This window comes from Hemiscyllium ocellatum, chromosome 39 (genome assembly GCF_020745735.1).
Source record: "Hemiscyllium ocellatum isolate sHemOce1 chromosome 39, sHemOce1.pat.X.cur, whole genome shotgun sequence".
Classification (NCBI taxonomy): domain Eukaryota; kingdom Metazoa; phylum Chordata; class Chondrichthyes; order Orectolobiformes; family Hemiscylliidae; genus Hemiscyllium; species Hemiscyllium ocellatum.
Genome location: NC_083439.1, coordinates 8,873,115 through 9,017,293, shown reverse-complemented (window position 1 = coordinate 9,017,293; position 144,179 = coordinate 8,873,115). Strand labels below are relative to the sequence as shown.

The window sequence follows — 144,179 nt, the reverse complement described above, 5'->3', positions numbered from 1 at the left end:
TGTTTCTTTTCTACTGTCACTCCCCACCCCTCTTTCTTCCCAATGTATCATTCCCACCGAGGGGAGCAGCGTTTGACATAGTGGCCAAGTTGCTTCTAACCATCAAACATTGGGCACACTCTTGGTCATTGTAACCAATCGGTGTTACCTTCAGCAGAATCCGAGCCTGGCGATCAAAATGCTGCTCGCATAGTCCACAACAAAACAACATAACCTCAGAATCTGCGTTCCTCCTTTCAGAGTGACGTCAGGAAGAACTTCTTCACACAAATGGTAATGGAAACCCCTCACTTGGTCAAGTGAGGGGCTAGGAGTCAACTGAAAGACCCAGAGCTTGTTAAACCCAGGATAGTTCTGGCACTCCTATCACTTCCAAATATCATGCTGACATCAATCAGAAGAGCCAGCAAGCACTTCAGGAACTTAAAAATCCAGAGCTAAGGTGGATAGATTTCTGTCGGATAAAAGGTATTAAGAACTCATTGAACGAGAGACATCAGGTGGAGTTAAGATGCAAGTCACCCATGATCTAATGGAATGGCAGAGAAGCTGAATGGCCTCCTTCTGTTCCTAGGCTCCAAATTACTTCCACTTTCAGCATTGTGTCTGCCATTGGAGACAGCATTGTTGTTAAATGTTGGTGTGGGGAAGAGGGGAGACATGGCCAGTGGGCCAAGAGGCAATTACTGTGTCTGTGGAACTTGCACAGACTGCCTCTCTGAGAGTCTCTCTCAGAGGATAAGATCCTGTGATGGCCTCTTTGTGTCTTCCCCCAGAATTATATTTGAGGTTTGTCACAAAGCCAACTGGATGCACTGAACTCCCAGTTCTAACAGTGTGTCAGAAGACCCAGGAAGAAGGTGGGCTCTGACTGCGAATGGAGCTGGTGGGTAAGAAAGTGCTTACATTGTTATGTGCTCCTCACTATCCCAGAAGGTTGCAGAGTATAACTGCATACTTTTAAAGTGTAATTGTTCTAACATGACTTCAACCCAGGAAAGCGGCTAACGATATGAAACATGCATGTCATCAAAGACACTGTTACTACTGAACCTCATAAAGGTCATGGGGAAACTTAGGCTGTTCTTATATTGACCTCATTAGTCTGTCTAGCTTCCCAACATGGGATCAACCCTTGACTAAAGATTCATTGAGGCAAGATGGAAGTGAGACCATTTCATTTCAAATTAAAGTTGGATTTTGCTGCAATTAATTGCAGCTTGTTTCTTGTTTACCCCTCACATCGTCTTCGCTCCTTTCCTGAGGTTCTCCCAAATTCTAATGGATGACCACTGACCATAGGCAAAAGTGAGGACTGCAGATGCTGGAAACCAGAGTTTATATTAGAGTGATGCTGGAAAAGCACAGCAGGTCAGGCAGCATCCTAGGAGCAGGAAAATCCTGCTCCTTGGATGCTGCCTGACCCGCTGTGCTTTTCCAGCACCACTCTAATCTAAACCCTGACCACTGACCATGTCAGGAACAAAGCTGTGTTGGTATCAAAGCTGGGCATGGGTAAACCATGCTCACTGCGCCCTACCAAAACAGCTGTGGAAACATCAGGAGGGGACCCAAGGGAACGGGGCCTATTTTGACATCCTCAGATTGAACAACAACAATTGGTACAGTGATTGGCACTATGTCAGCTGCTTACCATTTCTGTGCCAGTTTTTAATGATGTAGTAGATCAATCACATTTTTAAAATTGCATAGCAGAATGCCACTTTCTCATTCATTGACCTTTGATGGAGCAAAGGGCAAGTTTGAGCTAGTGATATGGGCCTGCAGCATTAAATGTGGTCAAAGGTGCTTTGTAAACTGGTATTTGCTGATTAATATAGTATAACTTAAAATTACCATGACAACATCAATCAGAGAAGCCAGCAAGCACATCAGGAATTTAAAGCAAATCATTTTCTCCCCATGGCATGCATCTCAAATCTTCTTACTCAGCACCAACTTTCATCATCAGGATTTACAGCAAGATACCTTGGACATTATTGGGGCAAAGCAAAGATGTACACTTTGAAAGGTCATAGCAACTCTGTTCCTTAATTGTCTTTATTCTTTTCTCTTCTTCTTCTAAAGTAGAAGAATGCCTGACCGCTGTCTCATCTCAGGGACATCTCATCCTCCATTGGTTTGACAGAGATTCCCTCTCTTGCAGTGCCAATTAGGAGCAGAGTGTGGAGGCAAACCAGGTGGTGCGTATCGCAGGGAGTGGGTCACCATGAGCAGGTTGTACAGTGGGCAGCAAGGCAAGTGCCAAGGCCAGAGCCCACTAAGAGTTGGGGTGAGCAAGGGAGAGTTTTCACCCAGCATCCTAAAACTGATTATCAGGGTCATTATCATATTGCTGTTTGTGGGAGCTGCTGTGTGCAAATTAACTGCGATATTCCTCACTGTCTCTAAATGTACCCCATTGGTTGTAATGCACTTTGAGTTGTCCTAAGTTTCTGAATTGTACTATATGAATGCAGATTTCTCAGTATCAGCTTTCAGAATTGTAGCATTTTTAATTCGATTTATCACTGTTACGCATTCCAAGGTACAGTGAAAAGTGTTGTTTTATGTGTTTTACACTCAAGAGTGTGGTGCTGGAAAAGCACAGCAAGTCAGGCAGCATCCGAGGAGCAGGAGATTCGACGTTTCGGGCAAAAGCTCTTCATCAGAAAGGAAAGATTCTTTTGACTCTAATTTCCAGCATCTGCAGTCCTCACTTTCACCTTATGTGCTTTACGGGCAGATCATACTACACAAGTGCATCAGGGTAACAGAAGAGAGTGCAGGATGCAGTGTTACAGCTTATTATGTAGTAGTTAAGTATTAATTAAGCCTTCAGTGGCAGAACTATAATGGACATTGATCCTGCCTCACATCCTGTTGACTTTGTGATTAAAGTACAAATGGGCTGGCAGGTATGAAATCTTGTCGGGCTGAGATCCCAAGGCAGCCCAGCTGTAAGGGACAATGTGTGAGTAGATCTCATTGAACTGCTTTAGCAGGATTATAAGGAGCATTAATCAAGTGTGACTCTTATTGATCACACCTGTATGTCACTTAGGCCGGGCTGTGGAAACACTACAGGCAAATGCAAGTTCCAACGATATATGCAACGATATATTGATCGTTGAGGTAAAAGTAACAGAAAGATTAGCATTTATATAGTCCTTTACATGACCTCAAGGCATCAGGAAGTGCTTTATAAACACAGATGTCCTTTCGAAGTGTAATCATTGTCGTTACATAGGGAACATGATTGGCAATTTGTACATCGCTAGATCCCACATGCAGCAATGTGACAAAGATCAGATCATTTGTTTACAAGTATGTTTCCAGCAATGAGAAACTAAAATTGAATAAGTTGGGACTGTCCACATGGGAGAGAAGAAAGCTAGGAGGATATCTAATCGACGTTTTCAAAACCATGAATACACTGGATAGAGGTGATCGGGAAAAGTTGTCCCCACTCATAAAAGGAACAATAACAAGAGGGCATAAATTGACAATGATCTGCAAAAGAAGATAAGATGAAGTGAGGTAAAACTTTCCTCTAGCTTATCTCTCCATGCTTCCAGCTCACTGCCTTTATTCCTGATGAAGGGCTTTTGCCCGAAATGTCGATTTCACTGCTCGTTGGATGCTGCCTGAACTGCTGTGCTCTTCCAGCACCACTGATCCAGAATCTGGTTTCCAGCATCTGCAGTCATTGTTTTTCCCTCGTATATTTGATGACATCCACCTGGCTGACCATGTTACAATCACCACAAGTAGTCAGATTTTTAAAATTCACTCATGGGAAATAGGCATCACAAGGGGCTCTTATGGTGCAGTGGGTAGTGTCCCTACCTAGAGTCATAGAGTCATAGAGATGTGCAGCACAGAAACAGACCCTTTGGTCCAACCCGTCAATGCCAACCAGATGTCCCAATCCAGTGCAGTGCCTGGAAGTTTGGTGGTTACACATTCAATTGAAGCATTCAAGAGGGATAATTGTTCAGAGAAAAATAACGTGCAAGAGTGTGTGGATGTCAGGAGACTGGCATGAGATAATGACCAGGAGGAAGCATGAAGGACCGAATGGTCTCCTTCTCCACCATAACACTTCAGCAGTTCTGAGGTGTGCTTTACTGTGGTTGGGTAGATCTAACCATTTGACCACTCACTCATTCCAGTGAATGAGTAAACATTAATCTAGTAAACATTCTCTGCACTTCTACCATTTAAATCTTTCTTTAAATGAGGTGACCAATGCTGTAAACAATATTCCACAATAGGCCTCACTAATGCCCTGTATAATTGAAGCAGAACATTCCAACATTTATATTCAATTCCCCTCATGATAAATGATAACATTCTACTAGATTTCTCCAGCTTCCTAATTTCCCCTCCCCCCAACCCCCGGATTCAGCACCGCCCTCTTGACCTGCTATCTTCTACCCGACCTCTCCGACCCCACTCCCTCTCCGGCCTATCACCCTCACTCTCACCTCCTTCCACCTATCATATTCCCAGCGCTCCTCCCCCAAATTCCCTCCCCCAAATTCCCTCCCCCCTACCTTTTATCTCAGCCCGCTTGGCACACCAGCCTCATTCCTGCAGAAGGGCTTATACGTCAATTCTCCTGCTCTCGGATGCTGCCTGGCCTGCTGTGTTTTTCCAGCACCACATTTTTCAACTCTGGTCTCCAGCATCTGCAGTCCTCATTTTCTCCTACTAGCTTTCCTAACCAGGCATGAGTCTTGGGGGAACTCTTGTAGCAGATGGTTAGTACCTGAAAGAGTTAACTTACATCACAAGATAAGCTCTGTCACCATGATATGGGAGGAGCTAGCCAGCAGTTGAAAGATCTCCACAGAGGCTGATATTCAGTCACCAAGTCACCCTTTATTTACATGTGCAGAGTTCTTGACACTGGTCCAGCTTCCTCAGAGCCAGCTGTCAGAGTGAACAGAACCTCTGATAGTCCTGTTTATAACTGTCAGCCAGGGGTCCCTGGTTGGACCAGGTTAACAGCCGCAATCAGGGAACTCATATTCTATGATATCCACCTGGGCTGACCATGTTACAATCACCACAGTAGTCAGATTTTTAAAATTCCCTCATGGGAAATAGGCATCGTAAGGCATCTGAGCCAAGAGGCCAAGGCTGAAATCTCAACTGCCCCAGAGGGGATTGAACAGTTTGATTTGAAAATATCTAAGCATTGCTGGCTGGACCAGCATTAATTATCCATTCCTAGCTGCCCCTTGAGAAGGTGTTACCCACAATGCTGTAAGGGAGGGATTTCCACCATTTTGATTCCAAGTTAGGACAGTAAGTGATTTGGAGGGGAACTTGTAAGTGGTGGTGTTCCCTAAGCCAGAGTGCAAAGTGATGACAAGTGCACGAACCAACTTCCTGTAGTCCTGAGCATGGTTAATATTCTGATTTATAGGAACAGGGATGTTATTCCATTGTACATATTGCATTATTCTATTAAAGTATTTCTGTGTCCCTTGAAGATCATCAAATGTAATTACCATTGAGTAAACATCAGCAAATTTGTCAATCCCCTTTTATTGGCCAGGGTTTGTATTCTTGTTTATCAAAGAGTAAGGCCAAGTTTTAGTTTCAGGTCGATGGTGTGTTTCATTTTTAAAAATTGTCTTACATCCAAACAAAAGTGTGACTGTTTGTAAAGTGCTCTGTGTGACATCCATACGCAGAGCCAGACAGCATTCTAGGTCTTCGGCATGCTGATTTCCCAGCCTACCTTCTCATGTAGATACAAGGGAACCTTAGATACTACTTGAGAAACATTTGAGGAAATATGCTTGGTGCCCTGGTCAAAATTCATCCCTCAATCAACATGAGTAAAATATAGATTACCTAGTCAATGTGTCTCATTGCTATTCGTGGAATCTTGCTGTGTGCATGCTGCCTGACTTGTTTCCGAAATTTTGAGAGTGCTGCACTGATGGTAGGGTGTTTTTGGAAGTTCTGGGGTCATTGAAAGCCACTAACATAAATGCAAGCCATTCTTCCTTTTTTAATTATAGAGAAATGGATTGAGCCATTCATAAACCCAGGATGAAGAACCTGTTTGATTAGCAAACACCCTTTGGGATTCTGCTGGAATGGGCATCATCGTAGCTTAAAAGATGGCAAAGTCTTCCTCCTGGTTATAATGCAACGTTCCTGCAGGTATCGATGACAGGATTGAACTCATCTCTGAGAGCCCAAAGGGGTAAATAGGGCTGACTGTTGAGGAATGGCCTTGAAGACTTTGAGTGACATATAGACTGGTATTGTCATGTGAAGGGAAGGTGGTGGCAAAGAGATAAGGTCTCTGGCCTAGTTATGCAGAACACCAAGTCCCCTTTTTTTTAGCACTTGTGGAGACACGGGTTTAAATCCCATTGTGGTAGATGGTGACCTGTTGACCAAAAGGACCTAGATTCAAGTCCCACCTATCCCAGAGCAGGTTAACTTTTAAAAAAATATTCTAGAATGCTGCTACCATGAAGTGGATTGGAATGAGGAAGGAAGGTAAGGAGGGAGTGGAGAAGAAAATGTGAAGTTCTAAAGAACTGACCACTTTTACTGTCACAGCTAAAAGGCAGGGTTTGCTGAATCTCAAGATTTTCTGCAATGGTTAAGTGTAGAAATACTTACTGCTTTACCTCATTGCTTCTCAAGATATTCCTGGATCAGTCTTTCACACCATTTAATCCTGATTGCATCTCCCTCTTTAGGGCAAGCTGACCTATTGGGTATGATTTCAAGGCACCTACTTGGCAGTAAGCTATTGGATCAGATCAGCCATGATCTCATTGAATGGCAGAGTGGACTTGATGGGCTGAATGGTTGACTTCTGCTGGTGTATCTTTATGGCCTTACAGTGTCAGAGATGAGCTGAATCTTGGGCTTTTTGTACCTTGTATATACATACTGTTTTTAGCAAGGCTATGAGAGAGAGAGAGAGGGAGAGAGAGACTGGGGGAGATCCCTGGGCTGGTTGTCTGATGGGGAACAGATTGCTGGAAAGCACAGGCTAATGGAACCTGGAAGCTTCTTGATTTGTCTGAACTAGAACAGCATGATTTGCACAAACGGCCTTGCCCATTGAAGAAGGGCAGCGACCTGGACCGTCATGTTTTAATCGATACATCGTGGTCTAATTAATTATGTGATCGGAAAAAATCAATTTGGCTTCATTAAAGAGTTGAGAGGCTGCACCCACTGTAACTGGATTCTATAATCACCAGGATGTTAATGCAGTCCAGCCTCTTCTTTTACTTTAATATTGTTTGAGCTTAGGTTACCCAGGCTACAGTTCGAACCACAAACAAACCCATTGTGTGTAGGAGGAATCAAAGCAATGTGAATTGCTGCAGTGTTCGTGGGAAGAAAGGTGACCTCTGTTTCCTCTTCAGTATCAGAAGTTCCACAAAATGTCTTGGGTCAAAGATGAGACAATAGAGTACTGGTCCCACCCTACTTATGATTCTCATATTTAAGCTCTGCACGCCCTCTTCATAACTGAAGGCCTTGTTTCCAACGCCCTGCTGCTGCCTGCCCATCGTGCTGAGGTGCTCAGGCTGACCTCTGCATGACCTAAGCCTGCCCTTATCCGTCACTGACTGCTCTACAGCTGTGACATAAGTAAGGGAAGTGAGGGTTTACTGAGATACACTGGGACACCAACTCCCAAAATAAATACTGTACATGGGCATCTGGGGTGTGCTTTTCCCCCATCTCAGCGTATCCCAAATCATTTATGTACAGCTGAAGTGTAATCACTGTAAGAAACACTGCAGTCAATTTTACACAACATGATCCCACAAATACAATAATGACCTGCGTGGACAAGTTGGGCTGAAGGGCCTGTTTCTGGGCTGTATGGTTCTATGATTCTATGACTGTTCCCAAGGGGCTGAATGACATTTCCTGTTGACACGTTCCTCTGGATTCCTGTCACCAACTCCCTAGCCAGTGCAAATAGCTTCACTTTACCAAAACTCAACTGTCTTCTTTGAAAATTTCATGAAATCTTATTTTGTCTTCTTCTGCAGCAAGCGGAAATTGTCTTCAATGTTGAAGACCAGTCTGTCTTCCGGTTTCAAGGAGCAGTGAGAGTTAACAAGGGCTGATATCGAAGGACCCACCAAAGCACATGTGGTCCCTGATAGGAATGCAAAAGGGTGATGCTCGTTGTTTGTGTTGGTACAAACTGCTGGAAGCTAAATAGGAGAGGTCTCTGGGGGATAGGGTAGGTAGAGGCACATGACTCAAACACAGAAACATGAAACAAACAACCTGGTTCAGAAAAACAATTCACAGCTTCCACTCCAGCAAAGGTTCAGCAGCTCAGGTTACCAGTGTCACATTTTAATCCCCAAGGAGATAGTTACATATTTCACAAAATGGGCAGAGCAGTAGATGTGATCAATATGGACTTCAGTAAGGCATTCGACAAGGTTCCCCATGGGAGACTGATAAGCAAGGTTAGATCTCATGGAATGCAGGGAGAACTAGCCATTTGAATACAGAACTGGCTCAAAGGTAGAAGACAGAGGGTGGTGGTGGAGGGTTGTATTTCAGACTGGAGGCCTGTGACCAATGGAGTGCCGCAAAGATTGGTGCTGGGTCCTCTACTTTTTGTCATTTACATAAATGATTTGGATGCGAGCATAAGAGATGCAGTTAGTAAGTTTGCAGATGACACCAAAATTGGAGGTGTAGTGGACAGCAAAGAGGGTGATCTCAGATTACAACAGGATCTTGACCAGATGGGCCAATGGGCTGAGGAGTGGCAATGGAGTTTAATTCAGATAAATGTGAGGTGCTGCATTTTGGGAAAGCAAATCTTAGCAGGACTTATACACTTAATGGTAAGGTCCTAGGGAGTGTTGCTGAACAAAGAGACCTTGGAGAGCAGGTTCATAGCTCTTTGAAAGTGGAGTTGCAGGTAGATAGGATAGTGAAGAAGGCATTTGGTATGCTTTCCTTTATTGGTCAGAGTATTGAGTACAGGAGTTGGGAGGTCATGTTGCAACTGTACAGGACATTGGTTAGGCCACTGTTGGAATATTGCGAGCAATTCTGGTCTCCGTCCTATCGGAAAGATGTTGTGAAATTTGAAAGGGTTCAGAAAAGATTTACAAGGATGTTGCCAGGGTTGGAGGATCTGAGCTACAAGGAGAGGCTGAACAGGCTGGGGCTGTTTTCCCTGGAGCGTTGGAGACTGAGGGGTGACCTTATAGAGGTTTACAAAATTGTGAGGGGCATGGATAGGATAAATAGGCAAAGTCTTTTCCCTGGGGTTGGGGAGTCCAGAACTAGAGGGCATAGGATTTAGGTTGAGAGGGGAAAGATATAAAAGAGACCTAAGGGGTAACCTTTTCACGCAGAGGGTGGTACCTGTATGGAATGAACTGCCAGAGAATGTGGTGGAGGCTGGTACAATTGTAACATTTACGAGGCATTTGGATGGGTATATGAATAGGAAGGGTTTGGAGGGATATGGGCTGGGTGCTGGCAGGTGGGGCTAGATTGGATTGGGATATCTGGTCAGCATGGATGGGTTGGACCGAAGGGTCTGTTTCCATTTTGTACATCTCTATGATTCTATGACTCTATCTTGTGATCAGTTTTTGTACTCCACCTTTCTGCTCTATCTGCTCCCCAGATAATAAGTACTTTGTTATGTTTTCAAGACTCTGAAAGTGAATGGGCTAATCCTCAGATTTCAGAACACCGTCCACGCTGACATTATCAGCAGAAGGTTTGGCATGCACTAAACTGAGGTAAAAACAATGACTGCAGATGCTGGAAATCAGATTCTGGATGAGTGGTGCTGGAAAAGCATCCGAGGATGCTGCCTGAACTGCTGTGCTTTTCCAGCACCACTAATCCAGAGTGCACTAAACTGAAAAGCTCATACAATAATAATTGGGAATTGTAGCAATCAGTCCTACTGGAAGTATAAGTTCTTTAAGGAACTTTCAACTAAACAGAGCACTCATGAAAATACCTTGTTTCAAATCTCCAACTTCCTTTCTAAACAATGCAGTTTATGCTTTCAGTCAGGACGTTATAGAATAATGCGGTGTGGGACTTATTAGTGTAATTATTTCGGCACTGTTTAAAATCCACTCCAGACTGATAGGAAAACATTGCCTTTTCCAAAGTGCTCCTTAAAACTGAGATTTTTGAGCACGGATTTGGTCACATTTGGTCACGAATTCCCGGATTTCTCATATTTCTGTCCGACGTATGAGGTGCCTTGCTGTGTAAATGTGTTGTTTTGTTGTTTCACCTCTTTATGGCTGTTGCTGGGACACAGATATTAGATGCTGCAGCTACCTTTGCTTAACAATTAAGAATAAATGTAATGGAATCCACATCACCTTAATCCAGATTTGGATTCCAATTTTTTTTGCAGAGTGAACATTACCGTTGATGCATGAATTCTCTGAGGAGAGCCTAAGTTGCACAAGCAAAGCATTGATTTACAACCCACTTAAAAGAAGTTGGTGCTTGAACTGTATCATGTGGGGCTTAGTGGGAGGGAACAAGTGATCACATAACACCCCCTAAATCTCAAGGAGATTAGATTTGAATCCCTGGGAGAGGAATGGGTCTTTGTATATTGGCTTCAGACCATAATGTAAACTAGTGTAAATGTGGAACGATAGAGAACATTGCAACCCAGGAAGGCTTTGGTTTTTGTTTGAGAGCCAGATTAATGAAAGTGAGGGTGGGGGAGGGAGACAGATTAATGAAAGTGAGGTTTGGGAGGGAGACAGATTAATGAAAGTGAGGGTGGGGGGAGACAGATTAATGAAAGTGAGGGTGGGGGAGAGGGACAGATTAATGAAAGTGAGGGTGGGGGAGAGTAATGAAGATAAATCGAAGTGAAGAAGATTTTGGAATTCAATTTTGATAATGTTCCTCTGTAAATTTCCATTGCCTTTTCTGATTATTGTGGTTACTCTGCCCCAGAGTTGTATCAACCAATCTTATTTATTTTAAGAGTGAAAGGAAAATATGTGTAGAGTCAATGAAATCTTCTGGCCTGCTTTTTATAACTGTACTGACACGGGAGAGGAAATGTCTGCACTTTAGTTTCACTCTTATTGACCTTGAGCTTATGTTCCTCCTCTCCTAGACGATGACATGATTGTTGGAGGCCTGGTCATCACGATACTCTGGCCAATGTGAGTGTGAGGCAGGCTGTCACGTTCTGATGATTTTATGATTTAAAGGCCCCCTCACCTCTCACTGAGAAACCGAATCTGCACATTCCACAGCAGAAAGCCAGAACCCTGGAGTCGGGACTATAACTCAAAGCAGGACACTGATGATAAAGGAGCTGTGCAGCGGGCGGAATAGTTGTCTCTCAAGGACACTGGCTGATTCTTGTCTCTCTCAAGCAAGAGGAACATCAGAAATTATAGATGGAGGAGTCCATTCAGCCCCTCAAGCATGCCCCACCATCCTGATGGACCAAGGCTCATCTGTTCCAGCCCTGAACTCCTCTACCATGCTAGCTCCTCATAGCCAGCTTCTCCCTGATATTTCACAAATCTATCCACCTCCCCTTTAAATATTTACGTGATCTCACCCCCACAATTCTCTGGGTTCAGGAATTCTAGGCACTCACTACCGTCGAAAGAAGAAATTCCATCGCATCTCAGTTTCAAATGAGTGTCCCCTTATAGAATCAGAATCAAAGAATCCTTACAGTGTGAAAGCAGGCCTTTCGGCACATTGAGTCCATGCCAACCTTCTGAAGAGTATCCCATCCAGACATTTTCCCCCTACCCTGTAACCCTGCATTTCCCATGGCTAATCCACCTAGCCTGTACATCTCTGGGCAATTTAGCATGGCCAATCCACCTAACCTGCATATCTTATAACCTCATCAGATTCCTGATGAACGGCATTTGCCTGAAACATCAATTTTCCTGCTCCTCGGATGCTGCCTGACCTGCGTGCGTTTCCAGCACCACTCTGATCTTGACTCTAATCTCCAGCATCTGCAGTACCCCATCTCTGCCTATCTTATTCTGTAACCATGCTCCCTAGTTTGAGATTCCCTGTCTAGTGGAAGCATCTTTTTAACATTTATCCTGTCGAGCATCCTCGGAATCTCATACATTTCAAAAGGATTGCTCCTCATTTTCTCACCTCTCATAAATAAAAGCCGTGTTTAACCTTTCTTGACAAATGAATCCCTTCATCCCAGGAATTAGCCAAGTGAATCTCTCTTGAACTGCCTCCAATTGCAGGATATCCTTTCGTAACTTTGGGACTAAAACTGTACAAAGCACTCCAGTGTGGACTTGCTAGAACCCCGTACAGTGAACAGGAACACAGACATACCTAGCACGTGGACACAACCCCTTGCTCCATCTCCTCTTTGTGCTGTGTCCCGGTTCAATAAGATTCTGAAAATACCTGTTGGCCTAGGATGTGTCTAATATAGAGAGATAATTAAATTTTTCCTAAAGGGCATGTGCCATTTCCCCCATTGCATCATATCTTTCTATTGTTTAGACCATTAGACCATAAGACATAGGAGTGGAAGTAAGGCCATTCAGCCCATCGAGTCCACTCCGCCATTCAATCATGGCTGATGGGCATTTCAACTCCACTTACCCGCATTCTCCCCGTAGCCCTTAATTCCTCGAGACATCAAGAATCTATTAATCTCTGCCTTGAAGACATTTAGCTTCCCGGCCTCCACTGCACTCTGCGGCAATGAATTCCACAGGCCGACCACTCTCTGGCTGAAGAAATGTCTCCGCATTTCTGTTCTGAATTGACCCCCTCTAGTTTAAGTGAGGAATTGACATTTCACTCCAAGTGGGAGGATTCTCATTGGCTTTCAGGTTGGATCTCCTTCAGTGTAAATTAACATTTTTTTTCATAGAATCCCTACAGTGTGGATGTGGGCCATTTGGCCCATTGAGTCCACACTGACCCTCTGAACAGCATCCCACCCAGACCCACCCCATCCCTGCATTTCTCATGGCCAATTCAACTAACCTGCACATCATGGGACAACGTAGTATGGCCAGTCCCCCTAACCTCCACATTTTTGGACTGTGGGAAGAAACCTGTGCAGACACTGGGAGACTGTCACCCGAAGTTGGGATTGAACCTGTGCCCCGGCTGCTGCTTCTCAGATGCTGCCTGAACTGCTGTGCTCTTCCAGCACCACTAATCCAAAATCTGGTTTCCAGCATTTGCAGTCATTGTTTTTACCCTCTGTGAGACAACAGTGTTAACCACTGAGCCACAGTGCCCCATGCTCTCAACGTGTGTCTCTGTCATATTACCAGCACCAGTTGTTAAACACACCTTCTGATCTCTCAAGTTTCCAGTGGTGGAGATGGATCAGTGCTCCATGACAGTGTCTGTGGTCAGAACTGGGGAAAAGAGAGAGAACAAAAACTTACATCTGTGATCACAAGAGTTCTCATTCTTGTCTGCTTTCCCAATGGATACATCCATTTTTTTTCCTCACTTGTGGGACTTGGGCTTCATTGGCTGAGACAGCATTTGTTATCCATTCCCAGTTGCCCTTGAGAAGGTGGTCTGAGCTGCTTTCTTGACCCACTGCATAACCTGTGTCATGTTGGTTCAGTGAAGTGGGGGACGGACTGACAGTATTATCACAATTCTGGGAGATCACCAGGATAGGTACAGAATAGGGAGTCCATTCAAAATCATCAACATTGAACAAACCTGCAAATACTAATCCAACCCTTCCTTCAGTGATTCTGCCAGGTTGGCCTCCGTGACCCTGGTAATGCTACAGGTTTATGACTCTTTGATGCCCTCTTTTGTCCAGTAGGAACACAGGATTGTCACTAGTGCTGAAAATGTGTTGCTGGTTAAAGCACAGCAGGTCAGGCAGCATCCAAGGAACAGGAAATTCGATGTTTCGGGCATAAGCCCTTCATCAGGAATGAGGGCCTCATTCCTGATGAAGGGCTTATGCCCGAAACGTCGAGTTTCCTGTTCCTTGGATGCTGCCTGACCTGCTGTGCTTTAACCAGCAACACATTTTCAGCTCTCATCTCCAGCATCTGCAGACCTCACTTTTTCCTCTTGTCACTAATGCTGTTTAGTTACCAAATACTGAACTCTTAATGTTCCCTCAAAGACAATGTTTGCACCCAAAAGACCCCATGAAAAGGCAAAACAAATTCTCATGCCACCATTTAACATCCACAATGTGATACAAATATTTCTCCCTCTGTCAGAGATAATCGCACGTCAATTAATTCTGGGCAGATAGCCTCCTTTCAGGAGGAGCAGAAAATTTGGCAGGCAGCATCATTGAGTAAGACAAAGCAGTCAGTGTTAGTTTCTCCTTCCCTCAGTGAGATAGAGGGAGCAGTATCAGATAGTCAGTCTGGCCAAACTGAGATAAAACTCATCCAACTGTAGCATGTGGGGTCCAGAACCGGATGTTCCTGTGAATCTAAAACCAGCAAAGGAAGACTTTCATTTATTTAGTGCCTTTCAAGACCTTGGATATCTCAAAGCATTTTACAGCAAATTAAATACCTTTGAAGTGTTGTTACTAGTTAACCAGTAAAATATGTTCCTATTGGAATGTAGAAATGTGTTAGTCAATTTGCACACTGCAAGTAGATAAAGGATAATGTTGTATTAATGACTGCGTACAGTTTTTATGATATTGTTCGAGGGATAAATATTTGCCAGAACAGCAAGAAAATGTCCTAATTCTGTTTTAGAATAGCATATATGTGTGAGACATTGACTGGGCGGGAGAAAACGTTTCAGTAAAAAATAACTGGCTGGAAAGAGTAACTCTTCACAGAGAATGGGAGTGAATATTGTGCTGTGGAGCAGGTTTCTGAGTGGATTGTATTTACATTGTACTGACCACCCTCCAGGTGGAGCTAGGGGACCAGAGGAGGAAGGCTGTTTCCCCAAACACTTGGTTAAACCTGTTGCCTGTGAAATCTCCTGCTAATTTATCTGAGTATTTGTCTTCAGCTTAATTTTGATATACAATACAGGACAATACAATTCAATACAGTACAGGAATAGGCCCTTCGGCCCACTAAGCCTGTGCTGATGCCTAATCCTTATTTAGACTTGCTACTAGCATGGCACGGTGGTTCAGTGGTTCGCACTGCTGCCTCCCAGTGGCAGGGACCCAGGTTTGATTCCTGCCTTGGGTGATTGTCTGTGTGGAGTTAGCACATTCTCCCTGTGTCTTTGTGAGTTTGCTCTGGTTTCCTCCCAAAGGTGAATTGGCCAGGCTAACTTGCCCATAGTGTTAGATGCATTAGTCAGGGGTAAATATAGGGTTGGGGAGTGGATTACTGTTTGGAGGGTCAGTGTGGACTTGTTGGGCCAAAGGGCCTGTTTCGTTACTGTAGGGAATCTAATCTACTCGCTGGACTTAAAATGTTAACTGTTTTTGTGCTCCACAGATGTTCCAGTCCACTGAATTTGTCCAGAAATATCTGGTTTTGACCAAAACTGTAAGTGCCTTTCTCCACTGACACTAGCTCACTGGCTGGCTGTTTCCAGGAACGTCTGTTTCTATTGTTAAAAACAAGTTGCTCTTTAGACCCAGTTTCTCTCAGACAACTTGCCAGGATGACTCAGCAAACAGATATAAAAGACTCCAGGGCACCCACTAGAGGTAGGTGTCAGAATTCCGTGAAATGTAAAAAAGTGGGGAATTAAACAGTTAAAGGTTGGGGTGGGAAGTGACACAATATGAGGACAAGCATTCCCAAAGACGAGGAAGTCTGAAAAAGCCATCTTAATGTATTAGCAGCTTAGGACAGGTCACCAATCTAGAAGCACGAGACAGCCAGCACCTAATCTCAGTGTTAAAGTGGAGGTGAGGCTAGACATAGTGGTTGACTGGAGGTTGGTGCACTGTGACAATGTCCTGCTCAATATGCGTTGCTCGGTGTTGCAGCTTGCCTGCAAGGAGGTAGATATTTCAGGCCAGAGCACAGGGCGGTAGGGCAATACAACACAGTCTGTCCAGACTGCATTTGAGACCACTACCCCCACCTTCAGACTGCTCCAAGCAGAGGAACCACATCATCAGGAGCCCCAGCACCTGCTCCACCACAGCCCTGGTTACAGCACGGGCACCAACTTGGTGAAGGTGGCACTCTGGCTGGGAGACCAACATATGACAGCACATAGGGAGTGTCTGCTGCACTCTGACCCCTTTCCCATCCCAGAGCCACACCCACCATTTCACTTTCCCCTGCATTCATCAAAGACCAGTGTCATCCTTACAGGGTCGATGATGGAGCAATGTTCCCCTCGAGCCACAGCACCCTTGGAAGTTTCAAACATTATGCGTCTATGCTAACCTTTACTCCCTGGATGCAACTCCCTGTAGTTGATGGTGCTGTTTTGGACTCTTTCTGAGACTAAGAAACATTTCCATGTGACCATTGTCAGGTGAAGGCACTATGTCCTACCGAATTGGTTGGCAGCAGCTTGGTGGATATAGCCAGTTCTTCTGCTCTGCTGGTCTCTTCCACCACTTAATCAGATAAACCTTCTCTCTCAACTCCACTTCCTGAAGTTTGCCACATCCCTTGATGAGTGTTTGATACAGATCACTGTCTTGAATATCCTCAATGACTGTGTCATCTGCAATATTGAAATTGTGCCTTTACTGTACCCCCAACCTTTGGTCATTGGTATGCGGCAGGTGGTAATGTCAGTGTCTAGTAATCCAGAATTCCAGGCTAATATCCTGGGGAAATAAAAACCAGAAGAACCATGGATACTGTAAATCAGAGACAAAAACAGAACTTGCTGGAAAAGCTCAGCAAGTCAGGCAGCATCTGTGGAGAGAAATCAGAGTTAACGTTTCAGATTGAGTGACCCTTCCTCAGAAATCTGGGCAACTGTTCTGGGGACTTAGGGTTTGAATCCCAGTGTAGCAGATGGCAAAATTCAATAAAAATCTCACATGTTGCGAGGACTCATTTGAATCACTAATGCACTTTGGGACAGGAAATCTGCCTTCCTTACTTGGTCTGGTCTATGTGTAACTCCAGACTCACAGCAATGCAGTTGACTCTTGATTGTCGTCTTGGGAATAAATTTTGTTCCAGCAAATGAAACAATCTGAGGACAAACATTCTCAAAGACCGGGGTGCCTTAAAGAAAAAAAAACACCTTAATCTATTAGCAGCTTAAGGGCACATTAACGAATAAAAAACAACTTGTGGTAAACTTAAAGGGGCAGGGTCAGTTCGATGGGAGAAAGCATGGGATTTGTGTCCATTGGATGTTAGGACATTGAAGAGGCAAATACATGAAGCATGGGTTTGCAAATTGCACCTCCATTTCATTCACAATCATGTCTTTGTCCATTTACAATGCATGCAAGTTGAATCTACTTAGGCTTCAAATGCTGATCAAAGATAGAACTTTCCAACAGTGACTTAAAGTATGGTGAATGGGGGAACATTACTCCATCGTCGACCCTGTAAGGATGACACTGGTCTTTGATGAATGCAGGGGAAAGTGAAATGGTGGGTGTGGCTCTGAGATGGGAAGGGGTTTAAGAGTACAGCAGACACTCCCTTTGTGCTGTCATATGTTGGTCTCTCAGCCAGAGTGCCACCTTCACCAAGTTGGTGCCCGCGCTGTAACCAGAGCTGTGGTGGAGCAGGTGCTGGGGCCCCTGATGATGTGGTTCCTCCGATTGGAGCAGTCTGAGGCTGGTGGGGGGTCTCCATTACAGTCCAGACAGAGTGTACTGCATTGCCCTGGCGCCCTGTGCCCCCCACACACTGGAGCAGGCAGTGAGGTGCAGTGCTGGTTGCTGAGGAACTGGGGCAGGAGAAGCAGCCTCTGCCTCGGAGGAGGAGGGTGAGGACACTGAGTTGGAGGGACCTCTCCTTGTGTAGGTCAGAGCTCCGCGATGCTAGCTGCTCCGAGCCCAGACAAGAACTGGCTGTGTCCCAGTGTCAGTGGGTGAGAGCTGGGTGTGTCCCGGTGCCAGTGGGTGCGAGCTGGGTGGGTCCTGGTGCCAGTGGGTGAGAGCTGGGTGGGTCCTGGTGCCAGTTGGTGAGACATGGGTGGCTCCCGGTGCCAGTGGGTGAGAGCTGGCTGTGTCCCGGTGCCAGTGGGTGAGAGCTGGCTGTGTTCCGGTGCCAGTGGGTGAGAGCTGGCTGTGTCCCTGTGCCAGTGGGTGAGAGCTGGCTGTGTTCCGGTGCCAGTTGGTGAGAGCTGGCTGTGTTTCGGTGCCAGTGGGTGAGAGCTGGCTGTGTTCCGGTGCCAGTTGGTGAGAGCTGGCTGTGTTCCGGTGCCAGTGGGTGAGAGCTGGCTGTGTCCCGGTGCCCATGGGTGAGAGCTAGCTGCGTTGTGGACCTTCAGATTGAGATGCATTTGGTTCACATTATGGAGGAGAGGGAGGTGGTACTGCAGCCTATATCGGCTTCCTCTCTGTTCCCTTTAGCTGGTCTTAAATAAACACTCATTTGAAATTGTCTGATTGCCTTCTGGATGTGATGCTCCCTTATTGGACAGCGACAAGTTGCGGCTCTCCAGTGGGTACTGGGGGCAAGGTATCAGTGACAATTTAGAAGGGATGTAGCTAAGTGCAGGTAAACTGTGTGACCTGGCAGTTTAATAGCCACTTTGGTCAGAGATTGGGGCTGTATGTGAATGGGTGTAAGAACAGTACTGACTCAGTGCAGTGAACAGCGTGGCTAAATGCCGTGAGGGGTAACATTGAATTGCTAACACTTGTTCAGGTGCATGAAGGTCTTTTGACAATTATCGACTGAATAGCACGCTGCTCCAGACAAAACACAATCAGATGTGAGGGACAACATAGAGACGGGCTGGGTAGTGAGTGATAGAGTTTGGATACATTTGATGAGACGTCATGCTGGGTCTCAGAATGAAAACCTCCCTCTGCCCTCAAAATAAAACCTGAGGTAACTGGCACTAACCAAGAAAATGTTAAGATTCATCCCAAGGACTTTGTTATCTTCCATCTCCAGTAAAAGCCGCTGAGATCCCCAGGCAATGGGAATAGGCTGGACTCCTTGGTATCCTATCCAAGAAAGTCAGCCTCATTAGTTCATCGCCATTTTTATTACAAAGTCATTCAACTGGATGTTGTTGCTTTGCTCTTGAAAGTGGGCACATTGGAATAGAGAAATTGAGTTTAACAGTGTTCACAAAGAAATAGACTTCACCCAGAGGCAATTGAGCCAAACAGACATCAGGAGCGGCGAAAGTGGGGACTGCAGATGCTGGAGATCAGAGTCAAAAAATGTGGCACTGGAAAAACACAGCAGGTCAGGCAGCATCTGAGGAGCAGGAGATTCGATGCTTCAGGCATAAGCTCTTCATCAGGAATGTTTGGGGGATGGAGGAGGGAGCTGAAAGATAAATAGGAGGGGGGGGTGAGGGTGTGGGGAAGGTAGCTGGGAAGGTGATAGGTAGATGCAGGTGGGCGGTGATGGTGGCAGCTCAGATGGGAGGGTGGAGCGGATAGGTGGGGAGGAAAATGGACAGATAGGACAGGTCAAGAGGACAGTGCCGAACTGGAGGGTTGGATCTGGGATGAAGTGGGGGGGAGGGGAGATAAGAAAACTAGTGAAGTCGACATTAATGTTGTGTAGTTGAAGGGTTCTATTTATCTCTTAGCCCCCTTCCCACCCCCACATGCCTGACGAAGGGCTTATGCCTGAAACATCGAACCTCCTGCTCCTCGGATGCTGCTTGACCTGCCGTGCTTTTCCAGCCCCACTCTTTGTCACTCTGACATCATGGGCTGGCCATGTGTGGAATCAAGAGATTTCCCCAGGGTCCGCCAGGAACACTGACATCATCAATCCCTGTAACATATCCCACACCTTTCAGAAGAACTGATGGGAAATCAACCAACGCATGAAGCATGCAGGGCTGGGAAAGGGGAGTGGGCAAGTCAGAGCTGAGAGAAAGAGCAAAGACATAGTCAAACTGATGGATTGCAAGGAGGTGTCTGAAAGCAGGAAAGGAGGTGGGAAGGAGAACGGATCTTGAGTGTTTCCAATTTTGGAGGCAAATTGACAATGTCAGAGTGGATGGGTTAGAGAAGACACCTGATATCCAAGGAGCTGAGTGTGTGTATGGAGAACCTATCACTGGAGAACAAATCAGGCTGGGACAATATCCAGGGAAGGATTTCAATCTGTCAGTATAAAAGAAAAATCCACAAATGATGGGGAGGAGAAGCTTATCCACCCAGCTCTACCTCATGATAGCTGCAGCATCATGACTAGACACTCACTATTCTCCTGTCTGTCCTCCTAAATGTGTGTAATTCTGCTTGACACTGGGCAGTGCACCTTTCAGTTAAATCACTGCAATATCACGTTAACCAATCCTGGTGTTTTATTCATTTGTAGGACGTGGATGTCGCTGTCTGGCCAGCATTTATTGCCCATCTCTAGTTGCCCCTTGAGAAGGTGGTGGTGAGCTGCCTTCTTGAATCTCTGCAGACTACTTGCTATGGGTTGACCCACAATGCCAGGAATAGCCTAATCTGGAATCTTAGTTGATGAATTTAGATCTTCAGCGAATATTAGAGGATACAACCTAGTGATGGTCAGACATTTAAATACAAAAATATATGTCCTTCCCCCTAAAACAAAATGGAATGGTTAATCTATAGAGTTAGTTTGATTTCATTGTTAGAAAGCACTGTTTGATCTTGTTACCGTTCTGACCAAAGGCAAGCATGAAATTTGGTTTTGTCTTTCCTGAATTAATCTCTTTTAGATGATTCTGATTGAGTTTGTCAGCCATGGGCATGAGGAATTCAATTATCGTTGTGCGGGGTTGTGGGGAGTAGGGGAAAGACATTTAATTTGAATTCCACAGACTGAACTGCTGCCTGCCTGTAAAAATTAAGACAGTTTTCACCGTCCTTGCTAATCAGCAACTCCCTGGGGATTTAGAACATTGAACTGCAGAAAATTGGAGGCAGTTTATTTTTTTAACCAAAACGTTACCACGGCGATGGGTTGGCTTTGGTTTATTACTGCAGGTCGAATCAAATGCAGGGACAACAGAATGGGCAGTGTCCCTTTAACGGCAGATATGGTTGCTGCGTTTCCTACATGGGTTTTTAAGTTGCATAGTTGGAGTCAGTGGGAAGATTTGCAACGCTTAAGAACTCTTCCTCTTGAACTGAATGGGAAACCAGACACAAACTGTTTCCACTGAAGAGGGTCGGTTACTGGAGGACACTAACTCAAAGTAATTGGCAGAAGAGACAGTAGGAAGAGATGAGATAACTTTTTGTTGCCAGCTGGAGTTCAGTGCAAATTCTACAGGAAGGTCCAACCGGGAACTGGATTAATATTCAAGGAGGGACCAGTTTCATGGCTTTGGGGAAAGGGTAGGGCAGTAGGACTAACTGAGCAGCTCTTTCAAAGACCTGGAAGAGACTTGAGGGACCAAATTGCCTCCCTTCATCCCTTAACCATCGAAGCCCATTCTTTGTGTAACGTCTTGAGATATTTTAACGTGCTGAAAAGTGCTATCTGAATGGAATAAAGGAAGGCAATGTTGAAGTGGGAATGTATAAATTCACAAAATGTGTGAATAAGCAGATGGCACCAGGTGCAAAAAAAAATTCCTGGCAACCATTTTCGGTACTCAAAAAGTTAATCCATTTAATTTTTATGTCTAATTTATGGACAAAAAATACAACAGTGACATAAATCTGTTGAGACTTGATTAAATGCCAAGCATGCAAACTAGAATACTGTTTGGTTTTGAAAGATTCCCTGCTGTATCTCAGTGGCTCTTACACTTATTTCTCACGCTGCCGTTTCAATAAATGTTATGGAAATGCTGCCATGCAGGTAATGGCTTCATATTAATGTTTAAACAGAAAGGATTTTTTTTTTGTTAGACGTAACTTCTGAGAGGATCCAGGAAGATTTGCAGTAAACTGGATGAGATTAACTCTGTCAGACCTTGCAGTTTCAGACTGAAGGATTACTCATCGGCAATAAAGGTTCATGCCTTGTCTGTCACTGATATTTTCCTTCCTGCCATACTGATATTCTGCAGATTAGACATTGGACAAATTGGGTACATTTAAAATGATTGACGAAAGAACGACAGGCGAGATGAGATTTTGTTTTGTTCTGATCTGGAATTGACTGCCTGGAAGGTTCAGTGAAACAGCTTCTTCCATAACCTTTTAGAAGGTACTGGATAAACATTAGAAGGGGAAAATGTGCAGGCTATTGGGTTTGGGCTGGAAATGTGAAGCATTTGCTAAGTGCCTCCAAAGGGTCAGCAGAGGCTTAATGGGATGAATGGCCTCACCCAGTGCTATATCAGTCTAGAATTGATGATTGTTAATTCCATGTATGAAAATATGGCAACCCCAATACTTATCATCTATTCCTCATTATGTTTCCCTTGACTTCCCTGTTTGTTTAGTTTTGCTTAGGTCAGAGATGAGCTATATTCTTCTATTAACACCTACTGTGGACCTATCTCTCAAACCCACAACCATTCCATCTCCCTTTGCCTTTTGTTCTGTGACACCTGTGATCCCCAATCTCGTTTCACCTTTAACCTTCCCCTGACCTTGCCTTCTGCTCCCATAGCTGTTCTTCATTTTTTCAATTTACTTATGAGCATTGCTGGCTGGGCCAGTATTTATTGCCCATCCCTAGTTGCCCCTTAAGAAGGCGATGGTGAGTTGCCTTCTTGGTGAGCTGCAATCCATAGGCTGACCCACAATGCCCTTACAGAGGGAGTGAGAGATTTGACCCAGGCAAGTGGGGAGTATTCTGTTTCTCTCCTGACTTGTGGTTGGGCTTGAGGAATCCCCTCTGTTGTTCCCAGCATCTGACCTGCTCTTGCAGCCATGATGTTTATATGGCTAGTCCATTAGTGTCCCTGCTCTTTACTTTCGTTGAATCCCCTCAATCTTTATATTTTATTGGAATTTTATTTTTATACACCAACATGAATGTTATACCTAACAAGCTGTTTTTAAGAAAAATAATTCTGGAAATGTAAACACAAACTAAAGATCTTCCTTTGATTTAACCACAAGAAATATTCACCAATCAGATCTTTTGTTGCACTTCCATCACATTGTGCTTCATGATGACACCCGCTGTCGATGTCAATATTGGGAGAAAATGAGGACTGCATTCCTGGTGAAGAGCTTATGCTCAAAGCATCGACTCTCCTGCTCCTCGGATGTTGCCTGACTGGCTGTATGTTTCCAGTGCCGCATCTTTTGACACTGATCTCAATATTGGTCAGCCTGTGGAACTCTGCCTTTCATCCTCTCCCACTCACCTCTCACTCTAGAGAGAGAGTCCTCACTGCAGTCAACCTTACTTGAAGCTACTCTTTCCTCCTCTACGCTGAATTCCCAGCTTGATCCACATTCCCAGACACTCACTTAGCCTTTGTCTCACTCAGATACAAGGTGGTGCCTATTGGAACCAGGAGGGTCCGATAACTGAATGTTTCTCCATTGTACTTCAGCAGAAAGACCTCAGATGGCGGTCTTTCCCCACTGCGCCTTGGCAGCAGCTGACCCAAGCTTTAGCACATCCCTCAGCACATAGTCCTGGACTTTGGAATGTGCCAGTCTGCAACACTCAGTCGAGGTCAAATGCTTGAACTGGAAGACCAACAAGTTTTGGACAGACTTTCACCGAGTTGATGGTCCTCCAGGTGCAATCGATGCTTGTCCCAGGGAACAGACCAGACAGCACAGAGTCCCACATCATGGAGCTGCTCAGGACAAACCTCAACAACCACCGCATCTCCCACCAGACTTCCTTTGCACTGGCACATTCCAGCAGGAGATATGTGACAGTCTCAACTCTCTGCTGTCGCTTTGAGGGTAGTGTGTGATGGTGCTGAGAGTTCAGACGTGCATAAAGGACCTCACTTCTCACACCAGCCAAGTGATGTCTTAGTGCTTGTTGGAAAGTTCTGGTGACATTCTGCCAAATGACTCTGACAGTCTGCTCAGGGAAGAACCTCTCCTTTTCCTGTAGGGTCTCGAGGATGCTATGTGCTGACCACCTCCTGATGGATTTGTGATCAAAAGTGTGTTTCTTTACAAATTTCTCCATGAGGGGACAGGTGATATGGAATGGCCCAACTACTTGGAGCATTCTGCAGTGTCAGGGCCAGTACCATCCTTCGTAACACCAGGGACAGGCAGTACCTTATTATGTAGTGACACCAGGTAAGTTTGGATCAGCTGTGCCAAAGTACAGTAAGGAAAGACCACCATCTAAGGTCTTTCTGCTGAAGCTACCTGGGGATCTGATCAGTTATTGGACCCTGCTGGTGCCTCAAATGTATGTAAATATAGTCTTGTACAAGTGAGAGATGCCTTGGGTTTGTTTGTTCTCCAGCTGTAAGGGCTGAGTAGAATCGAACTGCACTAGTGATGTTTATGTAGGTAACGAACTTTATGAATAAAAGTCTTTTTTAGACATTAAAAATAAAGTGGTGCCTACAGCTGTCAGTTGTGTTTGGTGTTGGTCAACTGATCTCTCACCCAACAAACAGCAAGGCAGACACTTACAAACATCTAGACTTCCCCAGCAGCTGCTCTGACTGACCACAACGCTGTTCATTTACAATCATCAGAATTTACATCTTCAGAGTGGACAGGTTAACAACTCGTCGTATCTATAAATAGCACTTGTGGAAGTAACACCAATAAAGGAAGGGTGCAAACATTTACCACATTATAGAATAACTTCTGGGCCAGGAGGTCCAGGCTTGAGTCTCATCTGCATTGGAAATCTACCCAAACAAGTCAATTAAAAAACTTTTAATACATTGATTTGCATAGGTCTCCAGTACCATAACACTCTGATTTTAAAAATGTTATCGTTGTTTACAAATGGCATTGCTTCATATTATCTCTGTAATCTCCACTTCTACAACCTCCAGATGTCTGCCCTCTGCTGATTCCAGCCTCTTGATTTCCATCGCTTCACCATTGGTAACTTACCTTTCACAGCCTCGGTGATATGTCCCAAAACCATACTTACCTTCATCTCCTCCCTTTTAAGACACTCCTTAAAACCGCTCTCTTTGACTAAGCCTTTGGCACCTGTACTCACATTTCCCTGTAAAACCCACATCAATTTTTTGTTTGATAGTTAAATACCAAGATGTTTCGACATGTTAAAGCGTCAATATAAATACCTCTTGTTATTGTTATAAAGTGCTCTTATAATTATGGAAAAGTATACTTACCTGATAAAACCAGGCACAGGGAGCTATTTTCCTTTAACAATTCCCATGAAAACACTTCTCAGGGGAATCTAGTTCCAACAACTACTTGTCTTTGATAGTTCACATTCCATTTGTGGAACTGGTTTGTAAATGGGCTTATTTTGAATGGAGCAGGAACTGTTAGAAAGTTCACAGAATATGCAACACTGCTTTTGCTAAATGTTTACAAATCCTGATTGAAGAATATGTTGCTGCATCTGGAAAAGCAGCATCGATACCAATTAAATGAAGATGCTTCAGTTGTAATTGTCTGTGCTAATTGAAGTCTAAAACAGGTTCTGTGACATCTCTAGTTATTTTTATAAATCAACCTGTTCAGGCACAATATGACACACATCAGGGGCAGGTGGGATTTGAACTTTCTGGTCCAGAGGTAGGGAAAGTACCCCTACACCACAATAGGATTCAGTAACTCCTCTAAGTTGGTTTCAATGATGATGCCAGCACAATCAGAACCTTTCAAATGTGATCAGCATAAAGCAGGGACAAATTGGTCACATTTAACTGAGAATTCTTCGCCATTGGTTAACATGGGTATCTCTGGGGCATTTCAGTGACAGGACCAATACCTCTCAGTAAATGCCAGCCACAGACACTGGTATTGAATGTGGCTGAGTATCATTGGTGTACCTCGGTGCCATTAGCTCTCACCTGTAGCTTTAAGTAGCTGATAGATAATACACTGATACCTTGTCTCAGTTGATGAGTTACACTAAGTGAGGGCTTCATTCAACTTCACCTAGTGTAGGTGTGAGATGTCACAGCTCTCAAAAAACATGACATCTGGATTGATGGAACAGTCACTTGATTCAAGTGAGAGGGCATTGGATCTGAAGGCAGACACTGGCAAGATGTGAGACACATACACAACACCCTCCTAAGGCCAGTCACCTTAGAGAGTATTATGATTTGATTTGATTTGGTTTGGTTTGATTTTGATCTGTTGGGTTATTCCCTGAGCAGACCATTAAAGTCAATTGGCAGAATACGTTATCACCAGAACTTTTCAACAAACATTAAGACGTTGCTTGGCCAGTGGTGAGAAGGACTCTACCTGTGAGATCTGTCTTGAACACCTGAACTCTGTGTGACACCGTGTGCTGCCCTCGAAGCAGCTGCACGGGGTTGAGACTGTCACACATCTCCTTTTGTAAAGTCCATTTGCAAAGGAATTCTGGAGAAAGATGCAATGGTTTTTATCAAGGTTCGTCCCGAGCAGTGTGGTGATGCGGAACTCTGTGCTCTATGGTCTGTTCCCTGATGCATATCGAGACAAACATCGACTGCACCTGAAGGACCATCAACTCAGTGAAAGATGCTCTTTGGTCTGCCTGAAACTTGTTGGTCTTCCAGAGTAAGGAATTGGCCTCGAACCAAGTGTTGCAGACTGGCACATTCCACGGTCCAGGACTATGTGCTGAGGGATGTGCTAAAGCAAGTGGCAGCTGCTGCCAAGGCGCAGTGGGGAAAGACCACCGTCAAAGATCTTTCTGCTGAAATTAAATGGGGCTTCATTCAGTTATCAGACCCTACTGCTGCCTCAAACATATGTAAATACAATCTCGTACAAATAAGAAATGCCTTTGGTTTGTTTTGCTGGATCCAGTCAACTTTCAATATTTGTTTGTTTCTTCATATGCTTATATACAGAACCGCTTCAGTGACTGTGTATGTATATAAAGTCAAAAGTCAGATAACAGGTTATAGTCCAACAGGTTTATTTGGAAGTACTAGTTTTCGGAATGCTGCTCCTTTTTTAGGTAGCTACCTTGTGAAAGAGCTAGTGCTTCCAAATAAGCCTGTTGGAATATAACCTGGTGTGAGATTTTTAACCTTGTCCACCTCAGTCCAATACTGGCACCTCCAGTATGTAGAGATATTTTTAATGAAAAAATTGTACTTTTGAAATGAGATTAGATTCCCTACAGTGTGGAAACAGGCCCTTTGGTCCAACACATCCACTCTGACCCTCCGACGAGTAACCCACCGAGACTCTGTGACTCATTTCCCTTCATGTACTCCTGACTAATGCACCTAACACTATAGCCAATCCACCTAACCCTCAAAACTTTGGACTGTGGGAAGAAACCAGAGCACTGGAGGAAACCCATGCAGACCCAGGGGAGAATGTGCAAACTCCACACAGACAATTAACCGAGGCTGGAATTGAACCTGGGTCCCTGACGCTATGAGGCAGCAATGCTAACCAATGAGCCACTGTGCTGCCCTGAATGAAAAAAAAAGATTTGATTTTGATTTTATATATTACTGTTATATGTACAGAGATACAGTGATAAGTATTGTTTGATATGCTAACCAGACAAATCATACCTTACATGAATACATTAGGGTAATCAAACGGAATGCAGAATCTAGCGTTACAAGTAGAGAGAAGGTGCAGAGAAACATCAACTTTAATATGAATGGTCTGTTCATAAGTCTGAAGAAGGGAAGAAGCTGTTCTTAAATCTGTTGGTACATTTTAAAATTGTTGTATCTTCTACCTGATGGAAAAGAATGGAAGAGAGTATAAACAGGATGGGAAGGGTCTTTGATTATGTTGGCTGTTTTCCTGAGGCTGTGGAAGGTATAGATGGAGTCAATGGATGGAAGGTTGTTTTTTGTAATGGACTAGGCTGTGTTCACGACTCTCTGCAATTTCTTGCTGTCTTGGGAAGAGTAGCTGTCATGCCAAGCTGTGATGCCTCTGGATAGGATGCTTTCTATGGTGCATCTATAAAAATTGCTAAGAGTCATTGTGAGCATGCCAAATTTCCTTAGCTTTCTGAGGAAGTAGAGGTGTTGGTGTACTTGCTTGACTGTAGTGTCAATGTTGATGGACCAGGACAGATTGTTGGTGATATTTACTCCTAGAAACTTGACGCTCTCGACCATCTGCACCTCAGCACCATTGATAGAGGCAGGGGCACCTCCTCCACTCAGCTTCCTGAAGTCGATGATTAGCTCCTCTGTTTTGCTGACATTGAGGGACAGATTATTGTCTGTACACCATGCCACCAAGCTCACTAAAATCCTGTACTCTGAAGTGGTGTCTTCAGAAAATCTGTAAATGGAGTTAGAGCTGAATTTGACCACATTTGTGAGTGCATAAGGAGCATAGTAAGGGGCTGAGTATGCAGCCTTGTGGGGCATTGGTATTGAGGATTATCGCAGAGATGTTGTTACCTACCCTTACTGATTGAGATCTGCAGGTCAGGCAGTCAAGTATCCAGTTGCAGAGTTGGGCTGGGGTGGAGCAGAGTCTCGGTTTTCGAGATGAGATTGGTTGCAAATGATGTTGAAGGCAAAGCTGAAGTCAATAAATAGGAACTTGACATAGATGTTCTTTTTATCCAGATGTTCCGGTGCTGAGTGTAGGATCAGGGAGATGGTGTCTGCCATGGACCTACTGCAAAAATAGGCAAATTGGAGCGGATCAAGGCAAGCTGGGAGGCTTGTGATCAAACCTAATTTTAAGGCTTTTGCTTCCTGTAGTAATGTCTGGCATAAGATCGCATCTGACCCTTGTTAAGAGGACGGTTGGCAAATGTGGATAATGGTGGTGCACTCTCATTCCCCCAGCCCCCCAAGTCCAATTTAATCCCCTCCTTCCAAAATGATGGTCTTGAAACCAAAAGAGAATATGCTGGAAAATCTCAGCAGGTCTGGCAGCATCTGTAAAGAGAGAAAAGAGCTGATATTCAGAGTCTAACTGACCTTTGGTCAAAGCTGTTTTCTTTTGCTGGAAATGGAGACAGAAAGGTCAAGGAAAGGAAGGCAAGTGTTGGTGATGGACCAGGTGAAGGTGATGGAGGGATGGAAACTGAAAGCGAAGTTAATGAATTTTCTTGATGGTCTTGAAATATTATCTGATAGGCACCAGTTAGCCTCCTATTCACTACTTGAGTAGCAATGAACTTGAGTTAGGTATTCAGCCATGACAGAGAAGTTGATACCAAAATTCACCCAATTGCACAAGACAGGTTTAAGGTGATAGGGAAAGATTGAAAAGGAAACTAAGTAGCAACTTTTCATGCAGAGGGTGGTGCATGTATGGAATGAGCTGCCAGACGATGTAGTGAAGGCTGGTACAATTATAACATTTAAAAGGTACCTGGATGGGTCTATTAAAAGGACAGGTTTAGTGGAATATAGGCCAGATGCTGGCAAAAGGGACTAGATTAATTTGGGATATCATGGATAAGTTGGAGTCAAGAGTCTGTTCCCATGCTGTATATTTCTATGACTCTAATTAGATAGTGAACACAACCTACAATGCTAACCTATTCACCCCTTTAGGAGCCTGCGGGCATTAAAGCAATGGTGAACTTGGGACCTGCCTCCTTGCCTTTCCCCTGAGAATGAAAAGCAATAGCAAGTCACCACTGATGAAAAACGCTGTAGAAAATGGCTCAGGATGAACTATTAGCAGACAATAAACCTCAGGTCTGTCTTTGGGAAGAGCACAGATGAATGAATTGCTATGTGTCTAGTATGTGGAGAAAATACAAAAAGGTTTTTTTTAGAATTTCCAATCTCAGGTAAACTCTCTCCCTGTCAAGATTCCAAATCAAGGAAGCTGTTTGCATATATTTCCTTATAAGATGGAGCTATGAATCAAAATACAATGGTTTATGTAAGGCAAGTGTTAACAGAACTCCATCACAGACCCTTTTTACATAATCAGACAGTATTCACACTTGCAACAGCCAAAATATATGGAGGCTAATTCAACTGAGATGGATACCAATCAAACAGGCACTTAACCAAAGAGTGGCAAGTATATTTGTACTGGAGCAGACAGCAGCAATTAGTAATCTCCAAGCTGTTAATTATACATCAAGGCAAATTTTCTTTAGTGTCTTAGATTCTAAAATGGACACCAATTTAGGCTTTTATTCACTCCTGGGACATAGGCATTACTGACTGAGTCAGCACTGATTCCCCATTGCCAATTCACCCACAAAAAGGTGATGGTAAGCAGAATGCAGATGAGTGTCTTGCCCGGCCATTTCGGACTAATGATTCAAATAAATTGAACTCAAATTGCACTACAGAAGGTTATGAAATTATATTCACTTAATTACATGGTGTTGAGACTATAGTGGCTTAAGAAGGCAGCTCAACACTACTTTCTTAAGGGCAACCAAGGATGGACAATAGATACTGACCAGCTAGCAACATCCATAATGAATTACTTTTTAAAAATCTGATTGCAGTTAAAAATCTTGTTTGCTACATTTCTGCAGTCACATTTTTAAAACTATAATCTGATAAATTAGAGATCATTATTCAATTAAATAAACATTAATTTACAATTTTGCATGATGAGATTTGAGTTCATTTCTAATCAATCATTTATCCGAACCCTTGGATGCTATTGAGTTGACGGAAGGTAAAACGATTGGATTTAGTAGTTGGCATCAATTGCTAGGGGCTTTGTTTGTATGAGAGGGTGAGGAGGGCGGCAAATATAAAAGATGGGCCTCGACTAACTACATTGATGGTATATCAGAAGCTATGTTTAGGTTGAATGGCTGGCAGGAGTGATCGAGACTCCAAAATGTGGGTGGGCTGGATAAAATACAATTTTTCCCCCCACAGGTTATAAGATATTCTAGGCTGCACAGCTGTAGGTCATAATGTTACCCCTTACACTAATTCCTGTTTAAAATGCATAAACAAATCCTGGCATAGGACAGGCATCAGGCAGTAGAGGTTGAGAGAGAAACCTTTATATTGAAATAACTGCAGAAGCCAGTATTCTGTCACCAAGTCACCCTTTATTTTCATGTGCACAATACATTGGCTCTGACCTGTGCCTGTGGAATTCATTGCCACAGAAAGTAGTTGATGCCAAAACATTGAATGTATTCAAGAGGCACATAGATATAGCACTTGGGGTGAATGGGATCAAAGGTTATAGAGAGAAAGTTGGATGATCAACTATGATCATGATGAACAGCAGAGCAGGCTTGAAGGGCCGATGGTCTCCTCCTGCTCTAATCTTCTATGTTTCTATGACCAGCTAGCTCAGAGCCGGTCCCTACAGCGAGGTGACTCACTGAGACTCTTGTTTACATTTGTCAGTCAGAACTCCCAAATTGACCCAGGTTTCTGATGAAGGGCTTATTCCCAAAACACGACTCTCCTGCTCCTTGGATGCTGCCTGACCTGCTATGCTTTTCTACACTTTTCGATTTTGACCCTCCAGCATTTGCAGTCCTCACCTTCTCCCAGGTTAACAGCCCTAATTAGGGATCTCTTAGTCAATAAGATCCACCTGGTCCTCATGCTGATCACTACAATATGAAGGTAAGTGCATGGAAATTTGAATAAATATTCATGCACCTTGTTTCTTTCACTGTGTCTCACACCTGCACAAACACAACATGGGTGCTGGGAAAAAAAATAAACACTACCGCAGTTAGGCAGTAGTGTGGGGGTTAAAAAAAAGAAAAAAATATAAACAGGAGGGAAAAAAAAATGAAGGTAAGTGCAACCAATGGCAGAAAGGTTTTCTCTGGCTTATTAAAGAGGTTAGTATAATGAACATTTTGTAATTGACATTACAAAAACTTTGGGGATATCTAAGGAGCATGGACTGATTTCATATATACTGAAAGTAATTAAACAGAAAAACAAACGTCAAAATTATTTAGAATGAAAATAGCAGATTTTTTATAAAAATAAAAGGTTAGTACATCAGCATGGCACAATGAATCACAAGTGGAATAAGTGTGTGCTTCAGTGCATGATTCATTGCATTGTTGGTTGGTTCTTCATCTGTTATCCCATGGACAGATATGGGCCCTTAACCACAGGTGGAACAAAGATGTTCAATTGTCATGGTATTTGTAAGTAAACTTGGCAGAAGTCTGGAAGTGTATAGATCTTTAGGCCAGAAAAGAGCAAGCTTTCAATTGGATTAAATTATACTCCAGACACTCCCAAGACACAGGCCCAGCATTGAGGTGTTAGACTAATGTGAGAATGGAATGTTAATTACTGAAAATAAACGCCAGAATGTCTGGGAGTCAAAAAAGACGTGTGAAAGGAGAGCATGTCTGTGTAATAATATATCTGAAGGAGATAAGGAATTGAAGGACATTTGAACATTCTTCACATAAATGTCTACAGTGAACAATAAACAGTGACACTAATGAGGCTGCATCAAAATAGTCGCCTAACACAGATTTTCATTAACGTAGATCTATTTAATAAAATGTAACTTCCCAAAGTTTGACTCTAAACCACATAAGGAGATTAAATCAGAAGGCCAAAATATTTTAATTTGTTAAATACAAGTTGCTGTTGAAGATTAATTAAGCAACACTCTATCCTGCTAGCCTGATGAACCATGGACCCAATAACATTTTCCCATCTGTCAGACTCTACTCCCTACTGCAGACGCCATCCCAACATCCAAACTGTCAGACGCTCCCCCTAAGCATACATTCAGCTACTTGACACCCACTCGTTCAAGACACTATTAGCATTTATCATCTGGCATTCTACATATTACATCCATGACCACCCTGTACCCCTTGGACATTGGCACCGTAGCCTCATTAGCTTTACGTCTTACTCTTTCACAGAACACAGCACTCAAACTTCAGTAAAGGGGGTAGTTGTTGCTGTGCCGATTCTCCTCACTGCGAGACTTGTAGTTTCCAGGACAGGTTCGTAAAAGGTGGCCCCAATTAGGGATTTCCACTGAGAAAATATCTGAGAAGGTATTCAGGTATTTTTTAATACGATTAAGGCTGGAAACCAAGTTTCTAACCCTGACTAAAAAATCTGGGTCACTAATTTAGTGACAGCTTGGTCAAGCCAGTGCACCATTTCTAGGTTATGCTGGAAGCTATTTCTTTCAAAGTAAATTAGATATTTTTCTTGTAATTCTAGTCTCCTTCCTATTGGAAACATGTTGTGAAACCTGAAAGGATTCAGAAATGATTTACAAGGATGTTGAAAGGGATGGAGGATTTGAGCTATAGGGAGAGGTTAAATAGGCTAGGGCTGTTTTCCCTGGAGTGTTGGAGGCTGAGGGGTGATCTTATAGAGGTTTATAAAATCACGAGGGGCATGGATAGGATAAACAAAGTCTTTTCCCTGGGGTGGGGAAGTCTAGAACTTGAGGGCCTAGGTTTAGGGTTAGAGGGGAAAGATATAACAGAGACCTAAGCGACAACTTTTTCACTCAGAGGGTGTACGTGTATGGAATGAGCTGCCAGAGGAAGTGGTGGAGGCTGGTACAATTGCAACATTTAAGAGGCATCTGGGATGGGTATATGAATAAGACCATGTTTTTCTCATGTTATGTCTAGATCTGATATAGTCTAATTGATACATTAATTTCTATGATTTGTTAACAACTCCATAACTACTATATCAAACAGCCATCAGGATTGTTCAAAATCAACCATTTAGATTTTGGTCTTCTGTTGTCTAGCAATTCTTATAGCCCCATGGCAAGAGGTGATATACACATATTAAATGAGTAGGGAGAGATAGTTGATGCACTGAATCAATAACTCAGTTCTTTCACCTCTGGGTGATTGTTTTTGATGCCATTGATCTAAACTGAAAGTTTCTAACCATTCTCAAATATGCATAAGAGATGGGCTACCTCTTTGGCTAATGGTAAGAGAAATAACCAATTATCTATGCTTTCACACAGACTGACAACCTCACTCAGGTTGTACGATGCCTCTATGACAATGAAAGAACCATTAATATTTTAAAGAATAGCCTTCAGTGTAAAAGATTAATGCACACCAAAACAACATCAGATCAGCAGGTGTTGCGCTATATCTTAAGTAGGAATCTTCTGAATGAAAACTGGGTAGCCAAATATTCCTCAACACTGAGACCCAGATATCCAGAATTCTGTTAATCTTCCATTGGGACAATGCTCAGCAGTATTTACTGAAAGAAGAAAATTCAGTCTATACTGTTTGTTCATGTGGATGGAAGTTTGTTGGTGTGGAGTTCAAACCTTGTAAATTGTATGGAAAAAAAGAGCAAAGCATAAAGTGTCTTTGTATCTACCCTGCACTCACAGTCACTGGCACATGAAAATTGCAATTCCAGACAAACTGAAATTTAGTATTGGATTACAACTGATATAAGACAGATCACTTTGTGCGCAATTTGTGTCTGCACCCAACCAAATGAAGAACAAAGCACAGAAAAAGGCCCTTTGGCTTAACATGTCTGACTGACACATGATGCCTTTCTAAACTTAAAAACCTTTTGCTTCTACACAGTCTGTATGCCTCAATTCCCTATTTATGTTTTGTCAAGATGTCTCTTAAATGTTGCGATTGTAAGTAAATAATTTCTTCTCTTCCGTATGAGACAGCTTTGAGGAATTTATGCATCTAGTATCAGTACTGAGGCCATTACCTGAAACTTTGCAGACTGTTTGTGAAACACTACAGTTCCAAACACAATGCAAGTGTAGCTGGAAATTCAGCTACTATGTATAGAATTTAAAACATTGAACCATGTTTTTAAAAAATTATGAAGCTTTATGTAAACATTCAGAAAAATACAACAAAAAGGAGATATTCAGAACTGAAAGATTTTTTGTTTAAATCCAAGAAATTCTCGGTAGTTGTTTTGGTTCTGTTCGCCGAGCTGGGAATTTGTGTTGCAAACGTTTTGTCCCCTGTCTAGGTGACATCATTAGTGCTTGGGAGCCTCCTGTGAAGCGTTTCTGTAATGTTTCCTCCAGCATTTTTAGTGATTTCTGTTAATCTTCCATTGGGACAATGCTCAGCATTGAAATCACTAAAAATGCTGGAGGAAACATCACAGAAGTGCTTCACAGGAGGCTCCCAAGCACTAATAATGTCACCTAGACAGGGGACGAAACGTCTGCAACACAAATTCCCAGCTCGGCGAACAGAACCACAACAACAAGCACCCGAGCTACAAATCTTCTCACAAACTTTGAGTTCTTGGTAGTGTAGATGAGCAGAGATCTCTGTGTGTCCACGCACATAGATCCTTGAAAGTTGTCACCAAGTTGATAGGATTGTTAAGGCGGCATATGGTGTGTTAGCTTTTATTAGTAGAGGGACTGAGTTTCAGAACCATGAGGTTATGCTGCAGCTGGACACAACTTGGTTCAGCCACACTTGGAGCATTGCATAGTTTTGATCACTGGACTGTAGGAAGGATGTGGAAGGTTTGGAAAGGGTTCAAAGGAGATTTACTAGGATGTTACCTGGTATGGGGGTGGGGAGGAAGTCTGACAAGAGAAGGCTGAGGGACTTGAGGCTGTTTTTGTTAGAGAGGAGGTGGTTGAGAGGTGACTTAATTGAGACATAAGATAATCATAGGGTTAGATTGAATGGACAGTGAGAGTCTTTCTCCTCAGGTGGTGATGGCTAGCATGAGGGGACATAGCTTTAAATTGAGGAGTGATAGATATAGGACAGGTGTCAGCAGTAGTTTCTTTACTCAGAGACTAGTAGTGGTGTGGAATGCCCTGCCTGCAATAGCAGTAGACTCACCAATTTTACAGGCATTTAAATGGTCATTGGATAGGCATATGGATGAGAATGGAATAGTGTAGGTTAGATGGGCTTCAGATTGTTGTGCCGACCTGTGAAACCATCGAGGGCTGAAGTGCCTGTACTGTGCTGTAATGTTCTATTCTATTATTGGTTTTAAAAGATACTTCACATTGATTTGTCGTCACAAGTTTTGCAGCTGATAATCAAGAATTATCACCAAGACAGCTTATTTCCAATTTTCTTTCCTGTCTGAACTGAAACAGTAAAGGGAAGGAAATGTAAGCAAATCAACATTTCTCCTTGGTTGCTAAAAGACATCTGTCAGTGGAGAACAAAGTACAGCACTCATTTTCCTGCTGGCATCACATTACTAGAAATGCAGTCATTTGCTTGTAGTAAGTCCTCACTCTTAAATGTATCCCCTAATTCTAGTCTCATATTTCTGTTTTCCTCTACTCACCAAGTAGTAAAAAAATGGGACCTTTTGTTTAATGTGTCATCTGAGAAAAACTGCTTCATCATCAATGCAGTTGATGTATTAGTGTTTTAAGCCTACAGTGAGGTGAGTACACAATCCTTAAATTTCAAATGAAATCTAACAGTTGCAGGTTTGACATATACTTTTAAAATATTTCATTCCACTAGTCTAAACAGAAGTCACTCAAAAGTTTTATCCTCTGCAGGAGGTGGAAACACTGGCCTAACTAAGCATATAAAAAATATACGCCGCATTCTATTGAAGAAAGTTACCTCAGCAAAGCATCTGAACTGAAGGAGGGTAGGCTGTGATACAAGATATTAAACAGAGACCTATAAAGTAGAATAAAATTTTCTCAAGTCTGGAAAGTGTCTTGCCATTGCTGGCACTATAAAGGGCAAAGAATTGATTTACTTACTACAAGGCACGGTGGCACAGCGGCAGAGACCCAGGTTTAATTCCTGCCTCAGGTGACTGACTGTGTGGAGTTTGCACATTCTCCCTGTGTCTGCATGGGTTTCCTCTAGGTGCTCTGGTTTCCTCCCACAGTCCAAAAATGTGCAGGTTAGGTGAATTGGCCATGCTAAATTGCCTGTAGTGTTGGTGAAGGGGTAAAGGTAGGGGAGTGGGTTGCAGGTCGGTGTGGACTTGTTGAGCTGAAGGGCCTGTTTCCACACTAAGTAATCTAATCTAATCTCCCTTCTAAGACAAAGACAGATAGTGAGGAGAATTGTTTGTCTGTGGAATGCTCTTCCTCCAAAAGTAGTAGAGGTTGTGCCTTAAATTTATTCAAGGCACAGTTGGATAGATTTTTTGATGAAGGGCTTTTGTCCGAAACATCGATTTTCCTGCTCCTCGGATGCTGCCCTGACATGCTGTGCTTTCCCAGCACCACTCGGATCTGGACTCTAATCTCCAGCATCTGCAGTACCCACTTCTGCCTAGATTTTCTGATAGTCAAGGATGTCAAGGAGCGGAGGAGCTGGAAGGAAGGTACAATAGGAGGGTGGAGTTGACACCATAACCATGTCAGACATGATCTTATTCGGTGGTAGATCAGACTGGAAGGAATGAGTGACTTAATCCCCACTCCAAAGTCTTATGTTTTTTTTTAAAATGGTTAATTTGCTGTGTAATGATTTCAGCATAAAGAATTGGTTATATACAATGAACAATTATGCCTCAAATGAAATCCATTACCTGAAGCACTTTGAGATGTACATTTATAGGCGACATTATAAATATTTAATTTCTTATAATGCTTCCATCCATCTGACAATAATCAATAATTATAAACAGTTGGTATTTTACATTGCTGGCTAAACAATTGGGAACAGATCATAACGCATTTGCAAGATCACGAAAAATATTTGGTAGCTTTTCCCCTTCCACCCAACAAAAATCTTCTCTTTTGCTCTTCCTACCCTATTAATATTCACCTCGTTTCTCTCACCAAAGGTGCTGATAATACCTGATTACTTCCAGTGCTTTTTTGTTCCAGATCATCTGACCTGGTACATGCTAGGAAAAGAAATCTGCCATAGTTCCACATGAGGCAGTGCAGTTGACACCTGAACCACATGATGCTTTTTGATTAAATTAGAAAGCATTTGACGAAATTAACTTTCTATAGAAAAGGGCATAGGTCAGAAAAACAACATGCCATTTTAATCACTATGATACCAGAGTCAGAGCACTGGAGCAATGATGCATCCAATGTTATTCATGATACTGCCTTATATTTAAAATGAAACTTTTTCTGTTACATTTACAAAACAAGTATTTTTATATGATTAGTTATGCACAAAGATCTACTGGAATAAGAATCAAATGTCAACTTTGGAATGGCTGGGAAAATCAGCATCAGGAAGCCACACTACACACGAGAGAAGTAAATATGTGTGTGTCACTATAATAGAAAGAAAATCCATGCTTTCCAAAAACACCAAGACCACTTTGCATTTGTTTTAATGCACCTTCCCACTGACAACTACAGGAGTACTTTGTCATTTTGAATATAAGTGGGCTCCAGTTGGCAAATACTACTTGTCTAGATAAACCAGGCAAACAAAGTATGGTCTATTCAAACGCAGTATGTTAAAATACATACATATTGCTTTCTCTGAAGTTATTTGTCCACATATAGGGATGACAGATACATTATTTTTGTCTATTTATAGCAAAATGCTACTGCTTGATTTCACTGCCAGAGAATAAATTTGAAATATTTCACAATTCTTGTCCATGAAAAGGATCTTAGACCAGTAATCAATCCATCACGTTTTCTATATTGTGAAGTAAAATCACTAAGATGCTGTTTTGCTTGAAAAGTACATTTTCTAGTAATATATTAGGAAACTGACTGTTATTGCCTGGTGACAATGAATACAAAATTTAAGGCAAATACAATCCGAGCTCGCAGTCATCTTCCTCAGAAAAGAAAGAAATAGATCTGTATCTTCAGAATTAAACAGCAAAAATTGCCCATTCTTGCAACAATGGAACAAAATAACCAGAACCAAAAAGTCCCTTTTTAAGAAAATGCTTTATTGTACAACTTCAGTAAGCAAAGATACTTAGCACAGCAAAGATTGATCCAATCAATATTTTTATATAAACATAATTGTATATAGTCACTTTATTTGAAAAAATTATGAATTCTTGCCGTGTACAAAATGGCAAAGCTGTACAACTGCGTGCACATTGTGCTTAACAAATGCAAATTGGTACAGCTCTATAACACTGCCTTGCCCTGTCAACAGGCAACAGTGTTCAGTAAACAGTTTATTGCATATCCAACATATAGTTCAATTGGCATGTAAAAATACAAGTTAAAATGATAAAAAGTACAGTGTGAATGAAAATAGCAGCTTTCAGTGAAAGTCTTGCACACTGTCCAGTGAGGGTACATCAGCACAAAGTCTACTATTGTGCTTGTGTCTTCTGTTTGCATATACCCAGCTGCATCTTGCATTCTAATACATCTAATGAGAGAATGATTCGTAATATTAAGAGTTATGAACAAGATCTTCTCAGGTGCAGAACAGTTTGGATGTTTTTTTATATATAATGCTTTGGTATTGACACACTTAAGCTCAGAAGAAAAGATGATTTAGAGCCATGAACAAAAGAAACAGAAGAACACATTTTTAAAAAAATACACCACCATCACCAGTTTCGTTATGAAGAAGGAAATGAACCTTGAGGTGGGAAAAGAAAAGAAATGTGATGCTGCATACAGAGAACAGTACAGCATTGGAAAAACTTGGATAACAAAATGTCAAGCGCTAAATATTTCTATACTCATCTAACTGCCAAAATGAACATCTCTCAAATATATACCATTTAGTTAAATAGATATCAGTTTTGTGGAGAAAATAAAAATTACACTGTTAGATAATATATCATCCAACATAACCAGCAACTTGATTTGCAAATTGTTTGCTCTCTGTATGCTTTACCTTTTAAATAATATTGTACTTCAGCAAAATACCTATAAATATTGCAGACTGATCTTATTTTTTTAATCAGCTACTACATTTTGGCTACTGACTTCCATACTTCTGTATGGAGGCTGGTAATTCTTAGCAGGGATAGCTCAATAAAAAGGCGAAGGGAGATTGTCTAGTTTATTTTTAAACTCAATCATTGAGAATTTTGTTCTGTGTTGGTGAACTGATTTGCATCAATTACAATTACTGAGGAACCGCAAAAATGAAACCTGTCAAGTATGTTCTTTTTCTGGCTCTATAAAGAAATTGGAGGAATATTAGGAGAGCTGAAAGGTGCAGCTTCCAAAGAAGCCAATTGTAACTGGATCAAATGGGCACATTAACACTGAAGTAACCTCCTTATTCAATGCATCAATGCTAGTAACATTGGTTTGGTCCCATGTACAAAAAAAGAGAAAATTTGATTTTTAAAAAGAAACAAGGGCAAAATTTCCTTCACCTTCATTTAGTCCTTTGTTTCCTATGCCATCAAATGGCAAAATTAGAAGGAAACTCAAGTTAAACTGTTTACCTGATTCTAAATATGCACAATGCAATGACTCTCTCCCACTCGCTGGTCACTATTTTGGGTTTACAGTATTTAGAAATCCATAACAGTTCAGAAATACTAGAAAAAAAGATATATATTTTGAACTCAGGAGAAGGTCTGGCAATGAAAACAGTTACGAAAATATTCTTACTTTCACAGTATGTAAATGATTTTGACATTCAAATTCATTTCTGGGCTGGTGATTTCTTTTTTCCAAACACATACTATCTTAAAATACAGTAACACAGATTCAAGTGCTTCCCTCCCCCTGCCCCCACCATGTCACTTACTGATTCATAACTAATTAGTTCAAGCTTTGAAATAAAAAGATAGAAAAATCAGAAATATAGACATAATACACTAAAAATACGAACAGGTAATCAGTACCTGTAAAGTTCGGTTGATTGCTATTTTATGTATCATTCATCAATACATTGGCCAAATCAGAAATGTTGCATCAGTAACCTGCTTTTTTTCTTTTTGGTTTCAGATCCACATGTGCATTTCCTATTTTTAATCCAGAGCACAAATATTTAAAATGGATTAGATTCCACACAGTTGGCCCCTTACATCAACATTCCCATACGTGATTCTTTTATCTCATTGCTTCCCTCCAGATTAGGATAGCCAATGATCAATTCACATAAGCAATGTTTTTGCATTCAAACAGGACTTTATAAACAAAGCCTAGCGCTTTGAAGGCGATCACAAATATTACAATGTGCTCTCTAAAGAGAAAAAAAATAATTCTAGGATGATATTACACAAATCAAGACAAAGTTCTGCATGAATGGAGAGACTGGATTCAAAATGTTGAGGCAAAAAATAAAGGGTGGAAATGGCACCAACCACCATACGGAACTTACTGATTCAACTGGAAATAAAATTCTCTCCCCTGCATGGTATAACAAGTTCCATGAAACATATATTACTTTATTTGTGCAGTTACTTTTGAAATCTTTTGTGTTGTGCTTTGCCATGTGCATCAAAAGCTAAATGAGCAATACGCCTTGAAGGACTTTTTTAAAACAATGGAAAAATATTCTGTGCTAATTAAAGACACTTAAAAGATACATTTTTACAAAGTTCATGCTACTTAATAGTTTATAACAGCAGCTCACCCGAAACAGAAAATAAAACAAAAACATGCTACAAACCACCTTAGGGGTCATTCACAATTGTCAATGTTTTGTTAATTGTAGAAATTGATAAATTAGTTCGATTCCAGGGATTGGGAACATAGACAAGGATAGTGAGTCTCTAAACAAAAACAAGTGTTGAGACTGGTGCCATAACAGAAATTCTAAATGGATGTTAATTTTGAAAAAAAAGGAATACAACTTCATCTACTTCTAATAAAAATACATGATTTGATGATATAATCAAATGCAAAATGTCAAAAACAAAACCAGTGAAGAAAAACAAACATAAAAATAAAAACATACAAGTACAGCTGAAAAGGGTGAAGCGCCAGAAAGGGATTGTAAGTCTTAGGGTGAGTTAATATGCACAATTGACTGCTTAAATCACCTCCTATCAGTGAGCATCTCCACTTACAGAAAGGTAAATACAAACAAAAGGATGTTTCGACAGGGATAATTTTTCACCACAATTTGATTCACTCTTCCCCGTAATGTTACTGATTGCTACACTCTTAAAATGTGCCATTAAGAAGATGGCAGGGATACAAAAGGTACTATTTGTACTCTCAAAAATGTTTAAATTAAGGAAACTTCCCTTATATATTAAATGTATGCTTCATAAGATTATGTTTTGGCTTTCAGCTCTAGTTGTGCTTTGCTCTCCCTCCTTTTAAATAGGACTTCCACCTCTTTAAAAATTCCTTAAAGATAGGTGCATCATCAACTGTGCTCAGCAGTTGTAGCTGGTTGATGTGGGTGGTGTGGTAGTCCCAACGTGCCAAGTTTGGAGCTGTACCAAGCATGAAATGGCGGAGATCATAGATTGTACCTGAGCCAGTGTCATACAATGGAAGCATGGCTTTCAAAGAGTCCATGCCTCGTTCATACAGTTTTTTAGCTTCTTGTCCTAGTTTCTCACCTGCAGTTTCTTTGAGGTCATATAGACCCAGTAGAGAGTATATGAAACCATTCAGAACAAAAGAGCTGGGAACAGTTGGGTATTCTTCATACCAATCATACTTATTCATAAACACAGCTTTTACCCCGTGATCCTCTGATTTGAGAGTATAGGGCACCACTGCCCGCAAGGCTGAATTGAGGTACACCTGTTCCTTTGTAAGCAAATAGGCCCTTACAAGTGTAGACATGGCCTGACCTTGTGCCATAGCTGAATACCAGCCAGGCTCCAAAGACTTAAAACCCTCACCTAGTTTACGGGTCACCATAATGGGCCAGCCACCCTTTTCATCCTGATTTCTTACCAACCAATCGCTGGCAGCAAAGAAGGCAGGCATGTGTGCTGTGGTTGCTATTGTGATGTTGTCAATAAAGCCTTTTCCCTTGGCAACCAGCTTTATAACTTTCTTGGGCATTATTTTAGTCTGCTTTACAGCCTTAGTGTTGGACAAGCCAACCCCTTTCTTCAGGTCAGTTACCAGATCTCGAGTAAGAGTACTCCAGCTTGTCCGTGGGCCTATGCCATAGTAAATATCTTTGTCTTTGAAGGCTATAAGTTGTGTGTTTGTGACATAGTGAATTGTAAACAGCTGGTTCTTTTCAGTTGTCTCCAGTACGACAGAAATACTCCCATTTGTTAAGAATTTAATATCGAATGAAATGATGAAATCTCTTGCATTTCCTAACATCAGGTAAACGCCATCTGAAGATTCTGAAAAGAAAGAGAGATCAATTTAATATTAAACTGAAAATTTTATAAAATACTCAACGTTTGTTAGAGTGTAGCAACTGGCTTTCTATTGCAATGTGAAAATATATACAGGACATTGGTTAGGCCACTGTTGGAATATTGTGCGCAATTCTGGTCTCCTTCCTATCGGAAAGATGTTGTGAAACTTGAAAGGGTTCAGAAAAGATTTACAAGGATGCTGCCAGGGTTGGAGGATCTGAGCTACAGGGAGAGGCTGAACAAGCTGGGGCTGTTTTCCCTGGAGCAACGGAGGCTAAGGGGTGGCCTTATAGAGATTTACAAAATTATGAGGGGCATGGACAGGATAAATAGACAATGTCTTTTCCGCGGGGTCAGGGAGTCCAGAACTAGAGGGCATAGGTTTAGGGTGAGAGGGGAAAGATATAAAAAAAGAGACCTAAGGGGCAACTTTTTCACACAGAGGGTGGTACGTGTATGGAATGAGCTGCCAGAGGATGTGGTGGAGGCTGGTACAATTGCAACATTTAAGAGGCATTTGGATGGATATATGAATAGGAAGGGTTTGAAGGGATATGGGCCGGGTGCTGGCAGGTGGGGCTAGATTGGGTTGGGATATCTGGTCGGCATGGACAGGTTGGACCGAAGGGTCTGTTTCCATGCTGTACATCTCTATGACTCTAAAAGTATGTCCATTCATACCACCTGTTCTATCCTTAACAATTATTCTAATTTTCAAAAATCATTGCAGATGCCTAACCCAAGCCACATTCTGTACTTTCATTTTACAAATGCTTAGTTATTGCACATTATAGCAGACAAGTTGGAATGTGTAGGAAGGTTCAACTTTCACCTTTTGTCAGCGGGGCTTTTTCTACAGTTAGATCAGTGAGGTAAAGGACTTTGCAGGTGACAGGTGTTCAAAATAATTTTATTTTTAAACATGGAAGATTCTAATTTCAAGTAGTGGCTCATCCAAGTCCACTATATATTTCCCGAGACCGTATAATTTTCAAACTTCAGCTTTCATGAATTAAACCAATGGAGATCATCTGCCAGCTTTTTAAACATGTTAATACCTGTACTCAGCCTTTGCTGCACAATTTCATTGTAAATTTAATGCACACTGCTGAAAATCATTTACTAATTTTTTTAAATCTTAGGTTTTTCCAGGTCAGATATAGCTTTAAGATGCCAGCTAACAAGGGAATAGAGCTTAAAATTTTCTTTCAATTTTTATTTCAAAAATCAATGCATAAATCACTTGTAAATCCATTAGTTAAGACATTCTAAGTTTAAGTGGATTTGTCAGTGGCCTGTGGGATCTTGAAATTACTTTGCCATCAATAAAAAGGAGAGTCTTGAAAATTATACAGAATTCATTATATAGTTTGTCCTCTTTTCTTACAATGTCAAAAGCTGGAAACCTCTTCACAGTTTTCCTACAAAGATCTGAGGCTTTGGTGCTGACAATAATTATTTCATGGTCTTTCGTCAGTAACATGTTAACTTTAACAAGTATTGATCAGTAAGATAAAATACCTGGGGTGGTGAACTGCTTGACATTGCTAGATCTAGTTTTGTCAAAGACTGTAGAGACTGTACATCCTTTTGGCATAATCCAGTCATTTTGTCTTGTGCCTTTGTCTCTTTTCTCTGCGATTTCGTATACTTCACTATGTGGTGGCCTCTCAGTTAGGTTTTTACTGTAGTGACTTAGCCCATATTGTGCTATCTGAATAGGGTAGAAATAACCCTGAGGTCCCCACTGAGTGGACAAAGGAACACCTGAAGAAGAGAGGAATGATAGTTATTAGGGCTAAAAATGAAAATAATCCATGAACAATAAAATATACTTCTAAAAAAATTACTTTTCGAAACAGGATGCCAATAAAGACCAGGACATCATAGCTATATCAAAACTGCATAAAGCCTGCAAGACATTTTAATATGGTGAAGAAAAAGCAGGTAAACATTATGTTTAAAGGAAGTAAATAAAATTGCGTAATTCTCCTTCAATTGTTCAAGAGTCAAGCAAGACTTGTCCTTGCTTTCTTTTTCCTCATAGGAGCCTTTCAGCTGCAATGCCACTAAATCTTCCACTATATCTGCAACATATTTGATTACCTCGCCAAGCCTTTTACAATCTATCAATGGATGCTAACTAAAGTCCCAGTTTGCCACTCTCAAGCCTTCTACTAAGACTGCCACAATTAAGAGTTTGCAACAGAAAACCACCTGCATCAACCTACATGTTGATTGGCATGGCAATTTTTATCCTGTTTCAATAGTATAGTTACTTTTTCCCTGCTAAATAAATATATATAAATTTTCACTGTCTATTTTTGATGAATGGTCATGCAGAGAACAATATTCGAGTTAGATGCCAGTGACGCAGCAATACTTTACCACTATTTGGATATTTTTTCAGAGTAATCAAATGGAATTTAAGGTTGGCTAGTTAATCGAATTTGAGTATTATGATCACAAAGTACATTAGTTCCAGTACTTGGGGAAATTGCATTTGAATCAATAAACGCTAATGTGTAACAAAAGCTGAATGTTGTAGATGCAAGAAATCTGCAATTCAAACAGAAATGCTAGAAATATTTCACACATCAGACAGGATCTGTGTAGAGGGAAACAGGGTTTCCATGTCAGGTCATTTGCCTGATCTGCTGAATATTTCCAGCATTATCAAACTTTAACATGCAATTTACTTTGAGATTTAAGAACAAAAATTAGAGTCTAACGCAGTAAAACTTCTCAGTTGCAGTATGCTGCGGGTTATACTTCCTGATCTTTTAAGTTACAGATTCAAGATTTTACAAGGTTCAGTAGAATTTTACAAGGTACAGTAGAATAAATAACAATCACTTATACTGTGATTTTCAAAACCTAGAGATGGCCTGAAAATGTTTCAAATACTGGGAATTGACAGAACTTGAACCTAGGATTACAACTGTCCTTGCTCTCCATTTACCACCTTGAAGTTGCTCCCAACAGCAGACATTTTTCTTTTTTTATTCACTCATCAGACATGAGCCAAACTGGCTGGCCATAATTTCTTGCCTGTCCCTAACTGCCTTTGAGAAGGTGGGGGTGAGCTACCTTCTTGCAGTCCATGTGCTGTAAGTTGACCCATAATACTGACAGGGAGAGAATTCCAGGATTTTGACCCAACAACAGTGAAGGAATGGTGATATATTTCCAAGTCATAATGCTGAGTGACTTGGAGGGGAACCTGCAGGGGATGTGTTTCCGTTTATCTACTGCCCTTGTCCTTCTACATTTAAGTGGTTGTGGGTTTGGAAGGTGCTGTTTCAGGATCTTTGATAGATTTCTGCAAAGCATCTTGTAAATAGCACACACTGCTAATTGGTTGAGAAAGTGGATGTGGTAACAATCAAGAAACTGCTTTGTCCTGGATGGATGGTGTCAAGCTTCTTGAGTGTTGATGGAGCTGCACCCATCCAGGCAAGTGGGGAGTATTCCTGACACGTACTTTGTAGATGATGGACAGTCCGTGGGGAGTCAGGAGGTAAGCTACCGACCACAGTATCCCTAGCTCTGACCTGCTCTTGTTGCCACTGTGTTTATGAGAGAGAGAGAGAGAGAGAGAGAGAGAGAGAGAGAGAGAGAGAGAGAGATCATTGCGAAAGTAGTGGAAGATGGTTAGATCAAGGACACGATCCTGAGGAACTCCTGCAGAGACATCCTGGAGCTGAGATGACCCACCTTCCTGGGTGCCAGGTATGACTCCAACCAATGAACATTTTAGCACATAGAACATAGAAAAATACAGCGCAGTACAGGCCCTTTGGCCCTCGATGTTGCGCCGACCCAAGCCCACCTAACCTAAACTAGCCCACTATCCTCCATATGCCTATCCAATGCCCATTTAAATGCCCATAAAGAGGGAGAGTCCACCACTGCTACTGGCCGGGCATTCCATGAACTCACAGCTCGCTGAGTAAAGAATCTACCCCTAACATCTGTCCTATACCTACCTCCCCTTAATTTAAAGCTATGCCCCCTCATAATAGCTGACTCCATATGTGGAAAAAGGTTCTCATTGTCAACCCAATCCAAACCCCTAATCATCTTGTACACCTCTATCAAGTCACCCCTAAACCTTCTTTTCTCTAATGAAAACAGCCCTAAGTGCCTCAGCCTTTCCTCATACGATCTTCCTACTATACCAGGCAACATCCTGGTAAACCTCCTCTGCACCCGTTTCAGTGCCTCCACATCCTTCCTATAGTATGGCGACCATAACTACACACAATACTCCAGATGCGGCCGCACCAGAGTCTTAAACAACTGAACATGACCTCAGGACTCCGGAACTCAATTCCGCTACCAATAAAAGCCAGTATGCCATATGCCTTCTTCACAGCATTATTTACCTGGGTGGCAACTTTCAGCGATCTGTGTACATGAACACCAAGATCCCTCTGCTCATCCACACTACCAAGTATCCGACCATTAGCCCAGTACCCCATCTTCTTGTTACTCTTACCAAAGTGAATCACTTCACACTTAACATTAAACTCCATTTGGCACCTTTCTGCCCAGCTCTGCAGTTTATCTATATCCTGCTGTAACCTGCCATATCCTTCCTCACGGTCAACAACTCCACCGACTTTCGTATCATCCGCAAGCTTACTCACCCAATCTTCTAGCCCCTCCTCCAGGTCATTTATAAAAATGACAAACAGTAATGGTCCCAAAACAGATCCTTGCGGAACACCACTAGTAACTGCACTCCAAGATGAACCTTTATCAACTACTACCCTCTGTCTTCTTCCAGCCAGCCAATTCCTAATTCAAACCTCTAACGCACCCTCAATGCCATATCTCCATATTTTTTGCAGTAGCCTACCATGGGGAATCTTATCAAACGCCTTACTAAAATCCATATACACCACATCTACCGCTTTACCCTCGTCCACCTCCTTAGTCATCTTCTCAAAGAATTCAATAAGGTTTCAAAAAGCTTACACGACCTGCCCTTCACAAAACCATGCTGACTATCCTTGATCACATTATCCTATCCAGATGTTCATAAATCCTATCCCTTACAATTCTCTCTTAGACTTTGCCCACAACAGAAGTGAGACTCACCGGCCTATAGTTACTAGGGTTATCCCTACTCCCCATCTTGAACAGGGGAACCACATTTGCTATCCTCCAGTCATCTGGCACTATTCCTGTAGCCAACGAGGACATAAAAATCAAGGCCAATGGCTCTGCAAGCTCCTCCCTTGCATCCCAGAGAATCCTAGGGTAAATGCCATCAGGCCCAGGGGACTTATCTATTTTCACCCTTTCCAGAATTTCCAACACCTCTTCCCTACATACCTCAAAGCCATCCATTCTAATTAATTGTGACTCAATATTCACATCGGCAACAATGTCCCGTTCCTGAGTGAATACTGACAAAAAATATTCATTCAGTGTCTCCCCAATCTCTTCAGCCTCCACGCACAACTTCCCACTACTATCCTTGACTGGACCTATTCCTACCCCTAATCCTACGAACCAAGGACATTTCATGTCCCCTCCTTGCTGCTCTTAGCTCTCTCTTTAGATCCTTCCTGGTTACCTTATAACTCTCAATCGCTCCAATTGAACCTTCACGCCTCATCTTTACATAGGCCGCCCTCTTCCCTTTAACAAGGGATTCCAATTCCTTATTAAACCACGGCACCCTCACACAACCCTTTCCTCCCTGCCTGACTGGTACATACTTATCAAGGACACTCAATAGTTGCTCCTTGAACAAGCTCCACATATCGATTGCGCCCTTCCCTTGAAACCTACTTTTCCAAGCCACACATCCTAAGTCATGCCTCACCGCATCAATTTCCCTGCCCCCAACCATAACTCTTGACCTGTAGTGCACACTTATCCCTCTCCATCACTAGAGTAAAAGTCACCGAATTGTGGTCACTGTCCCCAAAGTGCTCACCTACCTCCAATTCTAACAACTGGCCTGGTTCGTTACCTAGAACCAAATCCAGTATGGCCTCACCTCTTGTTGGCATGTCTACATATTGTGTCAGGAAACCCTCCTGCACACATTGGACAAACACCGACCCAACGTACTCAAGCTATAGCTTTCCCAGTCAATATCTGGAAAGTTGAAGTCCCCCATAACAACCACCCTATTACTTTCACTCTTCTCCTGAATCATCCTTGCAATCATTTTCCCCTGTGATACCACCGATTCCAGGTTTGCTAGGGTTCCTTGATGCCACACTCAGTTGAGAGTGTGTGCACACGTGTGTGATGTGCATGGTGGTGGCACTAAGTAGCTGGGTTGGACTTGTCTTTTTTCTTGTGTATAGGACATACCTGGGCAATTTTCACATTATCAACAGTAGGTCATATTAGCTTTAGATTAGATCACCTCAAAATGCTTTTCAGATATTATTCCAGGATTTAGAAAGGTCAAAATCCATAACTGTCCTAATTGTTCTTGAAGTGGGTAAGTTACTTTGATGGCTTAGTAACTAAGGCAGTGAGTAACTAAGCGATGGTTTCAAGTCTACACACAAATATTTGGATCCTAGGAGGTGGAACAGGAGGAGATTTACAATGACTGCTTCCTTGCATATTCTGAACAAAGTTATCCCAGGCTCTAGCTAAGAGTGTCTAAACAAAATTATGTGCTGAACTGCACATATGGACATTGGAAGAGGACAGAGGTTGACTACATCGTTACTCCCTGTTGGTAATTCTGTATCACACATCAAGAATAACTACTTGAGTTGAAGAACTGAAGGCCTCCTAGCTTGCTGAAGCTAATACCAACAAGGGAAGAAAAAGCAGTTGATCATGATACCTCAATGCACGCTTCCAGAGGTTTCTCATGTGACAGCAGCTGGACCTGGGCTCCAGGTACCATACTGTACCCAGAGCGAGGGATCTTTTCCAGAAACCTCTCTTTCAGCATGCTTTCCTTCAAATACAGCAAGCAAACAGTCTCCAAAGCAGAAACTAGAGACCAACAGTCATAAATCCAGGCAGGTGATCTCCAGTAAAAAAAAGTAGTCATATGAAACTGGTGACTACCAAGAAATGCCTTGTTTAAAAAAAAGTTCCAATGTCTTTTCGTGGATTTCTTAAATATCAGTTCAAGCATTCTCAATCTTTCAAACTCAAGTCCATAAAAATGATAAAATATAAAGCTTCCAGAACATCAGACTGCTGCCAACCACAGATTTGGCAAACTGAAGTTAAAGATTAGTATAGATAATACAGGTGGATTTCAAACAGTAATTCAAAACAGCTAGATTTCAAACAGCTAGAATAATTTAACATATATTATCCAGAAAATTTGTTAAAACAGTAGCTACCCAAATCGAATTTCTTTTGACATACAAGCAGAATTAAAGCCCAGCTATTCTTCAGCTATTATTCACTGCAGATGTTAGATACAAAAGTAGAGGAATATATATATATAAAGAACATAAAGGCCAGAGTTATCCACTCAACCCCTCAAGCCTGCTCTGTTATTTTGATCATAGCTGATCATCTACCTCATATTATTCCCATATCACTTCATATCATTATTAACTAGAAATATATTCATCTTTGTCTTAGACATAGAAATAATGAGTGAGCTTCCACAGTCCTTTGCAGTACAGAAATCCAAAGCTTCACCACTAGAGTGAAGAAACCTCTCCTCATTTCAGTTTAAGCATGTTACCAATAAAAAGGTGAGCACACTGATTGCATGCTCCTGATGGCAACAACTACAACAAAACATCTGTAATTAAATACTTCTTGGCAGAACATGTCAAATTAACTTTAAGCTTATGTAATGAATTCTGAATTGTTCTTTCAACTGTACTTATATTAATAAACAGGATCTAAATTTTCAATAGTATACCATTGGGCCTAAAATCAGTAGATACATTTGGAAACACTAATTCCAAGCTCAATATTGTTTGTCAGACCATTTTGATAAAACAGATTGACTAAGAAAAAATTGTGTTCTATCGTATATACAGCAAACAATTATTCATGATAAATGGTTCTGCTCCAATGAATAAATTACAACTGTATTCTAACAAATACAGAGGAGTCAAGAAGTGGTGACATTCACTATCAGATGCAAAGTACTTATTTGGATTGAATGTCCAAATTTCAGGAGCCTAACTCTGGATTTGTAGAATCAAACAATATACATCTACCATGAATGTGGAATGCCTTTACAAACCTTCAGCCAAACAAAATTTAGGCCTTAATATGCACACATACTAACTACCTCCATGCAAAATTTTAAAATATGAAAATGACATCATATTAGTCAACGTGAGTGAATGAAAAAGCAGTATCAAGAGCAAGTTATACAGGGTAAAGGAAAACTTCCACATGGCTCAAGCCTACTACATGTTTGACTTCACAAACATTAAACATGCATTGCTTTGCAAAGCCATTTGTCCACCTTTATGCTTGCTTTCATGATACATTGATTACTTGTTCACCATTTAGAAAAACAGTTTTGCAGTTCTATACTAACTGTAAAATAAATACTAGTTTATGATCCACAGCTATTACAATAAATTCCTAACTATCAACATCCTAGGGATTACCATTGAACAGAAATTGAATTGGACTAGCCTTATAAATACACTGGACAGCAGCCCAGTGGCTTGGAATATAGCAGTAAGTAACTCACCTCATAACTCTCGAAAGCTTGTCCACCATTTACAAATCGCAAGTCAAGGGTGTGATGTAATACTCCTCACTTGCTTGGATGAGTGCAGCTCCAACAACACTTAAACTTGACACCACATCCACTCTCTCCATCACGGAAACTCAGTAACAGCAGTGAGTGCCATTTACAAGATGCACCTTAGAAATTAACCAAAGATCTGTAGACATCTTCCAAAGCTATGATCACTACCATCTACAGGGACATGGGCAGCAGATATATGGGAACACCACCATCTGCACCTCTAAGCTATGCACCATCCTGACTTAGAAATGTATTCCTGTTCCTTCAGGGTCAATGGGTCAAAATTTTGAATCTCCCTCCTTAATAGCATTGTTGGTGTACCTACAGCATATGGGCCATCATTTTCTCAAGGGCAACTAGGGACCGGTTGGCACAGTCAGCAATGCTCACATTCTGTGAGGAAATTTTGAAAAAAATGCTGCAATTGCATGCTGAACATTTATATAACTTTATTGGACTGTAATTAAATGTGTTTTTGTGCTGATTACTTCAAAATTATGTTAATCCTACTTGACTGACTAGATTCAAATATTTAGCATGTCTGTGTAACTAACATTATGTTTACTGACAGTGTTATGTCAATAATGATTTCCAATTTGTTCTTGATTTAGTACTGGATGGGGAGTTAATTTCTACAAGCAACTGACTTTAATGAATCTGTTTAAAAGATTCCAATGATTATCATAATTTTCTGTCAACAAATCTTAAAATTTGTTTTAAAAAAATCTTTAAAAGTCCTTCATTCTATAAAACAAATGGTCTAGAGCAATGACATTTAACAAAAGAAGGTTTCAAAGACATGGAACTACCACAGCAAAGATCCAGCAGAGTTCCTTTATTGCAGCTTTGAGGCCTTTCTGACCACAGTGAAAGGTCATTGTAACACGGCTCAATATACTATGAATTCACAAAGTATGGGGATCCCAAGCATGTAAAAAAAAGAGTAAATCGTTATTTAAATCTTAACTTTCCAAAGTCGCACTGCAATGGGCTTCCTATACACTGTTGCTGAATGTCATGGGCAGTTAATAGTCAAGTGATTTAAAGTAACATTTGTTTGACAAACTAACTCATCCTCTACCATGGAATAACTAAAACATGCCAAGGCAATATATACAATAATTAGGACAATACAATTTGTAGACCATACTGTAAATCCACGCTGCATCATTAGAATAAATATTTTGTAAATGTTGTAAAGTGCTTTACTATAAATATTTAAAGTGTTTTACTAATCAGAGCTTATGGATGTATTAGACACTATGCAACACTAACTCAACTACAAAGTAATATTTTGATAGGAAATGCTTGAGATCTGGTTTAAACAAAATGAAGGATTTTTTTCCCAAGAAAAAAAATGGAAAGTCACTGTGCGAAATTTTGGAAGCAGTCATTTAAGCCTGCAAACAAATACTATACAAATAATCACACTAATTTGTGATCTGACTAACAAACATGCAACTGCATTAATTTAGTAAATTCATGCTTTAAACAAGTAATGTTTATTCATACCACAAGCTCTGCTTTTTTTATCCAACCTAGTAATTTGTTGTTAAACGTTAGAAGAACTGAATCAAAATATGTTAATGGAGAGCAAGAAATCCTATTAAAAGCTAAATAGAAATAGCAGATTTTCATCAATTTTTTGACAGCTCAGACAAAGAGGGCAATTGCAAAGACCTTTTCGGTTTTCGTAGGTTAGAAATTGCCAATTATCAGGTGTGCCTCCAAATTGGGGGTAATCATAACTGTCTCCCCTGTGATATAATATGGATAATTTTAAAAATATAATTATTTAAGAATTTGGACTTTGAACTAGTGGCATGTGGGCTTTGGTCTGTGGTTATGAGGGGGTTTAATAATTAATTTGTCAGTATTTCTGGAGCCTTGATGTTATTTTTTTTTAAAAAGTCAGTAATAGGAGAGCCATCTCGAAGTGGTGATGGAAATTTGTTTGCACTGGGAGACTAGACAGAATAAACATTCAATAGTGTTAGCCTGCTTTCCTTTTGAAGGATCAGGAATTGATTTTTTTTTCTGCTTAGCTAAAACATCCCTAACTTGGAAACCTTTAGGTTTCAGTTTGCAATTATCCTGGTTAAGGCTAAATGTATGAAACAGTTTCTCCCACAGAAAGATGCAAGTTCTGAAAAATTGGGTAATTTATCACCTTTATTTAAGGACTTTTAGTTTAAAGGTTTCAGACCAGAATTGTTGATTAAAACATTAAAAGGGTTATGTAAAGCTGAAAAGGTCTGTACTCAGTTGTGTAAATGTTTGAGGATTTGATAGCCTCATCCTTAAAACCTGAAATTGAAAGCAACAGTTAAGTCAAAGCTGCAGATGTGCTAGCATAGGAAATCTTTCTGGTGTTTGAATACTATAACGGTATGCTGTTGGGATAATATTCAACATTTTTGTTATATGTAAGTAGCTTGGTTTATTGTATTTTATTTGAGTATGGTGCTGGAAAAGCACAACTGGTCAGGCAGCAGTCAAGGAGCAGGAGAATCGATGTTCCAGGCATAAGCCCTTCATCATTTCTTGGTGAAGAGCTTGTGCCCAAACCATTGATTCTCCTGTTCCTCGGATGCTGCTTGACCTGCTATGCTTTTCCAGCACCACATTCTCAACTCTAATCTCCAGCATCTGCAGTCCTCACTTTCTCCTTATTGTATTTTATCTTTTCCATAACCAACTTCTGTTTTGTTGATAAAACCAGATCTACAGTACTGCATGCTTGTGTTTCAACGAAGACCACCTTACTTAGTAAAAAGAAATTAATCAGATTTCAAACTGGGATTTGGCTTATTCAGGAATAGCTGGGATCACAACACATCCCAGGAAAGAAAACAGCTGAATTAGGTCGGGAGGGATGAATAAAATCTGTCCAGAGCTAAGTTTAATAAAGGCAGATAGGAATTGGCATAAATCACTGGAAACTTTCAAAGGAAGTGCAGTTCTGGTTTGTGCAGCTAGGTTGGAGAGAAATTACCCTATAACTGAATCTGTTGGCCTTGGGTGTTTTGTTTAGGAGATCCTGAGGGTATTTGTGGCTAGCCAGCCCAGACTCTGCAAATAGCAGGGCTCGATTTATGGTGTGCTACCCCAGTGGGTCGTAACTGCTCATTTAAAAAAAAACAACTTAGTTGAACATGAGTTTCCCTTGGACTAAGAGCAAAGAAAATATTTTACGTTCAAATGGTTGTTAATTTTATCTGTATTATTTCTAAAAGGTGTGCTTACCAGCAACGTAAAACAGAATGCAATTGTCAGGATTATCCTGCTTCTCTATTTCTTAAGAAAGGTGGAACATTTGCAGTCCTACAGTCACTTGCTATCATCTTATACTTGAGGGCAAATGGAAGACTGTGGCCAGCAGATGCACAATTTCTGTTCTTACTTTTCTTAGTGACCTACAAGCATACCACCATGACTAGGTGATAGTTTTAAGAAGTATTAATTTAATACTTTGTGATGGTTCTTGTGGCACAATAGGAATAGTGTCCTCAACTTTGAACAAGGCAGCTTAGGTTCACGTCCTACCTGCTCTAGAGGTGTGTAATTACATCGCTGAACAGGTTGATTAAAAAAAATGTCTAGTACCTTCTGTAGATTTCTCTGACCTTGAGTAAACCCGCTTATAAATGAGACAAGACCAGCCGGATTAGGGACGTTTTTAATGACACTACTTGTAGGCTAGGAGCTGTCAGAATGTTTCCTTCAGGTCCAACAAGGCTTATCCTGTAAAATACTCCTCTGCAATATGTGTTAACTTCGCTGCCCTTAACTGGTGTTCCAGCATTTGGTTTCATCTTTAATGGAAGCAGCAGATGCAATGGATAAAGGATTAAATGTGATGCAGTGCAGCTGAAATCACATTCACTCTCAGAGCTATGACAAACGTGAACACATATATAATACACACAGAAATGAGAAATATATTTACAATGAATGGACACCTTGCCACCTACATGCTTTGAGGTTTCTTTATCCTTTCCCTCCCTCTATATCTAGGTGTAGACTGGATATGCACACCTACGGTATACAGTGTGACTAAGGTGATGAGGTACAGTAAACAAAAGGGCAGCTTCCATGCTTGAAATTGCCAAGTACTCCCTGATAAATGTACCAATATTTGATTAGCAACTGAACTCAAAATGCTGACGACCAAATCAAAAGGGAACTACGGTTTTTTGCAGCACATCAGACAGAATTAACAGCGACAAAATAATATTTTTCAGTTATACAGAGTCGTACAGACAGACTCTTCAGTCCAACTTGTTCATAACAACCAAGTTTCCCAAAATAAACTAGTCCCACCTGCCTGCATTTGGTCCAAGATCTAAGATCTGGAAGCTTTTAAACGTGCCTAATGTCTCTGACTCTACCACCACCACTGGCAGTACATTCTATGCACCCACTACTCTCAGTATAAAGAACCTACCTCTGACATCTCCCCTATACCTTCCTCCAATCACCTTAAAACTATGAACCCTTGTGACAGCCATTTCTGCTCTGGGGAAAAGTCTTTGGTTATCTACTCTTCTATGCCTACCTTGTACATCTCTTTCAAGTCATCTCTCTTCCTTCTGTGTGAAAAGCACGCGCTCACATGACATTTCTTCATTAGTCAAGCCCTCCAATCCAGGCAACATCCTGGTAAATCTCCTCTGCAACTTCTCTAATAACATTTTTACATGAAGGTCTATAAAGGCACAGCATGTTAATCTGCAGACTTCTGTTTAAACATAGTATTAAGAACATACAGGCAAAAACAATTATATTCTTCTTTTTGTTCCTTCAGAAAATAAATTTGAGGAGGCCATTTATTGAACTTGCTTGAATAGTACTGAACTGTAAATTGCTTTGATGTTCTCCTCATTTGTGAGAACCAAGTCAGAACCATTTGTTTTAATTGTTTTATTGTATAAATCAAGCTCTTTCAGGTCCATGTACTCAAAATTATAAAACAAATTCAATAGAATTACATGCAATGAAGCATAAGTTCTAAATTAGATTTCAACAATTCAACTAAAGTAGAAAAGAGACTAAGAGTTTGGATGCCTAGGATTTCTATTGGAGACCTTTTAGAGAATCAAAATTATCATAATTCAATAATTGCAATAGTACAATTAGAGCATTCCTCTGAAAAAAAAAGGTCAAAAATGATCAAATTTTTGTGATGCCCTAGTTCACAACAGGATGGCCAGTTAAATAAGTTGGCTAGATTGTGGTTCAGACTAATGACAATGGGCTGGAATTTTTCTTCATTCTTTTACATTATGCAAGTTTTGCTGTAAAGCTAAAATTTGTTGCTCATCCCCCAACTCCCCTTGAACTTGTTAGGGCTTGTTAGGCTATTTCAGAGGACAGATCAGGTAAGAATGGTTTCCTAAAAAGGACTTCAGTGAACCATTTGGGTCTTTACGACAACCTATCATAGTCAATATTACAGAGACTAGTTTAATAGTCCAGATTAATGAATGGAATTCAAACTTAACCAGTTTCATGGGATATGAACCAGCATGGTCACATCATTTCACCCAGATCTTTGGTTTACCAGTTCAATGAAATTACCAATAAATCATTTTTGTTCCATTTGATTCTTATTCCAGCTCAGCTAGACTTTGGATCCTTCTCCTCACTCTGCCACTGACAGCAGAACACCATCCCTCATGAAAACTGTCAAAATATGCTAACTCTATATTCTTCATCAAAGACTACCTATGTTCATATTGGTTGTGTACATCTTAGCTGCTAACATTCTCATCTACGCCTTTGCTATCACCAGATTCAACTATTATCATTCTCTCCTGGTTGGTTTCCCTGTCTTCATGCTCCATGGATATTGGTATTTGGACATCAGCCCATAATGCACCATATACTTGCTAATCAAAATGATCCCTGGACCCCAGTGTCCCTTACTGTTGTGCTTAAATTTCTTCATAGCCTGAACCTGCTCTCTGTCTCCAAACTCCTCGAGTTTTACAACCTGCCAGAATTTAAATTCTTCGACCCTGCTCTCTTATGCACACATTTTCTCCAACAGTGGTAATTCTGTCTGCAACCAACTTCATCTCATGCTCTAGCATTCTCAAACAAATATCTTCTCTTCCCAGCTGTGTCACAGGTGGTGAGGAAGGGTTGAAAAGGATGGCACTGGAAAAGCACAGCAGGTCAGGCAGCATCCAAGGAGCAGAAGAGTCGATGTTTTGGGCGTAAGCCCTTCATCAGGAATTTGGCACTCTTGCCTTCATCCATCAGCGTTTTGAGTACAGAAGATGGGATGTCATGCTACAGCTGTACAAGACAAAGGAAGGCCACATTTGGAATACTGTGCACAATTCTAGTCGGCCTGCTATAGGAAGAATGTTATTAAACTGGAAACAATGCAAAATAATATTTACAAGGTCGTTATTGGATGGTTTAAGTTATAAAGATGAGACTGTATAGGCTGCAATTCTTTTCCCTGGAGTACAGGAGACTGACGGGTGATCAGAGGTTTATAAAATCATGAAGGGCATGGATTTAAGGTGAGATAACAAAAGATTTAAAAAGGGATTGAGTGGTAACTTCTTCCATGCGGGGTGGCACGTATATGGAATATGCCAGAGGAAGTGGTACAAATACAACATCTTAAAAAATCTTGGACAGGTAAACAGATAGATAAAGGTTAAGAGGGATTATGAGCCAAATACAGGCAAACGGGACTAGTTCCATTTAGGAAATCTGGACGGCATGGTCAGGTTGGGCCAAAGGTCCTGTTTCCCTGCTGTCTACCTCTTTGCCAAGGCTTCTGATCACTCCATCCAGTATCATTATCTTTACTTTGGTGCGCCTCTGTTTTGATTCTACTGTTGAAGTGCAAAGATATTTTCCTACACTAAAATCACCCTAGAAAATCAAGCTGTTGTTACTGTTGTGTGTGGCATTGTACCAGTCAGAGGTCCAGGACCTGGACTGGTTTATGCAATAATTATTTGCTTGTGTCACTCCAAGAAAAAAAATACTTTTGTCAAGAATTATGACAAGCTGTCTTGTAGAAAACAACTTATTAATACACTCCTTCAGCACTAAAACTGCAAGTTAATTGCGACAAGGATTTACTTTTCTTAATGCACTTGTAAGCCAGTTTCTTAGAAAATGCAACACAATCATGTCATTGTAACGGGGCATACATTTTGAGATCTTTACCATTAAAGCAGAGACTGTGAAGCAATGGAAAGTCAATAATCATACTGAGAGGTGTTTCCAACTTTAATGCAAGAATGGTTTTTAATCAGAACATAAACGTAGAAATTAACCAAGTGGCACTACACGAACAAATTCCTCCACCACAATATCAATCCCTCTGACTTGGTTTTCACAAGAATAAATGGTTGGCAGCTACTCAATTTAATCTCCAAAATAGCATGGAAATACCATGCAAGGGTAAAAAAAAAAGCTGGTTCATTAATTCACAATAAAATTCATGACCTTTCTAATACTTTGGGTGTGACAAGGCATAACATTAGTTATAAAACTAGGTTATGTTCCATCTCATCATATATATACACACACAAATTCCAAATTCAGATGCAATGTAAAAAGGTTCATTTAAAATTTCACTCTGAACATTTAAAACAGATGTGTGTGTTTATTAATTGTTTTACCTATTTTGGAAACCTACCAAGATAAAAGGGGCTTTTACCAGATTATCTTCAGGATTCAGGAATGAATTCCTTCACAACATTTAACAGGATGTGGATACAGTACAGTACTAAAAATCCTCATTAAATTATTTTGTTCAGTTGGTGAATTTTGGCTTTCAACACAGCACTGTGTTGTAAAGTATTTCAACTTTCAAATTACAGGACTCCACTGCCATTTATCTATAAGACAGTTCAAGGCAAGTACTCTGAGCAGTGAAAAGAATAATAAATGGATCCTAGTCCATGGTCAATGCAGTCATTTATCTTCAAATGTGATAACCACATAAAACTATTTAAATGTACATCTGTAGAAATAAAACTACATCATTCGGCTGAGCAGTAAGGAACAGGTTTTGTAGATTCTACATACAACACACGTTTGGTGAACATAACAGTATTTGATGAGAAACCTTTTGAAAGAGGACAAATTGAAAATGTACTTAGTCTTCTAACCCACTCATTATATTTTGTACAATTCAGTATTACCAATGACAACAAAAACAGAAATTGCTAGAAAAATTTAGTGGGTCAGGCAGCATCTGTGGACAGAAATCAAAGTTAACATCTTGGATTCAGTGACCTTTCTTCAGAACTGAATGTAGCCAGGAAAAGGTTGGTATTTATGCAGAAGATAGGATGGTGACGGGCAGGGGCAGGGGAGGAGTAAATGACAGGTAGAGATAGAACCAAAAAAGAGAGAAAATCAATTGGACAGACAAAGTAATAAATAGAAGTCAGTCTGGGAGAATGGATAGCTGCTAATGTGGACTATGAGTAGCTGACAATGGGTCATGTGTGGTAACAGCCTGGTGTGTAGGGGTTGGGGTAAGGACATAGGAGAAGGTGCTCAAGACCCAAAAAACCAAATGAATTAAATTGTTGATTTTTAAGTTATTTACAATTTATAAAACCGAACTTCATTGAATAACTGCAACAACAAAGTAATGCACATTTTGAGTCTGTTAAGATACTGGATAAGACTGCAAATTATGCTGTTCTCTGGTTAGGCAATCGTAACTTATTTTAAAATGATAAAGAAAGTTGGTTAGACTGGGTTTGTTGCCACTAGAATTTAGAAGAGTGCGGAGTGACATATGTCAAGACCTTTTAGGCTCTTAATGTGATTGAAGGAGGTTTCCTTTTGGGAGCCAGACCAGTAATGGGAGCACTATTTTAAAATTAGGAGTCAACCTTTTAGAACACAGATGAGAAAAAATGTCTGCTCTCAAAACATTTTACTATTTTGGGATTTTCTGTCCAGAGGTGATTAAAGTGGGGTCATTGATTACTTTTAAAGGCACAGGTAATTAGATATGTTTTAGATAAAGAATCATAACTTATTGTTTTTCTTAAGAAACTTCACTCATGGGACAGGGGTTTCAATGCCCAGCATTTATTGCCCATCACTAGTTTTTTTGAGAAGGTGGCAGTGAGCTGCCTTCTTGAATCACTGCAGTCCATGTGCTGTAGGTAGACTTACAATGCCCTAAGGAGGGATTTCCAACTTTTTGACCCAGTGACAGTGAAGGAACAGAGATACATTTCCAAGTCAGCTTGGCGAGTAGCTTGGAGAGGAACTTGCAGTTCGTAGTGTTCCAACACTTCGACTGCCTTTGACCTTCGAGATGGAAGTGGCAGTGGGTTTGGAAAGTGCTGTCTAAGGACTTTTGGTGAATTGCTGCAGTGCATCTTGTAGATAATGTACACTGTTGCTACAAAACATTGATAGTGGAGGGAATGGATGCTTGTGGGTGTGATGTCAGTAAACCAGGCTGTTTTGTTCTGGATAGTGTCAAGCTTTTTGCGTGCTTTCAGAGCTACACACATTCAGGCAAGTAGAGAGTATTCCATCACACTTCTGATTTTAGCCTCGTCAATGGTGGACAGGCTTTGGGGAGTCAGGATGTGACTTACTTTCCATAGTTCTCCTAACTGCTGACCTGCTCTTGTAGCAAGTATTATGGCAAGTCCAGCTGAGGTTCTGGTTAATGAAAACCCCCAGGATATTGACAATGGGGAACTCAGTTAATGTAACACCATTGAATATCAAGAGGCAGTGGTTAGATTGACTCTTATTAGAGATGGTAATTAGCTGGCATAAATATGGAATTCAAAACACAAACAATTTTAGCCATATTCCTACCTGAATATAGGAGTAGGCTGAGGGGTGAAATAATCTATTTCACATACCTGTAGGTGTTCATGTACTGATTGTCAGACCTGACTCAACAGTATTAAAAACTTTGCATTTAGCATGGTAATTTCATGCATACAGTATTTCTAAACTCTTTTTAAGGTGGATAAATTGTTGACGATTTCAACAGAGAAAATGGTACTTCATATAATCAGTGCTCTTGCAAATAAAAGGGAATTCTGAGATCTTAAATGCTGCACCACCTTTCTCAACAAGGTTATAACAAGTGTAAGCTCTGATACTAATTGGATGGTCAAGTTCACTGTCAGCGACAAAATTAAACTTAGAAGGAAAAGCAGTCACCAAGAGACAAGCAGGATGGTTGAGATGTTGCACAGAAACCCAATCCCTAAAGAATGTTAGGACTAGCGTGACACTTTCAATAACAATTTTTCTTTCCTGGCCATTAATGTCCTCTCATACAATTTACAGCAGTCCTGAACTTTCTTGTTCCCACTTGGTTAACAAAGATTATGAATAATCAGCATCTTTCAAATTACTGGTAAAATTAGCATAATTGCTGTTCAATACAGAATGGAACAAAATAACGCTATTTAACTCAACGTATAATTGCTTCACAAAGCATCAGTTCAGATAATTTCATTTTTTCCTAAATCAGTGATTTGAGGGAATGTCAACAGTTAAGCATTAAGTTTCTTTTGGACAACAAAACACCAGATACCAAAACTTAATGCTTAATCTTGATTTGCAACAACATCATTTAAATACAGGAGCTAGCTTTTTCTAGTCTTTTTAAGGGAAAAATACACTAAGAAAAAAACCTTAATTTCTTTTCTGTAATTAAGTGTAGAACAACAATCAGAAAGTACTAGATAGCTCCATACATCTTAAATAAATTAGTGAACTTAGTCATGATAACTTAGTAAGGATTTAAGTAAAATGTGTGTGTTAGATGCCCAACAAATATCCTCCACTTATATATGTTGGACCCTTTGTGGAGTGAAAAATAATACAATTGGTTAATTTACAATAAGCTTGAGAAAAGCTAAATGATGTGACACCATCAGCAGGTAGCTTAACAAATACTGTTAATTATTTTCCAACAATTTGGAAAATGTTATCAAAAGATATTGACAGCACAGGAAATTATAACCAACCTTATATCACCCAAGCAATCATCGAATGGATATCAACATTCTAAATCAGAAATCGAGATAGGCAAATTCCCACTTTTGCAGGGGAAAGGGTGTTCCTCTGAGCTGCACAAAGAAATCTGGGCCAACAGTGTGTTACGACACGAGGTAAGCTCTCCTACTTAATTTAAAACCAGCAACACAAAAAGACTTATCCCGTGCAGTACAGAGGAACCTTGATTATCCGAATATCAGATTATCCAAAGGAAATCTCAAGGTCTCAACAGAAACATCACAAAAAAGACGTGTATCCACCAGTGAACATGTCTTTTGTTTACAGGGATTAAACAGGCACTGTCTCCAAATGACTGACTGCCTGCGCGCTCTCTCTCTCTCTCCCCACACTTTCCCTGGAGTTCCACAGAAGGGTGTGTCCTAACCTCCTACCTCCTTCCCCACCCCCCCAGATAATCTCTCCAACATTGTCCTGTACAGTGCAAACGTGCAACCTGTCAAAATGTTGCAGTCAAAAAGGTGTGTGTGCATGTGTGTGCGCTATTTGGAGACTTACCCCACAAAGGCAGCTGCAGCAGCCTTGTTGTTGGTGTCCAGTTCGGCTACACCGGAGAGGGACCAGGGCGGTCAGGAGGTGGTGTGGAGTGGTGGTGTTGAACAGGGTTTGGGTGGGGGGGGGGGGGGGGTGTGTGAGCTCGCGCAGTGTGATGCTGCCTTACCTCTGAACAGGGACCAGACTTTAAAAGCTCTGAGCCCCAGAGGAAAGGCATTTAAATAATTAACCAAATAATCGATTACCCGAAGGAAATAGTGCCTGCCCATCATGTTCGGATAATCAAGGTTCCCCTGTAATCTGTGAAAATTGGAGTGGCCAAAGACATTAAGGACATTTAAGTGACTCTTGGATAGGCACACGGATGATAGTACGACAAAGGGTATGTAGATTAGTCTTATCTTAGAGTAGGATAAAAGGCCAGCACAACATCGAGGGCCGAAGGGCCTGTACTGTTCTGTGAGTGACTGTAAAGTAAAATTAACAACTTTATTTCTTATAGTATAACAGAATAATTAACAAACCACTATTTACAATTTCTTTCTCTAAGCTCTTATCTCTCCTTCTATAATACTAGTCTATGTGGGTTTCCTCTGGGTGCTCTGGTTTCCTCCCACAATCCAAAAATGTGCAGGTTAGGTGAATTGGCCATGCTAAATTGCCCGTAGTGTTAGCTGAAGGGGTAAATGTAGGGGAATAAGTCTGGGTGGGTTGCGCTTCGGCGGGTCGGTGTGGACTTGTTGGGGTGTTGGGCCTGTTTCCACACTAATTTAATCTAATCTAAAAATCTAATCTAGTCCAATAAAACTGCCAATTAAGATTGACAAAAACAACACTTCTCATGTCAAAACCAGGCAACTTTCGGTTCTTGTCTTCAGATCTTCCTGTCTTCTTTTCTTCTGGTTAGGAATTTCTGCTTTACAGGTTACTGATCGAGAAGGGACTTTTAAGAGAGATTTTTTTCCAAGCAGTCTCTTATATGCTAGGACATGGCAGATCTCCTCTCAACTATTCAATTTTCCCTGGTCTTATACTTTAGAGCATTGGATTGGACCATTGCCTTTTAAGATTGTCAATATACTCAACTCACACAAAGGACTAGGCCTACCCATACATGAACAGCTCATCTGGAATGGTGTATTTTCTCACAAGAGCTCAGTCCAAACACCAAAAAAGTGAAAACACATGCAAAAAACAAAGAAAACTAAAGTGTAAAGGCTAAGCCCTGATACAAAATCAACATACTGCTTTTCTCAAAGTAAAAGAGAAAAAGAGTAACAGGTTGTAACTAATGAAACAACAATTCCCTAAATGAGAACTGAGCTACACGTGAAACACATTGACTGTTTAAATCAGCCAGTTTAAAAGTCAGCCCTCAATAAAAAGGAATACCAGTTAAGAAACTGGCTATATAATTCAGACCTTAAAACTGTACCAACACATTTTTAAGCTCTAATCTCCAGCATCTGCAGTCCTCACTTTCTCCTGGCTATATAATTCAACCAATTTAGGAATCAAGCTTCCTCCAAAATAACCAGAAACCAACAGCATCAGTACACACTGGAGGGGAGCAGCCAGCTCAGTCAGTCCCCTCCCTGACACAAATGGAGAGCCCTTCACCACTGACCCAGCTCCCTCAGATCCAGCTCTCAGTATCAGGATGTCAGACACTCCTGTTTTTATCTGTCAGCCAGGGGTCCCTGATTGGACCAATTAATATCTCCGTCAGGGAACTCACATTCTAGGAAGTCAACCTGGCAGACCTTGTTACAATCACTACAATATGTGTCAAAGACTTCACCCACCACTTCCCACCCAAACCCAGCCATACCCTCCAAACCCCAATCCAACAATGTATCCAATAGCTGGCCTAGTAATCTCTAAGCTATCCAATCTCAAAGGGCTATAAAGCCCTTTGGATATGTCTTGGCTGGACAAGTGTCGGACAAACTGTAAATAAGGCCCAATTAAAGTTGATTAATCAGGTCTCCAATCCTCATCATTATGGCTCCTTATATTACGTAGGCTGGCCCTCTAGGAGTTAAAATTCCCATATAACCTATGTTATGAAATCATTAAATTATTTCAAAGAAATTTAATTGCAAAACACAATGTCTTCTTAGAGTTTGAACCTGTCACCTGAAAGAGAATGTGTGTTGGGGTGGTAGCAGCCAGTAAAGAAAGTTTAAACATGATCAACACAGTGACATTTCAGTTTGTTTAGAATGACACTAACATTTTCAAGTATGGTCTCGTGTTGTTTCTTTTCAAATTGAATGTATGTGACTTGGAGTAAGCATATTCAAATGAAGTGGTCTTGAAAACTACATAGATTAAAGCAAATTTTGTAGGATTAGATTCTTTCCCATTTCTTGGATATAATCCTTTAAGTTTGCTGTAAGACTTAATAAATTTTCATTTGTAGAGAAACCTTGATTATCCAAAGGACACGGGCGGGCAGTATTTCGCTCGGTTAATCAAATGCTCAATAAGTGTTTAGCTGAGCATCTGAACCTTGCGATCTTGCCAGCTAGTCCAATATTCGGAAATAGAGATTCCTCTGTATGTGACACGCATGAAACATATCTCTACCACAATCTGTGACTTCATGGCATATCCCTCACTGCACATTTATTATCAGGAGAATAGGATAGTATGTTGGAGAAGTACCAGACTCTCATAAAAATGAGTTTCCAATGTGATGTAGACTGGGTGATCTTTGTATATTTTTGATACCATTTATGTTTGGATTGTTGCCTTTTGAACTACTGATAGATGGGTTTTTCAGTGTATCTGAGGAGTTAATTTTTAAGTTAGAGGTATTTCTATAGCCTTTATGATTTCTTTTCAAACAGCTTGAAGGAATGGCTCTCAGAACTAATGGGTTTGTATTTAGAGTAGGAGGGTTACAGTTTAAATTTCTCAGGCATCAAGGTTTTTGTTAGCTTGGGGGTTGGGAAAAAAAAAAGTGATTTTTATTCATTTTCAGTATGGGGCAGTTCTGCCTAAATCCTTGGATTAAGATGGATGCATCTAGCAGTGTTCCTAAGATGGGAAAAAGACAATAAAACTAGATCAGCTGAGAGTAAAGAGTTTAGCAAAAGTCCCAGATCAGGAGTATTTTCATAAAGCTCTGAAGAGGTTATTTGAAGCCAAGAACATTTAAACTCTAGTGTATGAAAGTTCCAGGAAAAGGCTATCAGATTATCCAGATTGTGACTTCAACTCAGTTTGCCATACGCCTATCAAGGTATTATAAAAAGATTTTTCTGTAGTGAGTACTGTATAAAGGTGTGTTTTGGAGACAATTAAGGGTGTTTTTGGGATGTAAAGAACTGTTTTGGGTATAATGGGATTCCATTTCTGCCATGTTTCAAAACCTTTAAAGGGTATATTGTATGAGAAAATTTTGGTCTATTCCTTTCATCTTAGTTTTTTATGCTTAATAAACTTTAGTTTTATTGTTAAAACCAAACCTGCAATACTATATGCTTTTGTTGCAGTTAGATATCACTTCATTAAAACCAAAGCAAAACATGATTTAATGGCCAGATTTCATTCTGGGATCTCACTTGTCCAGTAATCACATATGATGTAATAAAAATGTAAACATGGAAGTTACAAGACATGCTAAATAGCAGAAGCAATAGAATAGAGCAAAGCTCTGTACTCTTGCCATCCAGTTGTGAATGTTTCATTCTCCACCACCATTAACTGGAAGAAAAGACCTTACACACAGTCCTGCAGTCAAACAAGCAGCATTTGACGGAGTGTGGCATCACAAAGTCTAGCAAAACCAAACTTAATGTAATCAAAGGAATCACTTCACAAGCTGTAGTCATTCTTGCACAAAACGAAGATAATGATAGATTTCTGGAGATTACCTCAGCCCCAGGATGACATCACAGGACTTTCCCAGGTTGATATAAATAAGATGACAAAAATATATTCGAATGCTTAGGTTTGAACAGTTAATTCTATGTTTGAAGCAGAAATAAATATGATTATTACTCAACTGATTACATATAGGCAATTTCTTAGAACTCAAGATTAATCATAGTACATTGATTTTCTTTCTTTCCTGGCATAAAAGCAGGAAATGTAAAAATAGCTATCAGTAGTAATAATTCACTAATTAGATTTTCACCCCCAATTTAGCTGTCTCAAAACATCCAAGTAACTGAATTACTGGTCATAGAAACGAAACATACATTGATGCCTATTTCATAGCAGTTTACATTGAAACCGGTGTAATGATCACATGCAACTTTACACTGTAAGATATCAGTATCAGTACAGACAACTGTACATTTCAAATAGGAAAAAATTGCATTTCCCTCAAAATATTAAATTATTGCTACCTGTATCCCTCCAAAATATTTTTGTTTTCCATTTTTGTGACTATAATTTGTGAGAAATATATTTCAATGTCAATATACCACAAAAAAAACAATAGTCTTGTTGCTTTTAATAAAAAGGTGAAAAGTAATGAACATAAATGGAGAAACGAGTTTGATACATAACTCAGGTTGAAATAGCTTGGGCACCTCAGCGATCAATGAAATATTTGCATTCTAGCTGCCTTCTTAACTCTTCAAACAAAACAGAGACAAAGTGCCAGCCATAGCTCAGTTGGTAGCACTCTTACTTTGTTGGTTCCCAGTTTAAGTCCCAGACCAAGGCTTGAGCAAAAGAAATATCAAGGCTCACACTCCAGTTCAGTATGGAGGGAGTGCTGCACCACCAAAGTAGCTGCTGTCCTTCAGAACCATCTGTCTGACTGCATGGATGTAAAGGAGCTCCTGACACTATTTTGAAACAAAAAAAAGGGAAGTAATCCTCAGTGCCCTGGCCAAATTGAACCCTTTGATCAATATCTTAAAAACAGATCAGCTAATCACAATCAGATGGTTGTTTGAGAATTTGCTGTGCACATATTAGTTGTTATATTTCTTACAGTATTCTCTCAGTATTCTAAGTTTTAAGGAGATCCCTCTTCATCCTTCTAAACTCCATCAAGAAAAGACCCAGAGACCTCAAACATTCCTTAAAAGACAAGCTGTTCATTCTTGGGACCATTCTTGTAAACTCCTCTGGACCTCTTTCAATGTCAGCAAATCCATCCTTAGAAATAACATCCAAAATTGCTCACAAATTTCCAAACAACTATATTGCATTTTAATTTTAGTGATGGCTAGATAACATTTAATTTGTCTTGATCACTCTGAACAGTTGTTTCCTGATGATGATTTTAGGCTGAGAAAATGGCATGTAGCATCATGACCTTCTGACCTCTAGTACTTCGGCTGTTCTCCAATTACATCCAATTGTATTGTAAACATCTGGATTTTTTTTGTCTTATTTGCCTTGCCTAGAAGGCAATTCCAAAAACTGATAATATCGACTCATGCGTTTTCAAAAGATATTTTTAAATCAACCTGTGCAGACATGTTATATAACAACATATGTGGCAGGTGCAACTTGAATGCGGATTCATGAGCCCACAGTTAAAAAGGTTCACTCTTCACTTAATTTTTTTTATATAAACTCACACCCCATATCCTCCTTTTCAGAACTGCATTCCTATCCTCCTTCAAGCACTGACTTTCAGGACGAGAGTTGGGGCTTCAACATTTTCTTCACAACATAACCTTATGTTTGAGATCAGTATTAGTAACTCTTCAAAATAATGTCTTTGGCAACATGGTGACCATAATCAAACTCTTTTCTCTAATTATGGCCAAACTCATGTATTGCAAGACTTTCATATAACCTATAAAAAGATCTGTATTCTACAGTTCAAGGTATGTATTTGAACATTTCAATACCTTCTAAAATTGCTTTGCCACATTACTTAGAGAATGAAAGGACAGAGTCCATTCCTTTCAAGGCTTTCCTCCCACAAAGTGTCTTATAAAGAGAATCAAATGATATTTTTGACCAACATGTAACACTACAGCTTCACTGTGCAGTTACCATAGTTAAATTTCATTTGCCATTTTTATGCACAAAGACGTCTAAACCTTTAAGAACTTTGGCTGCATCCTCCGTCTCTACTGATTATTCACCTAACTGGTGTTAACAACTTTGACAAGTATCTGTTAGGTCCAGTATCCAAGTCATTAATTTAGATTAAAAATAGTGTACTAAGCTTTAATGTTTTAGGAACTGATACCTCCCACACAATTCAATATTATATTCTGACAGTATTTAATCTATTTTTTTAAAAATAGTGTTCTTCTAGTTCCATCTTGACAGAGGATTCCAGTTGTCTTACAATGAGAATTAGTTAGAAACTTCTTGGAATTTCCAAATGTTGTAGGAAGCTCAGTTTTCTAATTTGTACTGACCTTAAAAATGTTTGCCAAAAATGAATCCCTCTTTCTGAATCCAAACTATTTAACAAGTTATGCTATAATGAGTACTCCTGCTCATCAATTTCTAGTAGGCATGAAATTGCTTGGTACAGATTGATTTTGACTTAAATATATAGCTGCTTTACACTCTCAGCCCCATATACATTAGCTTATCAATGCAGAATAATTTCTTAATAAGAAAAGCAAATGGCTTCCTAAAACGTCCTGGAGTCTTCAAACCCCTAGCAAGTTTGCCATTTGCCTGCAAGGTTTGGATCATCTCAACATTCTTTACATTTATCTTCTTTATAGAGATACTTCAAGATTATCTATTACTTGGTAGTAAGTAGTATGTTGTTTCAAAAAATTGACCATCTGTTCTTTCTCAGTTGTTGCATAGTTCTATCAGGAAGTGATCAAGCTCATCAATGTAAAATATAACCTACAATTTTATCACAGACAATCTGGAAAAGCTCTGTTGCCAATGCTAAGTTTCATACTTCAAGACTTTGCACAGGCCTGCTGGGTCCTATTAAACTAGATTTAGCATCTAGGTCACAAAGTGCAGTACAATTTAGGTATACAAAATCTTTTGGGGAATAGGAACAAATAAATGCATTTTGGAATAAGAGAAAATGCGAAGATACTGTTCAGATGGCATCGGAAAATTGAAAATACAGATTTGTTCACATTTGGATTAAGACTTTCATCAGTTCCAAATGTAATTGAACTTAATTTCTGTGTTTCTTGACTAGATTTTATACTAGTCAATGATGCACTGAGATAAGAAATAAGTTTGAGACCTTGGGTTGATATTTTTCCCTTCAGACACAAAGAGGTCTCCACTGAGGTTGATTAACTGAAAAGACATCTGGGTGTCAGATAAAAGCTCTGATGGCGGAAGTGACAAGTTGGAAACTCACTTACTGTTCCAGACACATTGTCATGGCTATTTTAATACCTGGGTCTCTTAAAACCTGCTAGGTGACTTCAAACTCATTCTGAATAGTTTGTGGTGGTGGTAAGACCATAATGGTGCAGCAAAGAGGCCATTGCTGACAGAAGGGCTGCCTTGCATTGAGGGCATAGAAATTTGGAACATTTGCTCTTCATAAATGTTTTAAAGACTCAACTGTTTGAGGTTTTTCTGCTTTGAGTGCCTCTTCCTTATGTGATCATCTGGCAGGGAAGCCATAGTAGCTGCCACTTCAGGTCACTAGGTAAAAGAAAGTTCATGCCCTGAAGTTATCAGGACCTAACATGCAAACTTAAAGGTATACCCATTCATGTCTGACCAGGTACCCTATTCAGCTGCTCAGTACAGCTGATCAATCAGGGAACCCCAATCAGATATTGGGGGCTATCTGAACTTATGGATGAGCAGACATTAGTCTTGTGAGAAAAATGAATATTATGAAGAATAATTGTCTTACTCCATTTATTCAGGCCAAGGAACTCCTAGGTTTCATCTTCAATTAGTCAAGTTGACTGACCTCAGACAGGGCAGAAGCAACAATTATAGCTGGTCTATGTACTTGCGGATTAAACGGTGAATATTAGGTTATGATTCCTGTTCTTTATTCTTCAAATCTAAAGACCTTTCTTGGAAGTGTAAATGAGAGATCGAGATGAAGGCTAGATCATTCTAGCCTACAGAGGCACTAATAAAAACAATAGCCTGCTGATAATTGTTGCTAAGAATCATACATGGACAATGGCTATTTCGGCAAGATACTGGAGGGTACATGGCAGCAGTAGCACTATGCCAAACAAAGGCTTAACACCTTCAGAAAATGGAGGGAAAAAGAAAAATCATTGGGGAGGGGAAAGGGGAAATTTAGATAAATGATTTGATTCATAAGTGAGAGAGAATAACTTGCACAAAAAAATGAGATCATTACTGCAATGAAAAATATATTTCCTTCCTTGCATATTACCAGTATATTAATCACAATATTTGAATTGTTCAAGTGTAAACATCTTGTTGGAGGATTTCATGCATGAAGAACTTATGCCAACAATCATTTTGTGTTCCATTAGATAAAGACTTTCTCCACCTCCGAATCAAATTGTAAATTCCATCAAAATGTCAAGTGCCTGGAAGTGTTACATTCCAACCTTATGATTAAGATATTGATCATATGTGCACATCATTTCACAGGTTACAAAAATTTTCTGCTGGGTTTTCCTATATTACAACAACCTGCTGTACTTCAAAGTTACTTAAATCGGATGCAAAACAATTTGCATGTTCTTTCTTCTTCAGGTCCAAACTCTGATACTTCAAGACACTCCAGACATCCTTTATTATAACTGCAAATCACTTTCCGGATCACACAAATTATGTATTGTGAAAAATATTATAGCCATACTGGTAATTAATTCACAAAAGTAGCCACATAAATAAGCCTTTGAAGGTACTTTCAAGTGCACCAACTGTATATTTAATAATACATGACAGTTTATAAATAATTGGAGTTCATAGACAGGCAGAACATGCAAAAATATAGAATTTTAAAAAAAACATTATATAACGTAATACAAAACATCTCAAAATTAAAGTTGCTGAGTGAATGGTCTTTGTAAAAAAAAGTCTGTACAAAAGAATATAATTTAGCAACAAAAGCAGGGAGCAATACCCATCCAAGGTGGAGAAGGAAGAGACAAGTTAGTCAGTCAGATAGATAGGGAAAATTTTACTAGAGCAAGACCAACCTTCAATGCCGCTGATGCATTTCACACGGTCTCGGACTTCCACATTGTAGCCTTCAAAGGACATGAATACCCCATCAGGTCGATAAGTACCCCGTGGAGTATATACTTTTGAATAGCTATGAGAAAACTCAAATCTGTCATAGCCATCATACTGGGCAATTTTTCCATAGACCTCAAAATATTTTTCGATCCAGGTGAAAGGCAGATAAATTTCATTGCCTTCTTTCCGTCCTTTTATAGTATAGTCATCATTTATTAAACAATCCATCTCCTCATACTTAAGTCCCAACAGTTTGTTATTTAGAAGACTGGCTACAGGTGGAGCTTTCTGCTGTTCTTGATGGGATGCATCTGCTGATGGTTGTTTTGGGAGAGACTTGCCCACTTGTAAAAGGCTATTTATTTCATTGTTACCTTCAGAGTCAATTTCCTGCTTTTCCAAACCTTCTCCTCTGAACAGGTCCTCCAGATGACCCAAGTCTCTTGGAAATTGGATTGCCTTATCACTTGAGCACTTGTTCCACAGAAGTACAGTGACCAATGTAAACAAAGCACAGATGATAATAAGAGTCTTGTAGTTAACTCGAGCTGCCAGGCACCGCATATTCACATCATACCTATATTTAAAAAAATCCAAAGACAATCAACAAATCCAATATCAAAACAGTTTTTCAGAACTGAAACTTTTTGATGTATCCTTAAGTGTAAGAACTTTAGTATGTAAAATACATTAATCAAGTAGAAGCTGTACTTTTTTTTAAAAAGGATAAGATCCTACAACAATTTAATGTTCATCTACAAAACCATATCTCCATTTTATGAAGCTGGGCACAAAAGCACACCATTACTGCAGGAACAAAACACCATTCCATGGCAAACAATCACCAAAGAATCCAAAACTAAAGTGAAGAAGAGTCAGAAAAACATTTGGTGTCAAGATGGCAGCCCAAATACCTCATCATAAAGTGACTGGGGGATGCTGACCCATTAGAGGTAAGAACTGTTTGTGTCAAGCAACTTGGCTAGACCACCTGATAGCGGCATTGACCAACAGTTTTATGCATCTAGCATGTGCGACAGAAACATAGTAAATCATTTTGCTACATGGACAGTTTCCATTATTGAACGATTACAAATGAGACAATTCCATACTGTAGATAAGCACTTCCCGAACAAGGGTTCCAGTCATGAACTCGGAGGCAGAGGTGGTCACCGTTGAACAGTTATAACTGTAATCCCAGTTTAATAGGCACTTAGTGTCACAGCTGCCCCAAGCCTAACTAGGAATTCTGACAAATCTCAAGCTTTGAAATAGAGTTACAGTGGGAACAAAATAGGAGGAAATTACTGCGGATGCTGGAACATGAACGGAAAACAAAAAAATGCTGGAGATCACAGTGGTCAAGTAACATCCATGTAGAGAAAGCAAGCTAATTTTTCAAGTCTAGATGATTCTTTATCAGACCTGAAGAGAAGTTTGGCGTGTGTAGCACTTACGCAATAATGGGGAGAAAGGCTGTTGATAGCTCAGATTAAATGACTGAAATGTAAGAATGGGAGACAATGGTGTGTCCATCTGCCAAACTGTAAAGAACAGACAGCCCCACTGGGTTTTTGGGGGATAGAAATGGTGATGGAGAATGCAACAAGCAAAGTCAAAAGAAAGCTGCTTCATGCTCCCTCTTGGACCCTGAAAAACTTGTTTACTTTGCCTCCAATTTCCACCTCTCTAACTTTCACATCATCCATTTCTGACAGTTCCCTTCTCGATCTCCATTTCAGGGAATAAACTGTCCACTACCATCCACCACAAAGCCACTGACTTCCATAGCTACCTTCACTACAGCTCTTGCCACTCCATGTCCTGCAAGTATTCCATCCCATTCTCCCAGTTCCTTCACCTACATTGTATCTGTTCGGACAATGCAACCTTCCAAAGTGGAAGGAGCGGGTATTATTTGTGAACAGCAAAAGGCAGCGTTTTGTAAGTCTACAAATTCATAATTCACAATGTATTTCAGTCCCCTGAATTTGATAAACAATTTACATATCAATAGTAGCTGAACATTGTTAATATACTGCTATTTTTCCAGTAATATTTGGGCCAGTAGTTCTGCAATGGTCACATTTCTGAGATAGGTATATTCAGGACTTCATTTTATTCATATATATGCACAATTTATTCAAATTAACTGTACTTCTATGGGAACACTGATTTATGACTTTCAAGTCTAACCCAACTCCTGACTGTTCACTTATTTCTTGCTTATGCCTTTGTATACTACAACACTTGCAATTTCTTCTGAAAACTTGTTCAAAAGTCTAGTTTATTATTTTCTAACAATACCAGCCCCTGTTACATCTTCCAGTAGTCTATTGCCTGTTTCTTTCAGAAGCACCGGGCAGGAAAAAAGGAGAGAAGTTAAGATGCTGGCTTTTGATTTATCAACTTGTGCTCCACTGTAAACAAAACATATAGTTGTGTTTCATTTCATTTGTGATCCATTTCACAGAAATATTTTCAACTATTGTAGCAATTAGAAACAGAATGCTTGTGAATGGAGAATCTTTGCTTAACTACAAAGTAAGATTACTTAAAGAAATTCTGTTTACAATAGGAAGCCATTCAAGTACACAATGCACACTGAGTACTTAGTAAGCACAATTTCAAACTAGTTTATAATCCACATAATATAGATTAGGGCAGAATTACATTTCTTGCAAACAAAAGAAAACAGCATAGAGTTCAGACACCAGCAAGCACAGGAAAGGCGCATTATAGTATTAACACACGTGCCTCGCTTTAAACATGCAGAAATTGGTAAAACTGAAAACACAAAGCTACACAGAAGCTACTGAGAGAATTCCCTAAGAGGCAGAAGACCAAAATTCCAATATTGTGACTACTGTTTAGCAATGTCATACATTTATCTTACTTTAACAATCTTAAAATGGATAAATATTATAATATTAGAATGTATATTAGTGTTTAAATTAAAATCACCTGGCATGACCAAATTTCCTTCAAATTAATTTAAGAATTAAAGAGAAGTCATTCAAATTCTGGAAGATACATGGTACAATGGGATGTCAATATGCCTCTATCATAACTGTATTATCCCTTCTAATTTTCAGTCTGCAATTAACTTAAGTAAAACAGAAACTTGGGCAACATGCGCTAAATTACTGATGTCATCCAAATGCTGACCAGTTTCTTCCTTTAAAAGTCCAAACTTTAGATATAGTATCTTCAATTTGTCAATCGCGTTACAGTAAATTCTCATTAACGAAATGCACAATATAGCAGAATGGCCTGTAATTATATGCAAGTCATAGTATGCATAATTTCATTCATATTAGTATTACTACCCTTGCACTCATTTAAATCTGTACCACCACAATTGTCTCAAACATCTATGGTTTAGGGCAGAGAAGAAAAATAGATATAAAGAACAATCTTTAACTGCCATCCACGCTGGACATTGAAGGAGGACTAAATATGGTTTTGCCATGATGTTCTTTACATTTAATTAGCCTGCTTCATTCTTTGCCATTACTGACAAATTAAACATTAAAAAAAAAGGGGGCCAGAAAACAACCAACATTTCTGGAACTAGCAAGGAGTCAGTGTCAGTTCTTTCTTATCCAGTAGGCAAGTTTCTCTTTAAAAACCAAAAGAACTGCAGATCCTATAAATCAGAACCAAAACCAGAAGTTGCTGAAAAGGTTTTGAGGAAGGGTCACCAGATACGAAACATTAACTTTGATTTCTCTTCACAGATGTTGCCAGACCTGCTGAGTTTTTCCAGCAACTTCTGTTTAAGATTCTTTTTAAAACTAAAATGACCATAATTTGGAATTACCATTTCAGCACCTAATGCAATATTTTAAAAAATAATTCTTGAAATTGTGATTGGAACACATGTTTTAGTCAGACACCAATCTCATTTGTTGTCATTAAAACTCCCAATTAAAAAAAATGCACTTTGCATTAATCAAATATAGATGGAATGGAACTTCAGAATTAACTTGGCAAACATCTTTGATGATTGCAATATACTATTTAAGATTTCAATCCAAATAGCCATTTTCAACTCTCATGTAGGTCAACAGACCAGATAGAGAAAACAAAGTATCCATGATAGAAATCTTCAGCATCATTCTATACAATTAACATTCCAAATTGTGTTGATGACCAGCATTGGCACCTGTATTGCTTGGTTTTAGGCCTGGTATAAATCAGCCAATAAATGAAGTCAATCACTTCATTATGAAGTTATGGTCTCAAAACTCAGAAGTTTTGGTTCATCAGAAACAACTTATATTTCTGAAATTAGTGCATTTGGACAAGCAAGGACTGATTAGGGATAGCCAGTATGGTTTTGTGAGAAGGAAACAGTTTCTTTTTTAAATGAACTAAAAAGATTGCTGAGGGCAGAGCAGTAGATGTTGTTTTATGTGGACTTTACTATAGTCTTTGATAAACTTCCGCATAGCAGCTTAATTAGTAAAGTTAGATCACATGGGATTCAGGATGAGCTTGCCAATGGAATACAAGATTGACTTGACTGCAGGAGACAGAGGGTGGTGGAGGTTGTTTTTCAGACTGGAGGTCTGTGACCAGCAGTGTTCCACAGGGATCAGTACTGGGTCCACTTTTGTTCATCATTTATATAAAACAATTTGGACGAGAATATAGGATGCATGGTTAGTAAGTTTATGGATGACACCAAAATTGGTGGTATCGTGGACAGTGAAGAAGGCTATCTAAGATTACAAAGAGATCTTAATCAATGGGCTGAGCAGTGACAGATGGAGTTTAATTTGATAAATACAAGGTTTGTTTTGATCAAAATGCAATACAGGGCAGGGCTTGTACAACTAACGGTAGAGCACTGGGAGGTGTCGTAGAACAGAGACACCTCAAGGTTCAGATACATCATTGTTTGAAATCTGCGTCACAGGTAAACAGGGTGGTATTTAGCATGCTTGCCTTCATTGCTCAGATCTTTGAGTACAAAAACTGAGAGATCATGTTCAGGTTGTACAAGACATTGGTGAGGTCTCTTCTGGAGTACTGTTGCAGTTCTGTTGTCCTGCTATAGCAACGATATTATTAAATTGGAGAGGGTTCAGAAAAGATTTACCAGGAATGGAGGGCTTGAGTTTTCAAAAATAGGTAGGACTTTTTCAATGGAACATAGGAGGCTAAAGGGTGATCTTATAGAGGTTTATGAAATCATGAGTGGCATAGATAAGGTGTATACCAAGGCCTTTTTCTCCAGCATGGGGCAAGTTAAAACTGGGGGACATATTTTAAAGGTGAGAGGAGAAAGTTTTAAAAAAGGACATGAGGGTAATTTAAAAAAAGTGGCTCATGTGTGGAATAAACTACCAAATGAAGTGGTGGAAGCAGGTACAGTTACACTGTTTAAAAGACATTTGGATAAGTACACGAATAGGAAAGGTTTTGAAAGATATAGAACAAATACAGACAAGTGGATTAGTTTATTTTAGGCTCATGGTCAACATCGAATAGTTGGACCAAAGGGTCTATTTCCATGCTGGATGACTCTAGTGCATATACTACTATACTAGAGTATATCATAAAACTACTTAATCATATGTCTTTGTACATCATATAAAGCTTGAGGACTGCTACATACCATTAACAAAAACAAATCATGGACTTAGGTGGAAGCATTACATACTGAATCAAAATTTCATATTTTGTTAGATGAAGCAAGATGCTTGCCATCCAACCTTCCTTTTTACACATATGATTTACATACATACTCATGCTTTTGTGACTTATTAAATTGGGTTATGAACAATCACTATTGCCAGTCTCAAAATTAAACATTGCAATTATTCATAAAATGCTGAAACAAAAATGCTGTGGCCTGCTACCATATGGCTTTTACTGACAAAAAAAAGAGTTCTAACAGAGAACAAATTTCATGGGATCGAGTCAGTTTCCCACAGCTAGTTACTTGGCACATCACTCAAAACAGTGAACAGCCACTATGAAAATTGCTGTCATAATTACAAGTCCATTTAAGGTACGGTCCAATAAATCTAACTAATCACCAGATGGGTACTGTTATTAAAATATTTGCTAATGGCACAAATAATAACTTCAAACTGTGGCAGCTGCTGACAAGTGTGCAATAACATTTTTTCAACCAGTGCTATGCAATTGACTGATTGTTATTGTGGAAGCTTGTTGGAACACAGCCTACATGAAATGATTTTATTTATTTCATTGAAACAGGTCGATTTTCTCTGCTATAATAAAACAAAAAACTGACGATGTTGGAGGTTTGAAACAAAAACTGAAATTGTTGGAGAAACTCAAATCTGTCAACATCTGTGGGAAGAAAGCAGTCAATGCTTTAAGTCCAGTGACTCTGACAAGCTCTGATGAAGAGACACTGGACTCAAAACATCACGTCTGCTTTCTTCTCACAGCTGCTGCCAGATCTGCAAAGTTTCTCCAGTAATTCTGATTTTCTCTGCTGTCATCATGCAATTTTAATTCAAAGATGCTGACTATGTAAGTTTTTAGATACTTCCCATTTGGCACCTGACTTAGGAGTGCATAGTTAGGATCACCAGAAATAAATAACTTTCCCCCTTATCAGAAGGTCAATTACCAGGGGCATCATTTAAGATAAGTGGCAGGAGGTTTAGAGGGGATTTAATGAAGACTTTTTTTCTCCTACAGGTTGATGGATGAAAGAGTGTTGAAGCAGGAACCATTATAACATTTTAGTAATATATAGATGAACACTTAAAATGCCATAGCATACACAACTGCAGTCAAATGTTGAGAAATGGATTAGAGTATAGTGGTATTCTATGACGAGCGGTACATAGGCTGAAGGGCCTCTTTTCATGCTTTAATACTTCATGACTCTATAACACCAGAAAGAATGTCCACTCTGATAACCAGCTTGTATTGGAACCCATTCCAAAGTCAATTAGGGTAGCAACTAGAAATTAAATCCACTGCAGACTTTTTAAAAAAAAAGGAGTGTGAATACTAATCCATACTACATTATATAAATAAAAGTTTCATGCATCTGATTGTTAAGAGTTAAAAACATGGTACATCACTAAATCCATAAATATTTTTTAAAATGCATACTAGTTACTAAATGCATGGCATATTAGAAATTTTACACAAGAAAAATAAATTGCTAGTTTGATACTGTTGAACACATTGCCACAAGTGTTTGCATTTTTAAAATAAGTTTCACAGTAGGAAGGAGATTAATTTCAGTTTTCAAGTGCCTTCACCTTTTGCTCCCAGAAATTCTGTTAGCCTCCTAAGAGTGCTGTTGTATTTTATGGAAGAATAGTAAGGAGAGGAGCTTTTTAATTAGTATCTTGGGGCAGCACTTTTTCCAACTGTGAAAGAAAAAAATGGATGAAAACCAAAAATAGGTTAAATTCTCAGCCAAATGAACAGAGGAGAATGACCCATGTTCCAATATCAATATTATCAACTGATGCGAAAAGAGAAAGGAGGATACAAGAAACAACTTTTGGTACAAAGTAATTAATTTAAGCTTAACATTTTTACTTTCAAATTCCTTCTGGGCTTTATCCATTTATCCATGTAATCTCCTCCAGCCTAAAAATGAGCATAGTTGTCTCAGAGTTAATTCTAATGTCTTCAGCATATCGTATTTAATTACTCTATCATTGTTAGTGATGCCTTCAGATGATCAGGCTCTAAACTTTCCTCCTCCAGACACTTCATAATCTGTTGACCAATCTTTTTGTCACTTGTATAGTTTAGACAATATTAGTGCAAGACATTAGTCAGACTCAGCTCAAATGCTAGAAACAATTTTGGGCCCCTTATATAAGGAAAGGTATAGGGTATTGCAGGCAGTCCAAAAAAGGTTCATGAGGGTCATCACAGGTATGGAGGGACTGTTCTATGAATAGAGGTCAAAGTAGGTCATTGGAGTTTAGAAGAATGAGAGGCAAAGTTATTGAAACATACAAGATTTTCAGGAACTTGACAAGGATGCAGAAGTGTTGTTTCCCCTTGTGGCCAGATGGCGTAATCTTAAGGTAAGCACTCATCCATTTAAGATGGAGGTGATCTTTTCTTCTCTCAGAATAATGAGCCTGTGGAATTTGTTACCCCGGAGGACTGGCGAAGTCATTAAGTATATTTAAGGCAAAGATAGAAGACTTTTTAAACTGTAAAGGGATCCAGGGTTATGGGAAAAAGGCAACAAAGCAGAGTTGAGGATCATCAGGTCACCCATGTTCTCACTGAATATTGGAGGAGACTTGATGTGCTGAATGGGCTACACCTGCCTCCAAGTCCTGTGGCTTCAATATCAATAAAAAGGGAAAGAGTGATTTAGGAGGGATTAGCTTTTAAACTGTTTGTGTTTAAGCATTAATTTTAATGAACCTCAACTTTACATTTCACAGAATGCTCTATGAATACAAATACAGTTTTTAAAGCTCTTTTTTAAACTTGTTGCAAATTTACAATAAATTATAGATCACTGAAAGCTTGCTCTCTACCTAGCATACATGGCAGATTCAAAATTCAATCAAATCTATTTAGAATCTCAAGAGGGTAAGGTAGAAACAATAGCCATACATTGCCTGATTTGGGAAGATCAGAAAATGCAATGCAACACATCAACATTGAGGACTGCATTTTGTCTGAAACTATATGAGATTAGATTTGATTTATGACAAGTTCACTAAAGCATCTCAAACTCGTGCACTCATACGTACTGAACTTGCTAGATTTCGCTATTTCTATGTGTTTCTGTCTAACCCCAATGTTCAAAAATTGGAGGTCATCCAAAACCTGTGTCCTTCACTGACACCTGCGTGCTTGCTGATCTACACTAGCTCACAGAGTAGTGAATCTGTGGAATTTTGGAAAACCTGCACATTCGCCCAGTGTCTGCGTGGGTTTCCTCTGGGTGCTTTGGTTTCCTCCTACAGTCCAAAGAATGTGCAGGTCAGGTGAATTGGACATGCTAAATTGCCAATACTGTTAGGTGCATTAGTAAATATAGGGTAGGGGAATGGGTCTGGGTGGATTACTCTCTGGAGGGTCAGTGTGGATTTGTTGGGCTGAAGGGTCTGTTTCCATACTATAGGGTATCTAATCTAATTTAATCATTGCAGCTCATTCTCTGCCAATTTCTAAAATCATCTCTAGTCCTATAATCCTCTAATTCTGCTCTTAAAGCAAAATATTGCGATGCTGAAAATTGTAACAGAACATGATAGAAACAGTGTCTGCAGATCTAGCATTAACTGTGGAAAAAGAAACAGAATTAGTGTTTCAGATCTGTACATTCTCATGAGTTAAATGTTCATTTCCATCTTGCCTTCAGCAAGCCTATCACACCCTCCACTCAACTCCAACATAATTCAAAGACATCGTCACTTTCTTCTTCAATAAAATAAATCTGCATATCTGCCCTTTTCTACCCCCCAGTTAGCATCCAACTTCCACTTCCTAAAGTTCTGGTCATCAGGTATTTCCTAACAATGTTTTCAGTTATTCTAAACAGCCATTGGCAGAGTTGAAGATCTCTTAATAATTCCGTTCAAACATATTTTCTTCTACCTTCATAGCACTGTGCTGTTATGGTTCAATAACAAATGTCATTTCATAGATATTGCATGTCATGACCATGTGTATAGGATATCAGCAGGTAGGGAAAGAGTTAAGTTTTGTGAAACAAGAGGTTCAGCTGAGAATGACTCAGATCAGATAAGAACTTGCAGTAAACAATGGGGTGCTGGTGGCAAGGGTAATGGGTTAACAAGTGGAAAAGCATTCATTATGTAGAGCCATTTAAACAATATTAGAAACATTCAGTATGTAAAGTCAGTTAACAAGGTGAAAAGTGAAGTTATTTGTTGTATGACAGCAGATGGCTTAATCTTTACTATGGACACTTACTGATTGTAATGATCATCCAATCAATATGTATGTTGCCTTATCTGGATGCTTCTCCTTGTAAAGTGACAGCATAATTCGTTAAGAAACTGCTGTTTGAAAGAGCAGATCGAGAACTCATGTCCCTGTGCACATGGGCAATCATTCTCTCTGCCTCCAGGGCCCGGAATAAAGATGGAAGAGGTAAAACTACACAGTGTCCGAGTGTTTTGCTTCGACCCGGGGGAAATGGGATGATAAGGATCACAAGGGTTCCCACTGCAGATCACAATCCAGGAATCACTGTGGATATCTGGTCAGAACACTGCATCATCTTTTACGACCATCAACACTCACTCATTAGCTCTCATCTTTGAGCATCAGTTATTTATTTTAAGTCTCAAATGATAAAATGGGAAAGAAAGAAAAACACAGCTTAAACTGTCCCTATCAAACAATATTGTAGGAATGCCTGCTTCAACATGGAATGAATTGGTTTAAGAATAAGGTCTACCATAGATTTCTCAATTTCAATTAGCAATAAACAAAGAGCATAAGCAGGTTCTTTGACTTAAGATCATCATGACATAACCCAAATTTGGTTGCAGCAAATGTCACCTTCTATGGGGTTTCATAAATGTCAAACAGAAGCAAGAAGCCTTCGCTGATTTTCTCTTTCTCACTGACTCAAAAGAGATAAAAATCAACTGCTGGCATTGTCGATTTATTAATATCATTGATCAAGAGAACCTTCCTGCACTCAAACTAAATAACCAAAATCTCATGAAGGAGAGGAAGTAAGAATTTTACTCAAGTTTCTAAATCCAGGGGAGATATATCAATGATTTATTCTGCTCTCTTTTAATTTTCCATGACAGTAGCTAGAAAGCTGACTCATTCTTAAACTGTGTGTGAACAAACCAGAGTAACTCTTCAAAAATTATAATATGGTAGCTGTGGAAAAATCATAAAATGATGGAAACGCTCAGCCGTTAGGAAGCATCTGTTGAGCCAAAAAAAAGAGTTACTGCCAACAGATGAGTGACCTAAAAATGTATGTTTCTTAAATGTGCTAAGAATTCTTTAAGTTTTCCTCTGGGCCCTAAGCTGGGACTGATCCAACAGCATAACCAAATCTGGAATATCTGGGTATAACCATGATACAGTTTTCATTCTGTCAGTATGAAACACTCAATATCTTAACCTTTCCAGATTCAGGCTTACATCAAGATAAGCAATGCTAAACGTTTACTATAAAATCAAAAAGGCAGGATTTGAGAGATCCTAATCTTGTCTAGTTCAGGTAACATTCAGACATTGTTAAAGCTTTGTTCTTTTTATCTTATGATGCAACAATCAAATTACTGCCTTATAACACACTCATGATGTGAATTTGTTGCTCTACAGTTGTGGGAAGAATTGAAACCAGCAATCCAGCAGAGTGAAATTATGCTTTGCTTCGAAGGAATTTTGGCACAAATGAAACTCTACAAATAACAATAGTAAAACCATATGAAGTAGACTTTGCAATCTTTTGTGAAGCATCCTACACAAAAAACATCAGCCTTCGACATTACAGACCTTTGTACTTCAATTCATTAACAGAATGAATCGCTCACTGACATTTCATTCTTTGAAGTGTCGATCTGAAGAGACAGCACTTCAACCAAAAAGATAAATTTACAACTTATTAACCGGTAGTAAAAAAAAAAGAACATTTGTAAAAATAGGCTTGGGAGGACTGCACTGCAAACTGACACAAAAACTCAAAAAACGACAAAAGGTAGTTAGTGCATTCTAAGATTAAAATTTCCATAGTGGCATACTTACCTTTCAAATCTGTATTAAAAATAGGAAAAGTACCATAAAATAAACATCCATTCAATCTAAAAGGTATGATTTAAAACTTTCATTTTCTGATGTCTTAATGGGGATGGATAGCAAAACCGGTAGGGGTAAGAAAAGAACACAGGTTAGTAGGGAATTCAGAGATGGATATCAGCTGGGATCTGAGAGGTGACAGGGGCCTTGGTTGTCAGATGGAACATAAGCAACACTGCATCACCCTCCCAGCTGATTAAGTGCATTCCCAACACCAAGCTCACCATGAAAAATAGCAAAAGATTCCAACTGTCATGTCAAGATAAGAGAGATGACTGAAACAGTACCACCTGAATGGTTTTGGGAACATTTGTTTTAGAATTGGACATAGGCTTTAAAAAAAAGGAGGAAGTACCAGAATTTGGGGCGAAGGCAAATGATGGACAAAAAGCAAGAGATCAAAAGGATGAAAAAGTATTTGTGCAGAAGACACATGCAGAGGATACTAAGGGGACTAAAGAGAAGGAACATCAGCATGGAGCAAAAAAGGGAATTGAAAAGCTCTGCAGATAAAGTTTTGAAAATTTAATGTACATTAATGAGGTAACTCGTGATGAGGACGGACGATTGCTTAACTTCATATGCATGAGCATATTGGAAACTGAAAGATGGAAACCTGATAAGGGCAATGTTAAGAAAATGAATCTAATTGTTTCAGCAATAATGGCGGTGGTGAGGGGAGAGAAGCAATCGTGTGGGTAGATTGTTGTAAAACTTAGAAATGAAGAGAAAGATGTGGGCTTTGAACACCAATACTAGATCAAACAATGTACCTTTCATGATTTCAGTGCACCCCAAAACGCTTTACAGTTAAAGGAGTATTTTCTGAAGTAGTGAAATGTCACATAATGATCAATTTGACAACCAGCAATAATGATCAAAATCATTTGGCTTGATGATATTGGTTGAGACAGAAATTATGATCAGGACATGGTGGAAGCTTGCTTGTTCTTCTTTGAAATGGTGTCACAGAATACTTTAGATCTACTCAAGTAGTCAATCAGGACCACTGACACACATCTGAAAGGGGGCACGTTATTCAGTACAATCTGGCTCATACACTCAAGTCTCCTAAGCATTACTTGACCCCAATATCTTCTAACAAAGAGGTGAGAATGCTACCATTGAGCCAAAGGTGACAAAGGATTCATGAAGGTGGGAGAGATTACAGTAAATGGGAACTTGTTAGGAAGGGAGATTAGAGGTAAAGAGGTAATTGGACCCAGTCAATGATGAAATGTTGGGGGTGTGGGGGGGGAAAGGAACAGAAGCAGGGAGGACAGAAACCGATATGACAGCAAATTTGTGACTTGACTAGGGCAAGAGATACGGTTCAAGCAAAAGTATTCATCATCAATTTACTTCAGCCAAGAAAGATAATCAAAAACTGCCAGGATTGGAGTATAGAAAGAATCATATAAAAGTGATGGCTTATAGAAACATGGTTGAATAGGTTAGGACTTGGGGGCGTGAGGGCAGCAGGGGGCGGAAGGAGGAGAGGAAACAGCAGATCTGGTGTGGAGTGGTGTGTCTCAGGCCTTCCATCACTGTGAATCAAACAGATCCTTTCAAATCATTGCAACAATATTTACAAAAGAAACTCACTCCGGCACAAATAAGAGCATCTTATTAACACGGTTTCAAAGTTCAGGCAGTGATGCACATGACCTCCATTCACACAGTCACTTTTAGAAGGGACCAATTACCGAACCTCTCATTTGTCTGCACTGTTTACAATGCAAGCATTTTCCAGAAACATTTTCCACATTAGTTATACCCAATTTTATTCCTTTATTATTACTGCCATAAACTCCTCTGCAGTAGTTACCTAACAATAATGGACATTTTAAAAATCAAATCTGACTCGTCAAAATTTGTTCTTGTTTATTATCAACCACCAATTTTAGCTCTCACCACTTTCACATGCTTCTGATCTGATTCCATTACCATATTAGCTATCCAGGCTGAAGTTAATACGGTACAAGAATGATTTTTTTGTTTGACTTGAACATTTTACTTCACAAAATTCACTGCCGTAACACAAGATAAAAGGGAACATTAATGCTGGACTCTCTTGGGGCAGTGTTAGTGGGGGGGGGGGTTAAAAATAAAAGATAGAAAGGCTTTCTGAAATACTCCCTTACCAATGGTGAGATCTTAAAATTACATAAAAAGCAGGAAACAAGAATGGCAGCAACTGTTGAAAAAACAGCACTGCTTCAGCATTTGACCCTTTGTAAGTATTAATCCTGAGGAACAGTCAAAGGCTTGAGATATCACCTGTAGACACAGAGACTTGTTGAGCATTTCCAGCCCTTTAATAATTTTTGGAATCCTTGCATCTAGAACATTTTGCTTTGTTACTTTTTTAAAAATTCAACAGTCTTTGTGCCACCCTATTTATTTCCAAATGTTGGCAATCCCAGAACTTCACAATATAGCACTTTAAGACAAGCCTTCTCGTTCCAAATGACTTACCAATCCTTATCTTAAATCTCAAAAGGCTTTGCTCCAATCTATCTGAGCAACTGTTCAAAGTCACAAAATGCACTAAATTACAGCTGGACCTCTCTACTACTGAAGTCTGATTAGTTGAACAATAGAATACAGAAAACAGGAGGAGCAGGCCATTTGCTCATCAAGCCCACTTCGCAATTCAACATGATCACAGCTGATGCTCTAACTCAAAACTATACTCCTTAGCCCATCCCCCTTTACTCCTTTAACTTCTAGAAATCTATTTATGTAATATATTCAGTGATTTGGTTTCTTCAGCCTTATGTGCTGGAGAATTCCACAAGTTCACTTTGAGTGAAGAAGTTGGTCATCTCAGTGCAAAATGGCTTACTCCATATACTGAAATGGTGACACCTTGCTGCAGTTCCCCAGCCACGTAAAACATCCCAGTCGGTCAGAATTTATATATGCTTCAACGTGATGCGCTCTCATTCTTCTAAACCCCAGTGATTGCAGGCGCAGTTGCCCCAGTCTCTCTTCATACAATAAACTTGCTACCCCAGAAATCAATCTGCTGAACCTCCTTCACACTTGCTTTTCGGTAAGGAGACTAAAACTGCACACAATACTTCAAGTATAGTCTCATCAAGGTCCAGTACCTTTTTCCTGTACTCAAACACTCTTGGAATAATGGCCAGCACACATAATATGAGATACTAATGTTCTCCTGAAAACCAAAGTGTCTTTTTCTTCACACCTCAAAATTTTCTTCTTGTTAATGGCCACTGTGGTTACTTGCAGTTTCAATTGTTATAGAAAAGAGAGCAGAAATATAAACAAGAGAACACTCAGCAGCTATCCTTTATCAAATGTGAAATTGTACTTCTGTTAACAGTCCTTTCAAGTCTCATAATATGTCTTCATGAAGTTTAGCTCTCTTAAATGAACAGTTCATTTTCATATTCTGAGTAACACCAATCTTCATTAATATTATGCTAGAGACTAGAAGCAAACGGAACTTACCTTTTTCACTTTGATGATAGTTTATGGAGTATACATACGTAGTTGATCTGTCATCAAGTTATACTGATGAGCCCCAAAGCAGTATTCATTTTCTACTTCGGACAAAGATGCCTGAAATTCGACTTAGTATCCTGATATCCTACAGCTGACACTGGAACAAAGAAAAAACAATGACACGGTAAATGACAATTGTAGATTTTGATACGTCAGATTGAAAAAACCCCACTCCTTTGCCTTTCCTGCTCACCAATAATGATACAGCTCCAAAAATCAAAAACAATTTCAAACCAACATTTCCTATGCTCAACTTTTCACAATGATGGAAAGTGCTAATTAACACCAGGATATATTTCTTCTTAAATAAAAATACTTCTCACATCAAATTAGTTGATCTTGACTGGGCATTTTGTCCATAAACATGCTAGTTATAGTTGTGACCAAAATGCTGGAGAAGCTTAACAGGTCTGGCAGCATCTGAAAAAACAGAGTTAACATTGAACTCAATGTAGGTAAAAACAATGACTGCAGATGCTGGAAACCAGATTCTGGATCCGTGGTGCTGGAAGAGCACAGCAGCAGCTGCCTGAACTGCTGTGCTCTTCCAGCACCACTGATCCAGAAATTGAACTCAATGTGACTCTTCTTCAGAAGCAAAGTTCTGAACACTTTAGAACTTAGTCACATTCGACTTGAAACAACTGCTTCTCTTCCCAGATGCAGCCAGAGCTGCTGAGTTTCCCGAGCACCTCCTGTCTGTGTGTTGGATCTCCAGCAACTGCAGTATTTTGCTATTTTTTTTAAAGCATTTATACAGCATATTTAACATGGTGACTTGTTCCAACATGCTTCAAAGAAGCACCAGCAAACCGTAATGTGACATCAAACCATAAAAGTAAATACTAGGTCAGATTCCCTAAAGCTTGGTCAAAGACGTGCCTTAAAAAACCAAGTGTATAAAAGAGCAGCATCGATAGGTAAACAGGTACAAATAAAGATGACAGAGTCATACAACATGGAAACAGACCCTTTGGTCCAACTTATCTATGCAGACCAGACATCCCAATCTGATCTACTTCCCACATCCCTCTAAACTCCTCCTGATCTTATACCCAACCAGATGTTTTTAAATGTTGCAATTGTCTCGGTCTCCACCACTTCGTCCGGCAGCTCATTCCACACACCGACGACCCTCTACACAAAAAAAAAATCTCTTATGGCCCTTTTAAATCCTTCCCCCTCACCTTAAATCTATGACCTCTAGTTTTGGACTCCCTCACCATGGGAAAATGACCTGGCTATTCACCCTATCCACGCCCCTCATTATTTTATAAACCTCTATAAGATCATCCCTCAGCCTCCAATTCTTCAAGGAAAAAAGCTCCAGCCTATTCAGCCTCTTGCTAGAACTCAAACCTCCAACCCGGCAAAACCCTTGTAAATATTTTCTGCATTCTCTCAAGGATGACAACATCCTTACTGTAGAAGGATGACCAGAATTGTATGCAGTGTTCTAAAAGTGGCCTCACCAACTTCCTGTACAGCTGCAACAGGACATTCCAACTCCTGTGCTCAATGCTGTGACCCATAAAAGGTAAGCATGCCAAATGCTTTCTTCACCAGCCTGTCTGCCCGCAACCCCACTTTCAAGGAACGACACACATGCATCCCTAGGTCTCCTTCTTTGGTGACACTCCCCAGGGCCCTACCATTAAGTTTAAGTTATGTCCTGGTTTGCAGTACCAAAATGCAACATCTCACATTTATCTAAATTAAACTCCATCAGCCACTCCTTGGACCATTGGCCCAGCTGATCATGGTCCCATTGTAGTTTGAGATAATCTTCTTCACGGTCTACCATACAACCTATTTAGGCGTCGTCTGCAAACTTACTAACCATACCTCCTATATTCTCACCCAAATAAATTTATTTAAATGACAAAAAGCAATGGATTCAGCAGTGATCCTTGTGGCACACTGCTGGTTACAGGCTTCCAGTCTGAAAAGCAAACCTCTGAATTTTTAAGAATAGTAATTATTTGTGAAACATGTATTAATGTTACAAAGTATAGGATTTGATCAGTAAGAAAGAAGACCAGAAAGAAAGAACAATTCTTACTCAGAAGGAAAGTTTGGATGTCATTCGTCCAATCAAGTCTCTTTTGTTGGATTTTATAATTATCAGAATACCACACCATTAATGGCATGAAACACTAGCATCTACAAAGAAAAACATATACAACTGCAAAGAGTAATTATTTCATAAATACAGTTGTGCAGTCAGTCAATTTGTCAGACCTATAATCTAGCTAATTCATCATGATGTGAATTCACACAGTAATTTGATTATAAGCAATACAGAAAATACATAATAACAGATTCCAAGTTATTTGATACATCACGTAACCACACAGAAACACATGCATTGGCTCGACAAGACATTAAATTATGGGGGTGGTTGCGGGAATTATATTCTCAATATTATGGATTTATACTAAGGCCATAAATAATAGGCGATGATAATACATATTTATAATACTTAGTGATACTGTTTCATCTACCCAGCAAAACACTATTCCCCATTGGTAACGTAATAAATTGAAGAAAACCTGCTATAAAACACAAGTGATATGGACTATGCAAGTTCAACAGTTGCCATCTATTGAAAAGAAAGTTACGGTTGGCAATAACAATAAGGGTCATTAAAACAAAGTGCGTGTTAAATCAAACTACAAATGGAACTCAATCGACCACTTCCACGATGCTTTATTGACAAAGCACTTCAAGTAGTTACTGGAAACTTTACATTTGTGCACTTTGTACAATAGTTTGTAAGGTTAAAGACATAGGAGCAGAAGCAGACCATTCAGCCCATTGATTTTGCTCTGCCATTCAATGAGATCATAACTGTTCTGATAACCCTCAATTCTACTTTCCTGTCTTTTCCCAATAACCCACCCTCGCTGATTAAAAATTTTACTCAGTCTTTAAATATACTTAATGACGGAGTCTTGACAGCCTCGTGGGCAAAGAATTCCTTCCAGTTACTATCTCATGTTCGTCTTAAATGTGTGACCCTTATTGTGAGATTATGCCCTCTGGTCCTAGATGTTCACTTCAAAGGAAACAACTTTTCTACATCTAGCCGGTCAACTTCCCTAAGAATCTGATATTTTTCAATAAAGTCGCCTCTCATTCCTCTAAACCTACTCAACCTCACCTCATAATACAGTCCCACCATACCCAGGATCAGTTAGTGATTAGCTCGGTTTTATTTTCAGATTTCCAGCATTCGGTTCTTTGTTACTGATTGTTGGAATACAGCTCCTTTCATTTCTGGAGTTGCTTTTGCGACAATGGGCTAGGTTTTACCAGAGAAGTGGAGTTGAGTCATTATCCAAAATATGGGTCATGTATAGATTGTGTGGCTGCATGGGTAGAACTTCCTCAGCAATCTTCCAAAATGCAGTTAATTTGCTATCTTATTCATACTGACCAGAAGCAAAATGCAAGAGCAGGTGAATGGGTCATGACTGCTCCAGCCAGTTCCCACAAGAGCAAAGAGGACACAACTAACATTGCTCAGCTTCATGTAGATGCCAAGTTATGGGAATCAATAAAATGGCAGATACTAAAGGCATGATGCATTCTCATGAGCTGTTGCTCTGACTATGGTATAAGAGTCTATTGATACCATAATTGAGCCATACCTGTGTCATGGTGTGGGCACAGCCACATCTACATCTATCAAGAATGCTGTAAATCTCATGGAGAGAGAGAGAGAGAACAACTTGCAGTAGTCCATAGAGCGAACATAAGAGATGTGTATTGGTCTTGACCACGTGGTTTCATCCTTGAGCACTGGGTGGGTAAGATGACCCAGAGATGAATGGACCAGTTGTCAGGTAGTCACACTCCAGTTAAACCAGATCAAAGAGCCAATGGCTGAAGGCTATGGTATTTCTATGCAGTTTCTCAATTTGAAATCGAGCCTGGGCCCTTTTCCAGAGATCTTTCTGTAAGAAGGCACCTGACAGCCTTTGGGACTATCATATGATATACAGAAGAGTCCCAAAACATTAACTGGGACTTCTCTTCTCAGATGTTGCCAGACCTGCTGGGCTTTTCCAGCAGCTTCTCTTTTTGCTGCTGTGTTTTTAGATTAGATTACTGAGTGTGGAAACAGGCCCTTCAGCCCAACAAATCCACACCGACCCTCCAAAGAGCAACCCACCCAGACCCATTCCCTTACATTTACCCCTTCATCTAACACTACGGGCAATTTAGCACGGCCAATTCACCTAACCTGCACATCTTTGGACTGTGGAGGAAACTGGAGTACCCGGAGGAAACCCACGCAGACACAGGGAGAATGTGCAAACTCCGCACAGACAGTTGCCAAAGGTGGGAATTGAACTGGGTCTCTGGCGCTGTGAGGCAGCAGTGCTAACCACCGTGCTGCTGTGTTCTTGTTTCACGTTCCTTAAAATTTGGTGAGAATATATTAGGTGGCACACCTGCCTATTTATACTCCAGCTGACCATAACAAATATAGTATTGAGACATTGAAATGGAAAGCAAGAAATTTAACTTTTTGAATCAAAAACATAAGCTTAGACAAAATATAGAGGGAGAAATGACTACATCATTACGTAGATAAACATAATACCAACTAGAGAAGGTGCAAAATAAAGAGACTTTGGAGTGCAAGCTCATAACTCCTCGAAAGTGGAGTCACAGGTAGATAGGATAGTGAAAAAGGCGTCTGGTACACTTTCCTTTATTGGTCAGAGTACTGAGTATAGGAGTTGAGAATGTCATGTTGCGGCTATACAGGACACTATTAGGAATTGGTTAGGTCACTATTGGAATATTGCGTGCAATTCTGGTCTCCTTTCTATCGGAAAGATGTTGTGAAATTTGAAAGGGTTCAGAAAAGATTTACAAGGATGTTGCCAGGATTGGAGGATTTGAGCTATAGGGAGAGGTTGATAAGGCTAGGGCTGTTTTCCCTGGAACATCGGAGGCTGAGGGGTGACCTTATAGAGGTTTTTAAAATCATGAGGGGTATGGATAGGATAAATGGACAAAGTCTTTTTCTGGTGGGGGTGGAAGGAGTCCAGAACTAGAGAGCATAGGTTTAGGGTGAGACGGGAAAGATATAAAAGAGACCCAAGGAGCAACTTTTTCCATGCACAGGCTGGTACGTGTATGGAATGAGCTGCCAGAGGAAGTGGTGGAGGCTAGTACAATTGCAACATCTAAAAGGCATCCAGATGGATGTATGAATAGGAAGGGTTTAGAGGGATATGGGCAAGTTTAGAAGAGCTGGCAGGTGGGACTAGATTGGGTTGGGATATCTGGTCAGCATGGACGAGGTTGGACCGAAGGGTCTGTTTCCATGCTGTACATCCCTATGACTCTATGTAATTGGCTTAAATTAAATAAATTAAATAAATATTAATCTAATTATTTTCAGATGGAATAAGTTTCGAAATAAAAAGACTAATGTTTTAAAACAGCTTAAAGCATTCTCCTTCTACTACCGTTCATAACAACCACCTGATACAGAGTTTGTAACGGAATACAATTCAGCATTTCACATTTAAAGTCCTTGATATTCAGAGTAAACACTGTCATGAGAGACAGCCATAAACAAACAAACAACTCCCGTTTTGTAAAATGCTTTCACCATGCAGAATGGTCACCCTATCAGGGACGTGTCCACAAAAGCTTCGAGTTTCCTGCCACTCGAACTGAATTGAATTTATTGTCATGTGTACCAAGGCACAGTGAAAAGCTTTATCTTGTGAGCAATACAGGCAGATCGCAGAGTTAAGTAGCATAGATAAGTAAATAATAGGTAAACAGCGGCAAAAACAAAAACACAAGTACAGGCAAACGTTAAGAGTTTGTGAATCCATTCAGTATTCTAACAACAGTAGGATAGAAACTGTTCTGAAACCTGCTGGTGCGTGTGTTCAGGCTTCTGTACCTTCTCCCTGATGGTAAAGGTTGTAGAAAAACGTTGCCTTTCCTTGACAGCGGGCCTGGTGGATAGATTCTATAGATGGGAGGTTGGCCTTTGTGATTGTCCGGGCTAAGTTCACCACTCTCTGTAACTGTCTCTGATCTTGAATGGTACAGTTGCCATACCAGGTAGTGATCAAGACACAACAACGTTCCCATGCCAACAATTCTGCCTCAGGCCTGCTACAGTGCTCCAGCAAGGCTTAATGCAAACTGGAAGAACAACATTTAGCTTCCATACGGGGACTTTAAAGCCTTCAGGACTCAACATTAAGTTCAAACATTTTAGAGCATGAACACCTCCTTCTGTGTTTTTCCATGCCCCTGCACTTCAGGTCCTGTCATGACGAGGGTTGCTTTCAGCATAGCCAACTCATTTTCACCCACAATAGTCCCCTTTATTACCACCTTTCTTTCTTCCCTGGTTTACAATCTATAATTCCTTTGCCTAACATTTTTTCCCTCCCTCCCTCTGTTCCACCTGTCCACTTACTCTTGCCCCCAACCTCCCTATTCGTTGTCATCAGCCTAAACACCAGTTTTTCCTAGCGGTTATCAACTCTGAAGGAAGGAAGGTGACTGGACTTGAAACGTTAATAGTTTTCTCTCCACAGATGCTGAATTTCTCCAGCAATGTTTGCTTGTATATCAGTTTCCAGCATCTATAGTTTATTGTATTCTAGAAGGAGGGAGAAAGGGAGGGAAGAAGGGAAAGAGAGAGTGCACACGAGAGAGAATATAACTGTCAGTCTAAGGTTTCACGCAGTCCTTCCCTCCTCATACTTCCTTTTTCCCCCAATCTCTCACAGGCCGAGCTATAGGAAGAGGTTGAATAGGCTGGGGCTGTTTTCTCTGGAGCGTTGGAGGCTGAGAGGTGACCTTATAGAAGTTTATAAAATCATGAAGGGCATGGATAGGATAAATGGACAAAGTCTCTTCCCTGGGGTGAGAGTCCAGAACTAGAGGGCATAGGTTTAGGGGGAAGAGGGGAAAGGTATAAAAGAAACCTAAGGGGCAACGTTTTCATGCAGAGGCTGGTACGTGTATGGAAATGAGATGCTAAAGGAAGTGGTGGAGGCTGGTACAATGGCTGAACTTTTCATGAGGTGGGCTTCCTGCAGGGTGACGCAGTGTCTCAGTGCTGCCTCACAGTGTAAGGGACCTTAGTTGATTCCAGCCTCAGGAGACTGTGCAAACTTGACAGAGACAGATATTTTCCAAGGGTTTTCTCTGGCTGCTACTGTTTCTTCCCATTGGTGTCCAAAGAGGGTGCAGGTTAGGTTGGTTAGCCATGGGAAATGTAGGATTACAGGGATAGGGTAGGCAGTTGGATGTGGGTGGGATGCTTTTCAGACAGGCAGTGAGGACTCAAATGGGCCAAGTGGCCTGCTTCCACACTTCAGGGATTCTTTAAATTGTATTCTACAACTCTGTCTGCGTTCTTAGAGGGTTATGTTTCGGTTAAGACAGGCCCTCAACATTAAAAATTGGTATATTTTTGTTGCAGGTCCTATTTCTTGGCTTTGTGGTCAATGAGAAATTTCATTTTCCAGTTTTTTTTTTAAACTGCTTGGACCCATAGCCTATAAAGCTGTGGTTTAGTTGCCTTCTTGACAGTAAGTTTCAGATTTGAGCTTGAAAAATCATTTCTACCGCGAGGACCACATGAAGGGTATTGCCATTCAATCCAGAAATCCCTGTGCTGCCTGGAAACAATCAATCAATTAATCAATCAATCAATATTGACGTTGTCACTGCGCACCTCCTAATAAAATCAAAGATACCTGCCAGCACGAAAGATAAGTGAACGGTGAAAATCTGAACAACCCTCAAATGCTTGAGGACAAGTCAGGGAAGATGTGGCCACTCACTTTTCAAGTTGAAGATGAAGAACAGCTCAAATTAGAACTCTGGCCGTTGCCCTAGTACGGAGCTCTCTATTTCAGATGACATCACAACCACTTACAGTGTCGGCTGGTGCTGCTGATTGTCTATGTTAATAATCTGATGAACTATAAGTGCTTCCCTAGCCATGCAGATTATTATTCAACAGAGACAAGTTTCCTGGTATCTCAATTGTTTTCACCTGGATCAAAATTAAAATTCTTAGCTGTATTTCAGAGTTAACACAAAATAACACTTGTCATGGGGAAAAAAAACCCTGCTTATTCATTGCAGGCTTGTTTTGTGAAATGCAGACAAATTTCACCCTTACTGGCTTTTCTGTAAGGCAGAACTAAAGATATGCTCAAGTACAAACAAGCACTCTGCCACAAATGCCTTCTCCCCCACCCCCCCTTCTCACACCTCCCAACTCCACCCCCCCACTCCCATCCCCCACTCGCACACCACCAACCAATTGAAGTAAATTTCAAAGAGCACACAATCATTTCTGCCTTCCATAAAGTGATGCCAAATAGCTTCCACTAGAAACATTAAGCATTTTGTTTTCTTTTCAGATGTTGGTCAGTATTGCTATTTTGAAACATGGGTACTACCTCAGTATTGTTAGAGTAAATCTCTAGTATAGAGTACTTTCAATTACCCTGTACAATAGCAGGTGCCATTTGGTGCAAATATACAAAAACAGCAATTGCAAACTATGACAGAGATCAGATACAAGCAAAAATAAAAACCAGTACATAAATAAGCATCTGGAATCAAACAATCGCTTTTATTCAGCAGACAAAAAACAATTTATACAAGCATTCCCATTTTACAAAACTGGTCAAAACACTTACTTTTTGCCTTCTAGATTGAGTTTGAATTCTAATAGAGACATTAATTTACTACTTGTACAACAATTAAGTAAAGAAAGCTTTTTAGTAATGACGTAACACTGTTTTAGAACTATGATTTTGTATGTTTACTCTCTCTTCTCTACCAATAGCTCAAGGGACCTCTGGATATCAGACAGCTCAAGATTTCAGCAAGTGCACTAATATGTTAAAACAAAGCCATTTCTCTTCAGATATTGTCAGACCTGCTGAGCCTTTCCAACAATTTCTGCTTTTGTTCCTAACAAAACAGTTTGTGGGCGGCACGGTGGCACAGTGGTTAGCACTGCTGCCTCTCAGCGCCTGAGACCCGGGTTCCTTTCCCGACTCAGGCAACTGACTGTGTGGAGTTTGCACGTTCTCCCCATGTCTGCGTGGGTTTCCTCCGGGTGCTCCGGTTTCCTCCCACAGTCCAAAGATGTGCGGGTCAGGTGAATTGGCCATGCTAAATTGCCCGTAGTGTTAGGTAAGGGGTAAATGTAGGGGTATGGGTGGGTTGCGCTTCTGCGGGTCAGTGTGGACTTGTTGGGCCGAAGGGCCTGTTTCCACACTGTAAGTAATCTAATCTAATCTAAAAAAAAGTTTAGAAGTCAGAAGTTATTTTATACACAGCTATTTTGTAGAGGCAAAAAAAATCATACAACAAGTCAACAAATCAATTACTGTTTGGAGCTATTAGGGAATGTAATCAATTTTGCTACAAGCATTTGATGGCTTTAGAAGCAATTTATTTAATTTCGCCTCACAATGGTATCAAAAATGGGCCCCAGGTTAATTTTTCTCTTGTGAAGGAAACTTCAGAGCTTTTGTCTTAAAATGGCTGCATCACAAAAATTATTATTTTTCTGTACTGGTAGTAACATAATGGAACAAATAACATTTTTACAATCAATTTCTCACTAGCAGGGTTTCAGGGCTCAAATGAAATGACCTTCATCAGCTGGAATTGAAGTTTCTTATGGATGTTGATTCAGACAAAAACTCCAAAAAATAAACCAGGTGGCAGCGAACCATTTCATCTTCAATCATGGGCATCTATATTACAAATGCAAGTTTAAAGCCTTTTTAAAAATGATCTACGTAAGCACTGGATATTAGGAAAACTAGCTTGATGCAGTTATTAAGCTAGGAGTGGGACATCATTGAACTAAAACACTTAAGATACTCCAAAAGTGACAATCATTGCTACTGATAACTTAATGGCTTTGTCAGTCAACTATTCAAGTCAGTACCTCTAAATGTTTAATGAAAATAATCTTAAAAGCAATAGCTCTTTGAACTTAGAGTCACAGAGTTGACTAGCATGGAAAGAGACCCTTCAGTCCAACTCGTCCACGCCGACCAGATATCCTGAATTGATCTAGTCTTATCTGCCAGCATTTGGCCCATATCCTTCTAAACCCTTTCTACTCAAGTACCCACCCGATTGCCTTTTTTGCCAGTTATATGCATTCAGTAAGCTATAGCACCACATAAAAGAAATGCCAGTGCACAAAGTAAAGGAAGTTCAATTACATTTAGTAACTATAATGTTATGAAGCCCTGCAAAATGTTAACGCATTGGATTATAGAATAGAATATCCTTTATTGTCATTTGTACTCAGATACAGAAGTACAGTGAGAAGTTTTACAATATCGCCTCTTATGGCACCATCTTAGGTACAAGTACCTAGGTACAAATCTTAGATTCAATAAAGAGCATTACTTCACAGTAATCCATAGTATAAAAGTTAGAGATAAGACATATTTAAAAGGGATGGACATTATAGGCAGTTAAACAAATTACAAATAAACTTTACATTGCAGTAGTTCAGCACAGGGGTTTCCACATGTGGTTTGACTGCTCGCATCGGACCCCTGCCCAACAACCATTCCCGCAATGCTCCAAGCTTTCAGTCAGCTCCACACTGGTTCTCACCTCCTCCAAGTTTTCTCCAGGACTCATTCCCTCATGCTGACCACCAGGACAGCTTCCCTTTGCCTGGCACCTCAGGACTCTATTCTCTTGCTGGCTGCCACTCCAGGACTGCTTTCCTGTACCAGTCGCCACTTCTGGACTTTATACTCTATGCCGGCTGCTGCCCCGGGGACTCCACTCTCTGTACTGGTCATCTCTCCAGGATTCAACTCCCTGCGCTGGCCATTGCTCCGGGACTGCTTCCTTGTTGGCTGCCACTCCAGGATTTGTGTCCAGGGCTCGGTAGGACCCCTGCTCCCCCCCCTGGGTAACTCCAAGTCATCAGTTGAAAAGAAAAGAAAGAATAAAGAAAAAGAATAGATGGAGCAGAGGAGTTCCAGCTAGAACACTTACTCCGCTGCAATTTTCAGAAAGTTATAATAGTAATGAACAGAAAGAAAATTCAGATTCTGTCATGGCAGGCGTTAATTTCTCTTTAGTACAATTAAAATAATAGAATTTGCATCGAGCTCCTGCAGTGAGGAAGCAGTCATCTGGCCCATAAAGTCCACACCAAACCTCTGAAGTGCATCCCACCCAGACCCATCCCCGCTAAACATTCCCTGCAATCCAGCATTCCCTAATAGAACACAACAGTACAACATTGTACAGCCCCTTAGTGAGGTTGGGATTGGAGCAGAGGGATTGGAGGGCTGTGCGTTGTGAGTGTGAGGGGTTGGAGTGGGGGAGGGGGGTAGATAGGTTGAGGCGGTTATTGTCCCAGCGGCAGTTGGAAATGAAGAGGTCGAGGGCAGGTAATAGGCCAGCGCAGGGTGTCCAGGTGGATGCAGTGTGTTGGAGGTGGGCGAAGGGGTCCTCGGTAGTGTTCCCCTCAGGGTTCTGGGGGGTGGGGATAGTGACAGTGAGGTCTGTGGGGGGGGTGTCATAATGCGCAGCCCTCCAATCCCTCTGCTCCAATCCCAACCTCACCATTAAGCCAGCGGATAAAGGGGGCGCAATGGTAGTCTGGCGCACTGACCTCTACACCGCTGAAGCCAAACGCCAACTCGAGGACACCTCTTCCTACTGCCCCCTCAACCATGACCCCACCCCCCCATCACCAAACCATCATCTCTCAGACCACACAGAACCTCATCACCTCAGGAGATCTCCCACACAGCTTCCAACCTCATAGTCCGGGAACCCCGCACTGCCCGGTTCTACCTCCTTCCCAAGATCCGCAAGCCTGACCACCCTGGCCGACCCATTGCCTCAGCATGCTCCTGCCCCACTGAACTCATCTCTACCTACCTCGACACTGTCCTATTCCCCCCTAGTCCAGGAACTCCCCACATACGTTCGAGACACCACCCACGCCCTCCACCTCCTCCAAGACTTCCGTTTCCCCAGCCCCCAACGCCTCATCTTCACCATGGATATCCAATCCCTCTACAACTCCATCCGCCATGACCAGGGCCTCCAAGCCCTCCGTTTTTTCCTCTCCAGACGTCCCCAATAGTACCCTTCCACCGACACTCTCATTCGTTTGGCCGAACTGGTCCTCACCCTTAACAATTTCTCCTTCGAATCCTCCCACTTCCTTTAGACCAAAGGGTAGCCATGGGCACATGTATGGGCCCCAGCTATGCCTGTCTCTTTGTTGGCTACGTAGAACAGTTGATCTTCTGTAATTACACCGGCCCCACTCCCACCTCTTCCTCCGCTACATTGATGACTGCATTGGCGCCACCTCGTGCTCCCGCAAGGAGGTTGAGCAATTCATCAACTTCACCAACACATTCCACCCTGACCTTAAATTTACCTGGACCATCTGACACCTCCCTCCCCTTCCTGGACCTCTCCATCTCCATTAATGACGACCGACTTGACACTGACATTTTTTACAAACCCACCGACTCCTACAGCTACCTGAATCACAACTCTTCCCACCCTACCTCTTGCAAAAATGCCATCCCGTATTTCCAATTCCTCCGTCTCCGCTGTATCTGCTCCCAGGAGGACCAGTTCCACCACAGAACACACCAGATGGCTTCCTTCTTTAGAGACCGCAATTTCCCTTCCCATGTGGTTAAAGATGCCCTCCAACGCATCCCGTCCACATCCCGTACCTCCGCCCTCAGACCCTACCCCTCCAACTGTAACAAGGACAGAACGCCCCTGGTGCTCACCTTCCACTCTACAAACCTTCGCATAAAACAAATCATCTGCCGACATTTCCACCACCTGCAAAAAAGACCCCACCACCAGGGATGTATTTCCCTCCCCAACCCTTTCCACCTTCCGCAAAGACCGTTCCCTCCATGACTACCTAGTCAGGTCCACACCCCCCCTACAACCCACCCTCCCCTGCCACCGCAGGAACTGTAAAACCTGCACCCACACCTCCTCTCTCACCTCTATCCAAGGCCCTAAAGGAGCCTTCCACATCCATTCAAAGGTTTACCTGCACATCCACTAATATCATTTATTGTATCCGTGCTCCCGATGCGGTCTCCTCTACGTTGAGGAGACTGGACGCCTCCTAGCAGAGTGCTTTAGGGAACATCTCCAGGACACCCGCACCAATCAACCACACCGCCCCGTGGCCCAACATTTCAACTCCCCCTCCCACTCTGCTGAGGACATGGAGGTCCTGGGCCTCCTTCACCGCCGCTCCCTCACCACCTGACGCCTGGAGGAAGAACGCCTCATCTTCCGCCTCGGAACACTTCAACCCCAGGGCATCAATGTGCACTTCAACAGTTTCCTCATTTCCCCTTCCCCCACTTCACCCTAGGTCCAAACTTCCAGCTCAGCACTGTCCCCATGACTTGTCCAGATTTGTCCTACCTGCCTATCTCCTTTTCCACCTACCCACTCCCCCCTCTCCTCTCTGACCTATCATCGTCATCCCCTCCCCCACCCACCTATACTCTATGCTACTTTCTCCCCATCCCCACCCTCCTCTAGCTTATCGCTCCACGGTCAGGGTCTCTGCCTTTATTCCTGATGAAGGGCTTTTGCCTGAAATGTCAATTTCGCTGCTCCTTGGATGCTGCCTGAACTGCTGTGCTCTTCCGGCACCACTAATCCAGATTTCTGTCAATGGACAAAGTCTCTGGCTATCTACTCTATCTATGCCGCTCAACATTTTGTGCACCTCTATCAAGTCACCGATCATCCTTCTTCATTTCAATGAGGGAAACCTTAGCTCCCTCAACCTTTCTTCATAAGACATGCCCTTCAGTTCAGGCAGCATCCTGGTAAATCTCCTCTGCGTCCTCTCTAAAACTTCCACATGTTTCCTGTAATGAGGCAACCAGAACAGAACACAATATTCCAAGTGTGGTCTAATCAGAGCTGTAGAGAGCTGCAGCATAACCTCATGGCTCTGGAACTCAATCCCCCTGCTAATGAAAGCCAACACACCAGACGCCTTCTTAACAACCCTATCAACCTGGGTGGCAACTTTGAGGGAACTGTGGAACTGGACCCCAAGATCCCTCTGTTCCTCCACATTGCCAAAAATCCTGCCTTTAACCCTGTATTCGGTATTCAAATTCGACCTTCCAAAAGTGAGTGACTTCAAAGCATTCAACCTGAAAAAGTATCTGCCACTTATCAGCCCAGTTCTGCATCCTGTCAATGTCCCGTCACAAGCTACAACAGCCCTCCACACTATTCACAACTCCACAAACTTTTGTGTTATCAGCAAACTTACTAATCCATCCTTCCACTTCCTCATCCAAGTCATTTATAAAAAGTCACAAAGAGCAGGAGGTCCCAGAACAGATCCTTGTGGAACACCACTGGTTATTGAGCTCCAGGCAGAATATTTTCCATTAACCATCATTCTCTGTCTATGGGCCAGCTAATTCTGTATCCAGACAGCCAGATTTCCCTGTATCCCATGCCTCCTTACTTTCCGAATGAGCCTACCATGGGGAACCGTATCAATCGCCTGGCTAAAATCCATATCCATCACATCCACTACTCTACCTTCATCAACGTGTTTTGTCACAGCCTCAAAGAATTCAATAAGGTTTGTAAGGCATGATCTGCCCCTCACAAAGCCATGCTGACTCTCTAATAATGGTTTTCCAAGTAATCAAATCCAGTCTCTCAGAATCCTCTCCAATAATTTGCCCACTATAGACGCAAGACTGACTGGTCTGTAATTCCCAGAATTATCCCTGTTTCCTGTTTTGAACAAGGGAATAGTATTTGCCATCCTCCAATTATCTGTCAGTACTGCAGTGGACTGTGAGGTTGCAAAGATCATTACCAACAGCGCATCTCTTCCCTTGCTTCCTGTAGTAACCTCGGCTATATTCCATCTGGCCCAGGGAATTTATCTATCCTTATGTTTTCCAAAATTTTCAGCACATTCTCCTTCTTAACATCAACCTGTCTGCTTCACGCTATCCTCAGAAACGTCAAGGGCTCTCTCAGTAGTGAATACTGAAGCAAAATATTCATTAAGGACCTCCCCTATTTTCGACTTCAGGTGCAGGTTCCCTACATTATCACTGACTGGCTCCACCCTCACTCAGACCATTCTCTTGTTCCTCACAAGAGTGCCTTAAGGTTTTCCTTAATTCTACCCACTAAAGCTTTTTCATGTCCCCTTCCAGTTCCAAGTCCATTCTTCAGTTCTTTCCTAGCTACCTGTAATCTCTAAAGCTCTGTCTGACCCTTGCTTCCTTAACCTTAAGTAAGCTTCCTTCTTTCCTAGAAGCCTAGCATTCTAACTGGAACTCCATCAATAAACATATCGATTTAGATCTACCTTCCCTTGAAAAAAAACTGGAAATGACATCACCCATCTTAAGAAACCAAGACCTATAGAGAGGTGGGACACATGACTAGCACTTCACCAGAGACTCTCACTGATGTTACCTGGTCATGGTGATGAAACACCTGAAAACAAACCATCCAGCTCAGCGAGCTAACTTATATCCACAATACTGTAGTATGATAGTAAATCACTGATGTTACATGTGCATTAGTGGAACTATTCAAAAGTTTGATGACAAATATTATTTAGACCAAGTTGACAACTTGTAGTACAGCTGTGAAATCATAGAATCCCCACATTGTGGAAGCAGGCCATTTGGCCCATTGAGACCACACTGACCAAAGAGCTACCCAAACCCAGCCCCCTACTCTACCATTTACCCATAACTATGCATTTCCTGTAGCTATAAACACCTAACCCTGCACACTATGAATAATGTGGCTTGGCAGTCCACCTAACCTACACATTTTTGGATTGTGTGGGAGGAAACCAGAGCACCCAGAGAAACCCATACAGATGCAGAGAGAATGTTCAAGCTCCACACAGTTGCCTGAGGATGGAATTAAACACAGGTCCCTGGCACTGCGAGGCAGCTGTGCTAACCACTGAGCCACAGTTCCACACTAAAAAGGTAAGGAGGGCTTTACCCCTGTTACAAACTAAGCAGTTACCCTGAGAATGTCTTGAAAGAAAATAACCCAATTCCCGGAAAAGGTCCTAATAACTAAATGTAATGGGATGTCATTTTACGTGAACTCTACACACCTTCTCAATGTGTGCAGGTACTTCCTCTCACCCGTAGAGATTCCAAGCACAGCCATTATATCAAGGAGGAGAGCAGAGGTTCATAATTGATAAATGTTTAAAGAGGTCCACAAACAATGTAAAAATCTACTGGAAAAGGGAAATAAGATTTATAAATACAGGTAGTTTATAAATACACTTTGTTCTAGAATAAACAGTGCTTACGTTGCACAGGACCTTACTTGTATAGCACATTTGCAAAATAATAATATTGTAGGGAGGAAGTAGCAAAAGTTAAGATGGAATGCTACAGACAGGATAATAGTAGTCCATTGGCCCAGTTCAATTCAAATGAGCTAGGAGGGTAAAAGTATAGCTTCACCTGGTTTTGGAAATAAAAACACTTGTGGCTCAACTTTTCTGTAATAGTGCAAATGCTATGTATGAATTACAGAGGAAAATATCATTTTAAAAAATAGAGTCAACAGTACCACTTTTCCCTACTAGAAGGAAAGACCAGTCGCAATTTAACTTATTTTATAGAGAAAGGTTCAAAAGAATAAAAATATAAATTAGTGCTGAAGAAATATTGCATGAAAAAAAAACTTATACACATTCCCTGATGTGCATCAGCTTTGTATTATCTTTCTATTTTAATCAATTCAACTGAATAGCACCGAGAAATCTTTTGTACTTACAATGATTGTGTGCATTACAATGCACACAGTCACATCATCTTTATGTCCCCTTCCCTAATTCATGTGTAACCACCTTATTGGTTGTTCAATTTGATGAACAAAGCCAGGCTTAATAATTCAGATGTTACTAGGCAAAAACGATATGCTTGTCAGAAGCTTTCAGCTAGGAGTCAGTAAACGGTGCAGTGTCACTTAGGCTTTGCGTGAATTTCAATTTCTGCAGATGTGTTTTTTTAAAAATGTGGCTTTCAATGGTTTCTTGAAAGGGTTTCACAACAGTTTTCCTAGTTAAATTCAACAATACCATCGTGTGCATTTATGTCTCATCCCACTAAAACAGAGTCAAAACCAAACAGTAAAAAGGTAGGCATGGTACGAATATGTAAGCATTCTCTCTCTTAAAAGACTGTCCATTTCCACTTCAGGATTATGGGATAAAAACACCGTTTTAACACAACAACATTTCTCAGCTTTTGAAACTGTATTTTGATGGAGGAAAAAGGGGAATCAAACACAAGTTATAACATGTGACTGCCATTATTGGACAAATCTAATTCTTTTAGCTGACAACAGCACCTTTCAAACTAGAAGTCAGTCCAAAAAAACAAATTTTTTTAAACAAGTGAAAAATGGATGAAACTGCAGAATCTTTTCACCACACATCAAAATGTAAGAGGCAACATATTTATTGTTTCTGAGGCATTTACTTCAGGGTGTCAATTTTGGAAAGAACAGAGGAATAAACAGGCTTTAAAAGAAAGAACAGATTCAATAAATCTAGAATGGTCATTAAAATAACTATGCAAGTAAACTGCACATATTGTTTTGACTGTCTTGTGATGCAGAGTAAAAGTTGATACAAACTGTAGCGCTTGAATGAAGCGAAAGGTGAAAAGACTAGTTAAACTCTCCCAAACAGGCTAAGAGTAAACCTTTTTCAGTAAAGCTATTTTTTAAAATCAGTACATTGTGAGTTTTCAAATAGAGGGGAGGTAAATCAGTTTTCTGCTGATTAGGACAAATAACGGAGACTTCAAAAGAAAAAGATTCATTTTAAAGTTTTTGTTCCCCTCATCATTCCACCATATTTGCATTTTTCAGAATAAAGACCATAAAGAAATGTGCTTAACTTTGCAAGCAAATTTGAAAAACCATGGTTTTATTAGAGATTTTAAAAGGACTGTCTTTTATATTTGAGTCATAGATGTGGTCACATTGAGAACAAAATGACTAGGACTCTCAGAGCACATACTTTTGTCAAGAGCTTCCATCTCACAGAAAAGGCTTTAGGCAAATCCATGTCCGACAGACTGCTCCAAAATGCTGTCCACATTTTTGACAGCTGTGATAATCTAGAGCATTCAAGTTCAAACAACCCAGACTGAGATTTAACATACAAATGTTTAATTACAAATAGACTAAAAATAAAAAAGAATGATAATATTATATATACCCAATGTCAGTATCACAGGAAATAACTCAAGGCCAACTCGGTCATGAATTTCACAACTGGTGTCAAATCAAGGTATTGACATTGTACAGTTCTTTTATAATGCTAATTTTGCACCACTGTATATGCAATACTCTTGCCATGTCCGGATTGAAAAGATTAATCACTAGCGATCAACACTGAAAGAGGATAAAGTAAGAATGGCAATATTATGTTAAGTTGTTTCTTCTATTCAGAATATAGAACAGCACAGGAACAGGCCCTTCAAACTACCACATATCCACCGACAATGGTGCCATTCTAAACTAATCCCATCTGCCCACACATGGCCCATATTCCTCTATTCCCTGCTTGTTCATGTGTCTATCTAAATGTCTTTTAAAACAGAGTTATTGCATTTGCTTCTATCACACCCCTAGGAGTGTATTCCAGGCGCCTACCACCCTCTATGTGGGAAAAAAAGCTTCTGAATACTTCTGAACCAATAACCACACCATATAAATAAGTTTAATTCCCAGCTCAAATTCAAAGGTGAACATTTTTTCCCCTATTTGATCATTTGTTAAAAATAATATAATCAACAAACTGCAAGTCAATAAAAACAAATTACTGCGGATGCTGGAATCTGAAACCAAAAGAGAAAATGCTGGAAAATCTCAGCAGGTCTGACATCTTTGACAAAGGGTCAGTTAGACTTGAAATGTCAGCTCTTTTCTCTCCTAACAGATGCTGCCAAACCCCCTGAGATTTTCCAGCAGACTGCAAGTCAAGTTCTCTCACTTTCTAACATCCAGGCCAAAGTCTACCACGATCTCTTTTGGCTTAAAACAACCCAGAAAGCAGTTAACTGTATTCGTTCTCCCTCATGTTTTCTCAAGAAAGGGCCATCTGAAAAACTGCTTAGATATTAGCAGATGTCTTTTTCTTAACTCAACGTCTTTGGAGCTTCCAAATGGAACTTGAACCAGAATGTTTTGCCTCAGAGGTAGAGACATTACCACTGTGCCAAAAGATCATTGTCAAACTGTAAAGAAGGGATGATTGCAGTTATAATAACCACATTCTGGATCAGTGGTGCTGGAAGAGCACAGCAGTTCAGGCAGCATCCAACGAGCAGCGAAATCGACGTTTTGGGCAAAAGCCCTTCATCAGGAATAAAGGCAGTGAGCCGGAAGCATGGAGAGACAAGCTAGGAGAGGGTTGGGGTGGGGACAGAGTAGCATAGAGTACAATGGGTGAGTGGGAGAGGAGATGAAGGTGATAGGTCAGGGATGAGAGGGTGGAGTGGATAGGTGGAAAAGGAGCTAGGCAGGTCAGACAAGTCATGGGGACAGTGCTGAGCTGGAAGTTTGAAGAGCTTCAGGGCAGAGGAAATGACCTGGGAGTCGCAGTGGGAGAGGGACGCCCTGAGATTCTTGTAGAGAGAGGAGGAAAACTTCTTCAAGGCAGGCATCCTTGCAAGAGGATTCGCAGTAGGGTTAAAATCAATGAGGTAAAAACAGTGACTGCAGATGCTGGAAACCAGATTCTGGATCAGTGATGCTGGAAGAGCACAGCAGTTCAGCATCCAACGAGCAGCGAAATTGACGTTTCGGGCAAAAGCCCTTCATCAGGAAGGGCTGATGAAGGGCTTTTGCCCGAAACGTCGATTTCGCTGCTCGTTGGATGCTGCCTGAACTGCTGTGCTCTTCCAGCTCCACTGATCCAGAATCTGGTTTCCAGCATCTGCAGTCATTGTTTTTAACCTCCTTTATAATAACCACAGTCAAGCACAGTTTTAGAATGCTGGATGCCTAGGCTGCAACAGGCCTCACAGTCCAGCATTCAGAGCAAACTTAAAGAGTGGACTGGAGGGACCTATGCAAGCACTTTGAGTGCAGCCATGTATGACATTCCACGAAAGAAAAGTTACTGAATTTTTTTAAACAACAAAAGTAGAGTTTTTTTTGTTTTCAAACAGACAGCTGGTCAACTACCTTTCTTTTCTGCTTGAGTAAGCAAGATAAAAACAGGGAATGTTGCAAACCAATGCAAGAATTCCAGAGCTGGGAGAAAATGGGGGCAGGTTGGGTTTGTACACAAAGCAATACTTTAATAAAAAGATATGGGTACTATAGGGAGAAAAATACAAAATTCGAGGCCAAAAAAAAAATGCACTGCAACTGATATGATAGGAATCAATCTACTATTGTGCAAAAAGCTCAACTTCAGCCTTTTAATTCAACTCAAAAATATTAATCAATCCTACGAATTTTTTGAATTGGTGACAGCCTTTATGAAAAATGCTAGCAATATTAACCACTGCTATTCTTGGTTCTTCCATGGGATGGTGCTGTTAACTGTTATTTTTGATGGCTGTATCATTGTAGTTTAAAAGAACATTGCAGCTCACAACAGAGCTGAAAGATGTACCACTAATGAACAAAGCCACGAGAATACAAATAGTCACCACATGGCATGTTAGAGCTTACAGGAAACTTTAAAATAATTTTTATGTTTGATAGAAATCTTTACAGTTAGTAATTGTACTTCAGATTTTTTTTTTGAAAATGACCCCTGCTTCTATATTAGCTCATATTTCTCTGGCTCTGCATGTTTTTTTTCTAAAAAATATTCTACTTGTGATGTGGGTGACTGACAATGAAGTTCCTATTGTTTATGTCACATGTTCTTAAGGACACGAACAGTGTACTACAGTCAGTTCTGCTATAATACGGCAGTTCCGTTCTTGTGAAATCCGTGTCATAAGAAAATAGTGTAATAGCAGTACCATTTAAACTAATGGGGCTGGAATCGTGTTATAACTAATACATGCTTGAAAAGGTTGCATTACAGCAACAGTACCCTCAATTTGTCAGTAGTGCTATCGTGAATTCGCATTAACAAAACATACGTTATAGCAGAATGACCTGTACTTCGTATGAACCAAATCAGTCAGGGGTGAAAAGGCTCCTCCTTGAATTACATCACTGAACCAACTGTATTTATCCAAGAATCTGGAAATATTAGCATTTACATCAAGTATTTTATACAAGACAGACAGACGTTGCCCATATTGGATTAGACACCCAAAGCTGTTAAGTTTACTTCCTTCCATAGCAGATGACCCCTCTAGACTTTCATTTCTGTGTCATCATTTCTCGCTCATTTTCTGCAAGTCTTGTTCCTGCTTGCTTCCTAGCCAGCTCTGTACATCCCACTTAATATTTGTGACAATTAGTACCTCAAATTCGTAATAATATCCTTTTGCTGTTTCAACAGAAGGCTATCCAAGAGCAGTTTAACATGAACATAGTGATTGTGATTAATTATACCTTACAAATATTCGCCAAATTCAATAATATCCCATTGTGGATACTGCTCCAAGCATACAATTTTATTACCATTAATATCTGTACTCAGTGTGTAAATTACTCAAATCTTGATCAGCTTTCATATTGACCATGCTAATGAAATGACACGTTCAGTTTCAAAGGCAAATATCATGGATAGGGGCAACTAAAGTCTTTTGTAGCACTTTTTGTAAAAATGCTGCAAGTGCTGAATTTTATATTCACTGTTGCAATGCAATCAAGAATACCTGTGATTCAGATATGATGCAATCATCTTTATATAATATTAACAGCCAATGCTGATCCATATTTTTCTGTGCCATCTGTACCAACTGAATAGTCCAATGATTTGGTCTTAATCTGCACAGAAATTAGTTATGCAGCTTTTATTTGAGTGCAAGAATGAATAGAGGACCATTTTTGTGTTCTTCATTTGTCAAAATAAACGGGTCATTTGAAGCTTTTTCATATATGGAAGGTTTACGATCTTAGAATACATAATTAATAACTGCTTGGGATCTAGCTAAAATGCACTTTTGTTTCAATTTGTATCTAATGAAACAGTATAGTTAATGAAGTGAATATCACAAACGGGTTATAGTCTAATGGCTTCAATTGTCCTACCAATTGAAAAATGAGCAAAATAATGTGCACAGAATGCAGAAGTGCTGGTGGTGAAAAAATACTAAACTGTCAAGTAATCTCCAACTTGAAACTTCAACCAAAACAAGGAGTCTTCAATATTCATTCATATTTCTTAATATATGTTAAAAAATCCAATCATGTTACTGAAAGAGGTAAAAAATTATTTTCCTTATGTATTACAAACTTGTATGAGGATAAAATACATTATATGTTGTCAGTACCAATCTTAAAAAAAAGGTATTTTTCTTTCACAATTAGTTTTTAAAATAAATTGCTACTCAATAGGTTTTTTTTAAAAAAGAAATGCTGGATTAACTACATTTTTAAAGATCCTGTATCATCTTTCAAGGGCAGTTTAAATTACAGGAAGTATTACAAAACATTAAGCTCATAAAGATAAATGTTTTAGAGAGACAAAAAAATATAGATGAATAGACAAGGACAACACAACTTAAAATTCTAATGATTTTTGCTGCAGCAAAAATCCTTATGAAGATGGATCCAAGTTAATGGTTAGTTTTATTTTAGAAATGCCCTCTTTACCGCCTGAAATCTCTGTACAAAAACATCCACCAATCCTATAAGATAATAAATGTTTCTTCCCTACTATTCACAACACATTTAAGATCTCATAAATCAGGATTGTTCAAACATATTGCATGCTTTTAAAACTAACTCTCTAAAATCCACCTAACGCTGGAATATCACATAGCTGAGGTTCAGGACTCTCATATTTTCTATCTTAATTATAAAAGGCAGATATTTAGTTTTTTGAATTTTTTTTCTAAGGTAGACTTTATCTATTTACACAAACCTTATGTAACAAAGTTGTTTTCATTCTAAAAAGATGCACTCTTCAAATGAAAACTAGCCAACAATTTTCAACCAACCGGAAATACACACCAGATTTAACTTTAAAATGACTCAAACCAATGTAAATAGTTTTATACGAAATGTGACAATACAGTCCAGATTGAGAAAAGTTTCCAAAACTTTAGCTGAAGATGGGTATTGCAGTTTTCGTTTAATGTTTAAAGACTCAATACCATAACACTCAAACTTTATGAAAATTTATCTTGGTTGAAAATAAAGATTTCTACTCATGTTGCAATCAATACTTTTAAAATATAATAGTTTAAGTATGTTGTCAGATTTTCATTTTTAATAAATATAAACTAGAAGTATAAAAGAGGAGCCAAAAAGTAATTCTTTGGGATGTTTTCCCTTTATTCCGCTTCTCCAAAATCCTATCACTCATGCTATGGTAGTCCATCAGCAGCATCACCCTCACTCTGTCGTAGGACAGGAACACACAAACAGAAATGGCTGGAGTGTGTTGTTAGGATGTCCATCATCTGCAGTTCTTTGTTTTCTTTTTATTGTACTCTATGCTACTTTCTCCCCACCCCCATCCTCCTCGAGCTCATCTCTCCACGCTTCATGCTCTTTGCCTTTATTCCTGAAGAAGGGCTTTTGCCCAAAACATCGATTTTACTGCTCCTCAGATGCTGCCTGAACTGCTGTGCTCTTCCAGCACCACTAATCCAGAATCTGGTTTTCAGCATGTGCAGTCATTGTTTTTACCAAGAAGGTGTAGTGTGGGGTGCAATCGAAAAATGTGGTGAAAACCAACAGTCACGCTTGATTATGTGCTTACTAATCAATACATTTTCAACAGCAGTCACTGGAGTCAGTAAGGGATGGCACAGTGGCTCAGTGGTTAGCACTGCTGCCTCGTAGCACCATGGACCCGGGTTCGATTCCAGCCTTGGGGGACTGTGTGGAGTTTGCACATTCTCCGTGTCTCTGTAGGTTTCCTCCGGGTGCTCCGGTTTCCTCCTACAGTCCAAAGATGTACGAAGCAGGTGAATTGGCCATGCTAAATTACTCTCAGGTGATTGGAGCATTAGTAGGGGATTAGGAGAATGGGTCTGGGTGGGTTACTCTTCGGACGGTTGGTGTGGACTTGTTTAGGTGGAAGGGCCTGTTTCCGCACTGTAGGGAATCTAATCTAATCTAAAAGGGGAGCATAAGGGGAGGTGTTAGCATAGTGGAGTAGTAGTCTGGAGCATCAAGCCATTGTTCTGGGGACATGGATTCAAATTTCACCATGTTTGATGTTGAAATTCTCATTAAAAACAAATCTGGAATAAAGAGCTGGCCTAATGGCAAGATGTAACAATTATCACAATAGCCCATCTGTTTTACCAACGTCGCTTTTCAAAAGAAAATCTGCCACCCTTGGCTGATCTGGCCTAAATGCTACTCAAGTTGCACAGCAATGTGGCCAACTTTAAATTGTCTTCTAGGCTAGCCAATAACATCTGCATCTCATGAAGAAATGTTAATGTATTTTTAATTCGATCATAAATTCCATTGCTTCAGAAATAAATTCCTATTTTGAAAACTGAAGATTGCCTACTTCAACCTACAGTTAAATATAAATCTAACCACCACAATTTTAAACTCCATTGTTCATCATAATTTCAATAGTAGTTGTGAAATGGGAGTTTTCACTTCCATTGGGATATGTACAATCCACTCAAATTTATCTCCTCACCAATCAGCCAAAATATGGCACAGAACAAAAACTACAATCTATCAAGTGAATTATTTCAGTACAACAGAATCAAACTTACCGCTTCTGATGGTTCTGTTTTCTGGTAGTTATGGGTTAAGCAGTTCAGCACAACTGCATTTGCCAGGACTTTTACCTCCTGTATGAAGTGTTTTTTGAACTTTACCAGAAAGTTATATTAGCAAAACAAACAGTTTTTTAAAAAAATGTACTATCTTGAAATATTGGTCCAGCTACTAAGAAAACTGACATAATAAAGTATGTTCTTCTGATATTGTAAAACAGTTTCCCGATGCAGGCAAGAGACAGACTGACATGTAACTGGCCTTACTTAAAATTAAAAAGATTGCCAATTTAGGAAGAGTCACATAAATGAAGTTAACTTTGTGGCCCATTTCTGAATTTAGGCCAGGTTATTTATTTTTCCTCCTCCAGTTGTCCCCAGCATCATAGATGCCAGTCGTCAGCCAATGTGTGTGTGTGTGTGTGTGTGTGTGTGTGTGTGTGTGTGTGTGTGTGTGTGTGTGTGTGTGTGTGAGAGAGAGAGAGAGAGAGAGTCCAGAGACCACATACTCCTGTTAGTGTGAAGGGCAAGGCTAGTAGCTGCAGGGAATGCTAGGGAACTTGAGAAATTGAGATTTTGCTTAGAAAAAAAAGGAGGTATATGTTGCGTATAGACAACTGAGATCAAGCGAATGTCTCGAGTGTAACAGCAGTAGCGGTATACCAGAGGAAAATCAGGAGGGCAAAAAGGGAATATGAGACAGTTTTGGCAAATAGAGTTACAGAATTTCTTTGGATTCTCCTTAAGAACAAAAGAATAGCCTGCAAGAGAATAAGGCCATTTAAAGATCAATGTGGTCATTCATGCGTGGAATCATATAGTGAGAGATAGTAAACAAATATTTTGCACCAGTATTTACAGTGGAGAAGGACTAGAAGCTTGAAAAGATGTCTGATGAAAAGACACAGATGCCTTGAAAAAACAGGAGGAGTTCATATTACAGAAATATAGAAGATAGGAGGAGGAAGACATTTAGCCCTTCGAGCCTGTTCTGTCATTTATCATTACCAAGGCTAATGCTCCAACTCAATAGCCTAATCCTGCTTTCTAAACTTTGATAATCTTTGATCCCATTTGCCCCATTTGCTATATCCAGCCGCCTGTTCAACACATTCAATGTTTTAGTATCAACTACTTCCTGTGATAATGAATCGCACAGGCTCACCACTCTTTGGGTGAAGAAATGTCTCCTCACCACAATTCTAAATGATCTAGCCCAAATCCTAGCCCAAATGTGACCCCTAGTTCTGATACATCCACCATCAAGAGGAGGCATTCGAGGTCTTAATATGCACAATGATAGGTAAATCCCTGAGACCTGATCAGATGTTTCCCAGAGCTTTGTGGGAAGCCAGGGAAAAGGTCGTTGGGCCCCTTGTTGGGATATTTGTATCGATAGCCACGGGAGGTGCTGAAAGACTGGAGGTTGGCTCATGCAGTGTCATTACTGAAGAAAGGCTGTAAGGAAAAGCCAATGAACTATAGACCAGTGAGCCTTATGTCAATAGCAGGTAAGTTGATGGAGGGGATTTTGAGGGACAGGATCTACATGCATTTGGAAAGGCAAGGACTGATTAGGAATAGTCAACATAGCTTCATGTGTGGGAAATCGTGTCTTGCTAACTTGACTGACTTTCTTTTTGGAAGAGTTGACATGGAAGATTGATGATGCGAGAGTGGTAGATATCTATATGGATTTCAGTAAAGGGTTTGACAAAGTTCCGCATGGTAGACCGCTTAGCAAAGTTAGATCATTTGCGATCCAGGGGAACTAGCCAATTGGATACAAAGTTGGCTTGAAGGTAGGAGTCAGAAGGTGGTAGCAGAGGCTTGCTTTTCCGACTGGTAGCCTGCGACCAGTGGTGTGCCATAAGGATTGATGTTGGATCAATTGCTTTTCATCAGTTATATAAATGATTCGGATATGAATATGGGAGGTAGAGTTAGTAAGTTTGTAGATGATACCAGAATAGGTGGTGTAGTGGACAGCAAAGGAGACATTCTCAGGATACAATGGGACCTTGATCATATGGGACAATGGGTCAGGAGTGGCAGGCAGAGTTTAATTTAGATAAATGCGAGGTACTGCATTTTGGTAAAAGCAAACTAGGGCAGTACATGGTAGGCCCTGGGGAGTGTTGCCGAACAAAGGGAACTAGGGGTGCAGGTACATAGTTTCTTGAAAGTGGAGTCACAGGTAGACAGGGTGGTGAAAAAGCCATTTGGCAAGCTTGCCTTCATTGATCAAAACACTGAGTAATGGCGTTGTATGTTATGTTGTATCCGTATAGGACACGGTAAGGTTACTTTTGGAATACTGCATGCAGTTCTTAACAGCATCCTTCTTATAGAAGGGTGACAAGCTTGAGAATGCAGAAAATATTTCCAACGATATTGCTGGGACATGAGGGTTTGAGTTATAGGGAGAGGTTGAATAGGCTGACGGGTGACCCTGTAGACGTTTATAAAATCATGAAGGGCATGACGAGGGTGTGTGTGTGTGTGTGTGTGTGTGTGTGTGTGTGTGTGTGTGTGTGTGTGTGTGTGTGTGTGTGGTGGGGGGGGGGGGGGGCGTGGAGGAGAGCAGGGAAAGAGACCAACAAAACTTGATGGCATAGGTTTAAGGTGACAGGAGAAAGGATAAAAAAAAAGGACCTGAGGGGCAACATTTTTACGCAGATGGTCATGCATGTATAGAATGAGCTGTCAGAGGAAGTGGTGGGAGGCAGACACAACTACAACATTTAAAAGGACATTTGGATGGGTATATAAATAGGAAGGATTTAGAGAGCTATGGGTAAATGCTGGCAAACTAGGTCAGATTGGGATGTCTCGGTGGTGTGGTCGAGTTGGTTTGAAGGGTTTATTTCCGTTATGTATGACCATCCAGGCAGTATGTATCATCTCCAAGACGTAGTGTAGAAATTCAAAGATCCCTTAAGACAGCACCTTCCAAATCCAGAAATAAAAGGACAGCAGATACATGGAAACAGCACCATCTGCAAGTTCCCTTCCAAGGTATTCATCATCCTAACATGGAAATATAATCTCTGCTCCATCACGGTCATGGAATCAAAATCCTGGAATTCCCTCCCTAATTGTGTTGTGGCTCAACCTTTAGCAGTGGTTCAAGAAGGCAGCTCCACCACCTTATCAAGAGCGACAAGGGACAGGAAAGAAATGCTGACCAGCTCATAACACCCACATCCCATGAATGAATTTTTTTAAAAATTCTGAATTGATTTATGAGTGTGGATATAAAATGCTATTTAATTGGGAGAAATTTTCATCTGCAAGGCGACCTAGTCAAATGGTTCCAATGTTCATTATGACCATTTTTTAACAAAGGCTTGACCAATTCAATTTAAGAGACTTGTTGAATAATTATCTTAAAGTTGCTTATTGAACTGACTGAAAGCCAAATGGAAACACTTTGAAAAGAAAGAAGTGATTATATCCCAACACAAATTTTTTAAAAATGCTTTTGAGAGGTTTTTCATAAAACAGCATTGTTCCAGGTTGACAAAAAGAGTAAGGTAAGAGCAAAACATGAATAAAGAAACCAACTTACATCTTCAACTTCAAAAGTACATTGTACCATCCTATGAAGCCAAATAAATAACAAGAGCTTTAATCATTGTGCCTACTGAATGCTGCACAAGATAGTACATGTTTAAAACCATGAATACTCTTACCTTATTTTAATCCAAGAGTCAAGAACAGAACAACAAAAACAAATGCATTCAATGCAAGAAAAGTATATAGGTAGACTACTCCTCTTAATTCTGAACGAAGAAAAGACAGATATCACAATTTATGTAGTCAACTCGATCAAAACATTAGGTCAAAAGATGCTTCTCTAAATGCTGGACATTTTTTGAACAGTGCATAATTTCAATTAAAAAAATCAACGCCCATGGATAATTCAGTCAGATGCTGCATGATGTCAGGCTAGTTATGCTTTCATTCTTTGATTTGACTTATTGTACCCAAGTACAATGTTTTGCGAGCAGTACAGGCAAATCATAAACTAGGACATACAGACCATAGGTTGCTTGGACAGAACAAGACATACAAGGTTATCATGACACAGGAGTGCCCAAAAGCAAGCTCAACATTAGATCTGAAACTAGAGAGGTCCATTCAGTAGTCCAATAAGCTGTTGTTTTTAAACCAGTTGGTGCGCGTGTTCAACTTCTGTATCTTGCGGGCCAGCCTATGACAACGCTCCAAACAACCCTTGATCCTACTCAATATGAACTGGCCTGAAGTGACTATTGTCCAAAGCACTTACCTAAAATCCGTAAGAACCCAAAATCCTGTGTGGGCTCAGCTCCCAGACTGCCAGTTTTGAAAACAACTGTATGTCTATAGGAAATGTGCACAGGCCAAGGAATTATTCCATTGCCAGCTAATTGTTTTGCATTTAAAAGAGGACAAAACAGGTTTGACTGAGTGATTAAAGTATGGCATTTCAGTTTATTCTTCTTTCAAATCAGCTGCCCTGACTCAATTAATCCAGCATACCCCAGAACACACTCCTGACACTTCTGTTTGGGACCAAGGCAGAATTATTTAATGCAATTGTTCTGAAAGAGCAAAGGAAATACAGAGATACCAACAGCCTAAAAAGAAAATCAGGCAGCTCACCCTTCCCAAAAGGGCTGGATTTTCAGCCCGTGCCAACAGTGAAATCAGAGACCGGTCAAAGCTTCATCCAAGAAACTTTTGCAGTATTTGTTGAATCTAGTTTTTCATTAAAAGATTTCAAAGTTGAAATCCCTCTTGCTTGCTTACTTTCCATTTCAGCCAACTGCTCCTTAGAAGATGCAAGGCCTTAAACTGAACCTCCAACTGAGATAACCTGCCTGCCACACTCAACCGGACAGCCTCTGTTCTGGTCCTTAATCGGGCATCACACAGAAAATCCACAGTATATTGGATTGGGGTGTAGAAACAGACCAAACTTCATTCCCTGCCCCAAAATTTTAAGTGCTCAATATGGAGCAGAGATTGCAACACAATAATGCAAGACCACAATACATATCAACCTAGACCTTTCCAGAAACTGATTATTGATGGATTGTTTCTTTAAAAACTGTATCAGCCACAAAACTGCTTTTCAAACACTTTCCTATATTTTTGAATCCTATTTTTTCCACCTCAGAACACCGCTTTTTATGAATGAGCAAATTAGTATTACGAGGGCCTCTAATCAAAACAAAGAAATGCAAATCATTTTTATTTCAGTATCTAGAGGGGGTTCATTCATCGGGTCTGCAGCCTTGAAACCATGTTACCAGCCAGGTTGTTATTACTTTTAATTTAGGATCCTATGTTTGTTTTTATTCAGTGTCACACAGACTCATTTTTGTACAGAACTAAATTTGAAAAAAAAAAGGCAACAGGTACAAGAATACACAAATTAAAAAAGAGTACTACTTTCAACATTTAACAATTTTAAAAGCAGAAAGCTGAGAATGATTTCCGACAAGGAGCTCCTAACAGCACTGACACAGCACCAATATGCAAAATCAGAAACTCATGACTTTGTATTGTCATGCAAAACATTAAATATTTTAGAATGCATCCTTACTACTGGAAGCCAAAAATTCAAAGATTTAATGTCAGAATAGTTTGCAATATTTTGAAGCGAAGGGGAGGATAAAACTATTCTTCCAATCAAGGCATGGCTTTGAGCACCAATAATTAGACAAAGGGAGATGGTTGTGGTTGTGGACAGTCAGTCATCTCAGCTCCAGGACATCTCTACAGAAGTCCCTTAGGGTAGTGTCCTAGGCCCAACAATTTTCAGTTGCTTCATCAATTACCTTCCCTCTGTGATAAGATCATAAGTGGGGACATTTGCCAGTGATTGTATAGCATTCAGCACCATTCGTGACGACTCAAATACTGAAGCAGTCCGTGCTCAAATGCAACAAGATTCGGACCATATCCAGGCTTGGGCCGACAAGTGGCAAATAACATGCACACCACACAAATGCCAGAAAATGACCATCACCAATAAGAGACACCCTAACCCCCCCCCCCCCCCCAACAAATGTCAACATCCTTGGAGTTAGTATTGACCAGAAACTCAACTGGACTCACTACATCAATACAGTGGCTACACCAGCAGGTCAGAGACTAGGGATACTATGGTGAGTAACTCACCTACTGACACCTCAAAGTCTATCCACCATCTACAAGGCACAAGTCTGGAGTGTAATGGAATAACCCCATTTGCCTGGAGGGGTGCAGCGCCAACTATACTCAAGAAGCTTGACACCATCCAGGACAAAGCAACCTGCTCGATTGGCACCACATCTACAAACATTCAATCCCTCCACCACTGGCGCTAAGTAGCAGTAATGTGTGCTATCTACAAGATCCACTGCAGAAATTCAAGAGATCCTTAGACAGCACCTTCCATCTAGAAGGACAAGGGCAGTGGGTACTTGGGAACACCACCACCTGCAAGATCCCCTCCAAGCTACTCACCATCCTGACTTGCAAATACTGTATACCACCATTCCTTCATAATTGTTGGGTCAAAATCCTGGAATTCCCTCCCTGTGGGCATTGCGAGTCAACCCACAACAAGTGGATTGCAGCAATTCAAGGCAGCAGCTCACCCCCACCTTCAAGGCCAAATAGGGATGGGCTGTCAATGTTGGCCAGCTGGTGACACCCAAGTCCCACAACCGAATAAAAAGAAAAAAAAATTGCTAGAAAGCTGTTTTAGAGCAGCAAATCTACAATGAAGAATTGTTTATCTCAGCATCCTTGAGAAATGCCATTTAGGTATTTTGCCAGTGGAAGGAGCAATGGCATGGCAGCGGAGTTCGACTTGAAAAGGTGGTACTGATGATGGAAGATTGGATAAATGGATAGATGAATGGATGAATGAACGATAGCAGATAAACAGGGAGCAATTTTCTTCAGTAGTTTTTGCTGAGATATAGGTCTTGAGGATTTACTTGCTAAGCCTCTGTTTTGGTACTTGGATTATTCTTGCTGTCTATTGATAGCTTGATGTTGGGATGCTGAGAAATTCATTGGGTGGCCATTATTTCAAGCTGGCTGGCAGGATCTAGAAAACTTATTTATAACAATTTTGTTTACAAGAATCAAATTGACAGAAATGCTTCAATTAGCCTCACTGGCAACCCTTTCCAACTTTGATTTTCAATGCTCTTGCAGCAAAGCAACTGATCTGGAACCCAATACTGTATTGTGCCAATATCAAATCCAAGGTCAACAGCTCACTGACAAAGAAGCAGGCACACATAACACGCATGGTATCATGCACAGAACAGAAAATCTATTAAAGAAATATTTACTGCAGTTCAACAATACTAATGCCTTTATTAACCCCAATTACTGCAACATAATTTAGTGAATATACAATGGTCGCATGCAAACTTTAACTTGCTTTCTTTAGTTCTAGGATGATAGCTGGAATAGGATTACATGGAAAAGCTTTCAAAAACAAAATTAAGGAAATAGTTTAGCTGCAGAAAAAAAGATATTCTGTTAAAGTTTTCACCTTGCATTCATCAAGGAAATCCATAAGAAATGTCAACATAAACGGAAAAACAATCTCTTTACACTGATTAGGAGAAAGTGTATTCTGATCGGCAAAGATATTGCCTTGAAGAAAGCACTCGTGAATAACAACTGACAGTTAACTGTCAAAATTTAAATTCAAACAAGGGATGTTGATTCTGATTGGTTTATTTCTCTGGTCAGGGCTTTGATCAGCGAATGGTGATTACCTGTTTTCTTTGATACAATAGATGTAATTCCACAATTTCACATTTGCTAAATAATTCTAAGTGCTGACAACAAAAAAGTCAGATGGTTACGAGTTCACCGTGTAGCACACTTGCTTAGACTGGAATCTAAACATTAAATCAGTGCTTTGCAGAAAGAAAGAATATGCACAATACTGCACCCATTTCAACTCAACAAAGCAACTGACAGTCTTTCCCTGGCTTTGACAAAATATGTATTTTTTCAGCAATACTCAAGTTCTGCATTTGAAAATGACCACGGAAATTAATAATGAAACTTGAATTTAAAAAAAATTCAGAATGACAGTTTTAGTGTAAACTCACCAGTGCTTAGGTCTAATGCAGCTGCTACAGAAAATCAACTTTGGGTTTCACAACAAAAGAAAAAAACTTGAACCTCAAAAGACAGCCATTATTTGATTGGTTAGAAAGTACTGTTAGGGACTAGGTGTAAATAATTTAATACACTGCTGTCAATGGTTTTGCTTGGTTGGGGGAGGGGGGGAAATTGTTCTTAAAATACATTGAAATATAGAAAATCATGCAAACAAAAATAAAAATTTAATGTCACTGAGGTAGCTGTAGCATAACTTGGAGAATGGCAACAAGGAATAAAAATTCAGCAGGATTCAAAAACAGCCAGTGGGAATGGAGCATAGGTGGAGTTTGAAACCTGACATCAAGGGGGGGAAAAAAAAGTGACATATGGAAAGAAATGATTAGCAAGCAGTTGTAAGTAATTCTACATAATAATCTCTAGTTTACAGGCACTCCCCGAGTTGTGAATGGGCTCCATTTTGAACTTAGCTCACAAGTCGATTTGTACACAACTTGGAAGAATGTAAAGCAGCTGTTTTTAAGTACAGGAAATGTTCAGTTTTTAAAAATTACTCCCACGTATTCATGAGTACAAGCATTTGAGAGTCAGAAGTTTGTAAAAATCAGGGATGCCTGCACAATAAACACAGTCAGCAAAGTAGGGCAAGTTAATCTAGCTTAGTGGAACATGAATCCTATGATTGTGGGGTCATGGCACTTTTAATGGTCTCGTTGAAAAAGGTGAAGAAAAATATCAGGAGATATTATTATTCACCTTTTGAGCTGTTAGGACTTCGACCTGGACCTTCTGACCCGTGTGATATAGTGGTAATGTCCCTACATAAGAGTTCAAAGTGCCCAGTTGACTAGATATGTTATGTGTCACCAACTGTGAAAATTTAGCTCTGGATTTTAAAACTTGAGCAATGGCTAAAGTCATTGACTGCATCCACAGACTGAGAACTACCGGGTTTTCACATTTAATTAGTTGGTCACATCGAAGGTTAAGAAAGTACAGACAGGGAAGGAACGGGTGATTACCTGACAATCTAGGAGGGCTAGGTAGCCAGGCAGAATCTTGCATATAGTTTCCACACTCATCTTTGATGAGTTCCATGAATTATTACACCACCAAGCAAAAAGTCAATTTGAAAATAAAATTACATTATTTGAAGTACATTTTCCAGCTGCAAATGAATGCATGCATCTGCCACTTTGCTGATCCTTCCATGTTCATTGTCCAGTTCCTTTACTTGGCCACAGAATGCTAATCTTCTAGTTGTTATACTATTCCCTGCTGGAATTCTCTGCAAAATGTCTACTTGCCACCATCTGACCAATTTCAATTCCTTCTTCCCACAATACAAAGTAAAGCAAGAGTAAAGTATCACATTTCTTTGGCAAATCAATTGCTTGTTTTGTCAGTTGATCTACACAGACTGAAGAAAGTAAACCAGTGCGTGTCTGCAACAAAGATGAGAAAAAGGTGTATATATAGTGCAGACAAATAATATTGGTAGCTGTAGCAGGACAAAAGTCATTTTGTTGCAGAGCTTTGAACACGACTCTACGCTATAAATGCTGAACAGCCATCCATACAAAGACATCCATTACATTTAAATGACGTTCCTTTGAAATCTGAGGTTGTAGATATCAAACCTGATTTGCGATTCCATGCACGGTTCAATTCAAATCCCTGCTCAGCTCTATCCTCAAATCCAAAGTTTGCAATATTGCAGTTTAGCACACAAATAGGAAATGAAGTAAACCGCAACACAAATTTATTTCAGATTTATGAAATTCAAATGAAACAACTGACGGAATTTCCAATTCCATCTTGGTGGCATGGTAGCTCAGTGGTTAATGCCAGGGACCCAGGTTTGATTCCATCCTTGTACAAACTCCACAGTCACCTATTATCCCAGTGTCACATTTTGGTTTATTGTAATCAGTGTTACATTCTGGTTTATTGTAATCTTGAAGTGCTTTTTGCGATTCTATGACATTAACACCAATGTGCACTTAGAAAAGTGTGGGTTTCCTCCGGGTGCTTTGATTTCCTCCCACAGTCCAAAGATATGCAGGTTAAGTAGACTGACGGTGATAGATTACTCAATGTCCGGGGATATGGAAGGTAGGTGGATTAGCCATGGAAAATGCAGGGTTAGGGTCAGGAGGTGAGATGCTCTTTGGTGGGTCAGTGTGGACTCTATGGGCTGAATGGTCTGCTTCCACACAGTAGGGAATCTATTGTCTTCTTGAGGTTCTTCAGCTGAAAACATGAAGTGAATCTGGGGAAGAGAACCTACAAATACATGTGTTAATGGTTTTAAAAGGTAAAATTTTAATACTTGAAGAAATTATGGTTGAGTTACTGATTATGTGTAGAAAACAATTAGCCATCAAGAGGTCCTTAATTTCGGTGCATGTTGATTAGAAATCTGAAGATGGACCAGAAAAGGAAAATTCTTGTTTGTTTTCCTTTGAGATGTCTTCTGAAAGTTGCTCCTATTCACTTCACTACCATCATAGTAGCTCATACCTTTCTACATACATTATATCTACAATAAAGTCACTTTTCTAAGTACAAATTGGTGTGCATGTCATAGAATCGCAAAAAGCACTTCACAAGATTACAATAAACCAAAATGTACCACTAAGCCACATAATGTGATATTAAGGCAGATGATATCTGTTTTGGTCAGGGATAGATTTAGAGGATGAAAATGAGGGAGAAAAGCAGAGCTGTCTAGAATTTGAGAGCTTAGGGCCTTGGTAACTGAAAACACAGCAGCCAATGATGGAGTGATTTCAAAAAGCAGGCTTTGGTACTCATTTGTAAGGCCAGCAATTATTGCCCATCCCAACTGCAGTTGAGAAGATGGTGGTCAGCCCTTTCGTAAACCACTTAGTCTGTGTATTCAAAAGGTACTTTCACGATGTTGATAGATAAAAATTCTGGAATTCCACCTATCACTGATCAAAAAATTATTCCATATTTGCAAGTCAGGACTGAGATTTCTAAACAGTGGCATTCTCAAGAATCGCTGTCTTTGTCTTTCTCAATGGCAGAGGTCACAGGCTAGTGAGATTCAATCTTGTAAGCCATGTGTAATGTTAAAAGGTTAAATGGGAATATCTTTCTGGGCATTAAGATAATATTAAAGGGTTAAACTGCACTGCCTTTGGGAGGGGATGACAGTCATGCAGGAATGCAAATAACTCCCACACCAATTAGGCAGTCATTTCCTGCTACTCCTCCTATTATTAATCAAATTAAATTATCATTCAATCTTTTTCATTCAGAAATTCTTTAAACAGCCATTCCCTGAAGCTAGGTATGTCGCACCGGAGTTGTCTTGGGGAATCACAAAGTCAGGAAATCATCTGCATAATGGTTCCCCAGAATTAGAGCATTAACATTTGCATCATCTCAGAGGATAATCTCATTCTACCATTTTACCGGGGGTAACACGTGACTGTGTGGGAATGGCCGGGGGTTGCCTTGAGTGGCATCAGACTATGGGGGAGTCAACAGAATATCTACGTGCATGAACAACTGACCTGTATAAAGGGGATGTGTTTTCTTTATTCAGGGCCTCATTTTAACTCAACTTCACATGCTTGGGGTGGGCGGGAGTCAAAGGGGTCATCTAGCTTGTACAAGCTTTAATAAACTTTAACTGTTTGCAGAAGTTGGTGAGTGCAAATTGCATCTAGTGTGTGAAACCTTGGGAAAAGAACCTAACACATGGTGCTGTGGCCGTACAGAGCATGAATGTTTAAACTAATGTATGGGATGTCAATCAAGCAGTTCTGCCCTTATTTGTACTGAGTTGTGTGTTGTGGAGCTGCATTCATACATCCTTTTGGAGAGATTCCCATGCACTCTTAACCTGGGCTGTGTAGATGACGGAAAGACTTTGTGGAGTCAAAAGGCAAGACACAAAATCAGAGAAGCTTAAGAGTCGATATGTCTTGAATGACTTTGATTGGAAAAATGGGAATGGGTATGAAAGGCTTTGGGAGAGATCTGAATGCAAACTTGAGAATTTAGAAACAAATATTTTGCTTAACTGGGACCCAATAAGTCAGTGAGTACAGATGGGTTAATGTGACCTAGCATTAGTTAAGGTGAACAAATTTATAGAGGGTAGAACATAGGAAGTCAGCCAGATCTGTTGGAACTGTCAAGTCTGGACGTAACAAAGGCATGCTTATTAGTACAGATAGCAACAGATATGTTAATGATATGGACAAGGTTCATTGATAGGACAGAGGTAGAAATAAGCAGACTGGAGGCCTGTGACTAGTGACGTTCCACAGGGATCGGTGCTGGGTCCATTGTTGTTTGTCATTTACATAAACAATTTGGATGAGAATATAGGAATAGTCAATCTGCAGATGATGTTAAAATTGGTGGTATAGTAGACATGAGGAAAGTTATCTAAGATTTCAAAGGGATCTTGATCAATTAGGCCAATGGGTGGCAGATGAAGTTTAAATTTAAATAAATGCAAAGTGTTGAATTTTGGTAAGACGGACAAGGGTAGGGTTCACACTGAGTGGTAGGGTTCTGGGAGTGTTGTAGAACAGAGACTTATGGAGTCAGGTACATAGTTCATTAAAAGTTGTGCCACTGGTAGACACAGTGATTAAAAAAAAGGTGTTTAACATGCTTGGCGTCATTGCTCAGATCATTAAACGTAAGAGTTGGGACCTCAGGCGGAGATTGTACATGACATTGGTGAAGCCATGTTTGGAGTACTGTGTACAGTTCTGGTTGCCCTGACAAAGGAAGAATTAGAGGGTGTGCAAAAAGATTTTCAAGAATGTTACCGCAACTAGAGAGTTTGAGTTATAAGGAGAGACTGGATAAGCTGGGACTTTTTTTTTCCCCCACTGGAGTGTAGGAGGTTGAGGGGTGACCTTATAGAGATTTATAAAATCATGTAAGGCACAGATAAGTGGAATAGCCAAGGGTCTTTTTCCTAGGGTTGGTGAATTCAAAACTAATGTGACAGGAGAAAGATTTAGAAGGGACCTGAGGGGAAGTTTTTCCACACAGTGGTTTGTATATGGAATGAACTGCCAGAGGAAGTAATAGATGCAAGTACAGTTACAATATTTAGAATTAACATTTGAGCAGGTACATGAATAGGAAAAGTTTAGGAGGGATATGGGCCAAACTGAGGCAAATGGGACTAGTTTGGTTTAGTTTAGGAAACTTGGTTGGCATGGATGAGTTGGACTGAAGGGTACGATTCCGTTCTGTATGACTGTATTACTCTTTGACACCAAAGTGTAGCCAGCAGCCCAAAAGTCAAACATGATACCAAGCTTGCAAACAATAGTAGTTCAACCAGAGGGAGGGATGGAGTTGGCGGCTAAGAAATGAAATTTACGGCAGGAACTGAAAACCATAGATTTTAACACCCTCAATATGCCTCAAACAAAGCCACTTGACACTGCCCCCACTCCTCACTCAAAATATTGATTGCAATATAAAAATCATTTCAACTAGAAAATGTAATTTCAGATTTCCTGTCATCAGAATTTATTATTGATCAGGTTTGTAAAAATTCAGTACAATTTAACTTTTCTACCTAATATTCAGCACTTTCATGACAGATGCAAAACTCAAGTTCTGTATTCATTCATGGATGTGGGCATCACTGGCTAGGCTAAACTCTACTGCTTGTTCCTAATTACCAAGATGTACTTAAGCATTAAACAAATTACTACGAACCTGGAGTCACATGTAAACGAGACCAGGTAGGAATAGCAGATTTCCTTCCCTAAATGTCAGTGAACCAGAGGAGGTTTCATGACAATGAACAGCCGTTACCTGGTCATCATTAGGCTACCTTGTACTCTAAATTCAAATTTTACCATCAGCTCCAGTGGGATTCAAACATGGCCAAAACATTAGTTTGTGATTCTGTTTTACTAGACCAATGACTTTACAACTATGCTACTACTTTACACTGCATAGTATTGCAGAACCTTGCAGTTAAAAAAAGGAGATTTAGCATTGGGTGTGAATGTAACAGTTTACCTCAGATAGCAGTGAGGGCATTTAATTTACACCACAGAACAGCATTTAAAATTCAGGTGTAGTTACAAATATACAGAATTCTTCTGAGAATGCACATCAGCATCTCAAAATGTGCATTTATATCTATATAATCAAATTCAGCAGATATGCACCAGAAGAACTGACACGTACAGAACATTAACCACTAGCATTACAGCAAGCATTTTTGTAAAAAAAAGTACATTGGAGAAGGACAGTACACACAGAAGACAGTGAGCATTTAAAAACAAACTACTCTGAGGAAACAAATACTTCCTGAGTGCATTACATTTACTAATTTGCACTGTTTGATAGGGAGTTGGACATTCGAAGAAAAATAATAAAATTTACAAGCAAAGCATGAAAACAACATAATAGGATGAGCCAAATGATAAAAATATCAAAATAATCAAATAACTGCAGAAGTAATTAAATCCAAATGCAGGCCTCAAAAGATCATATTTTTAAAAGTTTTAAACAAGCTTCAAATTTAAAAAGTTTCGAAACAAAACATTCAATTGCAGGTCAAGCCAACCATTAGCTGTTTAGCTATTCCTGCAGTGCACATACTTTCAAGTTTTTAGGACTGAACATCTAGATATTGTGGTATTACAGTAAATGCAAAATTTTTAAATTCTTGATCAGTACTCTTGCTACTTAGTACCCTTAGGTTTTGATGAATTCCCTGTTCAAAATATGTAATCATATATTAGACAGCCCAATGTCAAATTTATCATTTGGGAGTATGTTACTGCAGTGGCAACATACACTTTTATAAGCATATTGTAACCTGTTGTTGGTAATCTTCAACTTTCTTTCCAACATATGGCTGACCAAAAAACACTCGCCCTTACTGCCTGCAATTACCATTGTAGAAGAATTTGCAGGATGATAAAAATCAACCTGTTTGGTCACATTGTGAACATACTTTCCTTGGTTAACAGGTCCTGGAAAGGGACTCAAACCCAGAGCTTTTTATGCAGCAAGGAGAACTCTAGCCACTTCACCACAAAACCACATTCCCTTAGCCGCATTACACTTTCTAATGTGCCACTGTCACCATCACAGAAGTTGGCAGAATTTTACACTTTTCATACCAGCATTCTTTGAATTGCCTGTTACTTTCTTCAGACTCACATTCACTATGATGTATGCTCATACTCATTATTCATTTAACCAGAGGACACAGCTTAAAAATATGGGGTAGACGATTTAGGACAGAGATGAGGAGAAACTTCTTCACCCAGAGAGTGGTGGGTATGTGTAATGCTCTGCCCCAGAGGGCAGTGGAGGCCCAGTCTCTGGATTCATTTAAGAAAGAGTTGGATAGAGCTCTCAAGGATAGTGGAATCAAGGGTTATGGAGTTTAGGCAGGAATAGGATACTGATTAAGCCATGATCATATTGAATGGTGGTGCAGGCTCGAAGGGCAGAATGGCCTACTCCTGCACCTACTGTCCATTGTCTATAACAGGCAATCCAAGGTGGATTTGTTTTGAAAGTGAACATTCAAAAACTTTCAACCTTTGGAGTTACAGAGAAAGAATCTGAATAACAGGTCTTTAAGCAAACCTGAAAGATTATTGACAATCAGTACTCACTTTCTACATATTCACACTACTACTTATTCTGTCTGTAGTTCCCATAATGCCATCAAGCACTTGCTATCCTGCCACAGAACTCAAATCTACCAATGCAGAAACGCAAGCAAGCACAAAAAATGCCTCAGTTTCATCTCTGGAATGTCATTACCTGAAAATTAAAAAAAAGTTATATTCTCCAAAAAAAAAAATTCAGTCTGTGGCAAAATCTAGAGAATGTAGCAAGTTTGACTGAACTGCAAAAACAAACTTTGATTAGAATGACATCAATTAGAACAAGATCAGACACAATTGGTTTATGAAATTAAGCAGCATCTTAAAATATTGAATCCTTATCACACCATCTACTAATTCTTTGCCTCCCCAGATTCCTAACTGAAAATTCTCAAGTGTCCACATTATCAATATGACTTGATATTAAACTCCAAATGTGCCAGAGTCTACTAGCAACTTTCACTTCCAACTTCTTAGCATTCCATGTACAACACTGTCCGTTTTAAGCAAAAAAAATTTCCAAGCTGTTCTTATACACCAATATATTAAAAGATTCTAGAGCCAAAACACTAATTTACAACTGCTGTCCTACTGACCAATGATTCCTAACCCTGCATTGCAAATTCCTTCATGCATGCCACAACTATATATCCCAATTGTTCTATTCACAACTGACTTACAGTGCAGTATCAACTTCATTACACACAGTAGGCTGCGGCCATCACATCTTTATGCATTCATCGGACTTGTCTCAACTTGTGACCTTTTAAAAAGCTCAAAGCATATTTTGTTGACAACACCTTCAGTCATTTTTTCTAAATCTCCTGCCTCACCTCTAATTTTATCTCCATTATTCCCTCCTGACAACAGCTTTGAAACATATCTTCACATGAAAAGCATCACTTCAATGCAAGGGGCCTAAGAGGGAAGACAGATTAACTCAGGGCATGGTTAGGAACATGGGACTGGGATATCATTGCAATTACAGAAACATGGCTCAGGGATGGGCAGGACTGGCAGCTTAATGGTCCAGGATACAAATGCTACTCGAAGGATAGAAAGGAAGGCAAGAGAGGAGGAGTAGTGGCATTTTTGATAAGGATAGCATTACAGCTGTGCTCAGGGAGGATATTCCTGGGAATTCACCCAAATAACTTCCCTGGATGTAACTGAGGTATAAGAAAGGGATGGTCACCTTATTGGGATCGTATTATAGACCCCCTAATAGTCAGAGGGAAATTGTAAGGAGATCTCAGCTATCTGTAAGAATAATAGGATGGTTGTGGTAAGGGATTTTAACTTCCCAAACATAAACTGAGACTGCCATAGTGTTAAAGGTTTAGATAGAGAGGAATTTGTTAAGTGCGTACAAGACAATTTTCTGATTCAGTATGTGGATGCATCTACTAGAGAAGGTGCAAAACTTGACCTACTCTTGGGAAATAAGGCAGGGCAGGTGACTGAGGTGTCAATGGGGGAGCACTTTGGGGCCAGTGACCATAATTCTATTAGATTTAAAATAGTGATGGAAAAGGATAGACCAGATCTAACAGTTGAAATTCTAAATTGGAAAAAGGCCAATTTTGACGGTATTACGCAAGAACTTTCAAAAGCCGATTGGAGGCAGATGTTCGCAGGGAAATGGACAGCTGGAAAAATGGGATGCCTTCAGAAATGAGATAACGAGAATCCAGAGAAAGTATATTCCTGTCAGGGTGAAAGGAAAGGCCGGTAGGTATAGGGATGACTAAAGAAATTGAGGGTTTGGTTAAGAAAAAGAAGGAAGCATATGTCAGGTATAGACAGGATAGATCGAGTGAATCCTTAGTAGGAGTATACTTAAGAGGGAAATCATGACGGCAAAAAAGGGGACATGAGATAGCTTTGGCAAATAGAATTAAGGAGAATCCAAAGGGTTTTTACAAAATATATTAAGGACAAAAGGGTAACTATGGAGAGAATTGGGCCCCTTAAAGATCAGCAAAGTGGCCTTTGTGTGGAGTCACAGAAAATGGGGGAGATACTAAACAAGTCTTTTGCATCAGTATTTACTGTGGAAAAGAATATGGGAGATATAGACTGTAGGGAAATAGATGGTGACACCTTGCAAAATGTCCATATTACAGAGGAGGAAGTGCTGGATGTCTTGAAATACAAAGGTGGATAAAATCCCCAGGAAAAAAAAATGAGGTCTGCAGATGCTGGAGATCACAGTTGAAAATGTGTTGCTGGTTAAAGCACAGCAGGTCAGGCAGCATCCAAGGAATAGGAAATTCGACGTTTCGGGCATAAGCCCTTCATCATCCTGATGAAGGGCTTATGCCCGAAACGTCGAATTTCCTATTCCTTGGATGCTGCCTGACCTGCTGTGCTTTAACCAGCAACACATTTTCAACTAAAATCCCCAGGACCTGATCAACCGTACCATAGAACCCTGTGGGAAGCTAGAGAAGTGATTGCTGGGCCTCTTACTGAGATATTTGTATCATCGATAATGTCAGGTGCCAGAAGACTAGAGGTTGACTAACGCGGTGTCACTGTTTAAGAAAGGTGGTAAGGACAAGCCAGCGAACTATAGACCAATGAGCCTAGTGTGGGTGGTGAGCAAGTTGTTGGAGGGAATCCTGAGGGACAGGATGTATATGTATTTGGAAAGGCAAGGAATGATTAAGGATAGTCAACATGGCTTCACATGTGGGAAATCATGTCTCACAAATTTGAAGTAACAAAGAGGATTGATGAGGGCAGAGCAGTAGACATGATCTATATGGACTTCAGTATAGCATTCGACAAGGTTCCCCATGGGAGACTGATTAGCAAGGTTAGATCTCACAGAATACAGGGAGAACTAGACATTTGGATACAGAACCGGCTCAAAGGTAGAAGACAGAGGGTGGCGGTGGAAGGTTGTTTTTCACACTAGAGGCCTGTGACTACTGGAGTGCCACAAGGATCAGTGCGGAATCCATTACATAAATGATTTGGATGCGAGCATAAGAGGTATAGTTGGTAAGTTTGCAGATGACAGCAAAATTGGAAGTGTAGTGGACAGCAAGTGGATACCTCAGATTACAACGGGATCTTGACCAGATGGGCCAATGGGCTGAGAAGTGGCAGATGGAGTTTAATTCAGATAAACGCAAGGTGCGGAATTTTGCAAATCTTAACAGGACTTATACACTTAATGGTAAGGTCCCAGGGAGTGTTGCTGAACAAAGAGACCTTGGAGTTGCAGGTGGATCGGAGAATGAAGGCGGCGATTGGTATGTTTTCTTTTATTGGTCAGAGTATTGAGTACAGGAGTTGGGAAGTCATGTTGCAGCTGTACAGGACATTGGTGAGGCCACTGTTGGGATATTGCGTGCAATTCTGGTCTCCTTCCTATATGAAAGATGTTGTGAAACTTGAAAGGGTTCAGAAAAGATTAAAAGGATATTGCCAGGGTTGGAGGATTTGAGCTATAGGGAGAGGCTGAACAGGCTGGGGCTGTTTTCCCTGGAGCATCGGAGGCTGAGGGGTGATCTTATAGAGGTTTACAAAATTATGAGGGGCATGAATAGGGTAAATAGGCAAAGTCTTTTCCCTGGGGTCTGGGGGTCCAGAACTAGAGGGCATAGGTTTAGGGTGAGAAGGGAAAGATATAAAAGAGACCTAAGAGGCAACTTTTTCACGCATAGGGTGGTACGTGTATGGAATGAGCTGCCAGAGGAAGTGGTGGGGGCTGGTACAATTGCAACATTTAAGAGGCATTTGGATGTAAATATGAATAGGAAAGGTTTGGAGGGATATGGGCCGGGTGCTGGCAAGTGGGACTAGATTGGGTTGGGATATCTGGTCGACATGGACAGGTTGAACCGAAGGGTCTGTGTCCATGCTGTACATCTCTATGACACAATGTAAATAAAGTGTTATAATTAATACATACTGTTTGAAGTCTGCATGCAAATTATATTTCAAGTGCTCATATGTGGTCCTTGGTCAATGGTACCTTCTTTACCCACGCTGCACCATATTTTATATAACAGAATTGTCTACCAATTTGAAGGTCAGGGAGATGACAACTTACACACTGCAATCCGGAACAACGCAGTAATACAGCACACAATCACGGGAACTTTTTACTTATTCATGAGATGTGGCTTCGCAGCCTGGGCCAGAATTTAGTGCACATACATAGGTGCCCTTGAAAAAGTTAGCTAAGCTGCTTTCTGGAACAATTAAAGTTCATTTGCTATAGATAGACTTACATGCTGTTGGGAAATGGAGTTCCAGGAGTTTGACCCAGCAATACTATCCAGATGAAGAGAAGCTTGCAAGGGAACTTGCAGAGGTGGTGTTCCCATATGTGCATTACCCTTTTAGATGGTGGTGGTTGTGGAGTTGGAAGGCACAAAAGGAGCCTTGGCAAATTTCTGCAGTGTATCTTGTAGCTATTAATACACAACTGCTGAGAGGTGGCGGTGATGGAAGAGTGAACAAACGTTTGTGGATGCAGTGCCAATCAAGCAGTTGCACTCTCCTGGATGGCATCGAGCAAGATTCCTAGAGTCTGACTTGCTTGTGCGGTATTTTATACGACTAATAGATTTCAGTATCTGGGCAATGGTAACCCCTAGGACGTTGTTTGTCAGGAATTTAGTGATGATGATGATGATGATGATGATGATGATGATGCCAGTGAATGTCATGGGGTGATGGTGGAGACAGTCATTGCCCAGCGCTTCTATGGAATGAATGTTATTTGTCACTTAGAGTCATAGAGTCTTAGAGAGGTACAGCATAGAAACAGACTTTTTGGTCCAACTCACAATGCTGACCAGATAGCCTAAATTAACCTAGTCCCAACTGCCACATTTGTCCAATATCCCTCCCTATTCATATACCCATCTAGATCCTTCTTAAATGTTGTCATTGTAACAGCCACCACCATTTCCTCTTGTTGTTCATTCCATACATACACCATCCTTTGCATGAAAAAGTTGCCCCTTAGGTTCCTTTTATATCTTTCCCCTCTCACCCTAAACCTCTAGTTTTGGACTCTCCCACTCCAGGCAAAAGGCCTTGGCTATTCATCCTATCCATGCCACTCATGATCTTAGAAACCTCTAAAAGTCATCTTTCAGCCTCTAACATTCCAGAAAAAACAGCCCCAGCCTATTCAGCCTCTCCATGTAGCTCAAACCCTCTAATCCTAACAACATCCTTGTAGATCTTTTCTGAACCTAAGCCCGAATAATATCCAGGTATTGTTGCATTGAGGCTTGGACTGCTTCAGTTAATTTACCAATTTCTTCTGTCATGAAAAGATCAGCCAGAGGTAAACCAAAGTTGAATGACAGGAATTGCAATATTCTGTTCAATGTTGCACTTCTAATCCATTTACATAGTTCACTCTACCATCAGTGCAAAAAAAATCTAACATTGAGTAATTTAAATTCATATGCCCTAACATTTAAATGAAAAATAGGTGTATAAAATATGGTATACATTCCTGATTTGCCTTCATCACTGTTCTAACATAAGCTGAAATAAGTCAATGGTTTTTAGATGAATTTCACTGGCACTACAGAGCATTGTCATGTTGGGGAAAAATATTACAATATTCACCTGTGTCACCTTACTACAAGCCTCAAAAAACGTTTAATTTAATAAATGCTGCGGCATTATTGAATGTACATTTGACATGGATGCAATTCTAAACCCTCATGTATTATCTCCAATTTCTATATAAGTACATTAATTGGTAAATGCATAGGGTGGATGGTAAATGCATAGGGTGGATTAAAAAAAGGTAACTAGTTATTTCTTTGGAGCTAATCTAAAAACACACTTGTTGCTAATTACAAGATTTTCAATATTTGTAAATATTAAACAGTCAATTAATCAATCATTTTGCAATTAGGATAAATAAATAAGTTTGAACATTTGACAAATTGGAAGATGGCCTTTTCTTTGTAAGAAATGAAGTGTCTCTCCAAAAACATAATATTATCCATAAACAACAACAACAACAATAATAAAAAGTGAGTATTTGACAAGCCCCATACATCTAAGAAAGAAATAGCATTTTTTTTAACAAAATGAAATGCCTGATTGTTGGACAGTTGATATTTCAGTATCAGCCTCGAGTTCTATCTTTGTACCTCTAACCCCTGAACCATTTTGATTACTGGAATGTATAAGTGACATCATTTTGGAAGCATAACCCTAGATTTAATATATTTATATCCAATAACACTGCTGGGAAAGTTACACATGGAAATAATTTAAGCATGCCTAATTGTTGTTGTATTTCAAATTGAATTCTTTGTAATAGCAACCAGAAAATATTTCAGCCTGTAAACTCTAAATAGCTACATATTATTTCTACTAAAGCTACAGTATATTGGAAGCTCTAACCGGCTCGAGTAGATTGAAGGTTTTTTAGGCTCTTGGAATAATGCCATGCTCTCAGATCAACTTAAAAAAGCAAGTATAATCATGATAAACTTTGCCCAAAGGAAACATTCCACATACAAGCCTGAATAATTCAATACATCATTCTGTTTTGTCATCTGACTTAATCTGTTAGCAAAAACTAATATTCAAAATAATTAGAGATGGCTAACAGAATTCAAAGCAGATGGATACAAATCAACAGTATGTATTCTCAGAGATCAACGTATTTGGATCAATCTGAAGTTACATTTAATTTGAATTATTAAAAGTCCACCTGCAGTTTTACAAAGTAACAAATTTTGTTTTTATTTTAAATTCTGTATTTGGTACAGAGCAGTCCTCAAAATGTTGTTGAAACACTTACTGTTAAACCCTGAAACTAATTTTGGCCCAATAATCCAACATTCCCTGATTATACCATCGTTTTTCAATTATGTACCATTATTTACTCCAGACTGAAGGGCCTGTTTCCATACTATATATCTCTATGACTCTAAATAGAACGAACAGGATCAGTCTGCTCCAACTACTTTGGGCATGAAAAAGGTGCATTACTACAATTTACGTGTGCAAAATATCTGTCGTACAAATAGAAATCATAACATTGGAAGAGAATGTTAGAATGCACCAAACCTCTGAAGCAAAGTTCAGAACTAAATCATACATTTATATACAGCTTTAATAGGAGAAAATACTAGGCAAAGGGTTATTCACCTCAGTATTACCACTCCTATTGGGCTGAGAGCAAAATAATCAAAATAATGTAGGCTTCAGTTCACTCTGTCTCTAATTGGATAAGCTAATTAAGAGACACAGTGGAAAAGGGCAGTACTTTCAGAAGCTGCATCAATAGTCATCCATTGACAATAGATTGAGGTTAACAAAAAAAAGTATTTCGCAAAATTCATGCTTTCAAATACCTGAATATAAGCAGATACTATAGAAGTTAGCCACGAAACGTAATTTTTAAACAAACAAATCTTCATGTCCCATTCCATTTTCAAAAGACATTCATTACAGACTTGATTTGTCTACAAGTACAAATTGCATGACACCATTCCAACAGGAGTAAAACAGTTCTTCCTAGGTCAAAGGAAGTGACTGGTCAATTAATTTGTGACATACACAAGTGAGTTTTTCAAAAACAAAAGATATCCGTCACAGGGTGTGATGGGCAAGTCCAGTATTTATTACCATTAAATCAACACACCAGTGTCTACACAATAAAATAACTGGCAGTGAAACACTTCTCTAACTTCCAAATGACATAAAAACACAAACTAGTGAAACGTTTCAATGACTTGTTACTTTAGAAAAGTCTAGAAAGCATAATGTATGATGAATTGGTGAGTCATTCAATTATAGTAGAAAAACAAAAAAAGCAATCATCTAAATAACGCCCACCTAATGGAGAACAAGGATCTGGTACAGATTGTGGGGAGAGGGATTTGTAAGGGAGAAGAAAAATACTTTTTTAAAAATTGAACATGCAATTTAGCTTAGAGATATTTAGAAACCTGCAAATGTCACAAAACCATAGACTCACTCCCAATCTTATCCATTCAGGAAGTAAATTAGATACTAAAATTTTTACAGGATAAAGGGAGAAACCTTGCGTCAAGCTCTCATGCTGATTCACACTTTTTCCATGCATATCTGAGGTAAATCAAGAGCTTAAAAAGAAAGATGACAGAGGAACTGATGGCGTGGTGGCCTTTGGATTAAAGCACTAGAATAGTCACCCAAAGATCAAAATTCAAGCTGCACTGTAGTAAAACAATGTGTTAAGGAACCATTCATTTCCCTCATTAAACTTCCTTCAGATAGGGACAGTGCAAACCCTACATTCAAGTACAGTGTCCTTAAGGCAAATATGGCCTTTAGTGCTTCAGGCTCAACCACACCCCAGGAACAAATATCTGAATAAAAAGAATGCAAGTGCCAACAGACAATTTTATTTTCATAAGAATCTGTCCACATGTGATGCACGATTAATTTCTTCGCAAACTTTTTTGTTTTAGGTTTGCATAAAGATAAGTGTTTAAAAAAAACCAAAATTCTGCAAAATCATAGAAGGAAAAAAAATCATGCTTTTAATTCACTTTTTTAAAAAGCTTTCTTGTAATAGAAATATTGAAGCATGATTGATTGTTATCTTAGTTTGTTACTAAGATTTGCACTCATAATATCAAGCACAACTTTCTAATTTCAATAAATTAACATTTGTTTATACAATAAATGATCTAAATTTTAAAAATGTATTTGCAAAAATCTGATGATCACATTTATGGAAATAAATGTCGGCCACAGTACATTTCAGACAAGGGCAACGAAACAGACTGAAGACAAATGATCCAAACAATATCTCACATATCATGCAATCCATCCAAAGCTTTATTTATTTTAAAAAGCATTGGAATGCTTATAGAAAGTGTGTTGTTTTCAAATAACTGTGATAAAGAATCGTCAATACATATGCTGCCGCAGGATGAGAGGAAACTGAAAATAGATCAATGCGTTATATATTAGGCTTCACAATAAATTGACAGCTTCCCCGTTGCACTGATATTGAATGTGATACAATGAACAGATAAAGCAAAGTCACTTAGTTATTAAAAAAATAAATACATCTGATAGACAATATCCATTTTTCATTCCTACTCACTAAAGCAAATAAATAAATACACATGCATTTACAAATTAAAAATCAGAATAACACAGACTATGAATGGGCAATAGTAAGATTTATCATCTTTTCCCATGAAAAAGTTCAGAATGCAAGTTGAAACTTTGATACTTCTCTCGTCAAATTGATGTTAAGGGGGGTCTAAACTGAACTGAACAGTCATCACAGATCCTTCACAAACCACATTACAGTGGTCCAGTAACAACTTTGTGCAGTGTTATCCAGAGGCATGTTCAACAGCAACACACTTCAAGAGAAAAGTGCACTTTGAGCAAACATGGTTAAATGTTGTGACAACCTTCTTCCCCGCTTCTCCTAACTTCCCATCACAAATTGCTCCCACCACCAGCGAAAACTGCAAATCAACATGTACCACATCTCATCTTAATGTACTTCAAAAGACAAACCAAATTGATTTTACTTCTGAATTTTACTTCTGTTTTTGGCATTTCTTAGATGGATATTGTAGAAATAAAATTTCACAAAAATCTATTTACAATTAATTGAAATGCTAATGTCATTAGACAGAATTATGCTCATGTTTCAAACTCCAGCTGAATTAATACACAATTTTAAATAAAGCAACATAAAAAAACTGGACAGTAACTAACAATCCATATTTTAAATTCATAGATTGAAGGACTTGTCTGGAGTTGCATAAAACAATATAAAACCATGGGATGAATACTGTGCCTCTTCAATATACAGTACTGCATTTCAAAATTCTATCAAAAACCTCACATTTTCAAATCAGATTTGGTAATATTCGAGTTCAGCCTTTTGCTCATTTTAATTTTTACCTCAATAGATTTTCAAAGATGCTTAGCAAACAACAGACGAGATTAAACAAGAGAGAGAACGTAAAGTTAGCATTTAATAAATAAATTATACTAGATTAGAGAACTTTCACTAACAAAATAAAAATTCTAATCTCATGGAGTAGCATCGATTGGCGTACCTGTTACTTTCTCACTAAATGCTAGTCCAATAATTTTCCGTACGATGTCGAACTTGAGATTTTGGTATTCCACACGCACCATCTTAAAAAAAAGATCTAATTCTACTACACGAGATAAAGCAAGCATCGCAGTAAAATACACACACGGTATTTTATGAAGGTAAAAAAAAGGGGAAAACAGAAAGAAAGAAAATTAACAGAGGGCGCATTCTCAACTACTGATGTGCCAAAAACTGATTATCTCGATTGAACAAAAAAACCCAAACGCCTTACATTTCAGTCCCACAGAAGGCGTTCAGTCATCACAACAGAGGCACTGATTTTGACACCAGAAGGTTTGTCGTACTTCAGTTCTTTTTCCCCAACCTCCGGTCTACTATTATTTCCTGCAAATGTAACATTTTCAGGAGTGCAAGAGACACGTACGCAGGCGGGCACACGGTGTGAAGGAAGGGAAACCATAGAGATCAATCGGTACAACGCTCCTAACTCTGCACGGGAACACCTTACCGGTGAAAAGGCAGGCAGGAGCGCCGCTCACCAACTACATCCCCGGGCAGTCAGACACCCGGAAGGAGGTGGGGTGGTGGGGAGGGAGTACGCATGCGCACCTGATTCAGCCTGTGAGCTACACGTGAGTCGACCAATCAGCGGCCGGATTTGAACACCGCCCCCTTGGAACCGGCCGACCAATCCGCTGCAGCGCACAGGCGGGGAGGCGGGTATTCGTTGGGGGCCAACTGTTTCCGCGCGAGCGCCGCCAGCCGCCCTTTCCAAAGGGAAGGCATTGAATGCAGCGACAGGTAAATAAATAAATCGGATGAAAGCCGGTTTCATTCGCACTGTTGAAGCGGCCTACCTGAACCAAAGGTAATCCGGACCGCAAATCCACTTCTCTTTAAAAAAAATTAATCACGGATTTTTTTTCTTTTTGCAATGTGGCACTAACTCGCTCGCATATCGCAGTAAGGCCTCGCTCTTGCTACCCTTCATGGAGGGGGGTTGATCTTTAGCCTCGCTGAAGCAGCCGTGGATTCTTTTCCTCTGGAGTTTTTGTTTTATTTTGAGGGGCGGCTGTGGGGTGGGCGGGGGGGGGGGCAATGTGGATGGAGGCCGCGGCTCGAGTTGACTAGTGGCCGACGTCACGCCATGCAGGCGGTTGACAGGTGGCCCCGCCCCCGGCGCGTGAATGTGGCGGGGCGTCGAGGGTACTTCAACCAATCGGATCCCGCGGTCTTTGTTGGGGTTGGAGACGGGGCGGCAGTCAGCTGTCAATCACATGCACCGGTGGCACTCGATTGGCAATTCCGGGGAGCGTGTTTGCTGATTGGTCAGACCGGCCCGGCCAATGGAGTTGCGAGGCAGGGTGAAGCTGCCTCTTGGGTTGCTTGGACCAAGTAGCATCTGGGCCAGAAACAAAAACAGAAAAGTGTTGTAGCATCTACAGAGAGAGTAACAGAGTTAATGTTTCGAGTTCAGTGACCCTTCTTCAGAAAGCCATGGTATTTACCATGATGGGGGATGAATGTGAAAGGAGTGCACCGATAACTGGAGGTGGACAACAATTTTCTTTGTCTGCCTAACGTTTCCCCCCCCCCTCTATATTCCTTCTCACGTCTCCCCTCACCCCAAGGTTGCTAAATTGTGAGTGAGGAGCAAAGGTATGGCTTTCCACCCGGTGCTCCGGTTTCCTTTCACAAACCAAAAATCTGCAGATTAGATTAATTGGCCATGCTAAATTGCCTCAGTGTTCAGGAATGTGTTACAGGGAAAGGAGTGGGTCTGGATGGGATGCTGTTCAGAGAGTTGTCATGGACTCGATAGGCTGAACGTCTTCCTTTCTCAATGTAGGGATTCCGTGTCTGCTTCTCAGCCCCTCAACACAATTCTACCATTCAACTAGAGCATGGGCTGATATAATTCCTGCCTACTCCATGCTGGCACAGATTAGTCATCCCCTTATTGAATAGTGAGAAGGGCTGACTGACCTACCACTTGTTCCTTATGTGTTTATATGTTGGGAATGTGAAATAAAAACAGAAAATGTTATAGAATCCTGACAGTGTGGTAACAGGCACTTCGTGCCTCCACCCGAACCATTCCCCTAATTTACACCTGACTAATGCACCTACCCTACACATCCCTGAACATTAAGGGCAATTTAGCAAAGGTAGTTCACCTAACTTGCACATCTTTGGATTGTGGGAGGAAACCCACGCAGGCACTGGGAGAGTGTGCAAACTCCACACAGATAATTGCCCGAGGCTGGAATTGAACCTAGGTAGCTGGTCTCATTGAATGGTGGAGCAGCCTTGATGGGCCAAATGGCTACTTTGGTTTTCTTTGATTCATCTTATGTTCTCATCTATAAGGAAGATAACAAAAACCTAGTTGAAGGGATATGCTTTAATGTATTGAAGGAGGAAGGCTGGGTAGTGAGGTGAGAACCTATAAAGTTGAAGGTTTGGCCATCAATAGTGCAACATTGTAAAGAGGAATACTCGTAACTAGCATTAGTTGGATATGGGCTGAAGGACAATACAATGATAGGAGAGTGAGGTCATGAGGGAAGACATATGATTTCTGTGCTATCATTGGCTTTTTCTGTGAAGAGAAAAAGTAATTAAGCCATGTATACAGCACCTTTGCTGCATTTTACTCGAAAACTTGAAGTAACCTCCAACTATTTTGCCTTTGCCCTAACACTCATCAGATCCCATTCACCCATGATTCCTGTCGAGCAAAATGGCCCACTCCTTCTATTTCATATAAGTAGACATCAGCAGTCCTCTACTTCTGGTCTCTTATCATTGTGAATTTTAATTGCTGTGCTATTGGCATGCAGATCTTCACTTGCTTGGGCCTGAAATTCTGGAGTTCCATCCCTAAACCTCTCTGTCACTTTCATTCTTTAAGGAACTTCTTAAAACCTAATCTCTTTGACCAAACTGTTGATTTTTTTCTACCATAATATCTTGTTATAAGTCAGTGCATTTTGTCTTATAATGTCTCTGTGCAGCACATTGAGATATTTGTTAATGTTTAAAGTGCCAAATAAATACAAGCTTTAATCATAGTTATGGGTATGTTCAACGAGATGTGAAGTTGATTTGCAGATGTTTCGTCCTCTTTCTAGGTGACATCCTCAGTGCTTTGGAGCCTCCTGTGAAGCACTACTATATCGATCAGAACAGAAAAATCGAAACAAATTCCAGAAGACAAGGTACAGCAGTACTTCACAGAAGGCTCCAAAGCACTGAGGATGTCACTTCGAAAGGGGACGAAACGTCTGCAAATCAACTTTCCAGCTCAGCGAGCATACACACAATTATGGCAACTGGTAGCCGAGCTACAAATCTTTACACAAACCTTGAAAAAGCTTTTATGATTGTAGACCTTCAGTTGGACTTTTACTGTGCTAGACCATTACGAACTGGAACTCAGTGTTGCATGTATTTTCACCATATTACATCTGCCAGTCCAGCAGAATTGCCCCTTAATTATGGTTGGCTACACAGAATGTGTAGATCAGGAACTAGCTAAGCTACGTAAATCTGCTTCATTTGCTTGTTCAGACCCTTCATTAAAGTTCAAAGTCTTTTCAGACTTCAAAATAATGGGAAAGAAAATCAAATTCGCCATATCGTAGTTTTTTTCTAACTTAAGAATTTTCGATCCTCGCCTCAGATGGGTTTGACAATTCTTCTACAATACTTTTGGAGAATCTCAATTTTACCACTCTATAATTTAGCCCTCCATTTCTGAATGCCTTTTTAACTGTTAAATCCGATAGAAATTATACAGCATAGAATGGGACCATTTGGCCCATCTTGTCTGTGTCAACTTCAGTTTTCCTTACTTTAGGTTTCCTTCCATGGAAATCTAAACACATAAATAGAAAGCAGGACATAACACTAGCACTTCAATGGAGACTCACAGATATGGTACCTAGTATGGTGATGAAACATCTAAAAACGATCCTTCCAGATCAGCGAACAAACTTACATCCAGAACCTCAACCTGAGCTACGAATCTTCTCAAAAATCACTATCTCTATGCCTTTTCTAATCTCATTTTCCTGCATATGGCCCATAGTCCTGCTTCCACAACCAACTCAGGCAGCGAATCCCAGACACACACCACCCTCTTTGTAAAAACAGTTTTTCCTCACTCCCCTTTTAATTCTTCTACCCTTATCTTGAATTTATGACTCCTGGCCTTTGAGCTCTTTGCCAAGAAAAACAGATTCCTCCTGTCTACCCTACTGCTGACAATTTTGTGTACCTCAATCATGTCACCCTTCGGCCTTCTCTGTTAAAAGGAAAACAACCCCAACCTCTCCAATCTCTCCTCATAGCTACAATTCTTCAGCCCTGGCAACATTCTAGTAAATATTCTCTGTAAACATCCTTCCTGTAATATGGTGACCAGAACTGCAAACAATACTCCAGTTGTGGCATCATCAGTTTCAATTTTATATCCTTAATTTTGTATTCTATACCTTTGCCAATGAAAGAGAGCATTCCATATGCCTTCTTAACAACCTTCTCTCCCCCTCTACTTCTACCTTTAACGATTTTTGAACTTGTATGCCAAGATCTCTCACTTTGTCAACTCCTCTCAGTTTATTCCCATTTATTGTGTATTCCTTTTTACTGTTTGACCTACCATTTTCCTACCTACTCCATCAACCCATCTATGTAATTTTGCAGCTTCAGCTACCCTCTATACCATCCAGTACATGGCCAATTTTTATGTCATCTGCAAATTTCTCAAATGTCGCCCCCACGGTCAAGTGAATAATTATTTAATCTAAAATGATAGAAGTAAAATACTGTTCAGCTTTTCTAAATTCAAGAAGAAAACTGGAAGCACTTGGCTATTCTTCAACAGCAGTTCTACAAGCAACACCCTCTTGTGTATTGACCAAGATAACTATGGATTGAGAAAATGTATTTGGTCTTAAAGAACTACACATATTCAGATAAGGTAACATTGTGGCTATGGAAATGAATTGGTCCCAGCAGCTTGCAAATGTAAGCTTAGTTTCAATAATAACTGGAAATAAAAAGCTAGTCTAATAAAAGTGACCATGAATTCTGATTGCAATTAGTTCATTATATTCTTTCAGGGGTGGAAACTTGCTCTCTTACTGCCCTTAATGGGACAATTGTGCTCCCAATGATTCTGATTTTCCCTCTGAAATGTATTAAGGTACAATAAAGAATACCCATTGGTGGATGTGGGTGCACTTAGAACTTTTAAAAGAAATTTGGATAGATAACATGAGTAGGAAAGGTTTGGAGGGACATGGGCCAGGAGCAGGTAGGTGGGACTAGTTTAGTTTGGGATTATGTTCGGCATGGACTGGTTGGATCTGTTTCTGTGTTGTATGACTCTATATCTAGTTCCTGGTTCCTGCAGAAAGTGCACCACCATC

General features: G+C 40.1%; 1 protein-coding gene across 6 annotated transcripts; it reads right to left on the bottom strand.

The window, feature by feature from the left end:
* Positions 1-38,865: 38,865 nt before the first annotated feature.
* Positions 38,866-139,815, bottom strand: LOC132834294 (D-glucuronyl C5-epimerase-like). Of its 6 annotated transcripts, none has more exons than XM_060853024.1 (6): positions 139,599-139,815; positions 138,740-138,821; positions 87,863-88,013; positions 72,562-73,178; positions 44,731-44,976; positions 38,866-43,191 (listed from the first exon to the last, which is right to left on the bottom strand). In XM_060853024.1, the coding sequence occupies exons 4-6, from the start codon at positions 73,163-73,165 to the stop codon at positions 42,167-42,169; spliced, it is 1,875 nt and encodes a 624-aa protein (XP_060709007.1). In that variant the 5' UTR covers positions 73,166-73,178; positions 87,863-88,013; positions 138,740-138,821; positions 139,599-139,815; the 3' UTR covers positions 38,866-42,166. The 6 variants fall into 6 exon arrangements, with proteins under 6 accessions (XP_060709007.1, XP_060709003.1, XP_060709005.1 ...); XM_060853020.1 differs by lacking the exon at positions 139,599-139,815 and adding an exon at positions 139,013-139,297; XM_060853022.1 differs by lacking the exon at positions 139,599-139,815 and adding an exon at positions 139,250-139,288.
* Positions 139,816-144,179: the final 4,364 nt, after the last annotated feature.

Excerpts from the sequence above, each read along its gene's own strand:
- LOC132834294 (XM_060853024.1), bottom strand. The coding sequence starts at position 73,165 with ATGCGGTGCCTGGCAGCTCGAGTTAACTACAAGACTCTTATTATCATC. Across the intron at positions 44,977-72,561 it reads ATGCATCAGCGGCATTGAAG|GTGTTCCTTTGTCCACTCAG; the intron begins GTTGGTCTTGCT and ends TCTCTTCTTCAG. Across the intron at positions 43,192-44,730 it reads CAAGCAGTTCACCACCCCAG|AATCTTCAGATGGCGTTTAC; the intron begins GTATTTTATCTT and ends CTTTCTTTTCAG.